The sequence below is a fragment of the Phyllobates terribilis genome, unplaced genomic scaffold (assembly GCF_046119375.1).
Source record: "Phyllobates terribilis strain yellow unplaced genomic scaffold, ASM4611937v1 Scaffold_3__8_contigs__length_932513732, whole genome shotgun sequence".
Classification (NCBI taxonomy): domain Eukaryota; kingdom Metazoa; phylum Chordata; class Amphibia; order Anura; family Dendrobatidae; genus Phyllobates; species Phyllobates terribilis.
This window is the reverse complement of record NW_027362763.1, coordinates 165,352,931-165,497,109: the sequence shown is the minus strand read 5'-3', so window position 1 is coordinate 165,497,109 and position 144,179 is coordinate 165,352,931. Positions and strand designations below refer to the sequence as shown.

Genomic DNA, 144,179 nt, shown 5'->3' with positions numbered 1-144,179 from the left:
GTGATACTAAGTCATAGGGAATTACATTATGTTATCTTTCGGTTACTAAATAAAATAGATTTGATATGTGGCTAATGATACCGGGAAAAACTATTAAAAAAGAGTGATAAATGCCCCGAATTCTCCTTATCACAATGGCTGACTAGGAACAATCCAGACATGAGATAATATGCTAGAATTGTATTAATAAATTATACATTAAATTATATTATTAAAGGCCAGCTTTATAGGAAATAACGTCCTAGGAAATAGGTGATTGCCATTTTATACATATGTTTTTCATCATGTCAATGAAAAATACTGCTAGACATTGGGAATGCATCACATGCACACAGCCGTATAGTTTACCTACAGGGAGAAAGTTAAATGGACTGTTATAGCATACAATGACTGTTCAAACCAAGTACAGGCGCTCGTTGCAACCTTGATGTGGCCAATCATTTATAAACACCTTCCCACCTGCTTGTTTTCCATCTATCTCCGCTTTATGAAACCAGAGCTGTCAATCAAACAAGAGGAGGGTGGTGGAGACTGATTGAAAACAAGAATGTGGGAAGGTGCACTGAAATATTTAGCCACGCTATGGTGCACTGAGCGCCTGTACTTGTTTGAACAGTCATTCTGTGCTGACACAGTCACTATAAGTTATATTCTCCCTGTAGCCGCTCTCTTTCAGTCATTAAAGTGGTGCAGTGAGCTAGTACAGTCACCACTCATTACAGAATGAGAATGATGAAATTACTCCCAAGCACATTGTGATAACTGTGGAGGGCATGATACTGTGTGTTGGGGATGTAGTGTGTAAGTGTCACCATCTGTGTATGGGGGCTGAAGGGTCATTATACTGTGTGGTGGGCAGGGGTGGATTAAGAGTAGCAAGGGCCCCGGGCAGTTTAGAAGGCACGGGCCCCCCCCCACACACACACCTGATGTATCACATGTCACATGATCCCCTGTGATAGATCATGTGATAGTTCACGCGAAATTAATTTGGCACAATATTAATTATAATAGTTTTTTTTAGGCTGTGTGCCCACTATGCGTTTTTTAAGCAATTCCACTGCAGAAACGCTTAAAAAATGCTTGGTAGAAGGTCTGCCATGTTCCCCAATGATAATCCGCATGTGCTGTGCACATGCTGCGGAAATTTCCGCTGCGAATTATCATTGTGGAAAAATCCACAGCATTACCAATTATTTTGCGGAAGCTCGGCGTTTTCGCCGTCATTGACTTGCATTGGAACGCATGTAATCCACATCACTACATCTGTACATGCAGAATCCATGTGTTTCAATGTGCGGATGGTACCTGGGTTTGGAGAAGAGGAGACTCTCCTCCAGACCCAGGTAACATAGTACCTGTAAAAAAAAAAAAGAATAAAATAAAAAATAAATATTATACTTACCTTCTGATGGCCCCCTGTGTCTTTATCCGATGCGTCCTGGCTGCCGGCAGCTCACGATGGTCTGAAAAGGACCTGCCGTGACGTAATTTAGTCATGTGACGGGTCACGCGACCGCTGACGTTGGCAGGTCATCAGAAGGTAATTATTTATTTTTTACCATTCTTTTACGGTCACACTATATAAATCCATGCCGGTTGCATGGATTTATATATACTGTGTTCCAAATTATTAAGCAAATAATATTTTCTCAGATTTTCCCAAATTACCTATATGAATTGCAGTCATTGTAATTTTCCAGTCAAATAACTATTAGAGTACAATTGAAAGGTTTTTGTACAAACTGCCTATGATAACAGTATATTTAAAAAAATAAAACACTCAAACTGCACTCAAAATGCATGTTCCAAATTATTATGCACAGCAGAGTTTTCAACCTTTTCATTTTAATGAAGAACAAAAAAATGGTCATTTTTGAAATTATAAGCATTAGCAGGTTATTACCAACTGAAATCAAACAGTTTTCAACTCAAAACTTTATTCTAGGTGATGTTACATTTGCACATAGGACCCCTTGTTCGAAAGGAGCTTCTGAACTCTCTCGTCCATTGAATTTGTCAGGTTTTGGATGGTTTCTGCTTCCAATTGTTTTGCATGAGGACAGAATACCCTCCCAGAGCTGTTGCTTAGATGTGAACTGCCTCCCGCCATCATAGACACTCCTTTTGATGATGCTCCAGAGGTTCTCAATGGGGTAGAGGTCAGGGGAGCATGGGTGCCACACCATAAGTTTGTCCCCTTTTATGCCCATAGCAGCCAGAGATGCAGATGTGTTATGTGCAGCAAGAGGCATCAGACTGTGTGTGGGGGGATGTAGTGTAAGTGGAATCATACTGTTGGTGGGGCTATGGGGGCATCATGCTGTTTTTGTGGAGGGTATGTAGTGTGTAAGTGGCACCATCCTGTGGGTAGGGGCTATAATCCTGTGTGGGGGGAGTAGTGTGTAAAGAGCACCATACTGAGGGGAGGCTGTGGAGACTCATAGTGTTTGTGAGGTGGAATGTATTGTGTAAGAGGCACGTTAATGTAAGTGGGAGGTTGTGAGTGCATCATACCGTGTGTGGGGGAATGTATTGTGGAGGCATCATACCGTGTGTGGGGGAATGTATTGTGGAGGCATCATACCGTGTATGGAGGAATGTATTGTTGAGGCATCATACCGTGTGTGGGGGAATGTATTGTGGAGGCATCATACCGTGTGTGGGGGAATGTATTGTGGAGGCATCATACCGTGTGTGGGGGAATGTGTATTGTGGAGGCATCATACCGTGTGTGGGGGAATGTGTATTGTGGAGGCATCATACCGTGTGTGGGGGAATGTATTGTGGAGGCATCATACCGTGTGTGGGGGAATGTATTGTGGAGGCATCATACCGTGTGTGGGGGAATGTATAGTGGAGGCATCATACCGTGTGTGGGGGAATGTATTGTGGAGGCATCATACCGTGTATGGAGGAATGTATTGTGGAGGCATCATACCGTGTGTGGAGGAATGTATAGTGGAGGCATCATACCGTGTGTGGGGGAATGTATTGTGGAGGCATCATACCGTGTATGGAGGAATGTATTGTGGAGGCATCATACCGTGTGTGGAGGAATGTATAGTGGAGGCATCATACCGTGTGTGGGGGAATGTATTGTGGAGGCATCATACCGTGTGTGGGGGAATGTATAGTGGAGGCATCATACCGTGTGTGGGGGAATGTATAGTGGAGGCATCATACCGTGTGTGGGGGAATGTATTGTTGAGGCATCATACCGTGTATGGAGGAATGTATTGTGGAGGCATCATACCGTGTATGGAGGAATGTATTGTGGAGGCATCATACCGTGTATGGAGGAATGTATTGTTGAGGCATCATACCGTGTGTGGAGGAATGTATTGTTGAGGCATCATACCGTGTATGGAGGAATGTATTGTTGAGGCATCATACCGTGTGTGGGGGAATGTATTGTTGAGGCATCATACCGTGTGTGGGGGAATGTATTGTTGAGGCATCATACCGTGTGTGGGGGAATGTATTGTTGAGGCATCATACCGTGTGTGGAGGAATGTATTGTTGAGGCATCATACCGTGTATGGAGGAATGTATTGTGGAGGCATCATACCGTGTGTGGAGGAATGTATTGTTGAGGCATCATACCGTGTATGGAGGAATGTATTGTGGAGGCATCATACCATGTGTGGGGGAATGTATTGTTGAGGCATCATACCGTGTGTGGAGGAATGTATTGTTGAGGCATCATACCGTGTATGGAGGAATGAATTGTTGAGGCATCATACCGTGTGTGGGGGAATGTATTGTTGAGGCATCATACCGTGTGTGGAGGAATGTATTGTTGAGGCATCATACCGTGTGTGGAGGAATGTATTGTTGAGGCATCATACCGTGTATGGAGGAATGTATTGTTGAGGCATCATAACGTGTGTGGAGGAATGTATTGTGGAGGCATCATACCGTGTGTGGGGGAATGTATTGTTGAGGCATCATACCGTGTGGAGGAATGTATTGTTGAGGCATCATACCGTGTGTGGGGGAATGTATTGTTGAGGCATCATACCGTGTATGGAGGAATGTATTGTGGAGGCATCATACCGTGTGTGGGGGAATGTATTGTTGAGGCATCATACCGTGTGGAGGAATGTATTGTTGAGGCATCATACCGTGTGTGGAGGAATGTATTGTTGAGGCATCATACCGTGTATGGAGGAATGTATTGTGGAGGCATCATACCGTGTGTGGAGGAATGTATTGTTGAGGCATCATACCGTGTATGGAGGAATGTATTGTGGAGGCATCATACCATGTGTGGGGGAATGTATTGTTGAGGCATCATACCGTGTGTGGAGGAATGTATTGTTGAGGCATCATACCGTGTATGGAGGAATGTATTGTTGAGGCATCATACCATGTGTGGAGGAATGTATTGTGGAGGCATCATACCGTATGTGGGGGAATGTATTGTTGAGGCATCATACCGTGTATGGAGGAATGTATTGTGGAGGCATCATACCGTGTATGGAGGAATGTATTGTGGAGGCATCATACCGTGTGTGGGGGAATGCATTGTTGAGGCATCATACCGTGTATGGAGGAATGTATTGTGGAGGCATCATACCGTGTGTGGAGGAATGTATAGTGGAGGCATCATACCGTGTGTGGAGGAATGTATAGTGGAGGCATCATACTGTGTGTGGGGGAATGTATTGTGGAGGCATCATACTGTGTGTGGGGGAATGTGTATTGTGGAGACATCATACTGTGTATGGAGGAATGTATTGTGGAGGCATCATACCGTGTGTGGAGGAATGTATTGTGGAGGCATCATACCGTGTGTGGAGGAATGTATAGTGGAGGCATCATACCGTGTGTGGGGGAATGTATTGTGGAGGCATCATACCGTGTGTGGGGGAATGTATTGTGGAGGCATCATACCGTGTGTGGGGGAATGTATTGTGGAGGCATCATACCGTGTGGAGGAATGTATTGTGGAGGCATCATACCGTGCGTGGGGGAATGTATTGTGGAGGCATCATACCGTGTGTGGGGGAATGTATTGTGGAGGCATCATACCGTGTGGAGGAATGTATAGTGGAGGCATCATACTGTGTGTGGGGGAATGTGTATTGTGGAGACATCATACTGTGTATGGAGGAATGTATTGTGGAGGCATCATACCGTGTGTGGGGGAATGTATTGTGGAGGCATCATACCGTGTGGAGGAATGTATTGTTGAGGCATCATACCGTGTGTGGAAGAATGTATAGTGGAGGCATCATACCGTGTGTGGGGGAATGTATTGTTGAGGCATCATACTGTGTGTGGGGGAATGTGTATTGTGGAGACATCATACTGTGTATGGAGGAATGTATTGTGGAGGCATCATACCGTGTGTGGGGGAATGTATTGTGGAGGCATCATACCGTGTGTGGGGGAATGTGTATTGTGGAGGCATCATACTGTGTGTGGGGGAATGTGTATTGTGGAGGCATCATACTGTGTGTGGGGGAATGTATTGTGGAGGCATCATACCGTGTATGGAGGAATGTATTGTGGAGGCATCATACCGTGTGTGGAGGAATGTATAGTGGAGGCATCATACCGTGTGTGGGGGAATGTATAGTGGAGGCATCATACCGTGTGTGGGGGAATGTATAGTGGAGGCATCATACTGTGTGTGGGGGAATGTATTGTTGAGGCATCATACCGTGTATGGAGGAATGTATTGTTGAGGCATCATACCGTGTATGGAGGAATGTATTGTGGAGGCATCATACCGTGTATGGAGGAATGTATTATTGAGGCATCATACCGTGTGTGGAGGAATGTATTGTTGAGGCATCATACCGTGTATGGAGGAATGTATTGTTGAGGCATCATACCGTGTGTGGGGGAATGTATTGTTGAGGCATCATACCGTGTGTGGGGGAATGTATTGTTGAGGCATCATACCGTGTGTGGGGGAATGTATTGTTGAGGCATCATACCGTGTCTGGAGGAATGTATTGTTGAGGCATCATACCGTGTATGGAGGAATGTATTGTGGAGGCATCATACCATGTGTGGGGGAATGTATTGTTGAGGCATCATACCGTGTGTGGAGGAATGTATTGTTGAGGCATCATACCGTGTATGGAGGAATGAATTGTTGAGGCATCATACCGTGTGTGGGGGAATGTATTGTTGAGGCATCATACCGTGTGTGGAGGAATGTATTGTTGAGGCATCAGACCGTGTATGGAGGAATGTATTGTTGAGGCATCATACCGTGTGTGGAGGAATGTATTGTGGAGGCATCATACCGTGTGTGGGGGAATGTATTGTTGAGGCATCATACCGTGTATGGAGGAATGTATTGTGGAGGCATCATACCGTGTGTGGGGGAATGTATTGTTGAGGCATCATACCGTGTGTGGAGGAATGTATTGTTGAGGCATCATACCGTGTGTGGAGGAATGTATTGTGGAGGCATCATACCGTATGTGGGGGAATGTATTGTTGAGGCATCATACCGTGTATGGAGGAATGTATTGTGGAGGCATCATACCGTGTATGGAGGAATGTATTGTGGAGGCATCATACCGTGTGTGGGGGAATGCATTGTTGAGGCATCATACCGTGTATGGAGGAATGTATTGTGGAGGCATCATACCGTGTGTGGAGGAATGTATAGTGGAGGCATCATACCGTGTGTGGAGGAATGTATAGTGGAGGCATCATACTGTGTGTGGGGGAATGTATAGTGGAGGCATCATACCGTGTGTGGGGGAATGTATTGTGGAGGCATCATACTGTGTGTGGGGGAATGTGTATTGTGGAGACATCATACTGTGTATGGAGGAATGTATTGTGGAGGCATCATACCGTGTGTGGAGGAATGTATTGTGGAGGCATCATACCGTGTGGAGGAATGTATAGTGGAGGCATCATACCGTGTGTGGGGGAATGTATTGTGGAGGCATCATACCGTGTGTGGGGGAATGTATTGTGGAGGCATCATACCGTGTGTGGGGGAATGTATTGTTGAGGCATAATACCGTGTATGGAGGAATGTATTGTGGAGGCATCATACCATGTGTGGGGGAATGTATTGTTGAGGCATCATACCGTGTGGAGGAATGTATTGTGGAGGCATCATACCGTATGTGGGGGAATGTATTGTGGAGGCATCATACCGTGTGTGGAAGAATGTATAGTGGAGGCATAATACCGTGTGTGGGGGAATGTATTGTTGAGGCATCATACTGTGTGTGGGGGAATGTATTGTTGAGGCATCATACCGTGTATGGAGGAATGTATTGTGGAGGCATCATACCGTGTGTGGGGGAATGTATTGTTGAGGCATCATACCGTGTATGGAGGAATGTATTGTGGAGGCATCATACCGTGTATGGAGGAATGTATTGTTGGGGCATCATACCGTGTGGAGGAATGTATTGTTGAGGCATCATACCGTGTGTGGAGGAATATATTGTTGAGGCATCATACCGTGTATGGAGGAATGTATTGTTGAGGCATCATACCGTGTATGGAGGAATGTATTGTTGAGGCATCATACCGTGTGTGGGGGAATGTATTGTTGAGGCATCATACCGTGTGTGGGGGAATGTATTGTTGAGGCATCATACCGTGTGTGGGGGAATGTATTGTTGAGGCATCATACCGTGTGTGGGGGAATGTATTGTTGAGGCATCATACCGTGTGTGGAGGAATGTATTGTTGAGGCATCATACCGTGTATGGAGGAATGTATTGTGGAGGCATCATACCATGTGTGGGGGAATGTATTGTTGAGGCATCATACCGTGTGTGGAGGAATGTATTGTTGAGGCATCATACCGTGTATGGAGGAATGTATTGTGGAGGCATCATACCGTGTGTGGGGGAATGTATTGTTGAGGCATCATACCGTGTATGGAGGAATGTATTGTGGAGGCATCATACCGTGTGTGGAGGAATGTATTGTGGAGGCATCATACCGTATGTGGGGGAATGTATTGTTGAGGCATCATACCGTGTATGGAGGAATGTATTGTGGAGGCATCATACCGTGTATGGAGGAATGTATTGTGGAGGCATCATACCGTGTGTGGGGGAATGCATTGTTGAGGCATCATACCGTGTATGGAGGAATGTATTGTTGAGGCATCATACCGTGTGTGGAGGAATGTATTGTGGAGGCATCATACCGTGTGTGGGGGAATGTATTGTGGAGGCATCATACCGTGTGTGGGGGAATGTATTGTGGAGGCATCATACCGTGTGTGGGGGAATGTGTATTGTGGAGGCATCATACTGTGTGTGGGGGAATGTGTATTGTGGAGGCATCATACTGTGTGTGGGGGAATGTATTGTGGAGGCATCATACCGTGTATGGAGGAATGTATTGTGGAGGCATCATACCGTGTGTGGGGGAATGTATAGTGGAGGCATCATACCGTGTGTGGGGGAATGTATTGTTGAGGCATCATACCGTGTATGGAGGAATGTATTGTTGAGGCATCATACCGTGTATGGAGGAATGTATTGTGTAGGCATCATACCGTGTATGGAGGAATGTATAGTGGAGGCATCATACTGTGTGTGGGGGAATGTGTATTGTGGAGACATCATACTGTGTATGGAGGAATGTATTGTGGAGGCATCATACCGTGTGTGGGGGAATGTATTGTGGAGGCATCATACCGTGTGGAGGAATGTATTGTTGAGGCATCATACCGTGTGTGGAAGAATGTATAGTGGAGGCATAATACCGTGTGTGGGGGAATGTATTGTGGAGGCATCATACCGTGTATGGAGGAATGTATTGTGGAGGCATCATACCATGTGTGGGGGAATGTATTGTTGAGGCATCATACCGTGTATGGAGGAATGTATTGTGGAGGCATCATACCGTGTATGGAGGAATGTATTGTGGAGGCATCATACCGTGTGGAGGAATGTATTGTTGAGGCATCATACCGTGTGTGGAGGAATGTATTGTTGAGGCATCATACCGTGTATGGAGGAATGTATTGTTGAGGCATCATACCGTGTATGGAGGAATGTATTGTTGAGGCATCATACCGTGTGTGGGGGAATGTATTGTTGAGGCATCATACCGTGTGTGGGGGAATGTATTGTTGAGGCATCATACCGTGTGTGGGGGAATGTATTGTTGAGGCATCATACCGTGTGTGGGGGAATGTATTGTTGAGGCATCATACCGTGTATGGAGGAATGTATTGTTGAGGCATCATACCGTGTGTGGAGGAATGTATTGTGGAGGCATCATACCGTATGTGGGGGAATGTATTGTTGAGGCATCATACCGTGTGTGGGGGAATGTATTGTTGAGGCATCATACCGTGTGTGGGGGAATGTATTGTTGAGGCATCATACCGTGTATGGAGGAATGTATTGTTGAGGCATCATACCGTGTGTGGAGGAATGTATTGTGGAGGCATCATACCGTATGTGGGGGAATGTATTGTTGAGGCATCATACCGTGTATGGAGGAATGTATTGTTGAGGCATCATACCGTGTGTGGAGGAATGTATTGTGGAGGCATCATACCGTATGTGGGGGAATGTATTGTTGAGGCATCATACCGTGTATGGAGGAATGTATTGTGGAGGCATCATACCGTGTATGGAGGAATGTATTGTGGAGGCATCATACCGTGTGTGGGGGAATGTATTGTGGAGGCATCATACCGTGTGTGGGGGAATGTATTGTGGAGGCATCATACCGTGTGTGGGGGAATGTGTATTGTGGAGGCATCATACTGTGTGTGGGGGAATGTGTATTGTGGAGGCATCATACTGTGTGTGGGGGAATGTGTATTGTGGAGGCATCATACCGTGTGTGGGGGAATGTATTGTGGAGGCATCATACCGTGTATGGAGGAATGTATTGTGGAGGCATCATACCGTGTGTGGGGGAATGTATAGTGGAGGCATCATACCGTGTGTGGGGGAATGTATAGTGGAGGCATCATACTGTGTGTGGGGGAATGTATTGTTGAGGCATCATACCGTGTATGGAGGAATGTATTGTTGAGGCATCATACCGTGTATGGAGGAATGTATTGTGGAGGCATCATACCGTGTATGGAGGAATGTATTGTTGAGGCATCATACCGTGTGTGGAGGAATGTATTGTTGAGGCATCATACCGTGTGTGGGGGAATGTATTGTTGAGGCATCATACCGTGTGTGGGGGAATGTATTGTTGAGGCATCATACCGTGTGTGGGGGAATGTATTGTTGAGGCATCATACCGTGTGTGGGGGAATGTATTGTTGAGGCATCATACCGTGTGTGGAGGAATGTATTGTTGAGGCATCATACCGTGTATGGAGGAATGTATTGTGGAGGCATCATACCGTGTATGGAGGAATGTATTGTTGAGGCATCATACCGTGTGTGGAGGAATGTATTGTTGAGGCATCATACCGTGTATGGAGGAATGTATTGTGGAGGCATCATACCGTGTGTGGGGGAATGCATTGTTGAGGCATCATACCGTGTATGGAGGAATGTATTGTTGAGGCATCATACCGTGTGTGGAGGAATGTATTGTGGAGGCATCATACCGTGTGTGGGGGAATGTATTGTGGAGGCATCATACCGTGTGTGGGGGAATGTATTGTGGAGGCATCATACCGTGTGTGGGGGAATGTGTATTGTGGAGGCATCATACTGTGTGTGGGGGAATGTGTATTGTGGAGGCATCATACTGTGTGTGGGGGAATTTATTGTGGAGGCATCATACCGTGTATGGAGGAATGTATTGTGGAGGCATCACACCGTGTGTGGGGGAATGTATAGTGGAGGCATCATACCGTGTGTGGGGGAATGTATTGTTGAGGCATCATACCGTGTATGGAGGAATGTATTGTTGAGGCATCATACCGTGTGTGGGGGAATGTGTATTGTGGAGACATCATACCGTGTATGGAGGAATGTATTGTGGAGGCATCATACCGTGTATGGAGGAATGTATAGTGGAGGCATCATACTGTGTGTGGGGGAATGTGTATTGTGGAGACATCATACTGTGTATGGAGGAATGTATTGTGGAGGCATCATACCGTGTGTGGGGGAATGTATTGTGGAGGCATCATACCGTGTGGAGGAATGTATTGTTGAGGCATCATACCGTGTGTGGAAGAATGTATAGTGGAGGCATAATACCGTGTGTGGGGGAATGTATTGTTGAGGCATCATACTGTGTGTGGGGGAATGTATTGTTCAGGCATCATACCGTGTATGGAGGAATGTATTGTGGAGGCATCATACCATGTGTGGGGGAATGTATTGTTGAGGCATCATACCGTGTATGGAGGAATGTATTGTGGAGGCATCATACCGTGTATGGAGGAATGTATTGTGGAGGCATCATACCGTGTGGAGGAATGTATTGTTGAGGCATCATACCGTGTGTGGAGGAATGTATTGTTGAGGCATCATACCGTGTATGGAGGAATGTATTGTTGAGGCATCATACCGTGTATGGAGGAATGTATTGTTGAGGCATCATACCGTGTGTGGGGGAATGTATTGTTGAGGCATCATACCGTGTGTGGGGGAATGTATTGTTGAGGCATCATACCGTGTGTGGGGGAATGTATTGTTGAGGCATCATACCGTGTGTGGGGGAATGTATTGTTGAGGCATCATACTGTGTGTGGAGGAATGTATTGTTGAGGCATCATACCGTGTATGGAGGAATGTATTGTGGAGGCATCATACCATGTGTGGGGGAATGTATTGTTGAGGCATCATACCGTGTGTGGAGGAATGTATTGTTGAGGCATCATACCGTGTATGGAGGAATGTATTGTGGAGGCATCATACCGTGTGTGGGGGAATGTATTGTTGAGGCATCATACCGTGTATGGAGGAATGTATTGTTGAGGCATCATACCGTGTGTGGAGGAATGTATTGTGGAGGCATCATACCGTATGTGGGGGAATGTATTGTTGAGGCATCATACCGTGTATGGAGGAATGTATTGTGGAGGCATCATACCGTGTATGGAGGAATGTATTGTGGAGGCATCATACCGTGTGTGGGGGAATGCATTGTTGAGGCATCATACCGTGTATGGAGGAATGTATTGTTGAGGCATCATACCGTGTGTGGAGGAATGTATTGTGGAGGCATCATACCGTGTGTGGGGGAATGTATTGTGGAGGCATCATACCGTGTGTGGGGGAATGTATTGTGGAGGCATCATACCGTGTGTGGGGGAATGTGTATTGTGGAGGCATCACACTGTGTGTGGGGGAATGTGTATTGTGGAGGCATCATACCGTGTGTGGGGGAATGTATTGTGGAGGCATCATACCGTGTGTGGGGGAATGTATAGTGGAGGCATCATACCGTGTGTGGGGGAATGTATAGTGGAGGCATCATACTGTGTGTGGGGGAATGTATTGTTGAGGCATCATACCGTGTATGGAGGAATGTATTGTTGAGGCATCATACCGTGTATGGAGGAATGTATTGTGGAGGCATCATACCGTGTGTGGAGGAATGTATTGTTGAGGCATCATACCGTGTGTGGAGGAATGTATTGTTGAGGCATCATACCGTGTATGGAGGAATGTATTGTTGAGGCATCATACCGTGTGTGGGGGAATGTATTGTTGAGGCATCATACCGTGTGTGGGGGAATGTATTGTTGAGGCATCATACCGTGTGTGGGGGAATGTATTGTTGAGGCATCATACCGTGTGTGGGGGAATGTATTGTTGAGGCATCATACCGTGTGTGGAGGAATGTATTGTTGAGGCATCATACCGTGTATGGAGGAATGTATTGTGGAGGCATCATACCGTGTGTGGAGGAATGTATTGTTGAGGCATCATACCTTGTATGGAGGAATGAATTGTTGAGGCATCATACCGTGTGTGGGGGAATGTATTGTTGAGACATCATACCGTGTGTGGAGGAATGTATTGTTGAGGCATCATACCGTGTATGGAGGAATGTATTGTTGAGGCATCATACCGTGTGTGGAGGAATGTATTGTGGAGGCATCATACCGTGTGTGGGGGAATGTATTGTTGAGGCATCATACCGTGTATGGAGGAATGTATTGTGGAGGCATCATACCGTGTGTGGGGGAATGTATTGTTGAGGCATCATACCGTGTATGGAGGAATGTATTGTGGAGGCATCATACCGTGTATGGAGGAATGTATTGTGGAGGCATCATACCGTGTGTGGGGGAATGCATTGTTGAGGCATCATACCGTGTATGGAGGAATGTATTGTTGAGGCATCATACCGTGTGTGGAGGAATGTATTGTGGAGGCATCATACCGTGTGTGGGGGAATGTATTGTGGAGGCATCATACCGTGTGTGGGGGAATGTATTGTGGAGGCATCATACCGTGTGTGGGGGAATGTGTATTGTGGAGGCATCACACTGTGTGTGGGGGAATGTGTATTGTGGAGGCATCATACCGTGTGTGGGGGAATGTATTGTGGAGGCATCATACCGTGTGTGGGGGAATGTATAGTGGAGGCATCATACCGTGTGTGGGGGAATGTATAGTGGAGGCATCATACTGTGTGTGGGGGAATGTATTGTTGAGGCATCATACCGTGTATGGAGGAATGTATTGTTGAGGCATCATACCGTGTATGGAGGAATGTATTGTGGAGGCATCATACCGTGTATGGAGGAATGTATTGTTGAGGCATCATACCGTGTGTGGAGGAATGTATTGTTGAGGCATCATACCGTGTATGGAGGAATGTATTGTTGAGGCATCATACCGTGTGTGGGGGAATGTATTGTTGAGGCATCATACCGTGTGTGGGGGAATGTATTGTTGAGGCATCATACCGTGTGTGGGGGAATGTATTGTTGAGGCATCATACCGTGTGTGGGGGAATGTATTGTTGAGGCATCATACCGTGTGTGGAGGAATGTATTGTTGAGGCATCATACCGTGTATGGAGGAATGTATTGTGGAGGCATCATACCGTGTGTGGAGGAATGTATTGTTGAGGCATCATACCTTGTATGGAGGAATGAATTGTTGAGGCATCATACCGTGTGTGGGGGAATGTATTGTTGAGACATCATACCGTGTGTGGAGGAATGTATTGTTGAGGCATCATACCGTGTATGGAGGAATGTATTGTTGAGGCATCATACCGTGTGTGGAGGAATGTATTGTGGAGGCATCATACCGTGTGTGGGGGAATGTATTGTTGAGGCATCATACCGTGTATGGAGGAATGTATTGTGGAGGCATCATACCGTGTGTGGGGGAATGTATTGTTGAGGCATCATACCGTGTATGGAGGAATGTATTGTTGAGGCATCATACCGTGTGTGGAGGAATGTATTGTGGAGGCATCATACCGTATGTGGGGGAATGTATTGTGGAGGCATCATACCGTGTGTGGGGGAATGTATTGTGGAGGCATCATGCCGTGTGTGGGGGAATGTATTGTGGAGGCATTATACCGTGTGTGGGGGAATGTATTGTGGAGGCATCATACCGTGTGTGGGGGAATGTATTGTGGAGGCATCATACCGTGTGGAGGAATGTATAGTGGAGGCATCATACTGTGTGTGGGGGAATGTGTATTGTGGAGACATCATACTGTGTATGGAGGAATGTATTGTGGAGGCATCATACCGTGTGTGGGGGAATGTATTGTGAAGGCATCATACCGTGTGTGGGGGAATGTATTGTGGAGGCATCATACCGTGTGGAGGAATGTATAGTGGAGGCATCATACTGTGTGTGGGGGAATGTGTATTGTGGAGACATCATACTGTGTATGGAGGAATGTATTGTGGAGGCATCATACCGTGTGTGGGGGAATGTATTGTGGAGGCATCATACCGTGTGGAGGAATGTATTGTTGAGGCATCATACCGTGTGTGGAGGAATGTATTGTTGAGGCATCATACCGTGTATGGAGGAATGTATTGTTGGGGCATCATACCGTGTGTGGGGGAATGTATTGTTGAGGCATCATAGTGTGTGTGGGGGAATGTATTGTTGAGGCATCATAGTGTGTGTGGGGGAATGTATTGTTGAGGCATCATACCGTGTATGGAGGAATGTATTGTTGAGGCATCATACCGTGTATGGAGGAATGTATTGTGGAGGCATCATACCATGTGTGGGGGAATGTATTGTTGAGGCATCATACCGTGTGTGGAGGAATGTATTGTTGAGGCATCATACCGTGTGTGGAGGAATGTATTGTGGAGGCATCATACCGTGTGTGGGGGAATGTATTGTTGAGGCATCATACCGTGTATGGAGGAATGTATTGTGGAGGCATCATACCGTGTGTGGATGAATGTATTGTTGAGGCATCATACCGTGTATGGAGGAATGTATTGTGGAGGCATCATACCGTGTGTGGAGGAATGTATTGTGGAGGCATCATACCGTGTGTGGGGGAATGTATTGTTGAGGCATCATACCGTGTATGGAGGAATGTATTGTGGAGGCATCATACCGTGTGTGGGGGAATGTATTGTTGAGGCATCATACCGTGTATGGAGGAATGTATTGTTGAGGCATCATACCGTGTGTGGAGGAATGTATTGTGGAGGCATCATACCGTGTGTGGGGGAATGTATTGTTGAGGCATCATACCGTGTATGGAGTAATGTATTGTGGAGGCATCATACCGTGTATGGAGGAATGTATTGTGGAGGCATCATACCGTGTGTGGGGGAATGCATTGTTGAGGCATCATACCGTGTGTGGAGGAATGTATTGTGGAGGCATCATACCGTGTGTGGAGGAATGTATTGTGGCGGCATCATAACGTGTGTGGAGGAATGTATAGTGGAGGCATCATACCGTGTGTGGGGGAATGTATTGTGGAGGCATCATACCGTGTGTGGGGGAATGTATTGTGGAGGCATCATACCGTGTGTGGGGGAATGTATTGTGGAGGCATCATACCGTGTGTGGGGGAATGTATTGTGGAGGCATCATACCGTGTGTGGGGGAATGTATTGTGGAGGCATCATACCATTTGTGGGGGAATGTATTGTGGAGGCATCATACCATGTGTGGAGGAATGTATTGTGGAGGCATCATACCGTGTGTGGGGGAATGTATTGTGGAGGTATCATACCGTGTGGAGGAATGTATAGTGGAGGCATCATACTGTGTGTGGAGGAATGTATAGTGGAGGCATCATACTGTGTGTGGGGGAATGTGTATTGTGGAGACATCATTCTGTGTATGGAGGAATGTATTGTGGAGGCATCATACCGTGTGTGGGGGAATGCATTGTTGAGGCATCATACCGTGTATGGAGGAATGTATAGTGGAGGCATCATACCGTGTATGGAGGAATGTATTGTTGAGGCATCATACCGTGTGTGGAGGAATGTATTGTGGAGGCATCATACCGTGTGTGGGGGAATGTATAGTGGAGGCATCATACCGTGTGTGGGGGAATGTATTGTGGAGGCATCATACCGTGTGTGGGGGAATGTATTGTGGAGGCATCATACCGTGTGTGGGGGAATGTATTGTGGAGGCATCATACCGTGTGTGGGGGAATGTATTGTGGAGGCATCATACCGTGTGTGGGGGAATGTATTGTGGAGGCATCATACCGTGTGGAGGAATGTATAGTGGAGGCATCATACTGTGTGTGGGGGAATGTGTATTGTGGAGACATCATACTGTGTGTGGGGGAATGTATAGTGGAGGCATCATACTGTGTGTGGGGGAATGTGTATTGTGGAGACATCATACTGTGTGTGGGGGAATGTATTGTGGAGGCATCATACCGTGTGTGGGGGAATGTATTGTGGAGGCATCATACCGTGTGGAGGAATGTATAGTGGAGGCATCATACCGTGTGTGGGGGAATGTATTGTGGAGGCATCATACCGTGTGTGGGGGAATGTATTGTGGAGGCATCATACCGTGTGTGGGGGAATGTATTGTGGAGGCATCATACCGTGTATGGAGGAATGTATTGTGGAGGCATCATACCGTGTGTGGAGGAATGTATTGTGGAGGCATCATACCGTGTGTGGGGGAATGTATTGTGGAGGCATCATACCGTGTGTGGGGGAATGTATTGTGGAGGCATCATACCGTGTGTGGGGGAATGTATTGTGGAGGCATCATACCGTGTGGAGGAATGTATTGTGGAGGCATCATACCGTGTGTGGGGGAATGTATTGTGGAGGCATCATACTGTGTGTGGGGGAATGTATTGTGGAGGCATCATACCGTGCGTGGGGGAATGTATTGTGGAGGCATCATACCGTGTGTGGGGGAATGTATTGTGGAGGCATCATACCGTGTGGAGGAATGTATAGTGGAGGCATCATACTGTGTGTGGGGGAATGTATTGTGGAGACATCATACTGTGTATGGAGGAATGTATTGTGGAGGCATCATACCGTGTGTGGGGGAATGTATTGTGGAGGCATCATACCGTGTGGAGGAATGTATAGTGGAGGCATCATACTGTGTGTGGGGGAATGTGTATTGTGGAGACATCATACTGTGTATGGAGGAATGTATTGTGGAGGCATCATACCGTGTGTGGGGGAATGTATTGTGGAGGCATCATACCGTGTGGAGGAATGTATAGTGGAGGCATCATACTGTGTGTGGGGGAATGTGTATTGTGGAGACATCATACCGTGTGTGGGGGAATGTATTGTGGAGGCATCATACCGTGTGGAGGAATGTATAGTGGAGGCATCATACTGTGTGTGGAGTGAATGTATAGTGGAGGCATCATACCGTGTGTGGGGGAATGTATTGTGGAGGTATCATACCGTGTGTGGGGGAATGTATTGTGGAGGCATCATACCGTGTGTGGGGGAATGTATTGTGGAGGCATCATACCGTGTGTGGGGGAATGTATTGTGGAGGCATCATATTGTGTATGGAGGAATGTATTGTGGAGGCATCATACCGTGTGGAGGAATGTATAGTGGAGGCATCATACCGTGTGTGGGGGAATGTATTGTGGAGGTATCATACCGTGTGTGGGGGAATGTATTGTGGAGGCATCATACCGTGTGTGGGGGAATGTATTGTGGAGGCATCATACCGTGTGTGGGGGAATGTATTGTGGAGGCATCATACTGTGTATGGAGGAATGTTTTGTGGAGGCATCATACCGTGTGTGGAGGAATGTATTGTGGAGGCATCATACCGTGTGTGGGGGAATGTATTGTGGAGGCATCATACCGTGTGTGGGGGAATGTATTGTGGAGGCATCATACCGTGTGTGGGGGAATGTATTGTGGAGGCATCATACCGTGCGTGGGGGAATGTATTGTGGAGGCATCATACCGTGTGTGGAGGAATGTATTGTGGAGGCATCATACCGTGTGGAGGAATGTATAGTGGAGGCATCATACTGTGTGTGGGGGAATGTGTATTGTGGAGACATCATACTGTGTATGGAGGAATGTATTGTGGAGGCATCATACCGTGTGTGGGGGAATGTATTGTGGAGGCATCATACCGTGTGGAGGAATGTATAGTGGAGGCATCATACTGTGTGTGGGGGAATGTGTATTGTGGAGACATCATACTGTGTATGGAGGAATGTATTGTGGAGGCATCATACCGTGTGTGGGGGAATGTATTGTGGAGGCATCATACCGTGTGGAGGAATGTATAGTGGAGGCATCATACTGTGTGTGGGGGAATGTGTATTGTGGAGACATCATACTGTGTATGGAGGAATGTATTGTGGAGGCATCATACCGTGTGTGGGGGAATGTATAGTGAAGGCATCATACCGTGTATGGAGGAATGTATTGTGGAGGCATCATACTGTGTGTGGGGGAATGTGTTTTGTGGAGACATCATACTGTGTATGGAGGAATGTATTGTGGAGGCATCATACCGTGTGTGGGGGAATGTATTGTGGAGGCATCATACCGTGTGTGGGGGAATGTATTGTGGAGGCATCATACCGTGTGGAGGAATGTATAGTGGAGGCATCATACTGTGTGTGGGGGAATGTGTATTGTGGAGACATCATACTGTGTATGGAGGAATGTATTGTGGAGGCATCATACCGTGTGTGGGGGAATGTATTGTGGAGGCATCATACCGTGTGGAGGAATGTATAGTGGAGGCATCATACTGTGTGTGGGGGAATGTGTATTGTGGAGACATCATACTGTGTATGGAGGAATGTATTGTGGAGGCATCATACCGTGTGTGGGGGAATGTATAGTGAAGACATCATACTGTGTATGGAGGAATGTATTGTGGAGGCATCATACCGTGTGTGGGGGAATGTATTGTGGAGGCATCATACCGTGTGGAGGAATGTATAGTGGAGGCATCATACTGTGTGTGGGGGAATGTGTATTGTGGAGACATCATACTGTGTATGGAGGAATGTATTGTGGAGGCATCATACCGTGTGTGGGGGAATGTATAGTGAAGGCATCATACCGTGTGAAGGAATGTATAGTGGAGGCATCATACTGTGTGTGGGGGGCACTGTGAGGGCTATGAGAGTAGTACCTTTTGGGAACACTAATGGGCATCATTAAGGGCAATATTTCTGTGTGGGCACATAAAAAGGACTGGGTTTTGTTAAGGTAATGGCTTAGCGTAAAATAAATTGCCGCAGATCGCCATGTTTGCCACCTGTTTTGTGCTAAAAGACTCTCTTTAACACAAAGGCAATTTGAGGATTTTTATTTTCAGGATATTTTATTCATTTTTTTCGGTAAATGACTCTCTGAATACCTTATTGACGTTAATTAGATATGCAGTGTTATGTACTATGTAAGGACACATAGCGCCCCCATCTGTTCATATACTACAATGCATTACACTTTGGGATCATTCTTGTTTGTCCCCGTTTGGAGTAATATTGAAGTGAACTTCTGTGTCATCTATCAAATACCATATAAAAGTAACAAGACTCGGCCACACATATCATTATCCAAGCGTCTCGTCAGCAATTACATTAGGACGGCAACGAATGTGGTGCGGGATCTTGTTACAATTATCCCAGAACAATAATGAAACTAAATGGTCCTGCACCCGCCTCTACAGAACAAGACATTACAGGAAATGGGCACATTGATTTTCTGATAGATCGGCCCCGAAATGAATTAATATTCGCCATGTACATTATTATATTGTGTATTGATGAAATTTTCATTTAATGCACTTCTCAAAGAAGCGAGGCCAATCTAAGGGCAAATATAAATGAGATCTTTTTTTTTTTAATTAGAAGGAAAAGCAATATTTTAATACAATGGATGCAATGTAATGTTATTATGGTGGTACATTTCATTCATTTAGTACAGAAAGCCTTTCAGAGAAGGATAAAAGAAGCTTAGAATATGGTGTCACAATAAAGACTGATGGCGGCGATCATGTCGTCCTTGTTTTAATCTTAAAGGAGAAATATCAAAAGAAGTAAAAAAAAAGTTCAATTTTAAAAGTGTTCCTGTAATTTGTAATATTTGTCTATTCTATACTACCATAGATGTGGCAGTGCTTGGCACAGTTGCTTACACAATAGACTGACGAGTGATGGACGAGACCGAGGCTGCTTCCACAACTAGGCCTTTTATTTGGAATGCATAGTAGTGAGCGTATGGTATATACACATCCAGGGTCAGACTGGGGTGTCTGGGGCCCACAGGGAGAACTGACTCTAGGGGCCACCTACAGCCATATGCAAATATCTGTTATCCGCTATCCCTGTTATAGTGGAGCATTGACTGGCGGCTCCTGCACATCTACTGTGCGACACTAACTGGGATGTACAATTACGGTAGGTTGCATTTAAGGGGTTCTTTGGTTAAAACAAGTTATCACCGATCCATGGGCTCTACAGGATAGGTGATAACTTATTGATCGTTTGTCCCTGACAGGACACTTATCCCCATTTTAAAATGCAGCGGCAGGTGGGACGTCTGACCGCAGCTCCATTCATTCTCTTGAGGGCTTCCAAAAAAGAGCAGCGCTCACAGCCACTGAGGGAATGAATGGATCAGTGGTCGCATCTCACATGCCGCTCCAGTCTAATGGGGAGAAAAGCTCCACATTCTGCCAATTGTGTCTCAGCAGTCAGACCCCCACCAATCAATATTATCACTGATCCTGTGGAGAGGTGATTACTTGTTTTCACCGGAGAACCCCTGTAAGTGCATCTCTGCTGCTCTGGTCCAAGTATTTAATCTCTAAAGCCGCTGCCCCACTATCAGTATTTGGTCAGTATCCGGTCAGTATTTTTTTTCAGGAGTGGGAGCCAAAACCAGGTGAGGAACAATCAGAGAAAAGGTAGAATAGAAACAAGTCACCAATTCTGCATTTATCATCCACTCCTGGTTTTGGCAGCGACTCCTGAGAAAAAATACTGACCGAATACTAATGGTGGGGCTGGGGCCTAATGGAAAAAAATCTTTTCCTAGTTAATATCAGCAAGAACAAAATGACTGCCATACACAACACAGTTCACTATATCAACACCAATAATACCACATACAAAAGGGACAAATATCGCCACACCATGACTAGATCACATATTACCACCACATAGTCACCGAATAATACCACATACAAGGAACAAATACGGCCACGCCATGACCAGACCACATATTACCACCCGAAAGTGACCAAATACTACAATACTGATCATGAATACAAACCACAATACTAACAACACTGTTATTACCACCAGCGACATTATACACAGGAGCTCTGTATATAGTGTCAGTGTACAGGTAACACAGTGATCACCAGTGACATTATAAACAGCAGCTCTGTATATAGTGTACAGGTAATACAGTGGTCACCAGTGACATTATACTCAGAAGCTCTGTATATAGTGTATACGTAATACAGTGATCACCAGTGACATACACAGGAGCTCTGTATATACTATATACACACGTGGTCAGAATTGTTGGTACCCCTCGTTTAATGAAAGAAAAACCCACAATGGTCACAGAAATAACTTGAATCTGACAAAAGTAATAATAAATTAAAAATCTATGAAAATGAAGAAATGAAAGTCAGACATTGCTTTTCTGCTTCCACAGAATTAAAAAAAAATTAAACTGATGAAATAGGCCTGGAAAGAAATTATGGTACCCCTGAAAATAATGTGACAAAAGGGACATGTTGAATCAAGTTGTGTCCACTAATTAGCATCACAGGTGTCTACAATCTTGTAATCAGTCAGTGGGCCTGTATATAGGGCTACAGATACTCACTGTGAGGTTTGGTGACATGGCGTGTACCACACGCAACATGGACCAGAGGACGCAAAGGAAAGAGTTGTCTCAGGAGATTAGAAAGAAAATTATAGAAAAGCATGTTAAAGGTAAAGGTTATAAGACCATCTCCAAGCAGCTTTATGTTCCTTTGACTACAGTGTCACATATTATTCAGAAACTTAAGATCCATGGGACTGTAGCCAACCTCCCTGGACGTGGCTGCAAGAGGAAAATTGATGACAAATCAAATAGACGGATAATATGAATGGTAACAGAAGAGTCCAGGAAAACTTCTAAAGAGATTAAAGGTGAACTTCAAGCTCAAGGAACATCAGTGTCAGATCGTACTATCCATCATTGTTTGATCCAAAGTGGACTTCATGGGAGACGACCAAGGAGAACACCATTGTTGAAAAAAAAAATAATAAAAAAGCCAGACTGGAATTTGCCAAACTACATGTTGACAAGCCACAAAGCTTCTGGGAGAATGTACTATGGACAGATGAGACAAAAATGGAAGTTTTTGGCAAGGCACATCAGCTCTATGTTCACAGATGGAAAAATGAAGCATATCAAGAAAAGAACACTGTCCCTACTGTGAAACATGGGGGAGGCTGTTATGTTCTGGGGCTGCTCTGCTGCATCTGGCACAAGGTGTCTTGAATCTGTGCAGGGTACAATGAAATCTCAAGACTATCAAGGGATTCTAGTGAGAAATGTGCTGCCCAGAGTCAGAAAGCTTGGTCTCAGTCGCAGGTCATGGGTCTTGCAACAGGATAATGACCCAAGAATGGCTAAGAGGAAAACACTGGACTATTCTGAAGTGGCCTTCTATGAGCCCTGACCTAAATCCTATTGAGCATCTTTGGAAAGAGCTGAAACATGACGTCTGGAAAAGGCAACCTTCAAACACGAGACAACTGGAGCAGTTTGCTCATGAGGAGTGGGCCAAAATAACTGTAGAGAGGTGCAGAAGTCTCATTGACCGTTACAGGAATCGTTTGATTGCAGTGATTGCCTCAAAAGGTTGTTCAACAAAATATTAAGTTAAGAAGAACCATCATTTCTGTCCAGGCCTATTTCATGAGGTTAATTTTTTTAAAAATTCTGTGGAAGCAGAAAAGCAATGTCTGACTTTCATTTGTTCATTTTCAAAGATTTTTAATTTATTATTACTTTTGTCAGATTCAAGTTATTTCTGTGACCATTGTGGGTTTTTCTTTCATTAAACGAGGGGTACCAACAATTTTGACCACGTGTGTAGTGTAAGTGTACATGTAATACACTGACTCACCAGTGACGTCTCTAGGTGAAGTCCTTCATCTTCGCTTTTCTTCTTCATCAGGTACAGACGGCCATCACTTCTTCCAGCCAGGAATCGTCTCTGCAGAAAATAACACACAGTTACCAATAACTGATCTCTTCTAGAGAATATTCCCACTCCCCCCCCCCCCCCCCCCGACTTCTACACTACACCAGTTGAAGAAAAAATGCAACATAGTGCCATCCTGCACAGTAACAAGACTTCTCTTTTGTCCCATCCCATGGAAAACAGTTTCCTAAAAAGTAAATTATATTACAGAAGTAATAATGTAATAATAATTGGAATCTAAAGTAATAATGTTCCCCACTGGCCACCATAAACTAATAAAGTATGTTCCTCAATCTGGCCCCCAAACAGTAATTAAGTCCCTTGTCCAGCCAGGCACCCCCATATGTCCCTTCTGGCCCCCATATGTCCAGGGTGGCCTCTCCACATATTTATCCTAGCCCACATGTATCGAGCCTGCCCTCCCCCCCATATATCCATCCTAGCCCCCCATGTGGCCAGCCTGCCCCCCCCACATATCCATCCTTGCCTCCATGTTTCCAGCCTGCAGCCCCCATATATCCATCCTGGACTCCATGTATCCATCCTGACACCCCCCTGTATATATCCCTTCTGGCCACCATTTGTCCAGTGTGACCCCTCCATATATTTATCCTAGCACACGTGTATTGAGCCTGCCCCCTCCCATATACCTATCCTAGCCCCCCCCCCACATATCCATCCTTCCCTCCATGTTTCCAGCCTGCCCCCCCCATATATCCATCCTGGACTCCATGTGTCCAGCCTCCCCCCCATATATTCATCCTGACACCCCCCCATATATCCATCCTGGACTCCATGTGTCCAGCCTGCCCCCCATAGACCCATCCTGTCCACCCCCCTTTGCCTGGGTCCAGCCAGGGTCCCCCCTTGTGTGTCCAGGCAGAGCTCCCCCTTGTGTGTCCAGGCAGGGCTCCCCCTTGTGTGTCCAGCTGGGCCCCCCCTTGTGTGTCCAGCCAGGGTTCCCCCTTGCGTGTCCAGCCAGGGCCCCCCTTGTGTATCCAGCCAGGGCTCCCCCCTCGTGTGTCCAGCTTGGCCCTCCCTCGTGTGTCCAGCCAGGGTTCCACCTCGTATGTCCAGCCGGGGTTCCCCCTCGTATGTCCAGCTGGGCCCCCCCTTGTGTGTCCGGCTGGGCCCCCCCTGTGTGTCCAGTCGGCTAACCCCTTGTGTGTCCAGCCAGGGGCCCAGACCATTACACACACACACCTCTTACCTTCCTGTGCTCCCGTGCGGTGTCCTCCTTCTCCTGAGTTGCACGCCTCCTTCACAGCAGGCGCATGACGATGACTTCATACGCCGGCCGGCGAAGGGAGACGCGCAGCTTCAGCTGCTTCACTGGGACGTGCGCCGCGGTGGTTTAGGTAATGAACGCCGCGTGCGCGCGTCCCTGCATGCGTCCCTGCATGCGTCCCTGCATACACTGTGCCTGCACTTTTAAAAGGCCCGTGCCCCTTAAAACCGCAGGATTTTTTTTTGTGCTCTCTTCTCCCCCCTCTCCTCTGCAGCAGGGGGCGGGGCCCACCGGGAAAATTCCCGGTATCCCGCCAGCCCAGATCGACCCTGTACACATACAATTCCAATGCATGGAATATAATATATATATATATATATATATACATACATACACACACACACACACACCCCTATTCGATCACTGCCAACTCCACAATAAAAAATGAACTACTAGCTGCCACCACCAAGAATTTATACTGGCCAATTGGTCACCAGGTAAAGGTAGCGTATGGCTTCAGGGGTGCGGTTTACAAAGCAAGTGGAACAGAGCTACCTTGTTTCCCCGAATATAAGCCCTACTCCAAAAATAAGCTCTAGCAGGAATTTTCTGACTTTTTGGAGTCGGCTTGAAATATAAGCCCTACTCCAAAAATAAGCCCTAGTTGCAGTTCAATGAGAAAGTGTCCAGGCAGCTAAAAAAGTTAAAGAATACAGCAGGACCCTTAATTGAAGGAAGCAGACACCCCCAAAAGAAAGCAAGACACCAACCCCAAAAATTGTACTCACTAGATCCTAAACAATTACAGCTGGCAAGTGTCGACGGTGGATGGGCTCTCGCACAGAGATCTTCGTCGCTGTCAGGTCCCTCGCCTTTCCAGCTGCTTTGCACTGTAGCTCGTACACACAGATAGGGTCCCAGTGTCACTTGAGATTCTGGTTCTAACTTTTATCCTAAGTCATGTGACAAGGGTCGTTAGAGAGTCTATATTGACTTTTAGGATTGCTACTTCCTATAGGTGGCACTAGAGTTCTAGTCCTCTTCCTCTCTGAAGAGACAATTTGCATATTTCCCAGAGGAGCATTGCGGTTTAAAAGTCTCCTCACCTTAACATGCTCAACATGTCACTCTCCGCAAGGAGAAACATTATCCCTTGGATCCCGGTCAGATGCCTCTCATCCAGCCAAACCAGATCTCATACTTTGCACTGACTAGAGGCAGTACCCTGAAACACAGTGTCTGCAAATTGAGATTGAGATTCTGGTTCTGGCTTTTATTTTATTGACTTTTAGGATTGCTACTTCCACTAGGTGACACTAGAGTTCTAGTCCCCTTCCTCTCTGAACAGACAATCTGCTCTCACACACACATCGAGTCGCAGTACCACTCTGCTCACACTAACTCCGTGCGATTGATAAAGCTTCTGGCCAGCAGGGGGAGCCAACCACTGTGGAATGCAGGGAGACCTGACAGCGACGCAGATTTGGATGTGAGAGCCCATTCACTTGCCAACTCTATTGTTTAGAGAGTTTTTTTTCTGCATCTAATGCAAGTCTTTCATAGATGTAATTGTAAAATCTATAAAGCTATCTCATAGGTCTCATAGGGAACATTGAAGCATAGCTTCATCATGAATTAAATGGAACAAAATCTAGCACTCTAACCCCCACATGAGCCAACAGGTATTTAAAGTTGGTCATCTGTTGGATCGCAGACACAAATTCCAGGCAATTCCAGAAGCATTTGGAAGGCGACAGATATATGGCCTGTGGATATGACCTATGATCCTTGGACTCCCTGTGTCCAAAAGGCAGCAAGCAGACTGCTTGAGTTCAGAATCCAGTTATCAATATTGGGGTTTTTATGAATGGCATAGATATGAAAGATATGACAGACATATTTTCAGTGTTGCAACTGTTACGCTCACGCCCGGACTGACTGGTGTGAGCGTGGTTAGTGGTCTCACTGGGCCACGAACCAGGGAGTGCCTGGAAGGGCATGACTAGGGGCTTCACCAGATCTGACCACGAACACACGGTGGCTTAATCGACTTCGTGGTCCAAGGGGGGACGTGGGAGGTGGCCCAGGTGCTACTCCAGGTCAGACCCCGGTCACAGCTGATGACCCACACTGGGGAATGCAGGAATGTGCAGGTTTGGCTGGTATGCAGACAGTCGGGTACAGGCAGGCACGGCTGGTATGCAGACAGGCGGGTACATGCAGGTACGGCTGGTATGCAGACAGGCAGTACTGGCAGGTAGGAAAACAGGCTGGATAGGGACCAGTACAGACTGGAATACAGGAGCAGAGCCGCAGGTGCGGAGGACAAGGGGAGCAGAGCAGAGCCGCAGGTGCAGAAGACAAGTGGAGCAGAGCAGAGTCACAGGTGCGGAGGACAAGCAGAGCAGAGCAGACCCGCACGTGCGGAGGACAAGCGGAGCAGAGCAGAGCCACAGGTGCGAAGGACAAGCGGAGCAGAGCCGCAGCTGCAGAGGACAAGCGGAGCAGAGCAGAGCCGCAGCTGTGGAGGAAAAGCAGAGCAGAGCCACAGGTGCGGAGGACAAGCAGAGCAGAGCCGCAGGTGCGGAGGACAAGCGGAGCAGAGCAGAGCTACAGGTGTGGAGGACAAGTGGAGCAGAGCCGCAGGAGCGATGGACAAGCGGAGCAGAGCAGAGCCACTGGAGCGGAGCAGACAGGACAGGGCTCTGTTCACATGGAACAGACTGGGAAACACCGGAAGATATCTAAAACACAAAAGGTAGATACGGAGGCAGAGAAACGGGACAAGCAGAACCAGATACACACAAGGTACTTGCTATGAAGTAGCGAGTGGACACAAAACTCACAAACAGAAGGGCAGAGACAATGAGTAGGAGTTAGGTACTGGTTCATACACTGCAGGAAAAGGGATGGATCGGACATAGAGACAAACAGGTAACGGGCTAGAACACAGTTCAGACAGGAACTGACACAGGAACGAGATACAGGAACGAGCCTGGGCATTCAGCCCCCAGGGTGGCGGGAATAGACTAGAAGTCACAGATACAGGTAACGGCCTGGGTACTCAGCCCCCAGGGTGGCGGAAACAAACAAGTTTCAGGACAGGACCTGGCAACTCCCAGTTGCACAGAACACACTGAAAGAAAGTGTTGCTCAGGCACCTCCCACTGGGTGGGGGAGGTTTAAGTATCAAGTGACACACACCAATAGGCTGGGGACGCATTAGGACTGCGCACATTGTAACTTTAAGAATCAGGAAGTACCAGCACCGCCGTCCTAAGCCAGCAGACAACAGACATGCACACAGCAATCAGAGGAGTACAGAGCACAGCCTGGACTGGTAGGTAAGTTGGCGGTCTTGCATGGTGGGAGATGGTAAGCCATGCCAGCATGCCGCCTGGGATGTTACAGCAACAAAGTGGCAAATATCACTTACATCACTAGGCGCTCGCTGCATCACTCTCAAATTACAATCTGACAGATGGATGGCAATATATATGCCATGTTTCCTATTTATGGAAAGCTAAAATCATTATAGTAAATATGACATTAATATCTCCCTCTTGGTACCTCCAGGGGCAAAGATATCCTGAAAGTTGGAGAACCCTTACGTTTTGGGACCTTAGACACATCCCATGACAAGCCCCCATATGAGCTCACCAAAGAGAGGTATGTGGGCATGGTTTTTATCCAATAAAAGCAGATTTTTGGGGGGTTTTGCCATCACTAGTCTTGGAAGACACAGTTTGCTGTGGTTTTGTACTTCTCCTTAAAAAAGGAGTTCTTACCTCCACTACGGTCTGTGCCATTTCCGTGACACAGGTTTAGTACATTTCTTTTGTTTATCCTTTTTATTTTATGAGATTGTATATTCTATATTGTTTTATCCATTTTGTAACATCTTTGTAAATTTTTATCAACACTGCCTTCTTTTCGGATTAAATATATAAAATTTAATAGCTTCTTTCCCTTATACATTGCACCCCTGAAGCCATACGCTATCTGTAACGGGTGTACAATCAGCCTATATAAACAATTGGTGGTGGCAGCTAGTTTTTAGTTTGTTATTTCTGGCAGTGACCGTACCGGGGTGCATATGTATATATATTCCATGAGTTGGAATCAGATGTGTATATACTATACGTTGATTTTGAGTTCCACAATAACTGGCCTAGTAGCAAAAACAGCCATCACTCGTCAGTCAATTGCGGAATTGTCCTGACGATTGGAGGCAGCGAAGTGTTGGTCCTGACAAATTGGTACCAGCTGGGAGATTTGCGTGATCTCCCTGTAGTATTCCTTGACATATTGGTGGTAGCGTTGGGATCTGCATGATCTCCCGGCTGTTCCCCTGACAAAGTCTACGAGGAAAATCTACACAGAAAACACATCGTAATCGCAAGAAATATTGATATGTTGCGGATTTGAAACATGCACCGCAGGTCAGTTTACACTGAGTAGAAAATAAAAGCACAGTGAACAGGAGAATTCTATAAATCCCATCCACTTTGCCGAAACTGTAAGACGCTGCGATTTTAATGCAGAGAAAATGTGACGCGTCAAAAACTTACCAAAAGCTCATTGTGGGAACGTAGTCTCTGACTGTGTTGAAGAAATTGTGCCTATGCAGCTATATATACATAAATATTTGGAGCCAATCAGAAGCCTCTCTGTTGGTATTGCAGGATGCATAAGTATCTGCCTGTATTTCTCAGCATTCAGGACATCATTAATTGTGACCAAATCCCCAACTCCATTTGCTGAAATGCAGCCCCAAACTTCCAGGAATCCTCCACCATGCTTCTCTGTTCCTGCAGACACTCATTATTATTGCTATCCAGTCATTTGGCAAACAAACTGCTTTCTGTTACAACAAAATTCTTCATATTTTAACTCTTTCGTCCAGAGCACCTACTGTTTTTTTCCCTGTGTTTTGGTTTTTTAGACACAATTCTTCCATGAAGACCACTTCTATCCAGACTTCTTTTTTTGCTTACAGCTTCCAGCTCTTCACAATTTTCTCCTTATACATATATGAAGATATTAAGTGACAATAATATCGTTACATTACCAGTTACTAATAATAAAAATACATATCTGATCCATTCAGGATATTGCTCTACAATAAAACCTCGCTCCTTCTAGGAGCGCACTTCATCTAAGCCAAAGATGCATATACGATGTACATTTCTATATCTAACGGAACATTACACTTTACAGAAGATCCCTTTATTGCCACATTACATGTTAAATGATCAGGAAAGCACCCAGGAGAAGTTATCAATTACCAGGACAGACACAGATGGATCTTTGCGACTATTAAATATCAGTTTGATTTGCACTATTAAGTAACGTCCCCGGGGAAATCTTAACCCGCAGCACGATTTCCATTTAATATAAACTTTAAATTACAGATGACACCTCCCAGCTGCAGGCTGCCCTCTCCTTACAGTCCTCCGCCAAGGTGGAATTCGTGAAAGCAGAAGCAAATGAGCCGTAATTAACGAAAATCCAAGACAAGGAAATAACAGAATGGTAACAGCCGTAAGATGAGGTGCAAGTCTGAGCCTCAGGAAAAAGAAAGTATCAGAAAGTGTATGCATGTTACAATCAATACTAAAAGACTTCCAATCATCTGCCTTACATAGGTCAATGCCCTTGGTGGTATCTTCCATTTCTATGACACGGAGCGCCAAAAAAAAAGCGCCATACATTATGTTTCCCATATATCAGAGGTGTACATTAATCAGATAACACTTTTTTTTACTGTTGGGTGACTGACCATGCTGTATAATCTCGATTGTACACTATACACTTCAATAATAATATACTACCGTTCCTAGAAGCGTGCTACAGAATGTAAACCCCACCATCCCGTGCTCAAATAATACCATCTGACTGTGACCAAATGACAATTCCATACATATTACAATGGGGAAATAAAGTATTTAGTCAGCCACCAATTGTGAAAGTTCTCCCACTTAAAAAGATGAGAGAGGCCTGTAATTGACATCATAGGTAGAACTCACCTATGAGAGACAAAATTAGAAAACAAATCCTGAATTGTCTGATTTGGAAAGAAATTTTTTTCAAATTTTGGTGGAAAATAAGTATTTGGTCACCTACAAAACAAGCAAGATTTCTGGCTCTCACAGACCTGTAACTTCTTCTTTAAGAGTCTCCTCTGTCCTCCACTCATTACCTGTAGTACTGGCACCTGTTTGAACTTGTTATCAGTATAAAAGACACCTGTCCGTAACCTCAAACAGTCACACTCCAAACTCCACTATAGTGAAGACCAAAGAGCTGTCGAAGGACACCAGAAACAAAATTGTAGCCCTGCACCAGACTGGAAAGACTGAATCTGCAATAGGCAAGCAGCTTGGTGTGAAGAAATCAACTGTGGGAGCAATAAATAGAAAATGGAAGACAGACAAGACCACTGACAATCTCCCTCGATCAGGGGCTCCACACAAGATCTCACCCCATGGGGTCAAAATGATCTCAAGAACGGTGAGCAAAAATCCCAGAACCACACGGGGGTACCTAATGACATGCAGAGAGCTGGGACCAACTTTACACAGGCTACCATCAGTAACACACTACGCCGCCAGGGACTCCAGTCCTGCAGTGCCAGATGTGTCCCCCTGCTTAAGCCATTACATGTCCGGGCCCATCTGAAGTTTGCTAGATAGCATTTGGATGATCCAGAAGAGTATTGGGGAATGTCATATGGTCAGATGAAACCAAAGTAGAACTGTTTGGTAGAAACACAACCCGTCATGTTTGGAGGAGAAAAAATGCTGAGTTGCATGAACACCATACCTACTGTGAAGCATGAGGGTGGCAACATCATGCTTTGGGGCTGTTTCTCTGCCAAGGGACCAGGACGACTGATCCGTGTACATGAAAGAATGAATGGGGCTATGTATCGTGAGATTTTGAGTGCAAACCTCCTTCCATCAGCAAGGGCATTGAAGATGAAACGTGGCTGGGTCTTTCAGCATGACAATGATCCCAAGCACACCGCCAGGACAACGAATGAGTGGCTTCGTAAGAAGCATTTCAAGGTCCTGGAGTGGCCTAGCCAGTCTCCAGATCTAAACCCTATAGAAAACCTTTAGAGGGAGTTGAAAGTCAGTGTTGCCCAGCGACAGCCCCAAAATATCACTGCTCTAGAGGAGATCTGCATGGAGGAATGGGCCAACATACCAGCAACAGTGTGTGCCAACCTTGTGAAGACTTAAAGAAAACGTTTGACCTCTGTCATTGCCAACAAAGGATATATAACAAAGTATTGAGATGAACTTTTGTAATTGACCAAATACTTATTTTCCACCAAAATTTGAAAAAAAATTATTTCCAAATTAGACAATGTGATTTCCAGGATTTGTTTTCTCATTTTGTATCTCATAGTTGAGGTCTACCTATGATGTCAATTACTTTTTTTCCCCACTGTATAATACCACAAATTTGGTTGTCACAAATCTGGGCCATATGTGGTGGTCCCTTCATAAGGAGGTTATGATGTGCCCCATGTGGCTTGAACAGGTTGTAAAAGCCAAAGGGCATCCATGATCTCTGCAATCAGGGCCATTTAGAAGGTAGTCACCTCAAATCCCATCAATCTACAATATAATTTATGGAATTCCAAATTTCCATAAGACGGTTAAAAATTATAATGAGTAAGGGAAGGTGTCCCAAGTGCTGGGTATCAATAGAATACCAGAAAACAATGGCCAAAAATGTAGATACAGAGCTACTGCGTGTGAAGGAAATCATAGCTACGACTCTGCTTAAGGCTTCTCACATCCATGTTTAACAGTCTGAATACAAACCGGGTTGCGTGAACTAGCCATGGGTCTTCTGACCTGGACTCAAAAGCATCATAGGCATATATGTGTTGAGTCGGGATGAGGTCTGCGACCAGGCTGTAAACCGCAGCTTACACCGCCGTTGGTGGTGGTAGGGAGACAAACTGGCATTTGTAATCAGAAACTCGACTGATAATATCGGTCCTGCATTATCAGTGCAATTTCTGATGTGAAAAGTGCAGCATGGCCTTTGGTGACATCGGGGTCATGAGATCTAAGGTCCTGTACCCTGTAGGAGTCTAGAAAAACTTAACAGGAGGAGAGAAACTGGTTAGTCCTCTATAGCAGGGTTCCCCAACTCCGGTCCTCAAGGCCCACCAACAGGTCATGTTTTCAGGATTTCCTTAGTATTGCACAGGTGATAATTACAGGTGCAATACTAAGGAAATCCTGAAAACATGACCTGTTGGTGGGCCTTGAGGACCGGAGTTGGGGAACACTGCTCTATAGTGCATATACAGTTATGTGCAAAATAATAGTCTAACATCACTAATGTGTTTAATTACCGTTTTTGGCAAAAAAAGATCATACAGCATGGAAAAAAAATCATAACTAGGTGTAAGCGAGTATTTGCAACCAACAGACTCAACAGGCATAACAAGTATGCTGCTAATTGGGTGTAATCGAGTAATTTAATGAAAGGGAGGCGTTCTAATTAATAGCAGTGCAGAGTTCAATTAGTGAGGCCATTCATTCTGTGAAGAAATAGCTGTGACCTATGGCCTTTATTTAAAGAATGAGGGCAGTAAATGTTGTACCTGCTGGTTTTAGCCCTTGCTCAGTGAGTAAAATGGGTCGTTCTAGACATTGTACGAAAGGAGAAAGGACTTTGATCAAGAGGTTGATTGGAGAGGGGAAAACATACAAAGAAGAAGTGCAGAAAATAATTGGCTGCTCAACTAAAACGATTACCAATGCTTTAAAATAGCAAACAAAACCCAAAACACATGGTAGGGAATACTACCATGCGCATAGATAGAATGGCAAAGAAGCATCCAATGATTAGCTCCATGGAGATCAAAGAAGATTTTCAGTTACCTGTGAGTACTGCAATCATCAGAAGACAAACTATTTGCAAGACACCCTCAAAGTACATGGCTGAAAAAAAGACATGTTGAAAAGGTTAGAGCTTGCCAAAGAACACATTGACTGACCTAAAGAGAAATGATGCAACAGTCTATGGACACATGAGAGCAAAACTGTTCTTATTGGGTCTAAAGGCAACCCATAAAGACTGAATTCAAGCCACAGTACACTGTAAAGAGTGTAAAACATGGAGGTGCAAGCATAATGGTTTGGGGATGTTTCTTATACTATGGGGTTGTCCTTATTTATCGCACACAAGGCACCATGGACCAGTTTGAATATATCAAAATACTGGAAGAGGTCATGTTACCTTATGCTGAAGAAGAAATGCCATTGAAATGGGTCTTTCAGCAGGACAATGACCCCAAAAACAGGCAAGCTGGCAACATCCTGGTTCCAGACCAACAAGATTGATGTTATGAATTGGCCAGCCCAATCCCCAGACCTCAATCTGATTGAGAATTTGTGGAGTGACATACAAAAAAATTCTGATTTTGATACAAAATCTAATAGTCCAAAATAAGTGTGGAATGCAGTGCAGTCAGCTTGGGCTGGAATATCTGTTTGCAGGTTTTTTTTACAGGTTTCTACAGGTCACTGGTGGACACAGTGGGGGACACTGTGATCGGCTAATTGTCATCTAACAAGTGGTGGAGGGGGCGTAACAAAAATAAAACTGGGCCCTCTTTAAAATGGCTCTACGGTCCAGGTGAATGTTCTGCTGTTTACCCCTTTCCTATGACCCTTTGGCCATTTCTTCGCCCCCAATGTTTACTACCAAAAATCAGTCTTTGAAGAAGTGGAGAAAGGTTGGCAAGTATCTAAAAATTCTTATACGGTCTGTAAAAATAAGATACTTCTTTTTTGCAGTATCCATAAAACACTGCTGGTAATTTACTTTGATTTGTCTGTTGTGATTTTTTTCATAATTTGTCCAGAAAAAAAGATCAGCTGTACAACCCTGGTGGGGAGTCCTGCACCCTAATGGAAAAAGGGAAGGGACCATGACTTGGGTCCCTCTTTCTAAAACAGCCTTATATAGCAACTGCTTGGTCTAATAGTATCTAGCGTATGCACAATTTTTGCATCTTTTCCTGAGCATGGTTCAAATTATTGACCGCCGATGGTTTTTTAAAATTTTTTTTAGCATTTTTTGGGTAGTTTTTCTTCTATTGGCGTTTTCTGGACTCAAGTTCTGAGGCAAAAACAGGGAGGACGTGTCTTTTGAGCGTTCCAATTGACTTGTATTGTAAAGCATGGTCCTTCTTCAGAGTGCAATAGTCCCTAAGAATGGACCGGTCACTTCTTTTAGGTACTTGACGTCTTTGGAAACCTGAAGCCGTTAAAAGACGCTCAAAAGCCTCAACCTATGAACAGCAAGTAGTTTTTAACATAGAAATGTATATGTTCATTCTTTTGAGCCTTTTCAGGGCATTTTTTCAGGTGCATTTTTGAAACGGTCCCACCTGAAAAAGATGTCTTGGAGATTTTTTCATTTCCTGATGTTTTGGTTTTTTCCTGGACCATTTTTTGCAGTCTTCTGACTGGACATTGCCTAGTTTGGAGCAGATGTTGTTAGGAACCGCTTCAAGGAAGTGTCATACACTTTTTTTCCCACCAGGCGACCATCAATACTTAAAGAGGAAAAAACACTCAAAAGACCGAACATATGAACCGCAAAGTGGTCTTACAATGGAAATGAATGGGGAAGGTCCTTCAAACAATTTTGAAGTGATTTTTCAGGTGTTTTTTTTTTTTTTAAACAGACCTGCTCCAAAAACCTGTGCGCACACAACCCAACAATCCACATCTTGACTATAAATATCCTGCTTTGAGGGTGGTATACCTTCATTTATCGATGTGCACCTCTCAGGATTCATTGTTTCTCCCATCCAGCAGCCATCAGATGTTTCTAGTCTATAATTTACTCCTCATCTCTTGAAATACTGTTATTTTACACTTCAGCTTGTGAAAGAAAATGTGAGCATTAAATGTACTTCCATTATATTCATTAGATGAATGTCACAATTCGAGCTTCCGCGCACTAGGTATTTGCGGTGTGTTATTGTGTGAGCTCGGCTGCGCAGGTAGGCAGTAATTGTCCCGCCATGTCACTGTCACCTGATTGCGTGGCACGGGATACCTGGAAAAGAAAGTGTTTGTGATGCTAATGCCGCCTTAATCCCAAACAGGGACAAGTATTGCAGCCGGCAGGAGTCTGAGGCTTTGTGATTTCTCATTAGAAAAGCAGTTGCAGTGTTCTATAAACCGCTACTATTCCGCTGACCGCAGTCTGTTTTATGTCACTGCAGCTGAATAATAATCCTCCTCTTACTTAATAAGAAAACAATGGAGATCCAGAATTGGCTACGTAGTGTTAAAAATGTAATAAAATATGTAATCGACATACAATTGAGGTTCGCATCACACAGCATGGACTGAAATAACCACGAGAAATTCAGAAGGAATGTTAAATAAACAGTTGATAGGATCGCAATGTTTTCTTTCATGGCTTCTATCTGGGGACTTCTGAACGGAGCCATTAATTACAGATGTAGTGATAATCTGCAGGTAAATAGTTTGTAATTCATATCTGCCTGTCTGGAGCAGCGGCTACAGGGAAAAAAATACATTCTTTTCTCTCTGCAGCCGCTGGCTTCCAGTCATCGTGGCACTGGAGGTGCTGTTAGTCATTGTGCTGTAATCATTCCCTGGCACACTGACAACCCTCTCTGTGTGTACACAGCAGGCTATCAATCAATGTAGTGGGGAGTGATTACAGTGCACTCGTTGTATAGTGAGTGATGACAAACTGCTTCTTGCACCACCACGATGACTGAAAGCGAGCGGCTTCAGGGAAAATATAACTTCATTTTCTCCCTGTAGCCGCTGCCCGTCAATATGGGCGAGTTTGGCTGACATTCGTCTTATGTGTATGGGCAGGCGCACTGATTATATCTGTTGCTTGCTTAGTTATATGATTGGTTGTCTGGGATGATAATCGATGTGATGCAACTTTCCAATTATTATTTGTAGATTTAAAGATTTAACTAGTACGTTCATCTCCCCAGTGAAACTAGAGTGGATAACAATGCTGGTAATGTCGGTCGTCTAGGCTGTCCCATTATTTTTTTATCCTTCAGTTATTATTTCTGTTCCTACAGTATAGTTTGTTGCTTTGGAAGTGAACGTACAATATTAACCGGCTCGGTGAGCAAAATCCTTGTGTAGACAGTGAACAGATCAGTGATGGAGCACAGACAGAAATAGCAAAAACAAAATGTTTTAATCAAATGGAATCAGAGCAAAGTACAAAATTCACACACAATTATTATAAATCTCCTATACAGAAAACAGAGGGAGGCATCAGCCATGATCCAGTCCGTCCGCACCGTCCAGGTAAGGTCTCCCAAGTGACATCTGAAGATGGACGGAGACAACCGCAACCTTACATCTACACAAAATACAGACATAAATGTGTGAAAACCTTTACTCCAGGATCGTCACCTTACATGGTGATCTCCAGAAAGCCATGAAGAGACCCAGATTGGACATTTCCTGGGGATTCCTAATGGTTTTGGTTAATCTGGTTAAATGCGATTTCTAGACAAACCTGACAAAGCAGTTTTGGCTTGGAATCTGATAGACATTACTGGCCAATGACATGCAAGTCTCCGCGCAGAGAGGAACACTACCCACCTACAGTATAAGGACCCATCAGTAAGGCCTCATGCACATGGCGGAGCCTGCACGGCAGCGTATGGAGGTGTACGCCCGACCTGGTTGGTGCAACTCATCCCTGAAAGCAATTGGGAACCAATATCTTGGATTATTGCATCAGATGGAGCTGCAGTAGGAGATCCGAGGCTCTTATATTTAAAGTATGGCTTTGCAATACAAGGTTTGTAAAAAAATAAAATAACCCTGACTCCCTCCTTACGGTACTCCCTTACCAGAGCACCGCTGCGTGCAAACACTGCCCTGGCGCTCAAGCTTACACCATTACAGTAAAGCCCCTCGTTTAACAAAAATACTGCAATTTCCTTTATTTTCCAGATTAAGCAGGCTAAATGAAAAAAGATATACCCTGGACAATCCCTTTAAATGTTATCTTCTTATAACATTGAATCCTTCTCCCTGACCAGATCCCTAATCCTAGCCATAGATATTAAAGGTGCACAATTAAAGTGGTACAAGCGCCCCATCACGCCCAATCAAGGTGTCCTTGATTAATCCATTACTCCTTATAAAAACTAGTCATTTGTTCCATACTATGACACCACGTGACAGGGGTCAGCCATTTACTAACTGTGCAGAGTGCACAGTCTTCGGAAAAGCATATAAAGGACATTTCACATGGACAAACAACAAATAAGCGTTCAGTAAGAACAATCGCTTTACCCGTATAAACATGCCGCTGGTCAACAAAAGGCTCATTCACCAGCGTCTTGGGCACGGAGCACAGCACTTACAAGCTTTATAGCAATGAGCTTGCAAGTGCAGCTCTGAAATGAAGCTGGCTGGATGGTTGGATCCTGCGGAGTCACGGACCCTGAGCTGCCTTTGCTTGCCACATCGGAGAGCGCACAGTTTGGGCCAGCAGCTTAGCCATTCCGCAGACATGAACTGGCAGTCATCAGGAGAGCACAGCTCCCCCATCCTCAGCAAGCTGGAAGTCGGAGGCAGGGGAGCAGTGCGCTCCTGAAGATACAGGTTGAAAATTATATTTTAATACAATTATCAGAAGCATATTAGACAGTATCACTATTATCTTTTCTGGTGTATACAGCTTCAGCAATACAGATCATTACCTTATAAAATACTGAACACTAACACAAAGAATCTTAGTGCAATGTGCTGGAGAGCGGATACTGTCCCCTGTTATTTAGCCCAAACTTAATCCAAATTAAGTTGCTCCAAGCCCCCTTCTCCTCCTTGAGTAGAGTTTTGCATAAAGCAGTGTTCAAGCACGTGTCCTGCCACTTCACGCCAACAGGGCTGAGAGAAACAGCCAGGCACTGCACTTTCCGTCAGCCCTGTAGACACTGAATGGAGGGAGAGGACCTGTGCTCCACCACGGAGGCCATGCAGTGAGGAGGGACAGGGAAGCTCGGGTAGACCACCATCATTTAGACATAATAAGATTATTACTTCTGTAATGGATCATCAGTTCAAAAACTCATTAAAAACCCTTTAAGTACGGAGTTGGACCTGACCTTAGATACAAGGGCAAGTGAGTCGCACGGCTGTATCGACCGCTGGGAGCGTGGGAGGTGTGACAAGCTTACGACTCGGAAATGTGACTTGCCGAAATTAGTGACAATGACGGATGGTAGGTCCCTAAGGAATGGGCTAATGCTGATGACTAATGTTCCAGGGACTGGGCAGTGCAAACGTCAAGTATATGGTGTGAACCGTGGGTTATAATGTGATTGTGTATATCACGTGTTCAATACCATGGGCTTGAACAAGAGGGGGAGGGGGCTTGCTGCATGTCCAAAATGTCTCAGGGGGTGTGTTCTGGCTGACCACGTACCTCCCCTTCAGGTGACTGATCACATGACTGTGACATCATCACAGCTCCTGTGCGCACAGAAGGATATATAAATCCTGGTGGTTTTTAAACGGGGGAAGGGCAAGAGACGTGATCCCTCTGTCTGGGACACCATTAGCCCTGGAAGGCACGTGGCTTGGAGACCACATCTGGGGAGCCTTAAACCACAGTTTTGGCATAACAGAGTTGACAGAAGCAGCTAAGACCCAGCAAAGGTAAAAACGGTGCTTTATATGGATTGATGTTGTTATCTTGCTGAAGTCTGTATCTGAAGGCAAGCGGGCATGGCTGCCACTGAAAAGGCTCTAGGATATTACATGTGTAACATTCCTGCAAGCCACAGAGATGGACTATGTTATGTTATGTGTAATAAACTGCTGGACTTCATATTACCGGAAAACGTTGCATGTGTGCTTTAATTGACCCGGTGAAGTGAGTGCCCCTCAACATGATCATTAGCGCTACCTCACACCTTTAAAAGCAAAACGTTGCAAAATTTTAATATAATCCAATTGCAAAGATGATTTTTTCAAAAACATGCCTTCAAGTAGAGAAAAAAGAAAGGATTATCCACCTTTTGGTTACTACTTTTTATGTTAGCGTATATCCTGGGTGTTATGAGAGGTTTACCTTGCTGGAAATGCAATAGTGAAGGTAGTCTGAGGTCCAGAAAGGGTCCCCTACTGATCATTCCTATTCCAAGTGAATGGGAAAAGCTGTAATACCAGACAAATCCCAAGGGCAAGAGGGGGAGATGTGACGGTAAAACAACAAACCATTTCTCCTAATTGAGATATGGCTACTCTCTGAAGATCTACGTACACATATATTTTGCCTTTGGTGACATTATGACCTGGAGGTACATACTTGGTTATACACCCCCCTTCAAGTCCTTTGAGGAAACCCAATATTATTTCTTATATAAATGAGGTTGCTTTTTTAATACGGAGAAATCAGAAAATTACATGACAATCCCATATGTAATAGTCTGAAGCGGGAGCTTCACACATCATCCCTCAGTGACACAAATGATCAGGGGATCGCCAACAAAATCCTTCTGACTGGTCAACCTTATATCCTGAGGTCATAAAAGTGGAGAACAAGCAAGTACAAGTCCCCAGGACGGTACATTATGGCTTCTTTGGTGAAAACAGGGGATCAGGACTCCGCAGGTGGAGTTATTCTGGTGTCCCAGTCACTGCAATGTGAAATGTCTACATCTACAACTGTTTACAAATCTATATGTCTCCATGGTTACAGACTACAAACAACCTTTGTGTAGTCTGATCATGCAGTCATTTTCTTTTTTTTTTTTTTTTTTTTTTTATTCATTTCCCAATTACATAGAAGGATGTATGGGACATATGGTCGGAGATATGACTGCAGTAACACACTAACATGTTGTCTGTTACCACGGTTGCGCATAGTTCTGCGCAAGAGCTGTAAACACAACGTTTTTGTTTAAATTAAGACTATTTGAATAAGTTTTATTTTTGGGGTTTTTTCATGCATTGGAGCAAGAAAGAAATTGATTACGGAGGAGGTCGCTATCCATATTTAATCCCCTCTGCAATAAGCTGCCATAACTTCGGACCACATGTGAACCTATGTGATCCTTTTATTTCCCCGCCATATAGATAAAGGAGGTCATGGAAACACATGTTAACGGGTTTAGTGGTTTAATCACATAGCGGGTTTGGGGGAGCAGATGAAGCTCTCCATTTTTCAGCTCTTTGTGGTTGTTTTTTTTCTTTCCATTTTTGGAGCATCCTTCAGTTAAAGGTACACAAAAAAAAAAGAAAAAAGCATTCAGTCATCGCCCAGAATATAAATACCCCGAATACCACAAACCATTCAGCAGTTTTTCAGACATTCTGTAAAATCAAAAGTAAAATTCCCCGTAATCTCTCAATTTGTGTTTAAAAAAAAAAAATAGAAAAAATATCTTTGAGTCCTAATTTTCTGAAGACGCCTGTGAATCATAAATCCTCATGAGGCTTGTGATCTGCAGAAGAGGAAAAAGTACATGAATATAGATTATTTCTTTATGGTACTCCAGACAAAAGTTATTAAAGGTTACACTCATTATAAATGGTTCAAATTGCAAAGTTTTTGTAATTGGTTCTGATTAAAATACTCTCCGTTCTCAAGAAATTGAGGGATTTTTTATTTTGTTTCCTACCCATTACCTAGGTTACCGGCCACTTCTGCAGTCTATGAGCAGTGGACAGTCTCCTAGGCAAGAAGCACAGCGCTTACAAGCCCTTTCCAATACAGCTGGTAAGCGCTGACCTGACCGCTGCATGCAGACAGCTTTAGTGCCCCTGTGCGCCTCAGCTACTGCAAAGGTAAAGTTCGGGCCAGCGGTGCGATGATACTGTCGGTCCAAACGATCAGTCTATCACTAGGGCACCAAACCTCGGCAAGAAGGGAAGCAAAGAGGTATGCTCCTGCAGAAAAAGTTGATAAATTAATATAAACCCTGTAAGAGGGTTTTATCAGTTATCCCCTATGGGCAGATTAGTGCAATAAGTGGAGGAAATTGTTGAACTCGCCATGTTTGATATTACAGACTACGTATGATTATTTCGTGGGTTCAGTTTTAACTGCTGACTTGAAGTAAAATATGAAACGCGTGGATGGACCATTTTCCCCTCACGCCTTTCATATGCACAGATTAGGTGATACCGTACTGATCGCTGGGGGTCCGAACACTTTGAGAACTCTGTAAGGGGTTGTTGTAATGCAGTATATTAATATTAATTATGCAAATTGTCTCTTCAGAGAGGTGGAGGACTTGATCTCTAGCGCCACCTACTGGAAGCAGCAATTCTAAAAGTCAATATCGATCATTTAACGAGCCTTGCCATATGACTTAGGATTAGTGATGAGCGAGTATGTTCTGTTAACCCTTTCAGCGAGCATGCTCGGGTGTTTTCCTAGTATCTTCAGCGTGCTCGGGTGTTATGTTTTCATCACTCCGTGCTCATGATTTGCGACTGTTTGACAGCTTTAATACATGTGAGGAATGCCTAAAAAAAACAGGCATTCCTCACATGTATTAAAGTTGTGAAACAGTCGCAAATCATGAGCACAGAGTGACGAAAACATAACACCCGAGCACGCTGAAGATACTCGGAAAACACCCAAGCATGCTCGTAAATCTCGAGTAACGAGCATGCTCGCTCATCACTACTTAGGATAAAGGCCAAATTGGAATCTCAAATTGCAGGCACGGTGTTTCGGGGTGTTGCCCCTCGTCAGTGCAAAGTATGAGATCTGATTTGCTTAGGTGAGAGGCTAAGACTGGGATCTAAAGATTAAGGTTACTCCTTGTGGAGAGTGGCAAGCCAAGCCTGGCATGTCAGAGTGTGGAGACTAATACGCTATGCATGCTCCTCTGGTAGGAGAGGAGCATGCATGAAGCATAAGTCTCCTCACTCTGACATTCCAGGCTTGGCTTGCCACTCTCCACAAGGAGAAACGTTCCACTTAGATTAACATTATTATAAAGCTAAGAGGTCTTTTTCACCCATCCATGTCCTTTATTCATGGTAAAAAAGGCCATTTTCAATTGTCTGAGGATTCAACTTTTTGTCCATTTTTGTTTTTTACCACCAGCTTGTCATCAGGTGTTTTTTTGTTATGTCAGCCATCAATCAATGTAATCTTACGATTTCTGCCATTTACCTTGTGTAGGTTGAGGTCTGATGACATCGGGCTGATCCACCAGAGGTTCAGAAGTCTCCTCCAGAAAGTGTCTGTACAACTTCTTGATTTCTTGGTCATAGTCTTGCCACTCCGGGACAATCCGGACCGCGGCTTGTAGCTTTGGCTCCTTTGTCATTGGATTATTGCACTATACAATAGAAAGCACAATGAAGACGCTGATGATGTGAATAATTATCTTTGGGGCAGGGATGGCAGACATCAGATGCTATGCTGCCTAAGACACCATGTATGCCAACATCAAATATTAATTATCTCCCCCTTTACCTGCATCAAAACCCACTCACCAAATCTATAGTTTTGGCTTTTTTCTTGGATGTTTCATCGCACCACGTCTCGCACCACAGCCACTCCTGCGGCAGGGATTTGATAGGCACTTGGTGAATCATATTATTTGGCAAATCCTGAAAGAAAAAGAAAAAGAGAAGAAAAAAACAAATTATAAAAAAAAATACAAAAATGTAACTATGGTAAAACTGATCAGTGTTAAGCAGATCAAGACTGGGCCGTTTTTCCCAATGACCAGACGATTTTTCTTTCCCAACACGTGTGATTTTAAAAGTTGTAATTTTTTTTATCCTCTTGATTATTGAAAAATGTTTTGCCTTACTTCATGTGGCATATAATATTTATGTCAGTTTAATTTTTTTCTTTCTTACTTTTAGGTAATATCGGGTGAAAAAGGAAATAATAGAAAGGAAATATAAAAAAAAGAGTAGTCGTTGTTTACATTTTTTCTTTTATCCATAAATTAATCGTACACGTAAAGATAAGAAACTAATATATTTTACTAGATACAGTGAATACAAATTAGGAGGTGACAGTTGGTGCTCAAAAAGTTCTATGGAGAGCATTACATTGTTGCAATTTAGGACATGCAACTGTTCTATTGTACGTGTCTTCCCCTGTTTTTCTTTTCTATTGAGAAATGTCATTGTTGGTTCAGGCGAACTTGCAGCACAATTTCTGTGTCTGCCTCTAGCTCCTCCTTCCTTCTCTCTCCCATCTCCATAGAATCTTAAAAGCACCAATTGTCAATGAATGAATTGTCAATGAATGCAGATGTTACTCACAAATTGAGAGTAAAAGATCAATCTAGGAGCAGAAAGAAGCAGATATCTCAGATAAGATATCTTACAAAATTGATTATTTTCATGTATGCTATTTAGAAAATTAAAAGGACGGTTACTAAAAACAAAGAAAAACAACATTTTTATTTTCTATACCTCTTTACTGCTAACTATGAGACAAGCTCTTCATTCTTGCTTTCAATTCACTAGCTGGTATATGAAGGGACAATTAATTGGAAGCATCCCTATCCCACCACCAAGTTAAGATCTATGAATGACATTTTTCCATTACTTCTATTTAGTGAATGCACACAAGTGTGCTAGAGAGAATCTGACACAGTTCTGTTAGGAAAGGGATAGCTGTTAGATAACGTAAAATATGCTCATTAATAAATAAGCTGTTTTTTCCCCAACAAAGGATCAGCTCATGTCTCTGTGTGCTGTGTACAAACCTTTGACTTAATAAAAATATATAAAAAAAAAACAAAAAAAAAAACAATTGTCCTGGGAAAACCCTGACCCGTTAAGCCTTTCCCTTGCAGTAGCCGTCCATGTAACATATGGGCAGATCAAAACCTGCCAGAGCAAGAACTGCTTGTTAGTAACTCCCTGCTCCGACCCATAAAGGGGGCTCCCAAACTGGACGAAACAACCCTTTTTAACCCCTTCAACCACCAAGGGCGATTTTCAGTTTTTCATTTTCGTTTTTCCCTCCCCTTCTTCCAAGAGCCATAACTTTTTTTCGTTTCCAGCAACATAGACATATGAGTGCTTGCTTTTTGCAGGGCGAGTTGTACTTGTAAATGGCACCATTCATTCTACCATATAGTGCACTGGAAAACGGGAAAATAATTCCAAGTGCGGTGAAATTGCAAATAAAAGAGCAATTCTACAATGGTTTTTTTTTTTATTTACCATGTTCACTATATGGTAAAACAGACCGAGAAATATGATTTCCCAGGTACGAGTACGCAGATACCAAACATGTGTCATTTTTTTTTTTAAGTGGTGAAAAAAAATTCTGAAATTTGTCAAAATATTTTTTTCTGCTTTGGTTGCCATTTTCCGAGACCCATAACGTTCTAATTTTTGGGGATCTGGGGCTGGGTAATGGCTTTTTTTTGCGCCCTGAGCTGACTTTTTACTAATAACATTTTGGGGTAGATATGATGTTTTGATCGCCTCTTATTGCATTTTATTGTGATGACCAAAAAAAATGTTATTCAGGGATTTCGATTTTTTTTTTCCGATACCAAATTTGTGCATTTTTTATTTTATGGCTTTATGCGGCAAAAGAGAGTGGGGGGATTTGAACTTTTGTGGTTTTTTTTAAACTTTATTTATTTTTTTACTTTTTACTGTATTTAATAGTCTTCTTAGGAGACTTGGAGCAGGGATCATCTGATCGCCTATGTTATACATAGCAGGGCTTCAGCACTACTAAGTATAAAAGACGGATTTTGGTAAGACCTTACCTGTAAAATCCTTTTCAGCGAGGGAAGGAAGGGAGACACAGTCATTACTAGTGGGTAGGCGGAGCCCACATAGGATAGAACACCTCAGATTAAAAAAGAGTGTTGTCCGGCCCCTCCAGCTTGGGCTCCTCCTACTCCAGCTCTCCAGTCCGTACACAAGCTAAGGAAGAGCAAATATCACCAGCGGAGCAACATAACCCCTTCTGAAGAACTTCAGAGAAAAAACAAGAGACAGGTTATGCATATAACAGAAAAACCACACAGTCCCAGGTACTACTCACTGGACCTGACCACTGCGATGAGCTGGCAATGCTGGAACAGAGCCTTAAGGGGCCGACCTCAGCCCAGATAATCGCTATCAGAGAAGGGTCACGCTGCATCTGAAAACACAACAACACACTTCTGCCATGGGAGGGAGCTGTGTTTCCCTTCCTTCCCTCGCTGAAAAGGATTTTACAGGTAAGGTCTTACCAAAATCCGTCTTTCAGCAGCAGATGGAAGGAAGGGAGACACAGTCATTACTAGTGGGACGTCCCAAAGCAGTCCAAAAATTAAGGGCGGGAAAAAACCAACAGAGGCAGAATCCCAACAACCTAGAAAAATGCGCAACTAGCGCTAAATACAAGTTAACGATAACTTAAACTACAGCCGCCTGCAGGACCCTACGTCCTAAGGCTGCATCAGCGGAAGCACTGACGTCCACCTTATAAAACTTTGTAAAAGTGTGGACGGAGCGCCAGGTAGCCGCCCGGCAGAGTTGAGCTGCCGAGGCCCCTTGATGAAAAGCCCACGATGAACCCACAGCTCTCGTGGAGTGAGCTCGAATCTTAATTGGACAAGATTCGCCCTTGAGTCGGTAAGCCTCTAAAATGGCCGACCGAATCCATCGAGCTATAGTGTCCTTGGAAGCTCGTTGACCACGCCGACGACCTGCTGGAATCACAAACAGAGTCCGATTTCCGAAAACCTTGAGTAATAGACAAATAGAACTTCAAAGCCCGCACTAAATCCAATGAGTGCAAGGCCCGTTCCTTCGCATTCCTCGGTTCCGGACAGAGCGAGGGCAACACAATATCCTGGTTAACATGAAATTGTGACAGCACCTTAGGTAGAAAGTCGCCCCGTGTGCGAAGCACCACGCGATCCGGGAGAAACTCCAGAAAAGGAGGCGAGCAAGAAAGAGCCGCCAGTTCAGAAACCCTTCTCAAAGAGGTGACTGCCACTAAAAAGGCAACCTTCCAAGAAAGCAAAGAAAGGCTAACGGAGTCCATAGGCTCAAAAGGCCCATGTTGAAGAGCCTCCAAGACCAGATTGAGCCGCCAAGGGGACACAAGCGCCTTCCGCGGTGGAAACTGACGGGTTACCCCGCGAAAAAAGGAACGAATGTCCCTACGCGAGGCGATAGCCTTCCGAAACAGCAAGGACAAAGCAGAAACCTGACCCCTCAGAGTGCTAACTGCCAAACCCTTGTCCAGGCCATACTGCAAAAAGGCCAACAAATTGGGAATGGAAAAAATCCTCGGGTTCCTTGAAGAACCCGAACACCATGAAAAGAAGGCCTCCCAAGTCTTGTGATAGATCCTAGTAGTGGCAGGACCCCTGGCAGCTCGCAGAGTGGCAATGACTTCGGCTGAAAAACCTTGACGAGTCAAGATTTCGGTCTCAAGAGCCACGCCGTCAAACGCAGAGACTTCAGGTCCGGATGACGAACGGGCCCTTGGGTTAACAGGTCCGGGCGAAGAGGGAGAGGAAGTGGAGGTGCAGCCAGAAGCGACACCAGCGTCGAGAACCACGTCCTCCTTGGCCAGTCTGGGGCTACTAACATAGCCGGGACTCTTTCCAGTCTGATCCGACGCAACACCAGAGGAAGTAAGGATATCGGCGGGAACACATAGATTAGCTCGAATTGGTCCCACGGAGCCACCAGAGCATCCACCGCCACAGCCTTCGGGTCCTTGTACCTGGTCGGTAACTTGGTGTTGAACCTTGATGCCATCAAATCCACTTGAGGAGTTCCCCAACGGGAGCACAGCTGTGCAAAAATTTCTGGGTGAAGACTCCATTCTCCGGGATCCACCTTCTCGCGACTGAGGAAGTCCGCCGTGATATTCTGAACTCCCGGAATGTGAATCGCAGAGATGGCTGGCACCTTGGCCTCGGCCCATACCAGGATCCGAGACACTTCCATCATGAGCCTGGAGCTCCTCGTTCCACCTTGATGGTTGATATACGCGACCGCCGTCGCGTTGTCTGTCTGCACTCGGACTGGCAGACCGTTTAAAGGGACCGTCCAGTGTTGGAGGCAAAGGAAAATCGCCCTCAATTCCAGGATGTTGATCGGCAGGACAGACTCTTCCGACGACCATACTCCCTGAATCCAGAGATCGTTCCAGACACCCCCCCAGCCTGACAGGCTGGCATCGGTGGTTATGACCGACCACCTCGGAAGGACTTCCCCAGGGATAACGCTTCCGGACGTAACCACCATTCTAGAGACTCTCGCACCCTGTGGGAGATGATGACACTGCGATCCAGCGAAGCCTGTGATCGATCCCAACGGTTCAGAATGAGCATTTGGAGAGTCCTGGAATGAAATTGGGCAAACGGAAGTGCCTCCATTGACGCCACCATCAAACCCAAAAGGCGCATACACCTTCGAAGGGACATTGCTGTCGAAGACTTCATAACCTGTACATGTCGAAGAAGACTTGCTTGCTTGTCTGGAGGCAGGGACACCACTGCTCGTACCGTGTCGAAATGCATCCCCAAAAACAGGATTGACTGCGACGGTTCCAGAGACGACTTCTTCCAATTGACCAGCCACCCGAAGTCCTCCAGGAGCTGAAGGGATAGATTGCGAGCCGTCACCGCCTCCTCCTTTGAGGACGCCACAATCAAAAGGTCGTCCAGGTAGGGAAGAACCGTAACCCCCTGTCTTCGAAGGATCGCCATGAGGGGTGCCAGAATTTTTGTAAAGACTCTGGGCGCCGAGGCCAACCCGAATGGTAGGGCCACAAACTGGAAATGGTCCTGACCTATGGCAAAACGAAGGAAGCGTTGGTGGGCCCTTCCGACGGGAACATGCAAATAAGCGTCGCGAATGTCGATTGACACCAAAAAGTCGTTCTGCGACAGGGCCGCCACAACCGAGCGAAGCGACTCCATGCGGAATTTCCGGGTGCGGACATGCCGATTCAATCTTTTGAGATCCAGAATGGGGCGAAATTTGTCCTCCTTTTTGGGGACCACAAAGAGGTTTGAATAAAACCCTCTTCCCCGGTCCTCCGGCGGAACCGGTACCACCACACCCTTCTGCAGAAGGGAATCGACCTCCTGCCGTAGAGCGGCAACTAGCTCGGGCTCTGACGGAATGCGAGATCGGCAAAATCTGTCCGGGGGTCGAGAAAGAAACTCTATGAAGTAGCCTGCTGACACAACCCGCGTCACCCAGGCGTCCGAAACGCGGGACGCCCAAGTCGATTCGAATTGGAGCAGGCGACCCCCCACTCGAGAGCCCTCGAGAGAAAACCTGGCGTCAGTCCGCCTTAGCGGGCTTTTTGTCAGCTTCCCGCTTGTCTTGACGGAAGCTCTGTTTCCAGGGAGTGCGGGATTTCTGAGAAGCCTTTTTTCCTGAAAAAGAGAGACGACCCGATCCCCAAGAGGGCTGACCGGACCGTCCCCTGGACCGAAAGGGCCGCCGACTACTACCGGCACTAGGCCTGCCCGACGCAGAAGCCACAGTTCTTCGCTGTGGTAAGGCCGCTTCTTTTGCCTTTGCCTTGACAATCAGCTCCGTGAGGTCAGATCCAAATAACTGACCACCCTTGTAAGCTAAAGATAGCAAACCTTGCTTGGAAACCGCGTCCCCGGTCCACTGTCTGAGCCACAGTGCTCTTCTGACTGTGACCGCCGAGGATTGCGCCCTGGACAGCAGTGACGCGGTATCCAAACCTGCATCACTGCCATATCGGGCCGCATCCTCCAACAACTTGAAAAGCCCATCTATGCCACGCCGTCCGTAGACGGTCCAACCAGCTTAGGGAAGCTTTACAAGCACACATGGATCCTAGCACCGCTCTGAATCCATGACCCGCGGCCTCGTAGATGGATTTCGCCGCCATCTCCGTTTTTCTGTCCAGCGGAACCTGCAGACTCGCCTTCCCTTTAACAGGCAGTAATGAGGATTTGCTCAGCTGGGATAAAGGGACATCCACTTCAGGAGAAGGAATCCAATTATCAATCAACTCCGTGGAACACGGATACAGTGCCTCAAAAAACTGTGTCCCCTGAAAACGTTTATCTGGACACAGGCGTTCCTTCTCCACTGCCCCATTAAGCTCATCCAGAGATGGTAATGCCAAGCGCGACCTATGCGACTCCTGAAACATCCGGGCCGACTTACCAGGACGTCTAGTTACCTCCTCCGGAAACTGTAACGCCTCCCTCATGGCTCCAATAAAAGCCTCTGCACGGCCCAAAAAAGAGGCAGAGTGCCCCTGCCGATCCTCCTTATCCGAATCGGACATCTCCCCATCTGAGCTTGAAGGGGAACCCTCCATAACAGAGATCTCCGAGTCGCTGCGCGGGGAGGGCAGTACCGGCCTGTGGCGCTTCCTGCCATGAGAGGATCTAGCTGACACCCAATAACCTAGAAGGTCAGACAGGCCATCACTAGAACGAGTAAGGGCCTCCATTTTGTCCACTGCCCCATCACCGAAACCCCCGACCGCTGCGCTTGACGCCGTCGAGGACTCCTGCGTGTCAGACACGCGAGACTGATCCTGTAGCGGACCTGGGAGACGGTCCGCACCTCCTGGACCCTGATCTGACATGCCCTCACACAGTATATGGCAGGTTAAACCAGTCAGTAAGTAGGACAGTGTGGTTTCTTAAAAGAAAGCTGAAGGGTTAAAGCTCTTAAAGAGAGAGCTACCCCAGCTGACCCCCAATTAAGGGATAACCGCCTAATAAGGGGTTAATGTCGCAGACTCCCCACAACCTCTGTGAAATGAAAAGGATGTGCGAGCCCCAGACAAAAAAAGGAACCTCTATATGAGGTAATAGCTGCAGGACAGCACAGTCTGCCACCTTATTGTGCCTCAGAAAGGTGCCCTGCGCTGAGGGGGTGAGGGGTTAAGCTTCTGCCCTGACAGGCAGAAGCGACTCACCCAGCTGGCCGCGGTGCAGTGTTCCTTCGGTCTGTCGGGAGGAGAGGAGAGTGAGGAGCCCGATGGAAGCCGTTCAGTAATGGCCGCCGCGCTGTGAGGAGAGAGAAGCCGGAAGAGGAGGGGCAGGAGAAAGCGCGCTCAGAGCACTTCCTGCCCGCGAAAGCGCGAAGCCACGCCCCCCGCCGGCTTCAAAAAAAGCGCGCGCGACTCCTCCGCTCCTGCCCCGCTTCCATGTCCTGCAGGCATCCACCTGCGGACAAAAAAACACAAGTCACCACCTGAATACATGTAGCAGCGGCTGCCGCAGCAGCCGCTGAAGCACTCAAAACACATTAACATGCTGAGTACTCACCCAGCTGAGCGCCACAGGGACCCCCAGGGATTTGTGGCGCTGTGCCCAAGCTTCCCCCCAGGGCGGAGAACGCAGTGACCCCAGATGCGCGGTTTGCGTCCCCGCCAGGGAAGCATCCCTCATCCCCCGGGGCCGGCAGGGTTCTGCAGGGACCTCTCTCAAAGGGTAATGCAGATCCGCCAAGGGAGAGGTGGGGGTCCAGCAGCGCTGAGACCCCTGAGACCTCAAGACCACGGGGGTCCAAGTCTCTGTCCGATAAAAATAAAAAAATTTTCTGAGGAGCTGCTTCCAGCAGCGACCATCCTCTGTGACCTCAAATTTTAGACTGGAGAGCTGGAGTAGGAGGAGCCCAAGCTGGAGGGGCCGGACAACACTCTTTTTTAATCTGAGGTGTTCTATCCTATGTGGGCTCCGCCTACCCACTAGTAATGACTGTGTCTCCCTTCCTTCCATCTGCTGCTGAAAAAAATTACTATCTAATATACATGCCGACCACAGTCCGTTGTTCACAGGAGAATCGTGATGACCGGTACGGGGTCTTCAGCAGACCCCCGACTGTCAGGACAACCCATCGGCGCACCACAATCACGTGGTGGGCGCGCCTATAGGCGGGATCAATGACGCACTTCCTTCCACCCATGGCTGTTAGAGGCACTTGATCGCTCATTAAATCAGCTATCAAGTGTGGTAAAAGATGCGGGCTCAGTGTGTGGGCCCGTATTGGACACATACATCTATTTCATTGGTCGTGAAGGGGTGAAGATCCATGTTTTCGTTCATGTACAGGAACACTGCTATTTACATCCAGAGACTTAGATCTTGTGTACACCAGGCTTGCTACAATCATATTCGGCCAAGAAAAAACTCGAGAGCTAAACTCATCAGCGGCAAAAGTCTATGGTCTGTATTGATTGTTTACACCGATACATTGCAGCAAACTAACATATTAAGATTTGAGAGTCCTCAGTGGTTGATACCTATTAATGGCTAACTGAAAAGATGGTAACAAATTGCCAGCTTTCGAGACTACGCAGGTCTTTTCATCAGGCATTGATGCCTGATGAAGAGACCCGAGTAGTCTTGAAAGCCTGATGAAAATGCCTGATGAAAAGACCTGCGTAGTCTCGAAAGCTTGCAATTTGTTACTATCTTTTCAGTTAGCCATTAAAAAGGTATCAACCACTTAGAATCTCAAATCTTAATATTTTTTTATCTACTGGCTAACATGGTACAAAGATATATCTTTTTCCTGTAAACAAACATTCACTTATGGCACGCAGAGATATTGAACATGGCAAAAAATTGCATTTACATGATTTACTTTTGTCCTAACCATGTTACATACCGTTACAACTCCCATATCTACTCCTAAATGGGTGAGCGGTCTCGCTGTGAAGTGAGCATGGGTGTAATGGGTATTACGTGTATTCCCGAATCATTTAGTAAGTGAACATGCACCTAGAAGCTTCTCTGGAACATTATAATGAAGGTGTAATTTACAACAGGCTGCCCTAATATCCTACTAGAGAAAAACGAGGGTAGTTTCCGGCACAACCAACTAGATAAAAAAATGTAAGGGGGTCCTAGTAAGCCAGAAATGTGTCAGGTGTTGAGGTTTTTAACTTTTAACTTGATTCTATGAACTTACATTTTTTATCCAGTCGGTTGTAACGGAAACTACCCTCGTTTTTCTCTCTGTCAGCTGTAATCACCAGCAGGTTCGGCACCCACTGGTTTCTAATCACAGCAATGGATTCATCTATGTTACCAGCGTGAACAGCTCTAACCCTCCCCCTCTCCCCGACCTCCTTCTAATATCCTACTACTGCACGAACCTGGTCCAGATTGGACAGACTGTTGGGGTCTTGGCTCAGCCCCTGATACTGCCCCCTTAGACGATCTCCTGCCGCAATTTTCCTGAATTTTTTCAAATCCACAACATACAAAGCACTAAAGAGAAAAAAAGAATCAGATGACTGTCCCATTTGCAAGTTCAATATGAGTCATACAAATAAGTAATAAAGACGGCTACCTAATGTGGTACTTCCGTCCAGCCAAGTGACTGGCCCAGTAGCCAGACCTCCAGAAACGATACCCATCCATCTCTTTCCGGCTATCACAGAATGGAGTGTAGCCATAAGGCGCTCCGTCCAGATTGAAGTCTCTGAGTTCTTTCAGATCGGTGCGTACAATCTACAAAGAGGAGAAAACAGCACCATGTATATAATGTAAAGAGTACCTATCATTTCAGGTGACTGTCCTGTGTGCACATGAGGAATAGCACCATGTCTGCCCATTATATGACTTGTATCCTGCCTTTCTCACCAATTTCCCCCTCTGCAGGCTCTGTCTCTAGTGATCAGTCGTCTCTGTGCTAGTGGGTGGAGAGCAGCTGCTATGCTGGTTGATATACACAGCACATACAGACATGATTCCTGCTCTCCTGTATAAGCAGCAGTGGCAATGTGTGGATATTTTACAGCAATATTAAGCTGTGCAGCTGTGAATCTAGCTGGGTGAGATGAAACATTTACTAGAAAACAGCAGCACTATCTTAGCAAGTATCTCTACCCCTCTCTCACGCCACAATCTTTAATTGGCAGATGTAACCTGATACTTCAGTGAGCAGCAGTCTGTCCTATTTTGACAAGGATGGATTTGAACAGGAATTTTTTTTCTATCTTGGAGTTGATGATAGCAGGGGAGAAAAGATGTGGCTCATAAGTGGAGAAAGCACCACATTTCTCTCTGAATATATTACATTGTTTTTTATATGTGCCTGGGCTATCAAATCCATGCAAAGTTGAAATAACCGTGACCATGTGCTTGTAAATTAAGACCTTTGCTTGGTTATATGATACAAGGGGCCTCCTGCCCTCAACTAATAGAGAGAAAGAGCCCCCAGTCATGTTCCCTTGACATTTAATTGGGAAATTTGTCACTTTTTCACTAGTAATGTGTGGCGTCTCGGCCCGCTTATCTATGTTAGAAGGTGACAGAGTAATTTACAGTGTATGTGTCTTACCTGGTCAGCATCTACAAAGAGGATTTTATCCACAGCCAGTGGGAAAAGGACATCTAGAAAGAGGATTTTGTAGCCCCATATTATCCTCTGCTTCTCCGTCTGCTGATGCAGCCACCGGGGCCACTTGTACTGCACCAATTCATACTGGAAGTTGTACTGCTCCGCCATGTAAGGGATGAAATTCTGGAGGGGTTAAAACACACGGTGGATGAGTGGAAAATTGTTCCCAGAGATCCCATCATTACAGTACAATCGCTGCACGGGGGAGACGGTGTACGTGACGGGGGGAGGGGGGAGGAGGTAGTTCTGTACACACGACGGGGGTGGATGGGGACCGTATACGCGACGAGGGGGAGGGCCGGGTGCGCGACAGAGGGGGACCGCGTACGCGACGAGGTGAACCGCGTACGCGACGAGGTGAACCGCGTACGCGACGAGGTGAACCGCGTACGCGACGAGGTGAACCGCGTACGCGACGAGGGGGGGGGGGACACAGCGTAAGCGACGAGGGGGGGACGACCGTGTACGCGACGAGGGGGGACGACCGTGTACGCGACGAGGGGGGACGACCGTGTACGCGACGAGGGGGGACGACCGTGTACGCGACGAGGGGGGACGACCGTGTACGCGACGAGGGGGGACGACCGTGTACGCGACGAGGGGGGACGACCGTGTACGCGACGAGGGGGGACGACCGTGTACGCGACGAGGGGGGACGACCGTGTACGCGACGAGGGGGGACGACCGTGTACGCGACGAGGGGGGACGACCGTGTACGCGACGAGGGGGGACGACCGTGTACGCGACGAGGGGGGACGACCGTGTACGCGACGAGGGGGGGCGACCGTGTACGCGACGAGGGGGGGCGACCGTGTACGCGACGAGGGGGGGCGACCGTGTACGCGACGAGGGGGGGCGACCGTGTACGCGACGAGGGGGGGCGACCGTGTACGCGACGAGGGGGGGCGACCGTGTACGCGACGAGGGGGGGCGACCGTGTACGCGACGAGGGGGGGCGACCGTGTACGCGACGAGGGGGGGCGACCGTGTACGCGACGAGGGGGGGCGACCGTGTACGCGACGAGGGGGGGCGACCGTGTACGCGACGAGGGGGGGCGACCGTGTACGCGACGAGGGGGGGCGACCGTGTACGCGACGAGGGGGGGCGACCGTGTACGCGACGAGGGGGGGCGACCGTGTACGCGACGAGGGGGGGCGACCGTGTACGCGACGAGGGGGGGCGACCGTGTACGCGACGAGGGGGGGCGACCGTGTACGCGACGAGGGGGGGCGACCGTGTACGCGACGAGGGGGGGCGACCGTGTACGCGACGAGGGGGGGCGACCGTGTACGCGACGAGGGGGGGGCGACAGTGTACACGATGAGGGGGGGGGGGCGACCGTGTACGCGACGAGGGGGGGGCTGTGTACGCGACGAGGGGGGGGGGGCCGTGTACGCGACGAGAGGGGGACGACCGAGTACGCGACGAGGGGGGGACCAAGTACGCAACGAGGGGGGGTGGCGTGTACGCGACGGGGGGGGGCGTGTACGTGACGAGGGGGGGGACCGTGTAATAACATAGAAAAATTAGAAATAATAAAAAATGTTCTGCTTACTGGTAAAGACGTATTCACACCAGAATAATGCAGGAAAATGTGCACTAGAATTGCAGTACAGATCTAGCAGGCAAAGTGTTTTGTTTTTCTGTCTTAAAAGGGCTTTCCATACTTTTAACTAAGACCTTACATGGTGACAAGTCACTGGTCTTATTCACATGGCTCCAGTAATGATTGATACTAAATGTGACTGCTGCAGCCAATCACTGGCTGCAATTTTGTCTTGTAACAGCTACAGCCAGTGATTAGTTCCTGCACACATCGGCAATACTGATCATCCCTGGCAAACAAAAACTGCAGGAGGAAGAGGAAGCAGCCAGGGGGTTGGGAAAGGGAGTATTACTTCTGTTATTCTATACCATTCTCAGCTGTTGGCAATACATTTTAATGTAGTTGGAAAAAACTTTAAAGTACACACAGGTCCCCCGCCTCCCGAGGAGGGTGAGCTTCTGAAGGATTGACAGTGTGACCCCGGTGACAGTCACACCGCTGACCCGAGCTGTGCGATCTCACATGCAGCAAGCAGGGGCAGCATTGCCTCCGCAGCATCGGAGGAGCACAGGCCGGTACAGGGGAAACAGCGGATTAGGATAGGAGGCGTAAACACAATGAAGAGAGCAGACAAGCCGGGCGGCTCAGCACCACACTAGGATGTACGGAGTACAGGCTGAAATACTAACACAGCACAGGGGAAGGTGTAGGGGGCTTCCCTCCAAGATGCTCGGATTCAGAAGTTAAGTGTTTTTGCAGCAGATCCAGCGTGCATTAACCAGCTGCTGCATAACATAAAACTACAGCGGCTGCAGAACTTCTTTATAAAAAAGGATGGGGGCACTTAATATTATTCATTTAACAAATGATAATTGAGAAGCTCCCATATCTCCTTTCTAAAAGAAGTTCTGCAGCAGCGGAGGAGTGTTTGATAAGGAATAATGAGTGCCTTAGAATAAATATTTCTTAGATTTAGTCTGGAGTTTGGTGATCTATATAAATAATCAGTATTCCACCTGCAGTCTCCTAGTTCTGTGATTGCTGAAGGTTATTCCACATTGGAAGAGGAGCAGCGTAGGTGACATCAGGTCTACAGGACCAGCAAAGACATCACTGCTGCTGATCACCTCAAAAGGGATAGGTCATCAATGTCTGATCAGTTGGGATCCAACACCCGGCACCTCTGCCGATCAGCTGTTATCAATGACGGAGGCTGAAACTGCTTTATTGCGGAGCTGCTCTGTCTCCTGATAGTGGCCGCGGCAGGGTACTGCGCATCCCCCTCCTATTCAGATCAATAGGGCAACCGCTGGCACCGACACTGGGAACAGCTGACCGGAGGGAGTGTCGTGTCGGAGCCCAAACAGACATTGATGACCTATCCTAAAGATAGGTCATCAATGATAAAGTAGTGGACAACCTCTTTAAAGGGGTTGTCCGGCCTAAGGCTACAAGTCTGCAATCATTCTATGTGACTGCAGACTTGTGAATCCTCATAGTGTGCGCACACTGTGCACTGTGAGGATTCTCCGATGCCGGGAGCAGTAGCGTGTGATCGCAAGTTTATGAGTTGCATACATGCGGTCACGTGCCGACCAGTTGTGTGCGGCCTCACTCAATGCAAGTGTAATGAACGAGGCAGGACACGCTAGTCGGCATGTGGCCAGAAGTATGCAAATCACTTACTTGTGGTCATGTGGCCACCGCTACCGGCCTCAGTACCGCAGAATCCTCACAGCGCGTTTGAGGATTAACAAGTCTGGAGTCCCATAAAGTCACTGTAGACTTGTAACCTAAGTCCGGACAACCCCTTTAATGTGGTAGAGAAGTGAGAGGCTCTGGAATAACCTTTAATATACTCGTATATAAGATTATAAGATATTATTGTGCAGTGTACGGACAGTACTAATGTAGGAAAAGAATCTAGTAGGTCATTTATTTTTTAAAGATTTCCACCTTAAAATTACCCATGAAACACAAACCTTAAAAGTAGGGGACAGATAGTTCTTCAAAAACCAAAACTTCACCGGTGTCTTTGTGTTCTTCAGTACAGATAACATCATGATCCTGTGGGCAGAAGACAGATCTCAGAGTTATCATGCGATCTGAGTATAGACAAGCTGTAGATGGAATACCCCCGTTGCCCGCACGCTGTCCTGTTCACCCTGTCTACAGTATATCCCCAATGTATGTCACTGTAAGTGACACACCGTCCATAGCCTGCCCATGTTATATACTTCTGTGCACCCGGCTGATGGAGGACACACGGACGAGCACCCCGGGGTCTTTCCTAGCGCATATGGCAAAAAGTCAATGCAAAATATATATTCAGCCTTAAACTCACCTGAGGAAGCGCTCATACAAGTGTCCGGAGGCCAGGGAGAAAATATTAAGGACGTCTTCTCTATCTGGTTTCCCCTCCTCCTGCTTCTGTCCTCCGGTCAGCCCCCTAATGAGAGACAGCACACTCAGCGTGAGATGACGTGAGACAGTCACCAGGCCTGTGACTGCTTACACCTGGGCTGGTTTACTAATCCTCATTTATAGACAGTGGAAACTTAACGGGGCAGTATAGGTATTTAGTACTGAAGACTTCCTATCCACGGGATAGGAAATTAGTATGAGATCAGTGGGGTACAGGACCCAGAGCCCCGCTGATCAGCTGCTACTAGCTTCATGTATGGCTGCTGAGCATTTCACGTCCGCTCCTCTTCCGGAGAAGCCCACTACGGTGCGATTACAGCTTAGATAACGGGTCGCCTGGATGGTCATGTGCTCTCTATGGGGAGAGCAGAGTAAGCTCCTCTGGCAGTGGGCTACCTGCCTACAGGATGAAAGGACGGGGCAAATAACCTGACCTCATCTCTGGCCATGCAGGCTGCCTCTTCAGAGGACTAGGACAGGATATCTGCTTCCATTAGGTTAGTGCAACCTAATAGAAGCAGATATCCTAAAAGTCAATATCCACCCATTAAAGGGCCTTGTCACATGACTGAGGATAAAAGGCACACCAGACGTGTGTTTTGGGGAGTTTGACAGCTTACAATATACAACCTCATATGCAGAGCAGTTAATTTCAGTGCGGGCGGAGGACATAACGTTTAAGGGGCTTCTCCTGTGGTTCGCGGGAACATTTAAGGAGCTACATCGAATACTATAATACTACCCTGGTAGACCCGAGGTGCTGGTGCACAGACTGGATCCATCAGGTCCACACTGCTGAACATACCATGTAATGGAGTCCCAGAAGCCGGACTCATTCTCATTCGTCCCATCACTGAGAAGATCTTCATTCATCTTTTCTGGCTTTTTCTGCACCTATTTACACATAGGATAGAGGTTAGCCGTCCTTCACAGTCACACAGGTTATTAGACCCATTACTCCGGCTGTGATGAGTTTACTGTCAAGTCCTCCGAAATTAATGGATCCTATTGGCTTTATTAGGATCCCCCCATCCCTCTGCAGTAGGACTCCTCTACTTACATCACCATACGTAATGGAAATCTGATGGGACTGGAGTCAGCAGAAATCCCACTGGACTGAATGTTGAGGTTACAGGCAGCATTGGGCTCCCCGGGAGCTGCCATATTGAGGAAGAGAGAGGTTTTCCCACTAAAGACATTTATTACCTATGCACAGAAAAGGTGATAAATGCCTGACTGCTAAGGGTCCCACCAAAAGGGACAATGATCACTACAACCGATGCCCCTCACTACAGCTCGGAATGAATGGAGCAGCATGGCTGAGGATGACTGCTGCTCAATGCAGGGTCTCTAGGTTACTTTGTTTTTCTCCGTCAGCCCATGGACATTATTGGAACAGCAGCAATCATGTGTGACCATGAAGCTCCACTCAATACCTAGTGATCGTGGGGGTCTTGGAAGTGAGGCCTACAGTGATCAGACATTTATTACCCATCCTGCAGACAGGTGATAAGTGTCTTTCATGGGAAACCCACTTTATTGAACAAAAAAAGTGCAAGTATACAAAAGCAGTGTTCACACATTGCATCTTTGCAGCTTTTTTATGCAAATTAAAGCTGCTTTTCACAAAACCAGTAAAAATGAGATTTCAGAAATCTCCTGCATACACTTGTTTTTTTCACTGACTGAATTGGAAAACTGCAGCCTGTCACTTCTTTCATTGTTTTTGCAGCGTTTTTTTCACTCATAGAAAGCAATGAAAAAATGTAAAAGCGTCGCAAATACGCTATCAGTTTTTGATGAAAACAATACAGATACAGCAGGATGTGAAACCCTTTTATTTTTGTGATTTTCCCAAGTATAAACCATAATATCTTGATATTGTCACATGAACATGGATCTTAGTATTTTTTTATTGTAATGTAATTTGCACATTATTTTTTTTAAAGCAATCATTTTGTTTCTCTCCACTCCCAAGCACAGTTTAATTAAATTAGTGATAATTAAATTAGTAATGTGTTAACGTAAACAATGCCCAACCAGTTCAATGCCCTACCAAAGAGTAAAAATAAACAAAGCCCAACCAATTCAATGCCCTACCAATGCGTGAAAATAAACAATGCCCAACCAATTCAAAGCCCTACCAAAGCGTAAAAGTAAACAATGCCCAACCAATTCAATGCCCTACCTTAGCGTAAAAGTAAACAATGCCCAACCAATTCAATGCCCTACCAAAAGTGTGACAGTAAACAATGCCCAACCAATTCAATGCCCTACCAAAAAGTGTGACAGTAAACAATGCCCAACCAATTCAATGCCCTACCAAAAAGTGTGACAGTAAACAATGCCCAACCCTGCTGTTTTTACTTTGCAATTGTGTATTTTTTCATGAATTCAAATAACCTTAGTTCACGGCTGCGCTTCATACATGAATCCAAACATTTTGCTTTAAAATATTTTTTTATCCTTTTGCTTGTCTTTACTCCAAGCATAATTTAATTAAATTAATGACGTGTGTTAAAAGTGAACAATACCTTACCCCTAGTAAACATAAAAAAATCTTTTCCACTAAATAAGTTGATCAAATTGCCTTTTTTTCAAAAAATTGTTTTATGGTTTCACATACGCCTTGCATTGGTGACCTAACACCTTGTATTGTTCATGCCTGCAAGATGGAAGCAAAGCTGAACGTCGGGATCCTGAGAATCGCAGCAAAAAAAGCACCAAGAAGAGCAGCAAGACCTGCATTTTGGCTGCAGCTTATTTACTCTCAAGAGATCAGGTTTTGGTTGCAGAAAAAAGCACAGCAAGAAAGCAATTTGTGAACATAGGCTAACAATCTCCAGGAAAAGAAGAACAGACCCTCCCCCACACAGGAACAGAGGAGCCGTATACACAGCCTTATTTGTGTGTATATTGCTGCTAAACGCCATCAAGTCCCCTGCCCTCTAATAATGAAATGACCATGCTCATACTGTCCCATTCTATACAGTGACGCAGACAAGTGAGATGCAGGAAACAGGAGGTATTGCCTTACTGTGCCTGCCATAGTGGGGGGATGAAAGCGCTTTAATGGCGTCCTGGCAGAACCCATACTCAATAAATGACAGATGCGCTTTGAGTCCATTGTGAGGCAAATGCAATAGAAATGTTTATTGCAATAATAGAGAACTGCGGCACGTGACTTACTTTGACTTTAATGGTTTTGCTCCTGAAATCATTAAGAACAACGACTACTTCTTCGTCCTCGGCGGTAGAATCTGTTCCATCATGGCTGCAAGAGAAAAGTATCCGAGTCATTGCCTGATGTGGATACCGCCATACAGAACATAGACTAGCAAACACTAGTAGCCAGAATTCGGCATCGTACCTGTATATATTATAGATATCCTCGGAGCGGCCTTTCCGGAGGCGCAGAACCCACGCCCCAGGATTGGCTTTTAACTGGAAATAACCCTAAAAGTAAAAAAAAAAGGAAGAGGAAAGGTCAAATTCTGCTCTGACGGCTTCACACATGGTGCGACAACCCCGTAACTTTCATACATAGTGCAGCCTCTTGTGACACACAGTATACAGACATAAGTATGTGCCCCCTTCACATCGCTCCCACAGAAGCCTATATGATGTCCCATCAGAAATCCATAGGTAATAATATCGCTCTGCAGATATTACAGATTCCGCTCATCTGGGAAGGTTTTCTTCAAGATTTTGGAGGTGTCTGGGGAAATCTTTGCTCTTTTATCTGGAAGAACATTTTTGAGGTCAGACACTGATGGAGGATAGGGCCGGTGTCACAATCTCCACTCTAGTTCATCCCAAAGGTGTAGGATGGGGCTGAGGTCCGGGCTGTGCACGGCCGGTCATGTTCTTCCACACCAAACTCTCCCCAACCATGTCTTTATGGATTGTACATTGAGGAACAGAAAAAAACTTCTTAAACTGTTCCCACAAAGTTAGGAGCTACAACTGTTAAAAAGGTCTTATGCTGGACCATGAAGATTTCCCTTCACTGGAACTAAGAGGCCGAACCCTGAGAAACATCCCCGTAGCATTCTCCTCCTCCACTAAACTGTACAGCGGGCACAATGCAGATCTCCTGATATTCGCAAAACCTGGACCCGTTGTCCATCAGATGCCAAATGCAGCAGTAGGATCTGTCACTGTACAGAACATGTTTCCTCCAGAGTTCAGTGGCGGCTGCTTTACTTCACTCCATCTGACACTCGGCGTTGTGCTTGGTGATGTAAGGCTTGTATGCAGCATACAAAGTACTGGAAACCCATGGTCATCCAGCTCCCAGAGGGAGTACAGTTTTTTTTGCTGATGTTAATTCCAGAGGGGCTTTGGACTCTGCAGTCAACAGAGCATTGGTGACTCGTATGCGCTCGGTGATCCCACTCTGTAACGTTACGTGGTCTCCACTTTGTGGCTTAGATTCCGTAGTTCATAAATGCTTTCACGTTTCACTAATATCACTCAAAGATGATGGTGGATTATTTAGGAGGGAAAAACATGCACCAACTGACTTGTTAGGCTATGTGCCCACGATGCGTTTTTGGTGCGTATTTTGGTGCGTAAACGCTCCAGAAACACATTGCATACCTTATCCCATGACTTCCTATGACATTCTGCAAGTGCTGTGTACATGGTCCGTATCTTTTCTGCACAGATTTTACTCACAGAAAAAATACGGACATGACCAATTCTTGTGCGTTTCTGCATGCGTATTTGCCTATACAATGCATTGGAAAAACGCATGGAAAATAAGCATGCAAATAAGCGTCAAAAACGCATGTAAAAACCGCATGCGTTTTTCTGCCAAGGAGATGCAGAAATGCTCAGGAAAATTTCTGCTTCATTTCTGCATCGTGGGCACTAAGCCTTACCCCGGTGGCTCCCATTATAGGACCACGCAGATATCAGTGAGCTCTCTAGAACAAGCCAATCTATCACAAATGTTGATAAAGGCAGACGGCATGATCTACACTTGTGATAGTGGGACTGAATAAACAATCTGAATTCAGTGATTAAAACTTGTGTCCCAATAATTTTGTCCATACAGAGTATGTACACTACGTACTGTGCAAGACGAGCAATCAAACTGCCTTAGGGCTCACTCAGACGTCCGTGCACACTGGCCCTAGATCATACGGCAATGAAACGACTGGCTGCAGCTCTCCAGACCCGAGCGGGACAGCCTCATAGAAATACATGAGGTCAGGGAACTGCGGCCAGTCCGTGCATTGGTGCCTAATCTCAGACGTCTGAATGAGCCTTTATATTTCACTATGCGATGCTGCCACCTGCTGGCCAAATTAGTACTCTATTCTAAACAAACTGAGAGACCATTAATAAAGAGGGGGTTATAGTTCTCTTATCCCAACAACCATCTAACTAAAGGCACTTGTCCACCAGGCACAGCGCGTGAAGGTAACCGAGCGGTAATACCATGGTGGCACAGCCACTGCCCACTTACAAGGCACCGCTACTTACAAGATTGGCCATGACAATGGTGTCCACAATCACAGGATTGGTGGCTGTCCCCAGAGTAAACTGGAGACCACGAGGTGGCTGTCCGGTGGAAACGTCGAAACAATGGCCTTCTAATAAGAGATGCTCCAGCTCAAACTCTGCTGCTACAATGCTGTCCACCTGCAACCAAAGAGGACATGGGTGATGATACACATCCACAGAGGGATCATACACAGGAGCGTGCACAGTGCCACAGAGGGATCATACATAGGAGCGTGCACATCCACAGAGGGATCATACACAGGAGCGTGCACAGCACCACAGAGGGATCATACATAGGAGCATGCACAGCAACAGAGAGGGATCATACATAGGAGCATGCACAGCAACAGAGAGGGATCATACATAGAAGCATGCACATCCACAGAGGGATCATACACAGGAGCGTGCACAGCAACAGAGAGGGATCATACATAGGAGCATGCACAGCAACAGAGAGGGATCATACATAGGAGCATGCACATCCACAGAGGGATCATACACAGGAGCGTGCACAGCAACAGAGAGGGATCATACATAGGAGCATGCACATCCACAGAGGGATCATACACAGGAGCGTGCACAGCAACAGAGAGGGATCATACATAGGAGCATGCACATCCACAGAGGGATAATACACAGGAGCGTGCACAGCAACAGAGAGGGATCATACATAGGAGCATGCACAGCAACAGAGAGGGATCATACATAGGAGCGTGCACATCCACAGAGGGATCATACACAGGAGCGTGCACATCCACAGAGGGATCATACACAGGAGCGTGCACAGCAACAGAGGGATCATACACAGGAGCGTGCACAGCAACAGAGGGATCATACACAGGAGCGTGCACAGCAACAGAGGGATCATACACAGGAGCGTGCACAGCAACAGAGGGATCATACACAGGAGCGTGCACAGCAACAGAGGGATCATACACAGGAGCGTGCACATCCACAGAGGGATCATACACAGGAGCGTGCACAGCCACAGAGGGATCATACATAGGAGCATGCACAGCAGCAGAGGGATCATACACAGGAGCGTGCACAGTGCCACAGAGGGATCATACATAGGAGCGTGCACATCCACAGAGGGATCATACACAGGAGCGTGCACAGCACCACAGAGGGATCATACATAGGAGCATGCACATCCACAGAGGGATCATACATAGGAGCATGCACAGCCCCAGAGGGATCATACACAGGAGCGTGCACAGTGCCACAGAGGGATCATACATAGGAGCGTGCACATCCACAGAGGGATCATACACAGGAGCGTGCACAGCCCCAGAGGGATCATACACAGGAGCGTGCACAGCGCCACAGAGGGATCATACATAGGAGCATGCACATCCACAGAGGGATCATACACAGGAGCATGCACAGCCCCAGAGGGATCATACACAGGAGCGTGCACAGCGCCACAGAGGGATCATACATAGGAGCGTGCACATCCACAGAGGGATCATACACAGGAGCATGCACAGCCCCAGAGGGATCATACACAGGAGCGTGCACAGCGCCACAGAGGGATCATACATAGGAGCGTGCACATCCACAGAGGGATCATACACAGGAGCATGCACAGCCCCAGAGGGATCATACACAGGAGCGTGCACAGTGCCACAGAGGGATCATACATAGGAGCGTGCACATCCACAGAGGGATCATACACAGGAGCGTGCACAGCCACAGAGAAGGATCATACACAGGAGCGTGCACAGCTACAGAGAGGGATCATACATAAAGGAGCGTGTACAGCCACAGAGAAGGATCATACATAGGAGCATGCACAGCCACAGAGAAGGATCATACATAAAGGAGCACGCACAGCCACAGAGGGATCATACATAGGAGCATGCACAGCCACAGAGGGATCATACACAGGAGTATGCACAGGAGCATGCACAGCAACAGAGGGATCATACACAGGAGCGTGCACAGCGCCACAGAGGGATCATACATAGGAGCGTGCACATCCACAGAGGGATCATACACAGGAGCATGCACAGCCCGGGAGGGATCATACACAGGAGCGTGCACAGAGCCACAGAGGGATCATACATAGGAGCGTGCACATCCACAGAGGGATCATACACAGGAGCGTGCACAGCCACAGAGAAGGATCATACATAGGAGCGTGCACAGCCACAGAGAAGGATCATACATAGGAGCATGCACAGCCACAGAGAAGGATCATACATAGGAGCGTGCACAGCCACAGAGAAGGATCATACATAGGAGCATGCACAGCCACAGAGAAGGATCATACATAAAGGAGCATGCACAGTCACAGAGGGATCATACATAAAGGAGCATGCAGTCACAGAGGGATCATACATAAAGGAGCATGCACAGTCACAGAGAGGGATCATACATAGGAGCGTGCACAGCCACAGAGAAGGATCATACATAAAGGAGCATGCACAGTCACAGAGGGATCATACATAAAGGAGCATGCACAGTCACAGAGGGATCATACATAAAGGAGCATGCAGTCACAGAGGGATCATACATAAAGGAGCATGCACAGTCACAGAGAGGGATCATACATAGGAGCGTGCACAGCCACAGAGAAGGATCATACATAAAGGAGCATGCACAGTCACAGAGGGATCATACATAAAGGAGCATGCACAGTCACAGGGGGGGGATCATACATAGGAGCGTGCACAGCAAGAGAGGGATCATACATAGGAGCGTGCACAGCCACAGAGAGGGATCATACGTAGGAGTGTGCACAGCTACAGAGAGGGATCATACATAGGAGCGTGCACAGCCACAGAGAAGAATCATACATAAACGAGCATGCACAGTCACAGAGAGGGATCATACATAGGAGTGTGCACAGCTACAGAGAGGGATCATACATAGGAGCGTGCACAGTCAGAGAGGGATCATACATAAAGGAGCATGCAAAGCCACAGAGAGGGATCATACACAGGAGCGTGCACAGCAACAGAGAGGGATCATACATAGGAGCGTGCACAGCAACAGAGAGGGATCATACACAGGAGCGTGCACAGCAACAGAGAGGGATCATACATAGGAGTGTGCACAGCTACAGAGAGGGATCATACATAGGAGCGTGCACAGCCACAGAGAGGGATCATACATAGGAGCATGCACAGCAACAGAGAGGGATCATACATAGGAGCGTGCACAGCAACAGAGAGGGATCAAACATAGGAGCGTGCACAGCCACAGAGAGGGATCATACATAGGAGCGTGCACAGCAACAGAGAGGGATCATACACAGGAGCATGCACAGCCATAGAGGGATCATACATAAAGGAGAATGAACAGTCACAGAGAGGGATCATACATAGAAGCGTGCACAGGCACAGAGAGGGATCATACACAGGAGCGTGCACAGTCACAAAGGGATCATACATAGGAGCATGCACAGTCACAGAGAGGGATCATACAGTTGTGCTCAAAAGTTTACATACCCCGGCAGAATTTTTCCTTTCTTGGCCTTGTTTCAGAGAATACGAATGATAATAAAAAAAACTTTTTCTCCAATCATGGTTATTGGTTGGGTGAAGCCATTTATTGTCAAACTATTGTTTTTAAATCTTAATGACAACCAAAAACATCCAAATGACCCTGATCAAAAGTTCACATACTCTTGTGATTTTGGTCTGAGAACATGCACAGAATTTGACACAAATGGGTTTGAATGGCTACTAAAGGTAACATCCTCACCTGTGACCTGTTTGCTTGTAATCAGTGTGTGTGCATAAAAGCTGAGTTTCTGGGATCCAGACAGACTCTTGTATTTTTCATCCAGCCACTGACATTTCTGGATTGTGAGTCTTGGAGAAAGCAAAAGAATTGTCAATGGATCTACGAGAAAAGGTAGTTGAACTGTATAACCCAGGAAAGGGATACAAAAAAATATCCAAGGAATTGATAATGCCAGTCAGCAGAGTTCAAACTGTGATTAACAAATGGAAAATCAGGGGCTCAGTAAAAACCAAACCACGGTCAGGTAGACCAACAAAAATTTCGGCCACAACTGCCAGGAAAATTGTTCGGGATGCAAAGAAAAACCCACAAATAACATCAGCTGAAATTCAGGACTCTCTGAAAACTAGCGGTGTGGCTGTTTCAAGATGCACAATAAGGAGGCACTTGAAGAAAAATGGGCTGCATGGTCGAGTCGCCAGAAGAAAGTCATTACTGTGCAAATGCCACAAAGTATCTTGCCTACAATACGCCAAACAGCACAGAGACAAGCCTCAAAACTTCTGAAACAAGGTAATTTGGAGTGATGAAACCAAAATTGAACTTTCTGGCCACAACCATAAACGTTACATTTGGAGAGAGGTCAACAAGGCCTATGATGAAAGGAACACCATTCCTACAGTAAAGCACGGAGGTGGATCGCTGATGTTTTGGGGATGTGTGAGCTACAAAGGCACAGGAAACTTGCTAAAATTTGAAGGAAAGATGAATGCAGCACGTTATCAGCAAATACTGGAGGCAAATTTGCACTCATCATCGGAAGCTGCGCATGGGACGTACTTGGACGTTCCAACATGACTGATACAAAACACAAGGCCAAGTTGACCTGTCATTGGCTACAGCAGAGCAAAGTGAAGGTTCTGGAGTGGCCATCCCAGTCTCCTGACCTCAATATCATTGAGCCACTCTGGGGGATCTCAAGCGTGCAGTTCATGCTAGACAGCCCAGGAATTTACAGGAACTGGAGGCTTTTTGCCAAGAAGAATGGGGAGCTTTACCATCTGAGAAAATAAAGAACCTCATCCACAACTACCACAAAAGACTTCAAGCTGTCATTGATGTTAAAGGGGGCAATACATGGTATTAAGAACTGGGGTATGTGAACTTTTGATCAGGGTCATTTGGATGTTTTTGGTTGTCATTAAGATTTAAAAAAAGAGAAAACACAGTAGCTTGATAATAAATGGCTTCACCCAACCAATAACCATGAGTGGATAAAGTTTTTTGTTATCATTCATATTCTCTGAAACAAGACCAAGAAAGCAAAAATTCTGCCGGGGTATGTAAACTTTTGAGCACAACTGTATATTCTACATTTAAGACAATGTTTATGGCGGTCAAAATGTCTATTTCCTCCAAAATAGGAATTTATAAAGGAAAACTAAACAGTAAAGAGCGCAGTAATGCGACGTGCCGCATTCCCGGTGTTTGGATGCGGTGCACCATTATTCACGTTAATCAGCTTAGTGTAAGCAGTGGCCGAATTGGTGCATTGTATCATTACCTCCTCCAAATAGATATTATCCAGGTCATACGGCGTCCGCACCGACTCCACCATCCAGCTGTCCGGGGTATTCAGGCTCAGAGTGAAGAGCGGGGACTGGGGCATGTCCAAAAACTTGGCAATAGGACCTGGTGCTACTTTATGGTCGGAGGTGAAGACAACCTCTGGCTCCAACACGTACCGGTAAAAGCTGAAAAACAGAGAGACGCCGTTACTGTTACACGTAATACTAAGCGGTTGGTAGAAATTATTTAGGCCGGAGTGACGTGATGTTCCGCCGCTCCAGTCTATACTTTGCTCCTGAGTAGCAGGAGTTGGGCTCAGTTACATGATCTATAGAAGCATGAGAAAAGATCCATCCCATGTATCCGCCAAGGACAGCGATACTGTACTGAGAAGTCCCCGTGCTGATAGGGATTACTGTCCTCATGTGCACAGTACATTGATTTCATTCACCATTTTATCAGCGTGTATAATCAGTCTGTCTCCCGGGCTCAGCTTGCTTCCTTTGGGTCCGCTGCCCTCTGTTGTGCTCCACGTCGGGTTTTGCAAGTTACCCACGTGGCTCAACGACATCATCTCCCTAGGCCTATTTAAGGCCCACTAAGGCACACACCTGTTTCTTACCATTAAGGGTCTGGTGTCCTGTGTTTGGTGTGCTCCACCAGCTCAGCAGGTTATCCTTCACTCAGCCATCTCACATTAACCCACCTGTTGCAGCAAACAAACTATTGCTGGACTCCGTTTTGCATTCATCCTTTCTTTGTTCCACTTCACCTCTACTATTATTCCTGAGTTTCCTGCGTGTGCCAAGTCCTTGATCCTCACGTGCCTTCCTGCCTGCTGCACCAGCTCCTGGGGGTCCGTGTGCCCACCTGGATCTGAGGCTTTGTGGATCCACCTCATCACTGCTGCTCTATGGAAAATGCACTAGTGGCAACAGGTGCAAGATGCCAAAGCTACACAAAGTAACACCATGTAGGCCATGAGGGTGCCGCCCTCCGTAGAGCAGAAACAGGGCTCGTAGATCCCAACTGCAAAACGTCACTTCTACCTTTAGTTCCACACGCGACCTGCTAGAGAGCGTCTGTAAGGACCATCACAGAAATATGTCTGTGCCGGCCTGGACGCATTAATATATCTAAAGCTCTGATCACATCACAAGTTGTACGTTGGACATCTCCAAACTTATAACAGAGAAAACTCTACTACGCTGTTCCAAATCATACAGCAGTATACCGACATATACCCGCATGACAGAGGCCAAAAAGGGCACACTCCTCCATCACATGGATGGAGGCTTTTGGATAAGTTTGCCACATACAGTAAACATAGACTCCAAGGTGAACGGAGTCTGATAGATGACCTAAACGAGAGGGGTTTGACCCCAGGAAAGCTCCTTTTTAAAGGGTTTGCATGATTTGGACATTATGGATCTGCCCCAGATAAGGGGTTATGCTAAGAGGAACATCACTGAACAGAATTTCGCTTACAGGGAAATACAACGTAAATGTTCATTTTCTTGGTATGGCAGAAAAAAGCAAAGTCTGGCAGGTACTCACGGACATCAGTGGTGTTCTTGGAGGTCACTGCTTTGAATAGGTGCCCATAGGATTGTGTAATATTAAACCTCTGGCACTAGCTAATATCGGATGATTGTTGGCAATTCCCGAACTTTTGTTAAACATCGAAAAAGAGCATAAACCTTGGGAATATCCAACACACAAAACGCCTTTAGGTGGTATCTCCATCTCCGACATTTATGGCACATAATTGTCAGGTAAGACCTGGCACCTGCATCTCTCTGGAGATCGCTCTAGATGGAACGGAGGACACACATGAGTGCCCTTCTCCACGAACTACTATGGGAGGTCTGAAAATAGCTGAACGCACTTTCTTGGCAATTTTCAGGACTCCCTTTAATGGCCCTATAAATGCTGATCAGCTCGCTGCCAACTCGCTTTAGTTCTATTGGAAAAATGTGATCTGCGAAAAAGTCATTGTTACCTCTTCAGGGGCATTTCCGATAACTTGGACTGGCAGTTCATGAACACCCGTAAGTTCATATTTACGATTTGATTCAAAACCTGCAATGACAGAAAGCAAAAATTTACACCCGGTTGGAGGTCCCCTTTACGGCTTTTTGAGCTTTAAACATGAAGAACGTACCAAAAGTAACGGTGCCATCCTCTGTGCCGCTTTCGTCACAGGGTCCACAATAGCCATCACCTCAAAGTACATCATGCCTTCTTTAGGTCTTATCTTAACGGCACTGAAAATGCAGAAATTCATTATAACTACTAAAACATAAAAAAAAAAATCTGGATTCTCTGAAGTTGTCTCATGCATTGCCAGAAAGGAGATCCACCCTCAACCTCGCCACGATGCCCAGAGTGAGGAGGGGTCTTATGGCACCAAACATGGCATGGTTATTACCTGGGGGTACTGGCACATTTCACTATACAGAGGGGTATAAATGCTGTATTCGGGGATGACACTGTACCTGTGCTGGTCTTCAGTAAGCACGTAGTCAACTCTTCCCTCACCCTTTGGTTGAGAGGACAGAAGGTCATCCACTCTCATTACCAGATCGCTGGCACTGCAGAAAGGAAAGGACAACGTTACATGGGGCATCAGCATCTCACTGACATCCTGGGATCACAGAACTACCACAACGAGACTACAGGCAAGGTGTGATCGGACAGAATACATGGAGGACATACTGATCCTCCTCCACGCCAAGCTTCTGGATCTGAGACTTGATCTTCTGTGCAGATGTCTTTAGAATTAGGTTCTCCAAAAGGTGGAAGTCATCTTGATTAAATATTTCACCATCTCTCAGCGGTCCAATAATCTACATAGAAAACATAGAATAAAAAGTCCACAAAAAAAATCAGAAAAGAAGAAAGTCTGGTCACCAAAGGTGTATTTACAAGTGTAATCCATAACTTCACAGCATGGTTTCATGACACATGAGAAAAGTGTCAAAGATTATCCAAGATATCAAATACATTGATAAAAGCGTCACTCACCAGTGGTATGGGGGAAAAAAAGCGGCACTCACCAGTGGTATGGGGGGAAAAAAGCGGCACTCACCAGTGGTATGGGGGGAAAAAAGCGGCACTCACCAGTGGTATGGGGGGAAAAAAGCGGCACTCACCAGTGGTATGGGGGGAAAAAAGCGGCACTCACCAGTGGTATGGGGGGAAAAAAGCGTCACTCACCAGTGGTATGGGGGGAAAAAAGCGGCACTCACCAGTGGTATGGGGGGAAAAAAGCAGCACTCACCAGTGGTATGGGGGGAAAAAAGCGGAACTCACCAGTGGTATAGGGAAAAAAAGTGGCACTCACCACCGGTATGGGAAAAAAAAAGTGGCACTCACCACCGGTATGGGAAAAAAAAAGCGGCACTCACCACCGGTATGGGAAAAAAAAAAGCGGCACACCACCGGTACGGGAAAAAGCGGCAACTTTATTAAGTCATCACATGAGGAGAGGCAACAAGGGATGACGTTTCCAGAAGAGGAGTAATTTACACAAAACAGCTGTCGCTCATTCATCCCTTCTTTTCACTTCTCATGTAACAACCTATTAAAGTTGCCCGTTTTTCACATACCAGTGGTGAGTGCCGCTTTTTTCCATCCTCCAGTTTTGTATTTTGCACCACTTTCCACAAGCCATGCACTGTTGATCTGGTTGCCGATACATTTTCTGCCATAATCTGCTTCCGGACTGATGCTACAGCAGTGTTGCAGCACTGCCAATGTTCTTGCCTCTTTTTTTATATTAAATACATGACTGACTAATGCCTTGGCCACCCTGAAATTAGATATACAGCATGTGAAAAGGGGTTATCCAATCATGACTACCTCCCTTACAAATGCAGACGGGTGACTGCAACCTTCACAGATTAGCTGACACCATCCTCATTCATTTGTATGGGATCTCCGACCACTCCTCTGTTATGCGGGGCCCCTATTTTAGATGCGGGTCCCATTGGTGAAACCCATGTCTAATATACATCTGTGGCAAACCATGTGGATATGCTGTTAATGTACTATATGGGAATAGACCTTTGTTTTGAAAAAGTAGAGCAAAAGCCTCAACAATACAAGTATTTGATACTATCAGAAGAAAAAACATATTGATCCATCACCTTCTATCACACAAATACTTACTCTTCCATTGCCGATAACGGCTCGCTCTCCTTTCTTCAGCTTTAGGACATCGCGGCAGTAAACAGCATGGGAGAGTATAAAATCCACCTTGGGAGACTCAAAGGCTTCACGGAAGAGACTGACATCCATACCCTGAGGAGGAAGATGAAGAGCACAGAGCCATGAAGTCACGTCATAAGGGCCATACACTGATGGTGAAGAGCACAGAGCCATGAAGTCACGTCATAAGGGCCATACACTGATGGTGAACAGCACAGAGCCATGAAGTCACGTCATAAGGGCCATACACTGATGGTGAACAGCACAGAGCCATGAAGTCACGTCATAAGGGCCATACACTGATGGTGAACAGCACAGAGCCATGAAGTCACATCATAAGGGCCATACACTGATGGTGAACAGCACAGAGCCATGAAGTCACATCATAAGGGCCATACACTGATGGTGAACAGCACAGAGCCATGAAGTCACATCATAAGGGCCATACACTGATGGTGAACAGCACAGAGCCATGAAGTCACATCATAAGGGCCATACACTGATGGTGAACAGCACAGAGCCATGAAGTCACATCATAAGGGCCATACACTGATGGTGAACAGCACAGAGACATGAAGTCACGTCATAAGGGCCATACACTGATGGTGAACAGCACAGAGCCATGAAGTCACGTCATAAGGGCCATACACTGATGGTGAACAGCACAGAGACATGAAGTCACGTCATAAGGGCCATACACTGATGGTGAACAGCACAGAGCCATGAAGTCACGTCATAAGGGCCATACACTGATGGTGAACAGCACAGAGCCATGAAGTCACGTCATAAGGGCCATACACTGATGGTGAACAGCACAGAGCCATGAAGTCACGTCATAAGGGCCATACACTGATGGTGAACAGCACAGAGCCATGAAGTCACGTCATAAGGGCCATACACTGATGGTGAACAGCACAGAGCCATGAAGTCACATCATAAGGGCCATACACTGATGGTGAACAGCACAGAGCCATGAAGTCACATCATAAGGGCCATACACTGATGGTGAACAGCACAGAGCCATGAAGTCACATCATAAGGGCCATACACTGATGGTGAACAGCACAGAGCCATGAAGTCACATCATAAGGGCAATACCGGCCCGGCCATACACGGATGGTGAAGAGAGTAGAGCCATGAAGTCACGTCATAAGGGCAATACCGGCCCGGCCATACACTGATGGTGAACAGCACAGATCCATGAAGTCACGTCATAAGGGCAATACCGGCCCGGCCATACACTGATGGTGAAGAGCACAGAGCCATGAACTCACATCATAAGGGCCATACACTGATGGTGAACAGCACAGAGACATGAAGTCACGTCATAAGGGCCATACACTGATGGTGAACAGCACAGAGCCATGAAGTCACATCATAAGGGCCATACACTGATAGTGAACAGCACAGAGACATGAAGTCACGTCATAAGGGCAATACCGGCCCGGCCATACACGGATGGTGTAAATGTGCTTCATGTACATTACATGTGTCCAAAGAACGTACCCCAACAGCAAACTCTGCAATGTCCTGCCCTGCTAACAGCGCCCCCGCGTTCTCTTCTTTGATGATTTTGGTAATGAAGTTTTTGGCATTGTTGGCGGTCTGGGTTTGGAGAGCGGCCCAGATAGCCCTGCCGATGCGCGTGGTCTCAGAAGATGGATCCTGGCTGGGATTATTGATCATGCCAATTCTTACATTGTTGCTGGATTTCTAGAAAAGAAAATTAAAAAACAGGATGCTAACTATGTGGATTGTTACCAACCAGTACACTGCCTGCAATTATATCCTATCACCATTAGATGTACACCTGAATGAATTCTATTCTTTCCTGTTATCAGCAGTTGAAGGTTGGGAAGGGGCTGCAGATCACTGAGATTTCTGACAGAAGTCCAGAACAAGTCCTGGCACATCACTACTAAAAGAGGTCTCCTAAGAGAGCACCGCTGAAAAGTCTCCGGATCCCCATTACCTGTATTCGTTTAAAGGGAATTCTCAAGTTTGGAAGTTATCCCCTAACCAGGAGATACGGAATAATCTCTTATTCACTGGGATCCCCACAGATCCTGAGTCCCATGTAAATAGATCAGTGGTCGATCAAGCACACTGCCACTCCAGAAATAGCCGATCGCAGCACTCGAATGGTCTGGCACTGCATGAATGGAGTGGCAGCACACATGAGCCACCACTGTTCCATTCACATACGTTTTTTTAAAGTCCTGGTTCTCAGGATAGATGGGGATCCCAGTGATAGAACCACCAGCGATCAGGAAGTTATGGGATAGCGGATAAGTTTGAAACTTGAAAATACCCCTTTAGGCTGTGTTCACACGATGCGTATTTCATGCGTTTCCGCGGCGTTTTTGCAGTTGCGTAAACGCCGCGGAAACGCATGAAAAACGCATGGTAGAAGGGCAGCAATGTTCCCCAATGGAAATCCGCATGTGCTGTGCCCATGATGCGGATTTTTCCGCAGCGTTAACGCTGCGGTCAAAAATCCGCAGCATGTCAATTAATTTTGCGGAAACGCGGCGATTTCGCCGCCATTGACTTGCATTAGAACGCGCCAATTCCGCAAGACAGCATTTGTACTTGCGTAATTGGTGCGTTCTAATGTGCGGATGGTACCCGGGTGTGGAGGAGAGGAGAGTCTCATCCACACCCAGGTACCATTAAAAAAGCTGTAAAAAGAAGAATAAAATAAAAAATAAATGTATTCTTACCTTCTGTCGGCCCGCGCAGCGCTCCCGCTTGGTTCCCGGCACTTGCAGTGAGTTGTAGGACCTGCGGTGACGTCAGAGTCATGTGACGGGTCACGTGACGCTGACGTCGGCAGGTCTTTCAATTCAAAGTTGCCGGCAGCCGGGAGAACGGAGTGAGCAGGACAGCGCGGGCCATCGGAGGTAAGTATATACACTCTCTCGGTTCACACTGTATAAATCCATGCTGTTTGCATGGATTTATATAGTGTGACCTAGTTATCAAGCACTTTCCAAGTGATGCTAACATCGCCTGGAAAGCGCTTGTCAATCTGCATGCGGAAACGCATGTATTCTGCAGGAAAAACGCATGCACAATCTGCATGCGTTTTTTCTGCCAGGGAGATGCAGAAATGATGCAGAAATTTTCTGCTTCATTTCTGCATCGTGTGCACATACCCTTAAAGGGCACCTGTCAGCAGGATTGTGCTCAGTAAACCACATACACTGTTAGGTGGGCGCCGTTACACTGAGTAAAATGTTACCTTTGATGATGAAATCCGTCCAATGGTTCTTTTATAATCTTTATTTTCATTTCTGCCATAATGATATGCTCGTGCTCCACGGCGGCCTTTGGGGAGGGGCTGTAACTGGTGCTCTCATTATGTATTCCTGTCTCTGGCCTCTGACAGGTCACTGTGCTTTCAGTGACCTGCCTACTATTTTAAATATTGCCTGTGTAATTTCTGTTCAAAAGTGAAAATTTACATCCCCCAATATGGCCGCCGCGCATGAGCAGTAGCATCTTTTGGTTGCTGAGATGCTACTGCGCATGAGCGAGCGTCATTTTGCTTCAGGAAAAAGAAATTTGCCTGCAGCAATATGGCGGCGCCAGCGCAGTAGCATTTCTCGAGTGCCGAGATGCTACTGTGCATGCGCAGCGCCATATTGCTGCACCCAAATTATTTTTCCTTAAGCAAAATGGCGCCCGCGCATGTGCAGTAGCATCTCAGCAACCAAAAGATGCTACTGCGCATGCGCGGCGGCCATATTGGGGGATGTAAATTTTCACTTTTGAACAGAAATTACACAGGCAATATTTAAAATAGTAGGCAGGTCACTGAAAACACAGTGACCTGTCAGAAGGCAGAGATAGGAATATATAATGAGAGCACCAGTTACAGCCCCTCCCCAAAGGCCGCCGCGGAGCACGAGCATATCATTATGGCAGAAATGAAAATAAAGATTATAAAAAAAACACAAGACGGATTTCATCATCAAGGTATCATTTTACTCAGTGTAACGGCGCCCACCTAACAGTGTATGTGGTTTAATGTGCACAATCCTGCTGACAGGTGCGCTTTAAGTCTTTGGAAATGTTCAGAACATACAGTAGATTACAGTAGGCCGTCTCACACAAGAGCTGGTCTTCACACGGCACTGGATGGCGGACATGTAAAGCCGGTCATGCTCATAAGCTGTGAGCCAAACAGATGAGAGCGATCACTCCCCGACGGCCTATATATATGCACACGCGGATCAGCTGAGACAAGAAGATGAGAGCGACCACTGCCCGCCGGCCAATAGACATGCACACCTGGATCAGCTGAGCCAAACAGATGAGAGCGATCACTCCCCGCCGGCCTATAGATGTCACGGGTGTGTCAGGTGTTCTAGACAGTTGCTCTAGATCTGGCTGTAGAAGGTCACTGCGCTTGGCATTGCAGACGCCTTAATTTTTCTCCCTTCAAGACCCAGCGGCGAACTCCCTCCTGCTGCTTATTGACACACCCTTGCATAGGAGTTAAAAACTCTCAGTTTGCTGCAGGTAGTCGCCGGTGATACTTCTATGTACCTTTGTGCAGGCTTGGAGCACTAGCAGTCGGCGAGCTTCTTCTCTGGTGCCCTTGGAGGCCAGTTGGCGTTACTCCTCTGGTGTCTGCTCAAGCGAAATTTATCCTGTTTGTCTACCTTGTTGTCTTTAGTTTGTAGTGGGGCCTGACCAGTACTCACCCCATCCTCCTACCTCTCTACGGCCAAGCTCTAGGGACATACAGGGTTTAGGTTCCTGCTTGGCGATAGGTGTGGAACCTAAATAGGGACGGTAGGGTAGGCAGGGTGTTATTAGATCTCCACTCCACCTTTCCCTTGTGTCTGGGCTTCTTCCCCCTCTTCCCTCCATGTTGCACTTAGTCTTTCCCACACCTTGCGTGACAATAGACATGCACACCCAGATCAGCTGAGCCAAACAGATGAGATCAATCACTCCCAGTCGGCCTATAGACATGCACACCTGGATCAGCTGGGCATACACGTCTATTACAATGGGGAAGCAATGTTGATATCCAACATGTTTGATCCTTCTTTCCTTAAAAAGGAGCTTTTTTTGCCAAACTTTACACAGCATTAAGTAGATCTCTTAGACCTGACAAGGCTGGTGTACTTGCTGTGAAAAATCTAGATCAGAATGTCTGTACAGTCCTCAAGTTAAACAGAGCATTTTATTCACCTTTTAATATTAAGCCAAAAAAAACTTTCACAAAAGATTATACAGCCGCTCTGATGTATGTTTTCAAAGCAAATCCAACAGGCCCATCAGGTCAGAGACATTTATTTAATAAGGAGTTTAGTTTCTATTGTGAATCTTTAATAACGCGCACAGTAATTCTATGACACCCTTCCAGGCACGTTTCCTTATGTCAGCAGCAGTTCGCCTCTACGTCCCACTTATGCCGTACACACGTATTGCTGCAATCCGTCTGCAGGTCAGACCTTACCTGGTGTTTAATGGCGTCATACAGCAGCTGACGTCCGGAGGGCTGGTCAAAGTCTCCCACAATCCAAAATGTGACCGGTCTAACAAAAGAGTCATCTGCACCAAACAGAGCAAGAGTTAGGAGGGGAAGATGGAGTGCAGGGAGTAAAGGAGGCATGACAGCCGGCCACACGGGCGGACACGGCACCAGGTAGACGGGCAGCACTGGCCGATACTTGTACACAGCCATGATAGGAGCAGATTAATGTCCCCCCCGTTATGGAATTAAGCAGGTGACACTTATGAAGTAGGTGTGGAAAGTTGAAACCGTGTGAGATCTGTATCTGGGAAAGGTGGATATAAGCCAATATGGCGGCCAGCACAGATCTCACATGGGTTGTTAGTTTGCGTTCACTTCTGGATTGGAGGCTCCGTTGCAGATTCTGTCACATTTATGAGAAAATATGGATTGTTGGACTTACAGCAGGATCCCCTTCTCGTAGTACACGGGGGACGCATCAATGTGGTCACACACCCTGCTATTAAAGGGAATGTCAGCAGGTGCTTGCGACTTCATCTGAGAGCAGCATAATGTAGGAAAAGAGATCCTGACTCCAGTGATGTGTCACATAGTTTACTGGGTGAAGCTGTTCTCACACAATTAGAGATGTAGCAGAGCTGAGAAAGCTGCCCCCGCCCACACCAGGCTCTCTGTGTACATGGTCTATAGACACGGAGCTGCCTATCACAGGAGGGGTCGTGGTCGGACCTCTAAGCACAAGGCGGCTAGTCCGGGCAGTGATAATCTCCTGGTGATAAAACCGTCATTGTATGGAAACAACAGCACACAGCCTAATAAGTGACCCATCGCTGATTCCAGGGTTTTAACCTCTAACTTATGCTGACAGATTTCCTTTAAGAGGCTGACACTAGGTAGTGAAAAGCATTGCCTCTTCCTGGTGGGTTATACTGCAAACCTGATAACATGGAGTGTCTGCCTCCTTCGGACATCAAAAGGTTATATTCCCATCTTCATAAATGGACACTGTCGGATAATAGTGCTTGTAAATAAAAGCAATTTTGCAATTTACTGCTTATTAACCCCTTAATAACATCTGACGTACTAATACGCGTCTGTGCCCTGGGACTTAAGAGCCAGACCCGTATTAGTACGTCATGGCGATCGCGCGCGCACACAGGCTGTGCGGGCGCGATCGCCGCCGGGTGTCAGCTGATTGTCACAGCTGACACCCGGTACTATGTGCAGGGAGCGGTCACGCACCGCTCCCAGCACATTAACCCCCGCGATGCTGCGATCGAAGTCGATCGAAGTCGATCGCGGCATTGCGGGGGCAAGGGGAGGTGATCGCAGATACTCACCTCCTCTTCCGGCTTCCAGCGCAGTCTGCAAAGGCTTCCCGGGTGTTGCCATGACGACCCGATGTCGTCATGACAACATCCGGGTCACCAGAGAGCAGGAAGATTGCTTGGACATGCGCAGTGCATCTCCAAGCAATCTTCACACTGTGCACTTCTGACAGCCTTCATGGCATAGGGATGGTGCTCCATTCCTGTGCCATGCAGGCGATCAGAAAAAAAAAAGTGAAAGTCCCAGAGTGGGACAAAGTAATAAAGTGTATAAACTGTGTGAAAGTGGAAAAAAAAAAAAAAAAAAAAAAAAATGTGCAAAAATATTATAAAAAAATAAAAAAAATAATACACCAAAAATAAAAATATAATGTACCCATCAATAAATATTATTATAAAAAAAATAAAAAAAAAACAATAAAAGTACACATATTTGGTATCGCCGCGTCCGTAACAACCTGACCTATAAAACTGTCCCACTAGTTAACCCCTTCAGTGAACACGGTAAAAAAAAAAAAAAAAAAACCAAGCAAAAAACAATGCTTTATCACCATACCGCCAAACAAAAAGTGGAATAACACGCGATCAAAAAGACGCATATAAATAAAAATGATACCGCTGAAAACGTCATCTCGTCCCGCAAAAAACAAGCCGCCATATAGCTCCATCAGCCGGAAAAATAAAAAAGTTATAGCTCTCAGAATAAAGCGATACTAAAAAATATTTTTTTCTATAAAATAGCTTTTATTGTGTATAAGCGCCAAAACATAGAAAAATTATACAAATGTGGTACCGCTGTAAACGTACTGACCCGAAGAGTAAAGCTGCCTCATCAATTTTACCACACGCGGAACAGAATAAAAAAAAAAAAAAAAAAACAATTCCTGAATTGTTGGTTTTTGTTTATTCTGCCTCCCAAAAATCGGAATAGAAAGCGATCAAAAAATGTCACGTGCCTGAAAATGGCACCAATAACAACGTCAAGTCATCCCGCAAAAAACGAGCCGTCACATGACTGTCTGCCAAAATTTGGAAAAATTATAGCTCTCAAAATATGGCGATGCAAAAACTAGATTTTACAAAAAATGCGTCTTTTAGTGTGTGACAGCTGTCAGTCATAAAAACCCCATATGATTCTGGCATTGCTGTAATCACACCGACCCGAAGAATAAAGTCGTCTAATCACTTATACCGCACAAGGAACGGCGTCAAAAATAAACTCTTGAGTTAGGATTGGGCTAGGGTTAGGGCTGGGTTTGGGGCTAGGGTTGTGCTGGGGCTAGGGTTGTGCTGGGGCTAGGGTTGTGCTGGGGCTAGGGTTGTGCTAGGGTTAGGGCTGGGGTTGGGATTTTTTTCAAAAGTAAGAAAAAAAGATGACGATATGGCGACTAGTGTTGAGAGCAAGTGCTCGCTACTTGAGTTTGCATCGGGTGCTCTGGTATGCATTTAGTATCGTGGGTATTTGAGTGACATGCTCGAGTCTCTGCCCCATATGCTTCGCGGCCAAAAAACTTTACGGGGATTGCCTGCCATGCACGAGCGATCCCCGCATGTTTTTTTTTGGGTGTCTAATAACCGTGAAACATGCGGAGCAGGGACTCGAGCATGTCACTCGAGCACACGCTGTACATGGTGCATACCTGAGTACCCGATGCAAACTCAAGTAGCGAGCACTTGCGCTCAAGAATAATGAAAACTTATTCAATATGATGACCTAATGTAAACAAATAATGTGCCGTACCTCTGGGTTCAAAATGTTCACTATACACCTTAATAAAATCTTTGAGGGGTATAGTTTCCAAAATGGGGACACTTGTGGGGGAGCTCCACTGTTTAGGCACATCACGGGCTCTCCAAACGCGACATGGTGTCCGCTAACAAATTGAATGGAAAATCGGCTCAAATTGTTAGCGGACGCCATGTTGCGTTTGGAGAGCCCCTGTGTGTCCAAACATTGGAGCTCCCCCACAAGTGACCCCATTTTGGAAACTAGACCCCCCAAGGCACCTATCTAGATGCATAGTGAGCACTTAGAACCCCCAGGTGCTTCACAAATTGATTCGTAAAAATGAAAAAGTGAAAATAAAACACTTTTTCATTTTTATGAATCAATTTGTGAAGCACCTGGGGTTCCAAGTGCTCACTATGAATCTAGATAGGTGCCTTGGGGGGTCTAGTTTCCAAAATGGGGTCACTTGTGGGGGAGCTCCAATGTTTGGGCACACAGGGACTCTCTAAATGCAACATGGTATCCGCTAACAAATTGAATGGAAAATCGGCTCAAATTGTTAGCGGACACCACATTGCGTTTGGAGAGCCCCTCTGTGCCCAAACTTTGGAGCTCCCCCACAAGTGACCCCATTTTGGAAACTAGACCCCCCAAGGCACCTTTCTAGATGCATAGTGAGCACTTGGATCCCCCAGGTGCTTCACAAATTGATTCGTAAAAATGAAAAAGTGAAAAAAAAAACACTTTTTCATTTTTATGAATCAATTTGTGAAGCACCTGGGGTTCCAAGTGCTCACTATGAATCTAGATAGGTGCCTTGGGGGGTCTAGTTTCCAAAATGGGGTCACTTGTGGGGGAGCTCCAATGTTTGGGCACACAGGGACTCTCTAAATGCAACATGGTATCCGCTAACAAATTAAATGGAAAATCGGCTCAAATTGTTAGCGGACACCACATTGCGTTTGGAGAGCCCCTCTGTGCCCAAACTTTGGAGCTCCCCCACAAGTGACCCCATTTTGGAAACTAGACCCCCCAAGGCACCTTTCTAGATGCATAGTGAGCACTTGGAACCCCCAGGTGCTTCACAAATTGATTCGTAAAAATGAAAAAGTGAAAAAAAAAACACTTTTTCATTTTTATGAATCAATTTGTGAAGCACCTGGGGTTCCAAGTGCTCACTATGAATCTAGATAGGTGCCTTGGGGGGTCTAGTTTCCAAAATGGGGTCACTTGTGGGGGAGCTCCAATGTTTGGGCACACAGGGACTCTCCAAATGCAACATGATATCCGCTAACAAATTGTCGGCTCAAATTGTTAGCGGATATCATGTTGCATTTGGAGAGTCCCTGTGTGCCCAAACATTGGAGCTCCTCCACAAGTGACCCCATTTTGGAAACTAGACCCCCCAAGGCACCTATCTAGATGCATAGTGAGCACTTGGAACCCCTAGGTGCTTCACAAATTAATTCGTAAAAATGAAAAAGTGTTTTTTTTTTCACTTTTTCATTATTACGAATCAATTTGTGAAGCACCTGGGGGTTCCAAGTGCTCACTATGCATCTAGAAAGGTGCCTTGGGGGGTCTAGTTTCCAAAATGGGGTCACTTGTGGGGGAGCTCCAAAGTTTGGGCACAGAGGGGCTCTCCAAACGCAATGTGGCGTCCGCTAACAATTTGAGCCGATTTTCCATTCAATTTGTTAGCGGATACCATGTTGCATTTAGAGAGTCCCTGTGTGCCCAAACATTGGAGCTCCCCCACAAGTGACCCCATTTTGGAAACTAGACCCCCCAAGGCACCTATCTAGATGCATAGTGAGCACTTGGAACCCCTAGGTGCTTCACAAATTAATTCGTAAAAATGAAAAAGTGTTTTTTTTTTCACTTTTTCATTATTACGAATCAATTTGTGAAGCACCTGGGGGTTCCAAGTGCTCACTATGCATCTAGAAAGGTGCCTTGGGGGGTCTAGTTTCCAAAATGGGGTCACTTGTGGGGGAGCTCCAAAGTTTGGGCACAGAGGGGCTCTCCAAACGCAATGTGGCGTCCGCTAACAATTTGAGCCGATTTTCCATTCAATTTGTTAGCGGATACCATGTTGCATTTAGAGAGTCCCTGTGTGCTCAAACATTGGAGCTCTCCCACAAGTGACCCCATTTTGGAAACTAGACCCCCCAAGGCACCTATCTAGATGCATAGTGAGCAGTTGGAACCCCCAGGTGCTTCACAAATTGATTCATAAAAATGAAAAAGTGTTTTTTTTTTCACTTTTTCATTGTTACGAATCAATTTGTGAAGCACCTGGGGGTTCCAAGTGCTCACTATGCATCTAGATAGGTGCCTTGGGGGGTCTAGTTTCCAAAATGGGGTCACTTGTGGGGGAGCTCCAATGTTTGGGCACACAGCAGCTCTCCAAACGCAACATGGTGTCGCTAACAATTTGAGCCAATTTTGCGTTAAATTTGTTAGCGGACACCATGTTGCATTTAGAGAGCCGCTGTGTGCCCAAATATTGGAGCTCCCCCACAAGTGACCCCATTTTGGAAACTAGACCACCCAAGGCACCTATCTAGATGCATAGTGAGCACTTGGAACCCTCAGGTGCTTCACAAATTGATTCATACAAATGAAAAAGTGTTTTTTTTTTCACTTTTTCATTGTTACGAATCAATTTGTGAAGCACCTGGGGGTTCCAAGTGCTCACTATGCATCTAGAAAGGTGCCTTGGGGGGTCTAGTTTCCAAAATGGGGTCACTTGTGGGGGAGCTCCAAAGTTTGGGCACACATGGGCTCTCCAAACACAACATGGCGTCCGCTAATTATTCAAGCAAATTTTACAATCAAAAAGTCAAATAGCGCTCCTTCCCTTCCGAGCCCTGCCGTGCGCCCAAACAGTATTTTTTCCCCAAATATTGGGTATCTGCGTGCCCAGGGGAAATTGCACAACAAATTTTGGGGTCCATTTTTTCTTGTTACCCCTGTGAAAATAAAAAAAATTGGGTCTAAATTAACATTTTTGTGAAAAAAGTTAAATGTTCATTTTTTTCTTCCACATTCAAAAAATTCCTGTGAAGCACCTGAAGGGTTAATAAAGTTCTTGAATGTGGTTTTGAGCACCTTGAGGGGTGCAGTTTTTAGAATGGTGTCACTTTTGGGTATTTTCTGTCATAAAGACCTCTCAAAGTGACTTCAAATGTGATGTGGTCCCTAAAAAAATGGTTTTGTAAATTTTGTTGGAAAAATGAGAAATCGCTGGTCAACTTTTAACCCTTATAGCTCCCTAACAAAAAAAAATTTTGGTTCCAAAATTGTGCTGATGTAAAGTAGACATGTGGGAAATGTTATTTATTAACTCTTTTGTGTGACATATCGCTCTGATTTCAGGGCTTAAAAATTCAAATTTTGAAAATTGCAAAATTTTCAAAATTTTCGCCAAATTTCCGTTTTTTTCACAAATAAACGCAAGTGATATCGAAGAAATTTTTCCACAATCATGAAGTACAATATGTCACGAAAAAACAATCTCAGAATCAGGGGGATCCGTTGAAGCGTTCGAGAGTAATTACCTCATAAAGTGACAGTGGTCAGAATTGTAAAAATTGGCCCGGTCATTAACGTGCAAACCACCCGCGGGGCTTAAGGGGTTAAAATGTTTAGCTGTTCTTGAGATATTAACACTTTTCCTTTGTTTACAGCTTGTTGCCTTGGAGACCGACCACCACGCTGTCTATTGAGCTTGTAAGCCCTTTTTTAAAACTGGCCAGGATCGCTGGAGCGCAGGGCTACCTCCTAAACCTGCAGTGTTTGCAAGCTAGATAACAGCGGTGGACGGTCTCCTGGGCAACGAGCTGTAAACAAAAGAAAAGTGTTACGATTTCAAGAAAGGCTGCAAATTGTAAGAAGCAGTAAGTTGCAAAAGTGCTGGTTTATACAAGGACTATCTGATACAAGCCATCTATGAAGATGGTAACAATCCCTTTAAGCTTAAAGCGAGCTGCCTGATGTCTAAGGAAAATGGATAGCCCATCTTTACTACTTAGTGTCAGCCTCCTAGCGGCAGGGCGTATACCCACGGTCATGCATCCTCCAATATTATTAACGAGAAAATCACAGCAGCACTATTCTTCCTATCAAGACAATAGACATCTCGGCAGAACTCGACAGACCCAACTGTAAGGTGACGGGACGTGTCGGGCGCCGGTTGTGTCCGCCGTGTTTAGCAAACAACTTATGTCTGTAATAGTAAGATGCCAGAATCTGCACCTTCCCAACGGCGTAAGAGAAAGTGCCCGGGTTAGGCGTCATGCAGAGAAAGGAGAGTTCAGAGGTACCACATGCAGGTAGTAAATGTAGAGCGGCATGCACATTACAGCGGATCTGTCAGCAGATTTCACAAAACAAAACTGCATACATTATTACAGAGATCTTTTAGACCTGACAAGGCTGGTGTAATTACTTTTACAAGCCAGACAGTATGGCTGAATAAACCTGATATTAAGATGAACATTTTAGGAGTCCTTCTAAAGAGTTGAAGAGCTCAAGAGTACTCAGTCTCCGCCCACCCACTGACAGCTGCAGCTTGTACTGAGCAGTGTGAAACCTCAGCAGGGAGGAAGGACACTGAGGAGCTGTCAATCAGGCTAGGAAAATAGAGATTGATTTACATATATAAGCATTCTGACACTGATTGTCAAAGTAAATACACCAGCCTCATTAGGTCTAAGAGAGCCATTTTATACTATAAGCAGTTCTTATTGTGAAATCAGCTGACGGATTCGCTTTAAAGAAAATCTGAAAGATATAAAATAAAGGCCATAAATAATGTACATTTATTTTCCTCGATCACCTTGTTATATGGTGTGTTGTCACACCCCCTGACCTGCATGGCTGCTGCAGAATGGGTCGTCCCTCAGCATGGCGGGATAATGGAGGAAAAGGCGGTAAATAATGGGTCGTCCCTCAGCATGGCGGGATAATGGAGGAAAAGGCGGTAAATAATGGGTCGTCCCTCAGCGTGGCGGGATAATGGAGGAAAAGGCGGTAAATAATGGGTCGTGCCTCAGTGTGGCAGGATAATGGAGGAAAAGGCGGTAAATAATGGGTCGTGCCTCAGCATGGCGGGATAATGGAGGAAAAGGCGGTAAATAATGGGTCGTGCCTCAGCATGGCGGGATAATGGAGGAAAAGGCGGTAAATAATGGGTTGTGCCTCAGTGTGGCGGGATAATGGAGGAAAAGGCGGTAAATAATGGGTCGTGCCTCAGTGTGGCAGGATAATGGAGGAAAAGGCGGTAAATAATGGGTCGTCCCTCAGCATGGCGGGATAATGGAGGAAAAGGCGGTAAATAATGGGTCGTGCCTCAGTGTGGCAGGATAATGGAGGAAAAGGCGGTAAATAATGGGTCGTCCCTCAGCATGGCGGGATAATGGAGGAAAAGGCGGTAAATAATGGGTCGTGCCTCAGTGTGGCAGGATAATGGAGGAAAAGGCGGTAAATAATGGGTCGTCCCTCAGCATGGCGGGATAATGGAGGAAAAGGCGGTAAATAATGGGTCGTGCCTCAGTGTGGCAGGATAATGGAGGAAAAGGCGGTAAATAATGGGTCGTCCCTCAGCATGGCGGGATAATGGAGGAAAAGGCGGTAAATAATGGGTCGTGCCTCAGTGTGGCAGGATAATGGAGGAAAAGGCGGTAAATAATGGGTCGTCCCTCAGCATGGCGGGATAATGGAGGAAAAGGCGGTAAATAATGGGTCGTGCCTCAGTGTGGCAGGATAATGGAGGAAAAGGCGGTAAATAATGGGTCGTGCCTCAGCATGGCGGGATAATGGAGGAAAAGGCGGTAAATAATGGGTCGTGCCTCAGTGTGGCAGGATAATGGAGGAAAAGGCGGTAAATAATGGGTCGTGCCTCAGTGTGGCAGGATAATGGAGGAAAAGGCGGTAAATAATGGGTCGTGCCTCAGCATGGCGGGATAATGGAGGAAAAGGCGGTAAATAATGGGTCGTGCCTCAGTGTGGCAGGATAATGGAGGAAAAGGCGGTAAATAATGGGTCGTGCCTCAGTGTGGCAGGATAATGGAGGAAAAGGCGGTAAATAATGGGTCGTGCCTCAGTGTGGCAGGATAATGGAGGAAAAGGCGGTAAATAATGGGTCGTCCCTCAGCATGGCGGGATAATGGAGGAAAAGGCGGTAAATAATGGGTCGTGCCTCAGTGTGGCGGGATAATGGAGGAAAAGGCGGTAAATAATGGGTCGTCCCTCAGTGTGGCAGGATAATGGAGGAAAAGGCGGTAAATAATGGGTCGTGCCTCAGTGTGGCAGGATAATGGAGGAAAAGGCGGTAAATAATGGGTCGTGCCTCAGTGTGGCAGGATAATGGAGGAAAAGGCGGTAAATAATGGGTCGTGCCTCAGCATGGCGGGATAATGGAGGAAAAGGCGGTAAATAATGGGTCGTGCCTCAGTGTGGCGGGATAATGGAGGAAAAGGCGGTAAATAATGGGTCGTGCCTCAGTGTGGCAGGATAATGGAGGAAAAGGCGGTAAATAATGGGTCGTGCCTCAGTGTGGCAGGATAATGGAGGAAAAGGCGGTAAATAATGGGTCGTCCCTCAGTGTGGCAGGATAATGGAGGAAAAGAAACTAAATAAACTATTACACTATTTTAGGTCCATATAATACATTTATTTTATATCCTGTAAAATTAGCACATAACGGTACCAGGTGAAGTAAACCATGCACAGAACTAGGAAACACGAAAAAGAGAGCTGGGATTACCATAAATCTCCCGGGAGGACATTCCTGGACCAGACAAAGAGATAAAGAAGTAGAGGAGACATGAGAGAGAAATCAAAGAATGGCCCCGACCCACAGATACAAACGTTCATGGTGGAACCACAGGTGACAAAAGCCGTCAGTGAGAACATACAGACAGTGAACTTCTACTTATACGGATTAAAGCTATTTTCTGGTTGTGTCACATTGTGATATTACCTATAAAATGACTTGTTACACTGTGCTCAGGCTCGATGCCCTGGAGGTGCTCGGTATTATATGGGCACTAAAGACCCCGGTTCTTTCTGTAAGTACTCCTGATCCCAGGGGTCCCCCATCACTGTGGTCCTATCCGCAGTTCTCTGTCCACTTTACTAATAGAAGACCCCACCTTTGTGCTCACTGACAATGGCTCCATGGCTACAGACGCCTCTTCTCTTACCTTTCTTAGTCAGGTAGTTCATGCTGTTGGCTATGGCTGCGCTCTTCGCATCCGAGTCCAATACGCTAAATCTGGCATAATCATCCACAAAGAAGTTATCTGCGAAGCACAGAAGTCATCATGAGGAACGGGCAGGATCATAATGAATACGGGAGAGATAATATATTACTAGATGCTGGGATTTATTAAAAAAAATGTATCACAAGCACTAAATACAAGATAAATCTTCAGAATCTGGTTACAATTCAATGACTGCAAGTGAGGAATCGATCAATACATGCTACAAATATTACTAAAGGTGAGCGCTTTCAGAACAAAGAATTTGGCTGTGTGTAGGCCAGGCAAATATCTATGTCCGCTATGAGCACTTGTACATTTGTGTTATAAATTCTGGCATAAATTATAATAAATCAGAAATTGCCGCTCCACTAAATCCAGGTCCTTTTACCCAGACACTTAACTCAATGCATTATAGAAATGTATGTAGTGACTTACTGATGGCCGTGAGGTCCAGGTATTGCCGGTCCATGTCCAGGATCCGCAGGTTAATCCGGGGAACTACGTTTTGCTGAGCCATAATGTGATCCACAACATCGTGATCGTTGGTCAGTTCTCCCTAAAAAAAAAAGTGTATAAAGTGTGTTCAGCTCCATGCAGATTCCAAGCATAATGAGAAGATGTCAGTAATGTACAATGAAACGCTAAATAAACCCCTCAAACCGTGCACAGCTCTCTGATTGCCAACATAATTCATTAGAGTCCTAAGAACCCACCAATATTCCTCAGTGTAGGAGGTCGGAGAGAGGGGGAGGGTTAGAGCTGTTCACGCTGGTAACATAGATGAATCCATTGCTGTGATTAGAAACCAGTGGGTGCCAAACCTGCTGGTGATTACAGCTGACAGAGAGAAAAACGAGGGTAGTTTCCGTTACAACCGACTGGATAAAAAATGTCAGTTTATTGAAACAAGATAAAAGTCCATTAGGTTTTTTAACTTTTAATGGACTGTTAACTTGTTTCATTTTAACTTAGTGTCACTCAGGAGGCAGACATGGGTCTGATGTATTCATTACTTTCTTTATTCTTAGTGTCACTCAGGAGGCAGACACAGGTCTGATGTATCCATTACTTTCCTTATTCTTATTGTCACTCAGGAGGCAGACATGGGTCTGATGTATTCATTACTTTCTTTATTCTTAGTGTCACTCAGGAGGCAGACACGGGTCTGATGTATCCATTACTTTCCTTATTCTTATTGTCACTCAGGAGGCAGACATGGGTCTGATGTATTCATTACTTTCTTTATTCTTAGTGTCACTCAGGAGGCAGACACAGGTCTGATGTATCCATTACTTTCCTTATTCTTATTGTCACTCAGGAGGCAGACACGGGTCTGATGTATTCATTACTTTCCTTATTCTTATTGTCACTCAGGAGGCAGACATGGGTCTGATGTATTCATTACTTTCTTTATTCTTAGTGTCTCTGAGGAGGCAGACATGGGTCTGATGTATTCATTACTTTCTTTATTCTTAGTGTCTCTGAGGAGGCAGACATGGGTCTGATGTATTCATTACTTTCTTTATTCTTAGTGTCTCTGAGGAGGCAGACACGGGTCTGATGTATTCATTACTTTCTTTATTCTTAGTGTCACTGAGGAGGCAGACACGGGTCTGATGTATTCATTACTTTCTTTATTCTTAGTGTCACTGAGGAGGCAGACACGGGTCTGATGTATTCATTACTTTCTTTATTCTTAGTGTCACTGAGGAGGCAGACACGGGTCTGATGTATTCATTACTTTCTTTATTCTTATTGTCACTCAGGAGGCAGACACAGGTCTGATGTATCCATTACTTTCCTTATTCTTATTGTCACTCAGGAGGCAGACACGGGTCTGATGTATTCATTACTTTCTTTATTCTTAGTGTCTCTGAGGAGGCAGACACGGGTCTGATGTATTCATTACTTTCTTTATTCTTAGTGTCTCTGAGGAGGCAGACACGGGTCTGATGTATTCATTACTTTCTTTATTCTTAGTGTCCCTGAGGAGGCAGACACGGGTCTGATGTATTCTTTACTTTCTGTATTCTTCTGACGCCTAGGTTATAGAAATTATGTCCTCAAGATACAAGATAGAATTCTCTACTCCCCCACGAGATGTTTTATTTCAATCTCGCCCTCCACGGACACCCTGCAAGACATTTCTTCTCTTCTCCATCAGGCGTCATTGTTCCGGCTCCTACTCAGGAACGGTGCATAGGTTTTTATTCATACCTTTTTATCAGCCACAAAGAAGGATGGTTCAGTCCGTCTCATTCTGGACCTACAATTGCTGAACAAGTTCTGAGGATTCAGGATGGAGTCACTTTACTTAGTTGCTGCCTCCTTGAAGCCGGAGAATTTCTCTCCTCAGGGGACATACAGGATGCCCATCTCCACATCCCAATTTTCCAGGGTGCCAGAAGTTTCTCTGCTTCGCAGTCACGCAGTCCCATTTTCAGCTTGTGGCCCTCCCTTTCAGGCTGACTACAGCTCCCTGCGTGTTCACAAAGGACATTACTGCCGCTATGGCACGTTCTGTGTTTCAGGGGGATAGAGGTCATCTCTTACATGGATGACATCCTTAAACATCAGAGAAAAGTGTCTGTGGTATACCACCGACATGCATCCTCCTGGCCTTACTGAGCAAGAGGCACGGCCGTGTCTCCTATTTGCACACAAGTGTTATGGCCACGAATGGACAGTGTAATTCCCCCAATCAGTCCGGGAGGCGTCATATTAGCCAGCAGTGTGCAATAACACCGCAGGAATCACTCTCCAGATGCTTTTTTTATGAAACAATGATGGAATTCCAGAAGACAATAAGTGAAGGTCCGGACTCGGTCATCGCACCCTGAAGCGAGGGTGGCACAAGTGTCTACGGTCACATGAAAGATCACGAGACTCACCAGATACACAGCTTTCTGGAAAACTGTAGTTGTCTCGAGGATTTTGTGCATTGTGGCGGTCTCCAGTTCATCAGGATCTAGCTGGTCTTTTGGAAACGGTATTCCATTGAAGAGGACCACAGGAAGCGGGGACAGTCCGGTCTGCAGGAAGTACTGCTTCCCCTCCTGTGGAAAATGGGAGCCGGACAGTTACCATCATGTTACAGATAGATCCAAACTAAAAGCCTCACTATCCGAGACAGAGTTCTGTATGAATAAATGATAGAGATGAGGGAATAATTTCACACGGCACTGGTTCATCAGCCAGGTCAGTAGTCCGTGGTTGCTGGACGGGAGCCCTGTGAACTTCCTACAACCTGTCGGCTGCCCTTTTAAGTAGTTGGACTGGCGCGACATCATGTGTTCATCATGCTGCAACAGTGACGTCGTCCAGAGCCGGCTAACAGCGAGACAAGTGAGGGATGGCGGCAGGTAGGAAGCGGTTCTCAGGGCTCCCGTCCAGGGGTCATGGACTATAGTCCTGGCTGCTGGACCTGGGTCCTGAGAATGGATTCACTCATCTCTAATAAATGATCAGTACACAATCACCTGCCCTATTTCCTAAAATCAACCTTAAATGCATTGCCCATATTCCCCAAATTCAGGATCATAAGAATGGTGGTGATAACAGACAACCATTGTCTACTTTCAGTCATGTGGTTTCTTCTGTCCTAGTGCTCAGCGGGGTTTCCCACGATTCATCCTACGCTGAGAGCTTGTGAGGGTTCACCTCTTTAGATCGGGTCCCGTCCAGTCTGAAAGTTCTCACTTTCTGCATTTCGCACAGTTCAGCAGCACTATTAGTCGCTGTTACCTTTCTATTCTGGTCATAAGCGGAGTCCGGGCCCAGAATGCTGCTGGGCTCCACGTATCGGTACTTCTCCTCCAGCACGCTGGTGACATGCTTCACCGTCAGCCTCTCACCAGTCCGCACCTTGCTGTAGATCTACATGAGAGAAAATTAAACAGTTCCCAATCAGAGAAAAAGACAATTTGACGTGGTTTTAAAGTTAGCCGTAAACATTCGAAGAGCTGACGAACAAAAGCCAATTCCACCCGAATCCCTCAACCAACACAGACCGGCGAGCAGGAGTTCTCAATGGGTAATAACTAAAAGGTAACCACTCGTACACGTAAAAATCATTTATTCCAAGTCAAAGGAGTCCATAGTCTTTAAGGAAGCCTCATTCAGATGGGTTTCTATGCAAAAATGTCCCCATTCATCATTCTCATCCTGGACCTTACGCGACAAAATCAATATATTATAAGAAAAACCCACAATACTTTGTAATAATCCGCTGCCAGACACCTCTGGCGTTGGCTTCTCTCCCTTGAGAACAAAGGATCAGGTATAGTAAAATGTAACATGCCCAATGCATCTTTTCCCCAAACATTTGCAGCCAGGAAAGAATTAGGACCCCCATACATATTAGCTGATCCACCAGTCGCACCCGAAATGCGTGGGTTCTGAGGACATTAATATGTGCATGGTGTGACTGATGAACATCCATGCCCGGCGTAGTAATCGGCTGCAGGAGGCTAACCAGGGTGCCAATGCGGAGAATCCCCAAAGAAAGCAGCGATTAATGCTTCTGCCTTCTTGGTCATCATTTATACTACAAAGACAACAAAATGCCCATGTATATGTTAAAGCCGCCATAACTACGCACTAGACTTATCAAGGAGAGTGTTACAATTCCAAACACGGTGCAGACAGTATTTCTTTGCAATTCCTATATAAAAAAAAAATATACAAAAAAAGGAAAACCTACTGATACAATCATCTGGAAAGCGTCATAATTATCCTCTTCATCAGCCACGTAGTTGAAAGTCCTCAGGAGAGCGACACCGGCGTCCTGGAAGCCGTCCACCTCCTCCTCATCATTCACAACAAACACCAAACCAATCCTGCAAGAAACACAACATGAGGCGCCCTCTGGTGGTGAAAGAATGCACGACCTTCAGAGTTGATTATTATTTTATTTTTAGATATTTATTTTTTTTTGTAACAAGCCTGTTACCTTTAGAGGGGATGGTCTGGTTTAGAAAAAGTAGTTTATTAAATGGCACTCAAGGGAGTCCTGAGCTAATTAAATAGGGTGGTCTATTCAGACCCTTAGCAGCGAGCGGGTACAAAGAGCATCTCTAGCCAAGAAGGACCTGGCACATCCCTACAAAAACTGATGAGAACCACAGTAACACATTCCCTAAACAAGTCAGACCACAGATTAGTCACGAAAACAATATTAAAGGGAATTTGTCAGCATGTTTTTGCTATGTAATTGGAGAACAGCATGAAGTAGGGGCAGAGACCCTGATTCCGGCGATGTATTACTTGCTGTTCTGCATTTTGTCATTTTCATGCAATCCCAGATTTCTCTGCTGCAGATTTACCAGTTCTCTGAATGCTGAGTTGTGTATAGCACCGCCCACACCACTGATTGGCTGTACACTGTATATTGGCAGAAAGCTGCCAATCAGTAGTGGGGGCGGGATTACACAGAGCAGGAGGACTACATGACACGAGACACCTAGTCCTGTACTGATAATCTCCTGCTGATAAAACACTGATTGTACTGAAACTGTAACACGCAGCCTAGTGAGTGACACATTGCTGGAATCAGGTTATCTGTCCCTACATTATGTTGCTCTCGGATTACATAACAAAAATTGGCTGACAGTTTCCCTTTAACAGAAGTCTTGAATAGGTTGTATTCACTTGTACAAAAAGAGGAATCAAACCAAGTTAATGGTACTAATGAAGTAGCCATCAATAGAGATTGTGAACACAAATGCCCATGTAAATGAAGCTGACAACTATCGGGCAAAGCTCCGGCTTCTCCATCTCCTATCTGCCATACAGTTTAGTGCGGCCATTCATTTCCCCTCCACTCAGGCTGAGTATCAGAAAGCCCTCTATAACATCTATCCGCTCTACTAAAGGGGGTTTTCTGGACAGGACAATCCCTCTAAGTAATAATCACAAAGCAAAATAATACGCACTAATGTGGACAGATCTAGTAAAGAACTGACCTGAGAGGTATGTGATTATTGAGGAACATCTCGGCTACATTTATCAGCTCAGACGTAGACTCCTGCTCCGGGTCAATGAAAAGAACCTGGGGAGAAACACAAAAATAATGCAGGGACCAAGCTGTAAAAGCCCTGTCATTTATTACGGCAGCTTCCACAAAGCTTCGCTCTGACCTTGTGACCGTGGTGCAGCTTTATGCTGGTTGTTGTCTTTGCTGCAATTTCCAGAATTCTGATAAAACAGCTTTTTTTTTTTTATGGAATTTTAGTGAAATCTCTGCAAAAATAGTTTTAGTTTGGGCACAAGTCAAGTGAAATCACTTCAAAAATTATATGTGCTTTTTTTTCGGTATTTTGGAAAAATGCGACTTCGGAGAGCCACAGTGATAACAACGTTCCCTTGTTGCAAGATGTGAACGCAGCCTAACTCTCATCCTCTATAATGGAGTGCAAACAGGTATTATTCACTTTAACACCACCGGAACGGTATATTCGGCATCTCAAGCATTTCCACCCATACGGAGAAGACATTTATTACTTAATCTGATCAATATGCCATATGTATCTATAGATGGAAAATAAAACAATAAATTCTGCAATTTTGCCCAATCTGAGAATCCAATATTGCAGAAGCTTTCATAAAACTGTAATAAGCTAAAGGCCAAATGGGTACAACGCCCATCTATTCCAGGGGTCAGGGCTCACCTTTAGACGTCTTTCTGATAGTATTATTCCTCGTATGTGATTATAATTCCCTTTTCATAGTATTGATTTTCTTTAATAAGCCGAATAAAAGTCAAAATCACTTACAAAGTTGTGGAAGTTCTTGCGGATTTGCCGGATGACTCCGGGGAAGGTCGGCCGGAGCAGCTCCTGAACGCTGTAAGGCCAGGAGTTGTACCTCCCGTCCAGCTCAAGGTTATTCACCCACTGCAAAGGAAGCAGGAAAGCAGAGCGTGAGGCTGAGTGTTCACTCCAGAAGATGAGTAAAGAAGGAGTCTGAAATGTGTCTGCGGTTATCTATGAGATGGATGGGATTTCAATGGACATGAAATACTAAGAATTTTAAGGATCTTCCTTGCTGGATTAGCTTCTTTATCTACAAGGACACTTACCAGACTACGCTTCCAAGCAATTAGGATATCCTACTTGGGTGAGCTGCAGTTTTCCTTGTTTGTGCAGAGAACCTGCCGATGTTACATGTGCTTTAATCTGGACCAACAATATTGTTGAAGCTAAGCTACTGTAGAGTCAAAATGTCTACACTTCACCCATTTATACCAACTTAATTACACAGCTCATTGGAATGTCTTGCTTTAATTATTGTACAATTAAAGCCATCAGTATCAGAGGTCACAGTAACCCCTAAATCTACACGAGACTGATTGTTGAGTAGAAGATGAGTGTGGCGCCTCGGAGCAGTACATGAACATCAACATCCACCTGATAGGAAATGTGATAACTTGTTAATTGTTGGGGGTCCGACTGCTGGGGCATATACTGATCGGCAGAAGGGGTCACTTTTATCCCCGTTAGAATGGAGCTGCGATGCACCCGCTCCATTCATTGCCCATGGGGCTGCCATTCACTGTGCTCGGCTCCTCCAGGCAGCACCAGAGAATGAATGGAGCGGGGGTCAGGCATCCGAATAGCTGCGCCATCTTGTAACAGGGATAAGTTAGTTGTAGCATTACAATAACATCATCACTGGCCCCAACTGCGTCAGTGCTGGCACCCGATTTATGGGACTATATCGGAAGCTGTACCGATGGTTTTAATTGTACAAGAATAAAAGCATGACATTTTAATGGGCCGTATGGGTGCTGGCACTTTTCTTCTCTATTCATACAAAGTGCACCCAGCGGGAAGTGAATTCAACGCTTGTGATTGACATTATTCAGAAACCTTTGTGTCCTATGTTATCCAAATTAAAATATCACCAAAAAAACAGAAAATATCCATTGCGATCACAAGTTTAAAGAAAAAGAAAGAATCTGTTCCTCTTTTTAGATTGGATGCAGCCTCCACGTCCCATCAGATCCCACATGAAGAGACAGAACCTGATCTAAAAGGAAGAAATGGGACCCCCCTGCCCAAACCGAACACCGGCTCATCGAGTCTGCGGCCAGAGACAGGGGCAGAAACGAGGCTTATTAGTGATAAGGCTTGGGGCATACAGAACTGTCGCTCCTCCATAGGACAGCACGGCCATGAATCCAGACATGCCGATGTAAGCTGGAAATCTGTGGGGTCAGGTTATGGAGAGGTGGAGAATGGAAGCCGCTCCACAACACATGTAGTAATGGAGTGATATAAGTATATATCTGTTCTGTGCCTTACTATTATAGGGTGAAGACTCCTATATAATATGAGAGGAGTTACCGATATAGCAGGACTGCGGATATCCACAGCATAGTCAGAGTTAGTCGGCTGGATGTTGAGCTTGAGAACATCATGGAGGGCTGAGCCCTCGATACCCAAGCGGTGGAGACCTTCCATCACCCGAGCTTCATTACGCAAGACATCAAACAGGCTGCAATAAAAAAAAGAAACTGAATCATGAGGTGAACACTGCACTGATCAGATGGTGAGCTGCACTATGTCGTCACACTCCGCATATATACAGTATAAAGCTTTCTCCAGGTTTATGCAACTGAATGTGAGCTGGGACGTTCCTATAAAGTCAATTTTTTTTAGAAGAACATCTTAGGGTACGTGCACATGGCATCTTTTTCAGACGAGTTCACTCAGGAACCTGCCTGAAAAAGGGCTTCAAATTTTTTTCTAGAAAGAATGAACATATGCGCTGCATTGTAAAAAAACACTTGCTGTGCACATGTTTCGCCTATTAGAGCTTCTTCTAGTAGTCCCTCCTTCTGATGACTTCAGTTTATATATACACGAAGAAAAATTATAACCCCAAGCAAAATAATAGGAGCCAAAAGCACAGTCATGAGACAAAAACCAATATAGCAAAAAATGTGCAAGGACCAAAGTATTTATTTTTTTTTAAAGTAAAACTAAAAACCTTTTACTAGATAGAAAGTATACATATGTAGAAGTATGTTGATGCTCAGTGGAACAAGCACAAGAAAATTTGATGGGTGACCCAAAAAAACGCCTAAATATTAAATTAATAGATATGCTCAAAAAAGATATATGTATAATTGACAAATAGGTGCAATTAATGAGCATATTGAAGTACCAAGAAAATATATTCTCTGCAAAGTAGGTCACATAAACTGCAAAAAAATAAAAATAAAAGGCTCAGCCACCAAACACCTGATGCGCGTTTCACAAATGCTTCATCAGGGGACATCAAAATATCTTTATTTTAAAGGTCTTGGCACTGAAGTTGCCGCAAAAAATTCCAAAAAGACACTTAAAAAAATAGCCTTGAAGGGGTTGTCTGGCTGAAATTAAAAGTCTGCAGGTACGCTATGTGACTGCACACTGACAAATAGTTACAGAGTGTGATGTGTCATGATTCCACTGTATTTCCCGTGCGGGTGGGTGGTCACGTGCCACAGTCTCACCCGGATTCTCTCAATGCTAAAGAATTGAAAGGAGAGCAGGAGTCTAGTTGGCAAGTGATTGTAAGTATGCAAATCACAGACATACTGTCATGTGACTGTTCACCAGCACGATGAGTAAAGAGGAATCACGAGAATGCGCACATCACACACTGACGATTCGGCAGTCTGAAGCCACATACAGTGACTGCAAACTTTTCATTTCAGCCCAGACATCCCCTTTACAGGTGCCACCTTTTATAGCAGTGATCCAAAAACTCATCAGGCTGGAGGCTTTTCCCTCAAACTCCACCACCTCCGGTTTATTCTTATCTCTTATTAGAAGAATGGATCAAGTAAAATAAAATCCAATATGCTCAATAGCAAAAAAGTTCCAGCATCAAAATCTTCATACAAACTTTTTAGTGTAGAAAAATATTTTAAAAAAAGTCCCAAGTCCGTACCCAACTGGATTACAAGCAAACAACGCATCTCAGACTGCTGTCCATAGTCACTGCCGCAATGGCTAAGGACAGCAGTCTGATACGCGTTTGCTTGTAATCCAGTTGATTACGGACTAGTGAATTTTTTAATATTTTTCTATAATGTAGAGAGTTTTTATGAAGATTTAGATGATAGAACTTTTTTCCTATTTCTAATCTTTGCGGCAGCTTCCTCTGCATCGATCTTCGATATATGGGTGAGCTAACGTCTCTTTCTATTTTAACATGCTCAATACTGCCATCCATTTGCCATCGGGGAGTGTCAGGACACCCCCATATACATTAGATATGTGGTGGGTTTAGCTGACATATCTCACCTGATCAATGAAGTACCTGTCTAATACAAACACTGCTTAAATTATGGATTCATTGCTCTTGGAGTTGTAAATAACCCAAAATATATTTGCCTTCTCCTTGACGCATAATGAAAAAAAAATTAGCAAGGTCTTATGTCTTTCTGCGCTTCCATTACCTGAAGATATCCTGACTGTCCAGATCAACGTGCAGTCCATTAATAAACAGAGCCGAGTCTCCAGGCTGCAGCCCCAAGGTGCCCTTAAAGTACTGAGTGACAGAAAAGAGCCATAAAATTAGTCATTGAAATTGAGCCCCTGATAAAGCGCAGAGGGTGAAACAGAATGTGGTTAACCGGGCCTAATGCATGATTTTTCTGTGGATTTGGCTGCAGAAACACTGCCGAAAAATCCTTAGCAAATCTTAATGGGGCGATCTTTGTACAGATATTGATGCCATATTACTCGGATATGCAATCAACGTTAGATTAGCGGGTCTGAGCACTAACAAGGCATTAGAAAAATGTAGTGCCATATTGCCACTCAGCTGGTCTCAAGGTCACATACCAGATCATGAAGTTTAGCTTGACTATATTTTTCAATAACACAGCCCTCACAAATATATTTATTTTTTGTAATTTTTGACACATTAGTATATGGAACCTAATTTTGCAATCAGACAAACAGCTAATTAAAACTTACCTTTTGGTTCTCCTCTACCTCCATCCTCATGGCAGAGTCCACTACAGTCCTGGTTAATGTCCTATTGATAAAATACAGAGTATAAGCACATCCATCTTGTAGATATTAACCACATGGAACATAATCTTATTTATTACTACAAGTGAGAAAAATAACCATGAGAATTGTCCTACAACAGATGGATGAGGTTACGGTACCTGGCCTTTGTGGGGAAATTCTGGCTGAGATCCTTCATCACCAGGAGAGCCTCTGAAGAAGGAGCGGCCAGGATACGAGCCGCCGTCTGGAAACTGAGATCTTACAAGAAAGAAAACATTAATTAGGAAGAAATATATTAAGGCTATACAATCAGATCCCCTGAATATGCGGCCTTTATATTACAGTCTCGGGTTCAATACCAATGGAGTGAAGGATTGGGCAACTTAACCCCTTCACAACCACATGAGCCTGCACGGTACCAGGCAGATTGTGTTATGCTGCTTATGTAACTGCAGCGACCAGAGTGTGCCCAGTTTGCAGCAGTTTAACAATTTAAATGCCGCTGTCAGTAATTGAGAGCGGCATTTAAATGACACAATTGCCACCGGCTCCCAATGATCACCCAATACGCGAACGCGGGGGAATTCATGTGTTACCACTGGAGCCGGGAGTCTGCTGGTGGCCTCTATTGCTGTCATCCGCCCATAAAGCCCAGCCTATGGCTCTACTTTGTTGGAGGACATTATTTTACAGTTTTACTGCAGATTTTAATTTTTTTGTTGCCACATCTACGCAAAAAAACTTCACTAAAAAGAAATCAAAATGTTTTATCTGCCCAAAAAAAAGTATCAATAAAAACGTCAGATCCACGCACAAAAAAAACAAGCCCTCGCAATACTCCGAACTGAAATATCAGTAAGTTATGGGTTTCAGAATATTGCGGCAGAATTTATTTTGCTTTTTTTTTTTTTTTTTTTTTTTTTTTTTTTTTTTTTTTTACAAGATTACAAAGATTTTTTCACCACTTAAGCAAAAGTAAAAACGAATTACATTTGGGATCACGTTAATTGTGCTGACATGGAGAATGATCTTATGTCACTGAACGGTAAAAATAAAAACTCGTCTAGCAAAAAAAAAAAGTAATGGCTCTTGGAAGAAGGGTAAAGGAAACAAAGCGCAAAAAATCCCCTGGTCAAAGAGGTTAATTAAAGCACCTGATCCTTTTCTTCTCAGGGCAGATAAACCGCTGCCAGAAGTGTGGGGCAGCGGCTCTTTCTCTTGCCCACACTTCTGGCAGCCAAATCAAGCGTTCGTGTGTAATGGAAGTCTCAGCCAACAGCGACCTCTTGTGTGTCGACATCCCAGGGCCACTGAGACCCCTTCAGACAGCTGATCGGTGGGACCGGCGAGAGTGGAAATCCCCGACCAACCTGATATAAGGGGTGTGATGAGCTGCCCATTTACTAAAGACTTTTCCAGAACGGAGCACCGATTTTCGTCGATCTTATTGTTGTGTTTTATTAGAGATTTCTTGCTGTGTTCTATTATTCTGCTTTTTGTCAGTATGTGAACTAATTTCACTTGTAAAGTGTTCAACATTCCAGTAATCTCATCAGTATCTCAGGAGCCTCTAACCATTGTTCAAATAGCGACTAGGTCCATTGTGTGAGTGTTGAAAGTAGATCCGGCAGAGCAGTCACCACAGGGAATCTCACATGCAGGCCCAGGTGATGGGTTCAGCCTGAGAAAAATACCTCCGCTAATGCACACATAGGTTTAGGGGAGGGGGTGAGAACAGTTCTGCCCATTCAGGGGGCTGATCCCAGTGAAGGAGGAAAGATGCCACATGTTTAGTGGGGAGTTGGTGGAACGATGTCGAAGGGATAGGATCTAGTCTGAGGACCTGGACCATGGATAGATCGATGGCTTAAGGAGTAAAGCTAGGCTGCCGACTGGGCTGGATAAACGTGCTACAGTTGTGGGATCTGTCGTCTGGATTTGATAAACTTTCTTAAAAGGACTGTTGCAGCTGGATACCTTTGCTTCTATTTTATCTGTCATATGGAAGATCGTGGACTGTGGCTACAGACTATAATGGCTGGAAATATGAAATCTGTGGGCCAACCAAAAGTTGGGGGACAGTGAGTATCGCCTGGCACAAAAGCAGTGGAACTACCGCCCCAGGGAGGGGATCTTGAGGACTGAGAGAACTGTATTTTGGCCATTTACCTGGAATTGCTGCATTACCATGGATGTGAAGAAAAAAATATTGTTGCATTGTTAACCTGCCTAGGTGATTATTAAAACCACAATCTCTGATCTTCACAAGGGGGATAGCAATTCATTGGAATTTCTGACATCCTTCTGAAAAAAGGGAAGCTGTGATAGCAGTGTGAACAGAGCTCTACAGACAGAATGTCGTTTACAGTACCTTGCAGCTCCCACACCTTCAGAGGGGACATCTCGTTGGTGCTTTCTACCAAATGTTTCCGCAGTTCCTTCAGCTGCTCTTGTAGCTCCGGATACAGCTGCCTGCAAAGAAAACCCTTGTTCTATAGGTAATAATTTCAACATTTAAAGTGAAAGTCAAACTGCAACTGCAGAATACATGAGGAAACTAAGAATAATTAGGGACATTTTTGACTGCAGCAGTCAAATCAGTTGCCAAATTATATAAGACAAGGACACTTAGAGAGAATGTCCCCATTTGGGGCCTTTAATTTTTTTTTTTTTTTTAAATCTTAAATGCATGTATTTGGAGCTAAAAATCATTTTTGCAATTGGGTTTCATAAACAATGTTGCACCGTTTGGCTTTTTTGTTTGCTGGCATCAATCAGCTGAGAGGGCCAGATAAAAGATCTACATATTCTCCCATAAGATTGTGAAACGAGCTCACTGATGGATACTCGGTAAACTCATTCTGCTGCCAGCAATAGAAAATACAACACAGAGACTGTGAAAGGTAAATGAGGCAACATTTTAAATGAAACCCAATGACAAAAAAAAGATATTTAGACTTAACTGCATTTAATAAAGCAAATAAAATATACCCAAAAGTGGACAATCCCCATAACAAACATGTATGAAGTCTGCATCAGGACAATGGGACCTGTGGACATGTTCCCAAGCTGTAAGGATATTACTAACTGCTAATAAATCAGATGTGGCTTTGCACTGGTGACAGTAAAGTAAAAGACTGAGAACATGGCGTGCAGGCAAGGAAATGAGCGCAAGATTGGGAAAAGGAGCAAGAATCAGGCCAGCATATACATGGTTAATTACATACATACTAATATACAGTATATCCCACTTAAAGGGACTGTCAGCACAGAATGATTGTTCAAATTCCAGGCGCTCGGTGCACCATGGCGCGGCCAATCATTTATATACACCTTCCACTTGCTTTTTTTCCCTTTATCTCCTCCCTTCTCTGGCTTTATGAAGCTTGAGCTGTCAATCAAATAAGGGGGGGTAGATAGAGGGGAAACAAGTAGGTGGGAAGTGGTATACAAAGGATTGGCGGCTCATCTCATACATGTAGGAAGCCCCTTCCCTCCAACCTGCTCCATTTATCGAAGAAAATGAAGACGACGTGTACCTGAGCTTCCCAAAGAGAAAACCTTGAACCTCGTCCAGCGGATCATTGTCTCCAACCACCGTGGCATTTACACTGTTACCTAGAATAGAGAGGAAATGGCGGAATGAGTGAGCCATGGTCATAATTAGCCACGTTGTAGCTTATTTCTCCCAGGGAATTATTACAATCACACATGTTTTGTTGTACACTTGTTTATTCGCTTTGCGTGTATTGGAACATCACAAAAAAACGGCAAATTGGACATAATTTCACACAAAACCCCAAAAATGTGCCGGACAAAATTGTTGGCACCCTCAACTAAAAAAATTTGGTTGCACACCCTTTGGAATAAATAACTGAAATCAATCTTATAACCATCAACGAGCTTCAATACATTTTTGAATAGCCACCATATCTGACTGCAGGTACTGTGTTCTTTTCTTTGCAGGTCTCATTTTGTTTTCGGTTAAACAGTAGAATGATGTGCTTTACCAAAAAGCTCTATCTTGGTCTCATCTGTCCATAAGAAGCTTTCTCAGAAGGATTTTGTCTTGCTCACGTACATTTTGGCAAACTTCAGTCTAGCCTTTTTATGTCTGCGTCAGCAGTGGTGTCTTCCTGTTCCTGGGTCTCCTGCCATAGTGTTTTATTTCATTCAAATGTCGATGGATACTTTGCTCTGACACTGATGCACCCTGAGCCTGCAGGACAGCTTGAATTTCTTTGGAACTTAATTGGGGCTGCTTATCCACCATCCAGACTATCCTGCATTGAAACCTTTCATTAATTTTTCTCTGCCATCCACGGAGATTGGCTACAGTGCCATGGGTTGTAAACTTCTTCATTATGTTGTGCACCGTGGACAAAGGAACATCAAGATCTCCGGAGATTAGATTGTAACCTTGAGATTGTGGATATTCAACAATTTTGGTTCTCAAGTCCTCAGACAGTTCTCTTCTCCTCTTTCTGTTCTCCATGCTTAGTGTGGCACACACACACAATGCAAAGATTGAGTCAACTCCTCCCCTTTTTATCTGGTTTCAGGTGTGATTTTCATGTTGCCCACACGTGTTACTTGCCACTAGTGAGTTTGAACGAGCATCACATGATTGAAACAAAGTTATTTACCCACAATTTTGGTTAGGTCCTGTAATGTATAATGTTTAGATCTGTCTCTTTAAGAAAAGGAAGTCTTGTGACTGAGGAGTTAAGAGACAGGAAGTGAGTTGGGGAGTTTTAGTTTAGCTTCGGTTTCTAGTCCGCTGAGAAACATGTTATGCTGTGTGCTGGAGGAGAAGAATAAAATACAGATAAAATCTACTCTCCTGAATTCCTTGTACCGTGAGGACACTACAACTGGCGACGAGGATGGGATTGAATCACCTGCTGCTGTGAGTACTGACCCCTACTTTACCGCTTCACACGTCCGCGTCACTGAGAGACTCCATCATGGCTGACTACTTGCACACATTCCCACAGTTTGATATGACTGATGTCATTAATCTCTCTCATAACTGGAGAAAATGGCTAAACCAGTTTGAGAACTTTCTGGAAGCTATGGACATAAAAGAGGAGAAAAGAAAGAGAGCCGTGCTCCTGCATTGCGCGGGCACAGGGGTCTATGACATATACAGCATGTTACCTGCAGCAGTGACAGACACATACAGCAACTGCGCCAAAGCTCTCACTGACTACTTCAACCCCAAACAAAACATCAGATATGAAAGATACAAGTTCAGGGTTGCTAAGCAGCTTCCAGAAGAATCCATAGACACCTATGTCACATGGCTAAAAGAGATAGCACATGGATGTGCATTTACGGACGTAGATGATGAAATTCTAGCTCAAGTAATTGTCACCTGCTCGTCTAATAATATAAGACGTAAAGCTTTGCAGCAGGATCTCTCTCTGCATAATTTGCTCACAATGGCCCATGCTATAGAGATAGCAGATCATCAGGCCACCGCCAAGGAGAATGGGGATAATTTACATGTGTATAATCTCAAACATAAAAGTACGCAAGACAAGCAAGCCCCGAAACAGAAGAAATGCTATAGATGTGGACAAGATATCCCTCACCCCCTGAACAGATGTCCAGCTATGGAACAAACATGCAGTAAATGCGGAAAAGGGAACCATTTTGCAGCTGTCTGCAAGTCAGCGCACAACAAGTCTCCTCTACCTATGACAAAGCCCGCAAATGTAAAGATGGTGAATCAGGATATAGAAGAAATGTCTGTGGCTGAGAATTATGTGTTCAGTACCTCTGTCACTGGCTCTGTACAGTCTCCCTGTATCACGCTCGCCCTCTGCAACACTGATATCACCTTTACAATAGATACAGGAGCTTCAGTGGATATCATAGACAGCAATGCATATGAACAATTGAAAACAAAGCCAGTCCTACAGCAAGTGCATACTAAGATCTTTCCATACGGATCTAAAACACCTATAGTTACAAAGGGACAATTTGACACTGAACTTAGCCATAAAGAAAACAGGCAGAAAACCACTTTTCATACATTGCACGGATGGGGAGGCTGTCTTCCCAGCTATCACACTGCCTTAAAACTAGGACTCATCCAGATTATTCATACCATAACCGACCCTGCGGATCTGGATGTACAAGCCATGGTGAACAGCTTTCCCTCCCTATTTAGTGGATTGGGAAAACTAAAGGACTCAAGTGCATCTTCATGTGGATGACAGTGTCCGTCCAGTAGCCCAGGCTCACAGGCGTATTCCATTTCACCTGAGAAAGAAGGTAGAAAAGGAACTCCAATTGCTCATGGATGAGGATGTTATTGAAACTGTTACTGGTCCCACTCCATGGGGCTCTCCACTTGTGGTAGTTCCAAAACCAAAGACTCCAGAGCAGGTGAGACTGTGTGTTGATATGCGCCTGCCCAACACCGCTATTCAGAGAGAAAGACATATCTCACCCACGATTGATGACATCATCCACTTATTAAATGGAGAAACAGTCTTTTCAAAGCTCGACCTCAATAAGGGCTATCATCAATTGGAACTGAGTCCAGAATCCAGATACTTGACAACATTTTCCACCCATGTGGGTCTCAGAAGATACAAGAGATTGACTTTTGGGGTCGGCTCAGCAGCGGAAATTTTTCAAGATACAATAAGAAGCGTCATCCAACACATTCCAAATGCTTTTAATTACAGTGATGACATATTAGTTTTTGGGAAAACTCAAGCTGAACACAATCGTGCTCTATATGCCATTTTCGAATGCGTGCTCTCTGCTGGACTCACTTTAACCACTTCAAGACCGCCCACTGTACATAAACGTCGGCACTGCCTGGGCTCTGTGCAGCGCTGACGTTTATGAATGGTCGGTGGACCCGCAGCTCTCAGGACCCCCAGGGTCCTGCAAGCGCTGCGGGTGCAGTGCAGGGCAGTAGCTCTGACAGGGGACATCATCGGGACCTGATTGGATCAGGTCCCAATGATGTTAACCCTTTGCTATCTTCTATATGCCGCGATCTATAGTGATCGCGGCATATAGAAGATAGTGAGAGGAGAGGGGGTCGTGCACTTACCTCTCCGACGGCCCCCTGATGTCTTCCAGGACCTACCGTTGTCATGGCAGCCGGAGGTCACATGACCGCCTCCGGATTGGCCATATATGGTCTCCTGCTAGGCTCAGCCTGCAGCTGAAGTCTAGGAGGAGACAGTGTGAAACTGTCAGCAGAGCTCTCATGCAATGCAATACATGTCTATTGCATTGCATGAGAACAGTGATTAGAAAAATAAAAATTAATGTCCCATACAGGGACTAAGTAAAAATGTAAAAACAAGTCTAAAAAATGTTTTCAAACTGTTAAAAAAAAAATCACAAAATAAATAAATAAATAAAATATTAAACCAATAAATAAATAAATATATATATATATATATATATATATATATATATATATATATATATATATATATATATATATATATATATATATATATTGTATATTTATGCAAAAACAAAAAAAGTACACATATTTGGTATCGCCGCTTCCGAAACAACCCGATCTATAAAACTGTCACACTAATTAACTCCTTCTGTGCACACCGTAATAAAAATAAATAAAAAACGGAGCAAAAAAGTATGCTTTTTCATCATATCGCCAAACAAAAAGTGGAAAAAAATGCAATCAAAAAGCAAAATGGAAATAAAAATGGTACTGCTGAAAACTTCATCTTGTTCCGCAAAAAAAAAGCTGCCATACAGCTCCATCAGCCGAAAAATAAAAAAGTTATAGCTCTCAGAATAAAGCAATGCAAGAAAAATAATGGTTTTATTGTGTAAAAGCGCCAAAACATAAAAAAATATACAGTAAGTGTTGTACCGCTGTAAACGTACTGACCCGAAGAATAATGCTGCCTGATCACTTTTACCACACGCAGAACGGCATAAAAAAAAACCTCAAAAAACAATTCCTGAATTGTTGTTTTTTGTTAATTTTACCTCCCAAAAATAATAGAATAGAAAGTGATCAAAAAATGTCACGTACCCAAAAATGGTACCAATAAAAATGTCAACTCGTCCCGCAAAAAACAAGCCATCACATGACTGTCAGCCGAAATATGGAAAAATTATAGCTCTCAAAATATTGCGATGCAAAAACTAGATTTTGCAAAAAAAGTGCCAGTCATAAAAACCCAATATAAATCTGGTATCTCTGTAATCGCACCGACCCGAAAAATAAAGTAATCTCATCACTTGTACCGCACGAGGTACGGCGTAAAGAATAAATAAAACCAATTCTTCACCTGCTACTGATTTATTAGGTCTCCCAAAGATTGTAGTAAGGCTCTGCTCACATTTATCCTGCGCTCTGCGCTGAGCACTTACACCAGAGTTTCCGTGTAAATCTCTGAAATACGTGATTCAGACGGAACCCATGACGGAAGATTCCCTGTAATGAGGCAGATATAGGCCATTGTGGATGCCGTCTGGCCTGTGATCCCACGGTGTCATTTGTTTTAGGCGTGCATAAAAGTGCGTTTGGCCACAGTTCTGTGCACTTCTGAAAAAAAAGGACACCACTAAACAGAGGCCAGACGGAGTCCAGAGTAACTCTGCTGCCTCATTACAGTGAATGGATCCCGCAGGGGTTTCATCTGAATTACATCACTTGGAAATTTAGATGGAAACCCCGATGTAAGTGCTCAGCCTCGAGCGCCGGATAAATGTTACGTAAAATGTTCCCAATAAAAGCTTCAACTTAGTCTTCAAAAAAAGCTAGTCCCCACTCAGGTCCGTCATCTGTTAAAAATATAAGGGACTTCCAAGTTACTGGTAGCAGAAAGGCTCTGGAAAAGCAAAATGGCCCTTGCCCCCCAAAAGAAATTCAGAAAATTTTGTGCTCCCAAATCCAAATGCCTATTCTACAATAATTTGTTCTCCAATTGTCAAATAGCGCTCCGTCCCCCCCAGATCTCGCCATATGGCTGAGCGGTACGATACAGCCACATATGGGGTATTGCCACTTTTAGAAGAAATTGTGTGACACATTTCGGCACCATTTTTACCCATTGCCCTGTGTGAAAATGTAAAATCTGAGGGTAAAACATTTTTTTGTGGTAAAAATATAATTATGTTTTCTTCACTGCCCAATGGTATAAATTTAAAAATTAAAAAATACTCACTACTTCCCTAGATGAATTTCTTGAGAGGTGTAGTTTACAAAATGGGGTCACTTGTGGGGGTTTCTGCTGTTTCGGCATGTCAGCGACTCTTCAAATGTGACATGGGGTCTGCAACCTATCCCAGCCAACATAGCGCTCCTTTCCCTTCCGAACCCTGCCGTACACCAAAGCAGTGGTTTTCCTCCACATATGGGGTATCGGCGTACTCAGGAGAAATTGCACAACAAATTTCATGGTGCAATTTCTCCTGTTACCCTTATGATAATGCAAAATTAAGGGATGAAAAACATTTTTTGTGGGAAAAATGCGAAAATTTTATTTTTACGGCTCAATATTATAAACTTCTGTGAAGCACCTGGGGGTTCAAGGTGCTCACCACACATCTAGATAAGTTCCCTAAGGGGTCTAGTTTCCAAAATGGTGTCACTTGTGGGGGGTTTCCACTGTTTAGGCACATCAGGAGCTCCTCAAATGCAACATGGCGTCTGCTAATTATTCAAACAAGTTTTACATTCAAAAAGTCTAATGGCGCTCCTTCCCTTCCGAACCCTGCAGAGCGCCCAAACAGTGGCTTTCCCTCACATATGGGGTATCAGCGCGCTCATTAGAAATTGCACTACAAATTGTGTAGTCCATTTTTTCCTGTTACCCTTGTGAAAATAAAAAAATTGTGTCTAGAGTAACATTTTTGTGAAAAAAAGTTAAATGTTCATCGTTTTCTTCCACATTCCAAAAATTCCTGTGAAGCACCTGAAGGGTTAATAAACTTCTTGAAAGTGGTTTTGAGCACCTGGAGGGGTGCAGTTTTTAGAATGGTGTCACTTTTGGGTATTTTCTGTCATAAAGGCCCCTCAAAGTCACTTCAAATAAGATGTGGTCCCTAAAATAATGTTTCTGTAAATTTTGTTGGAAAAATGAGAAATCGCTGGTCAACTTTTAACCCTTATAGCTCCCTAACAAAAAAAAATTTTGGTTCCAAAATTGTGCTGATGTAAAGTAGACATGTGGGAAATGTTATTTATTAACTATTTTGTGTGACATATATCTCTCTGACTTAAGGGCATGAAAATTCAAAGTTTGAAAATTGCAAAATTTTAAAAATTTTCGCCAAATTTCCGATTTTTTCACAAATAAACGCAAGTGATATCGAAGAAATTTTACCACTATCATGAAGTACAATATGTCATGAAAAAAAAATTTCAGAAACAGGGGAATCCGTTGAAGCGTTCCAGAGTAATTACCTCATAAAGTGACAGTGGTCAGAATTGAAAAAATTGGCCCGGTCACGAAGGCAAAAACAGGCTCTGGTGGGAAGTGGTTAAACAAAGAGAAATGCGAATTTGATAAAAGTTCATTGGAGTTCTATGGTCACATTTTCTCGGCGGAACGAGTATAACCTGATCCCAAGAAAGTGGAATCTATCAGAGCAGCCGCAATTCCACAGAATGCCAGCGAGGTGCGCTCTTTTCTTGGAATGGCAAGCTACTGTGCTAGATACATTCCAAATTTTTCAACAATCAGCACTCCATTAAGGGAACTTACAAAACAAAGCTGTGTTTTTCAATGGTCCCAAGACTGTCAGGCCTCTTTTGACACAATTAAGAACGAACTCTGCTCAACAACAACCATGGCCAGCTCTTCGAACCGAACCGATTGTGGACGCCAGTCCCGTGGGACTAGGTGCCATTTTAGCGCAATACAAGGATGACAATCAAAATCCCCACATCATTTCTTCTGCAAGTAAAAGCTTAACAAACGCTGAAAGAAAATATTCACAACCTGAAAAAGAAATCTTGGCAGTTGTCTGGGGATGTGAACACTTTCACTTATTTCTCTATGGAGCTCCCTTCACCATTGTCACAGATCATCAAGCCCTCCTCACAATTTTTGGAAATCCCAGAGCTAAAATGCCTGCATGGATCGAACGATGGGATCTACGTCTACAGGACTACAATTATAAAATTGTTCACAAACCTGGAAAATACAGTAATCCGGCTGATTATCTCTCAAGACATCCTACGAATGATGATCTACCTCTACTTTCCTCCATTGAAGAATACATACATTTTGTTGCGGCTCACGCAGTGCCAAAAGCACTTTCTGTTGATCAGTTTGTGAATACAACAACAAGTGACAAGACACTCTGTGCCTTAATACAAATCATTCAAAATCGAAGGTATCATGAAATTCAAAAGGCAAAATTTCCCACTTCTGGGATTGATCTGAAAGAATTAAAATTATTCTCAAATGTAAGTGAGGAATTGTCAGTCACTGAAGAACACCTCATCCTTCGAGGTACCAAAGTGGTTGTACCTAAGGCCTTGCGCAACTTAGTCATACAAATAGCACACAAAGGTCATCTAGGAATTGTTGGCACAAAAAAGTTACTCAGAGAAAAGGTGTGATTCCCAAATATGGATAAATTGGTGGAAGAGAAGATTAGACACTGCTCCACTTGTCAACTAATTACTCCATCATCAAACTTAGAACCATTACAAATGTCTCCGTTACCCACTGCTGTCTGGGAGGAAGTGGCAGTCGACATATATGGACCATTACCAAATGGCCAATACATTCTAGTAACAATTGATGAATATTCTAGATACCCTGTCATTTCATTCATCTCTACAACGTCTGCTAATAGTGTCATACCAGAACTGGACAACATTTTCTCTGCATATGCCATTCCAAGAGTGGTCAAAAAAGACAATGGACCTCCATTCAATGGACAGGTGTTCACACAATTTTCTGAATACTTGGGGTTCTGCCACAGGAAAAATCACACCTTGTTGGCCGCAAGCCAATGGAATGGTAGAGCGTTTCATGCGCACTATGGGGAAGTGAATCAAGGCAGCTAGTCTGGAGCACACTCCACTGAAACAGTCATTATACAAATTCATGCGCAATTACCGCAATACTCCACATTCCACCACTAATGCTGCTCCATCTCATCTAATGTTCAGCAGAACGCCTCGTATACGGATCCCTGATGTGACCAGCCATCCCTTACCAAGTGACTCTTCAGTGCGATCAACGGATTTCTTTAACAAGCAAGCCATGAAACATTATGCAGACAGACGGCGAAGGGTACAGCCAAGTGCCATCAAAAGAGGTGATATCGTTGTTGTGCATCAAAGATCAACCAACAAAACTACAGCTGTATATAGTCCTGCAAAATATAATGTTACTGAGCGAAAAGGCAACATGGTCACGGTTGAGCGGGAGGGACACTCCATAACCAGAAATTCCTCACATTTTAAAATCATACCGCAGAATAATGGTAATGGGCTCCCACTGATGGAAGATTTGTTACCTGACGGTGGAGAGGGCCAACAGGAGGTAGCAGATCCGTTGGCGATGGACACCCCCAATGAACACAGACATTACCCTACACGAGAAAGAAGGGCTCCATCGAGACTCATTGAAGAGATATAATTATTTTTTTTCTTTCTTGGACATGCTTTTGCACTGTTGCATTATAAATGTTCTTCTTAGGTTGTTAGTATAAAAGAAAAAAAAAAAAAAAAGAGGGATAATGTAATGTATAATGTTTAGATCTGTCTCTTTAAGAAAAGGAAGTCTTGTGACTGGGGAGTTAGAGACAGGAAGTGAGTTGGGGAGTTTTAGTTTAGTTTTGGTTTCTAGTCTGCTGAGAAACATGTTATGCTGTGTGCTGGAGGAGAAGAATAAAATACAGATAAAATCTACTCTCCTGAATTCCTTGTACGTACTGTTAACCCTTTCGCCGAGTATGCTCGGGCCGAGCTCCGAGTATTTACAGCTGCTCTGTGATATGGTTGAATCGCTCCCGTGTGCATGATTTGCAATTGTTTGACAGTTTTATTACATGTGAGGATTGTCTATTTCTTACACATTCCTCACATGTAATAAAACTGTCAAACAGTAGCAAATCATGCACACGGGAGCGATTCAACCATATCACCGAGCAGCTATAAATACTCGGAGCTCGGCCCGAGCATACTCGGACAGAACATACTCACTCAACACTAGTGAGGACAGTACAGGTGCCAACAATTTTGTCTGGCCCATTTTGGGGGTTTTGTGCGAAATGATGTCCAATTTGCCTTTTTTTTCTGTTTCTTTGTGTTGTTCCAAAACACACAAAGGAAATAAACATGTGTATAACAAAATGTGTAATTGTAATAATTTTTTGGGAGAAATACTTAATTTGCTGGAATAATTTCAAGGGTGCCAACACTTTCGGCCATGACTGTGAAAGAGACAATATGTGTAAGCACGCACTCACGCACACACACGGTTGTTGCTAATCAATTTATTAGGCACGCCCATTGGCCAAATAAGATCTGTGGCGGGATCTGTGTCTCTTCTCCAGATTGGCCAGCTTGGTGCAACGTCTACATTGCAGCACAATGCACATGTGACATCACGCTAGAACGGCTAATCAAAAGAAGACATGGATGCCGTCAGGAAAGAGGCAATTCTCAAGGCTCCCGTCTAACAGCCACAGATGACTGACGTGGCCGATGTACCTGGTCCTGCGAATATCGATTCACACCAACTACAAACAGATGGATAGACAAACAGGCAGACAGGCCAGATCAGTGCATATTGCAATTTCTTACACACAGACCTAAGGTCCCTGTGAAAAATCATACATGTGCGCTATAACATAGACTATCATTTGTATGCGTGTAGTCCACTGCGCTCAAGATCACACACCGAAACCACGCCAGTCTGAGCGAGGCTTTACTATGGGATGGCTGCAGTCAATCAGTGGCAGCACAGGTTACGTGCCATATGCACCCTCATCATGGCTGTGCACTGAGCTGTGCCGCCAGAGGTATGTCACATAACCACTGATCGCCTCATTAGCCATGCGCTGGCAACAAGTTAAGAGCGCCAGAGCCCCAACACTAAACGGAGCTGAGGAAGTGGGTAGTGCTCTGCTTTCACCCCCCATGAAACTCAGAATTTGGAACTTTGTTTTCTAAAATAACATGGGAAGGTTACCCGTCACTTGGGTGTCATCCTTTGCTTTATATTCTGTACTTTTGATGGCCAATTCCACACCATAGCCGGAGAGGAAGACCTTTTCTGCTTGTGGACTCTAAGGGAACAAAAGGGAGAATGACGTTACACAACATTGCAGTGCCCCGTCTGCTAGGCCATCAAAAGCATGTCACGTCCAATGCAATATTCTCATTTCTGAGTAAAGTCAAGTCTGAAGACGGATTCATTGTATTTTACTATACTCCAGTCAATCAGTGTTTAAAAGTCCATTTATACGGACGGACCAGCGGCACTAACAGACCAGGAAGCATTTACAGATCGGCTGTCGTTTAATAGCAGGCTTCCATAGGCAGACAGCGGCTACTGATGCCCACTGGACGATATGTAATAGATCTATACCAGATCGCTCATTGCACACAGGCAGCCATAGCTTTTGGCCGTGTCAGTCCTGTTTACACAAGACGATGCGCCGCCGAGAATGATGATCTTTTGCGCTGCATTAAGGATCATTTCACCCAGATGATGAACAAGCTTTTTACTTGTTCGTGGTTGATCATAAGAATGCTCGTTCACGATAGTCTTTCAGAGTCAATGCAGCTTAAGGTTACGGCCACCACAATGGCCGACTGCTGCTTTACTTTGCTTCACTGCATGGTTGCCGCACTGTCTGACCGTCCTGTGATTCAATCACAAATGATAATTGGCTCAGTTGTCGTTAATCGTATCTGATTAAGTGACACATTTTGCAGATATGTATAAGAGAGGAGGAAAGCGATCAAACAAATGATCATTAAAACTAAACCCTTATGATAATAATTGCATTCCATAATGGTTACTAAACTACTGATGACGGAGTTCTCGATTTATCTGAAAATGTAAAAAGACCCTAGAGGCCCCCATACACATTAGATAACCGCTGGCTGAACGATCGTTTGACTGACAGCAGCCATCTCTCCCGACTTCACCAAACACAGGAGCACTTGGCAGGCGCCTTGGTGGTCTCCATACGTGGCGGATTATCTCCAGGGACAAAAAAAGAATCATCAGACTGTTGTCCGATCCCGACGTTACCATATGGTTCAGACTTACACAGTCATTACCCCCGATTTCTCCATTAGCGTGCACATTGAGCACACGGCCGGTATTGGGATATATGATGTCCTTAGTTCAGGTCACAATATACCTAGGATGGCAGCCGTGTTACTGACAACTAAATACATCCGTGATACAGTGGTGAGACCCTTCCCTGAGCACACAACGCACCATACTTGAGATACATAATGTCTACAGAAGCGTTGAAACTGGTTAGGAATAAACAGCAATAAACTGCATTAAAATATGATAAAATGGAAAAAAAAAATTGTAAAAAAAAATAAATTTGTGACAAGGATGAAAAATTACTTACAGAAAAACAAATAGAGGGCAGTTAGATCTACTTACTGCGACATAGTGCCGGAGGATATACACCAGCTGCCCAGCTCGGGACTTTTCCGATAGATGTTGGTGGAAACTTGAAAATTCTCTGGTGCCGATCTCCCCGTATAGTATGACGACGGGACTGTCGGGTGACGATCCAGGGTAACGGTGGTCCCCCTTAAACAGGAAAGGCTTTGGCCTGTACAAGTGACAGCACACAGCATGTAAGTCACAGGTCATTTCAACTTTTTTATTGCCCAGTGTCACTTATGGTTTGCTGTGTCCCCCAATGAAGCAACAGAAACACCAGAATATGAATAAAAACCACAAGATTCCATTCTGCAGGCTCAAAACACTACACAAAGCAGTATGGTCGCACACACAAGAGAGCTGCCAGCCAAAACGCTGCCTTCTTGTCATTCCTCCTTTTTACCTTATATTTAGTTTAAATACTAGTTAGTTTTAATTTTTCACATTTATAGATATAAAAAAATCTTGCACTTTTCAAACTGATCACTAGGCCTAATTTAAAAATAACTAAACCTTTCTAATGCTTTCACATATTCCATTGCCCTAGTAATTACAAAAAAATCAGTGGGAGTCCAATTCGAAAGGCCCCCAACGATTGCTCAGAACTACCCCATTCCCCCCCGAAAGGTGTGCAGCTCAGGAGACAGGGGCTCACACAATCACTAAGTGTGGATGCAAGAACAATCACAGACTATGCTTTCTATAAAGTCCGTCCCTCACTCTGTGCGCTCCTCCAGGACCCCTGCATGCCTGTCTCCCGCTCAGAAATTTTGCTTTTAGAGTTCGATAATAAAAGTAAAAACTTTTTTAAAACTAAGTATTATGAATTACAAAGGGGAAATCAATTAAAAAAAAATCAGGGACCAGAGACCTCCATCCGCTGTGCGGTACATGAGTATATTGCCACCAAAGCCGGCAGGTCGCCACACATAGTAAGATCCTATGTAATATATAGAAGTCTAACTCCATATATGATAAAAGATGCATAGACCTACCCCCAGTAACAGTATAAGGCCGAGAAGCCAGACTGGAAGTTACAACATACGTGTGTGTGTGTGTGTGTGTGTGTGTGTGTGTGTGTGTGTGTGTGTGTGTGTGTGTGTGTGTGTGTGTGTATAGATAAGTTTATATACACACATACAGTACAGACCAAAAGTTTGGACACACCTTCTCATTTAAAGAAATTTCTGTATTTTCATAACTATGAAAATTGTACATTCACACTGAAGGCATCAAAACTATGAATTAACACATGTGGAATTATATACTTAACAAAAAAGTGTGAAACAACTGAAAATATGTCTTATATTCTAGGTTCTTCAAAGTAGCCACCTTTTGCTTTGATGACTGCTTTGCACACTCTTGGCATTCTCTTGATGAGCTTCAAGAGGTAGTCACCGGAAATGGTTTTCACTTCACAGGTGTGCCCTGTCAGGTTTAATAAGTGGGATTTCTTGACTTATAAATGGGGTTGGGACCATCAGTTGTGTTGTGCAGAAGTCAGGTGGATACACAGCTGATATTCCTACTGAATAGACTGTTAGAATTTGTATTATGGCAAGAAAAAAGCAGCTAAGTAAAGAAAAACGAGTGGCCATCATTACTTTACAAAATGAAGGTCAGTCAGTCCGAAAAATTGGGGAAACTTTGAATGTGTCCCCAAGTGCAGTTGCAAAAACCATCAAGCGCTACAAAGAAACTGGCTCACATGAGGACCGCCCCAGGAAAGGAAGACCAAGAGTCACCTCTGCTTCTGAGGATAAGTTTATCCGAGTCACCAGCCTCAGAAATCGCAGGTTAAAAGCAGCTCAGATTACAGACCAGGTCAATGCCACACAGAGTTCTAGCAGCAGACACATCTCTTCAACCACTGTTAAGAGGAGACTTTGTGCAGCAGGCCTTCATGGTAAAATAGCTGCTAGGAAACCACTGCTAAGGAAAGGCAACAAGCAAAAGAGACTTGTTTGGGCTAAAGAACACAAGGAATGGACATTAGACCAGTGGAAATCTGTGCTTTGGTCTGATGAGTCCAAATTTGAGATCTTTGGTTCCAACCACCATGTCTTTGTGCGACGCAGAAAAGGTGAACGGATGGACTCTACATGCCTGGTTCCCACCGTGAAGCATGGAGGAGGAGGTGTGATGGTGTGGGGGTGCTTTGCTGGGGACACTGTTGAGGATTTATTCAAAATTGAAGGCATACTGAACCAGCATGGCTACCACAGCATCTTGCAGCGGCATGCTATTCCATCCGGTTTGCGTTTAGTTGGACCATCATTTATTTTTCAACAGGATAATGACCCCAAACACACCTCCAGGCTGTGTACGGGCTATTTGACCAAGACGGAGAGTGATGGGGTGCTACGCCAGATGACCTGGCCTCCACAGTCACCAGACCTGAACCCAATCGAGATGGTTTGGGGTGAGCTGGACCGCAGAGTGAAGGCAAAAGGGCCAACAAGTGCTAAGCATCTCTGGGAACTCCTTCAAGATTGTTGGAAGACCATTTCCGGTGACTACCTCTTGAAGCTCATCAAGAGAACGCCAAGAGTGTGCAAAGCAGTCATCAAAGCAAAAGGTGGCTACTTTGAAAAACCTAGAATATAAGACATATTTTCTGTTGTTTCACACTTTTTTGTTAAGTATATAATTCCACATGTGTTAATTCATAGTTTTGATGCCTTCAGTGTGAATGTACAATTTTCATAGTCATGAAAATACAGAAAAATCTTTAAATGAGAAGGTGTGTCCAAACTTTTGGTCTGTACTGTATAGATATATATATACATACATACACACACATATACATACAGTAGGTACAGAAAGTATTCAGACCCCTTTAAATTTTTCACTCTTTGTTTCATTGCAACCATTTGGTAAATTCAAGTATTCAGACCCTTTGCTCAGACACTCATATTTAAGTCACATGCTGTCCATTTCCTTGTGATCCTCCTTTAGATGGTTCTACTCCTTCATTGGAGTCCAGCTGTGTTTAATTAAACTGATGGGTGTTTGCCTTTCCAAATCAAGTTCTGTCTATATAAGACCTCACAGCTCACAGTGCATGTCAGACCCAATGAGAATCATGAGCTCAAAGGAACTGCCCAAGTAGCTCAGAGATAGAATTGTGGCAAGGCACAGAACTGGCCAAGGTTACAAAAGAATTTCTGCATTACTCAAGGTTCCTAGGAGCACAGTGGCCTCCATAATCCTTAAATGGAAGAAGTTTGGGGCCACCAGAAGTCTTCCTAGACCTGGCCGTCCAGCCAAACTGAGCAATCGTGGGAGAAGAGCCTGGGTGAGAGCGCTAAAGAAGAACCCCAAGATCATTGTGGCTGAGCTCCAGAGATGCAGTAGGGTAGTGGTTCTCAACTCCAGTCCTCAAGACCCACCAACAGATCAGGTTATCAGGATTATCTTAGTTTTGCACAGGTGATGGAATTATTGCCTGTGCAATACTAAGGAAATCCTGAAAACATGATATGTTGGTGGGTCTTGAGGACTGGAGTTGAGAACCACTGCAGTAGGGAGATGGGAGAAAGTTCCACAAAGTCAACTATCACTGCAGCCTTCCACCAGTCGGGCCTTTATCGCAGAGTGGCCCAACGGAAGACTCTCCTCAGTGCAAGACATATGAAAGCCCGCATAGAGTTTTCTCAAAAACACATGAAGGACTCCCAGACTATGAGAAATAAGATTTTCTGGCCTGATGAGACGAAGATACCGCTTAGAATTATCACCAAAAAGTTGTATGTGTGGAGAAAACCAGGCACTGCTCATCACCTGCCCAATACAATCCCAACAGGGAAACATGGTGGTCGCAGCATCATGCTATGGGGGTGTTTTTCAGCTGCAGGGACAGGACGACTGGTTGCAATTGAAGGACACATGAATGAGGCCAAGTACAGAGATATCCTGGATGAAAACCTCTTCCAGAGTGCTATGGACCCCAGACTTGGCCGAAGGTTCATCTTCCAACAAGACAATGACCCTAAGCACACAGCTAAAATAACAAAAGAGTGGCTTCAGAACAACTCTGACCATTCTTGACTGGCCCAGCCCTGACCTAAACCCAATTGAGCATCTCTGGAGAGACCTGAAAATGGCTGTCCACCAACGTTCACCATCCAACCTGACGGAACTGGAGAGGATCCGCAAGGAAGAATGGCAGAGGATCCCCAAATCCAGGTGTGAAAAACTTGTTGCATCATTCCCAAGAAGACTCATGGCTGTACTAGCTCAAAAGGGGGCTTCTACTCAATACTGAGCAAAGGGTCTGAATACTTATGACCATGTGATATTTCAGTTTTCTTTTTCAATAAATTTGCAAAAATGTCTACATTTCTGTTTTTTTCAGTCAAGATGGGGTGCACAGTGTACTTTAATGAGAAAAAAAAAGAACTTTTTAGAATTTACCAAATGGCTGCAATAAAACAAAGAGTGAAAAATTTAAAGGGGTCGGAATACTTTCCGTATCGTGTGTGTGTGTGTGTGTGTGTGTGTGTGTGTGTGTGTGTGTGTGTGTGTGTGTGTGTGTGTGTGTGTGTGTGTGTGTGTATAGATAAGTTTATATACACACATACAGTACAGACCAAAAGTTTGGACACACCTTTTGTCTTATGTCTTATATTCTAGGTTCTTCAAAGTAGCCACCTTTTGCTTTGATGACTGCTTTGCACAATCTTGGCATTCTCTGGATGAGCTACAAGAGGTAGTCACCGAAAATGGTCTTCCAACAATCTTGAAGGAGTTCCCAGAGATGCTTAGCACTTGTTGGCCCTTTTGCCTTCACTCTGCGGTCCAGCTCACCCCAAACCATCTCGATTGGGTTCAGGTCTGGTGACTGTGGAGGCCAGGTCATCTGGCGTAGCACCCCATCACTCTCCTTCTTGGTCAAATAGCCCTTACACAGCCTGGAGGTGTGTTTGGGGTCATTATCCTGTTGAAAAATAAATGATGGTCCAACTAAACGCAAACCGAATGGAATAGCTGCAAGATGCTGTGGTAGCCATGCTGGTTCAGTATGCCTTCAATTTTGAATAAATCCCCAACAGTGTCACCAGCAAAGCACCCCCACACCATCACACCTCCTCCTCCTCCATGCTTCACGGTGGGAACCAGGCATGTAGAGTCCATCCGTTCACCTTTTCTGCGTCGCACAAAGACACGGTGGTTGGAACCAAAGATCTCAAATTTGGACTCATCAGACCAAAGCACAGATTTCCACTGGTCTAATGTCCATTCCTTGTGTTCTTTAGCCCAAACAAGTCTCTTTTGCTTGTTGCCTGTCCTTAGCAGTGGTTTCCTAGCAGCTATTTTACCATGAAGGCCTGCTGCACAAAGTCTCCTCTTAACAGTGGTTGAAGAGATGTGTCTGCTGCTAGAACTCTGTGCGGCATTGACCTGGTCTCTAATCTGAGCTGCTGTTAACCTGCAATTTCTGAGGCTGGTGACTCGGATAAACTTATCCTCAGAAGCAGAGGTGACTCTTGGTCTTCCTTTCCTGGGGCGGTCCTCATGTGAGCCAGTTTCTTTGAAGCGCTTGATGGTTTGTGCAACTGCACTTGGGGACACTTTCAAAGTTTGCCCAATTTTTCAGACTGACTGACCTTCATTTCTTAAAGTAATGATGGCCACTCGTTTTTCTTTACGTAGCTGCTTTTTTCTTGCCATAATACAAATTCTAACAGTCTATTCAGTAGGAATATCAGCTGTGTATCCACCTGACTTCTGCACAACACAACTGATGGTCCCAACCCCATTTATAAGGCAAGAAATCCCACTTATTAAACCTGACAGGGCACACCTGTGAAGTGAAAACCATTTCCGGTGACTACCTCTTGAAGCTCATCAAGAGAATGCCAAGAGTGTGCAAAGCAGTCATCAAAGCAAAAGGTGGCTACTTTGAAGAACCTAGAATATAAGACATATTTTCAGTTGTTTCACACTTTTTTGTTAAGTATATAATTCCACATGTGTTAATTCATAGTTTTGATGCCTTCAGTGTGAATGTACAATTTTCATAGTCATGAAAATACAGAAAAATCTTTAAATGAGGTGTGTCCAAACTTTTGGTCTGTACTGTATATATATATATATATTTTTTTTTTTTTTTATTTATTTTATTTATTTTTTTTAATACAGATAGTGGTAAAGAAAATTGAATAAAGTATTACATTTTTTAAAACATATATTTACTTGATTTAAACAAAAAGTTGTGGAAGAAACCCCACAAATTACCACCTTAAAAATGTGTATTTGTCTAGCTAAACTGTAGATAATATCAATAAAGTCATATTTGTAGTTGAAATCTTAGACAAGTAACTTAAAGTGTAACCTTCATCTTAATTTTTATCTCATAAATCAATAATACACATGAAAATAGGCAACTTTGTAATATATGTTATCAGAGAAATTTGCTTCTTTCTGCTCCAGAATTGATCAGTGATTATCAAAATTCTCAACTCTGAGGTAAAGGCCACGTTCACACGTTCAGTATTTTACATCAATATTGGTAAAATCTGCATTGTGCACTATATGGTAAAACCAATGGTGTCGTTCAAAAGTACATCTCGTCCTGAAAAAAACAAGCCCTCATACGGCCACATTGATGGAAATATAAATAAGTCATAACTCTGGGAACAAGGAGATTAAAAAACTAAAAAAACGCAAAAATGAAAAATCAGCGTGTAAAATAAATGCAAAAAAACACCACAAAACTCTAAAAATAAATAAATGTGACACTGCCAAACTTCATTTCTGTTTCTAGCCCCACCCCAATTAAAAAAAATAAGTCCAACATATAAAAAATAAATTTCAACAGAAAGGGGATCACAACTTAAAAAAAAAAAAATTAGCAGTCCTTTGTGGTTGAAAAGTAAAATAAAATTAGGCCACGGCTCCACTATCAGTATTTGGTCAGTATTTTTTCTCAGGAGTGGGAGCCAAAACCAGGAGTGGGTGATAAATGCAGAATTGGTGACTTGTTTCTATTATACCTTTTCTCTGATTGTTCCTCACCTGGTTTTGGCTCCCACTCCTGAGAAAAAATACTGACCGAATACTGACCAAATACTGATAGTGGGGCCGTGGCCTTAAAGTGAAAAACAGACACATCCTTCCTATTTTTTCTAGCTATTTCCCTCAGATATAAAAAAAAAAAAGGAATATAAAAAAGGACCTAAAATTATGCCCCAAAGAGGGCAAAGATTATTTGAATATTGGAGCAAGAACATTTTTTAAAGAGCCATTAAAAAGCATGTACGATAAAAACCCAAAACCCAATGAGAAACGGAGGAAAGTGGCCCAGCCCTTAACTGGTTAACATTTTATACGTCCCCAGTGATCGCTCAAAAGACTGCAGAAGCATGGAGCTCAGCTCCCGCCCAGGCGTTGGGCACAGAGGGGCTCAGCTCCCGCCCAGGCCTGTGGCACAGAGCAGTATAGGAGCTCAGCTCCCGCCCAGGCGTGGGGCACAGAGCAGTATAGGAGCTCAGCTCCCGCCCAGGCGTGGGGCACAGAGGGGCTCAGCTCCCGCCCAGGCGTGGGGCACAGAGGGGCTCAGCTCCCGCCCAGGCGTGGGGCACAGAGCAGTATAGGAGCTCAGCTCCCGCCCAGGCGTGGGGCACAGAGCAGTATAGGAGCTCAGCTCCCGCCCAGGCGTGGGGCACAGAGCAGTATAGGAGCTCAGCTCCCGCCCAGGCGTGGGGCACAGAGCAGTATAGGAGCTCAGCTCCCGCCCAGGCGTGGGGCACAGAGCAGTATAGGAGCTCAGCTCCCGCCCAGGCGTGGGGCACAGAGCAGTATAGGAGCTCAGCTCCCGCCCAGGCGTGGGGCACAGAGCAGTATAGGAGCTCAGCTCCCGCCCAGGCGTGGGGCACAGAGCAGTATAGGAGCTCAGCTCCCGCCCAGGCGTGGGGCACAGAGCAGTATAGGAGCTCAGCTCCCGCCCAGGCGTGGGGCACAGAGCAGTATAGGGGCTCAGCTCCCGCCCAGGCGTGGGGCACAGAGCAGTATAGGGGCTCAGCTCCCGCCCAGGCGTGGGGCACAGAGCAGTATAGGGGCACAGCTCCCGCCCAGGCGTGGGGCGCAGAGCAGTATAGGGGCTCAGCTCCCGCCCAAGCGTGGGGCGCAGAGCAGTATAGGGGCTCAGCTCCCGCCCAGGCGTGGGGCACAGAGCAGTATAGGAGCTCAGCTCCCGCCCAGGCATGGGGCACAGAGCAGTATAGGGGCTCAGCTCCCGCCCAGGCGTGGGGCACAGAGCAGTATAGGGGCTCAGCTCCTGCCCAGGCGTGGGGCACAGAGCAGTATAGGGGCTCAGCTCCCGCCCAGGCATGGGGCGCAGAGCAGTATAGGGGCTCAGCTCCCGCCCAGGCGTGGGGCACAGAGCAGTATAGGGGCTCAGTGCAGGATCCTAATAGTCTTCTGAGCACTCAGTGGGGGTCTCAAGTCCCAGCCCCTCACCTGACTTAAAGTGGAAAAACTAAGGACCATAAAATTGGACATGGGCCATTGTACACACTCTATGACTCACTATTTAAAAGGGCAAAGCATATGTATTAACATATGGACAACGTATAGGAAGGGTCCTACAGCTGAGTAGAAATCTCCATGTCCGTGTGCTGCACTGGACTCCATTGCCGGATCCCGATTCTAGCGTTTACCCGTTATACTACTCTTCCCTCGAAGTAACATCATCTACATATAGCCCCTCTAAAAATCACCTGAACTGGCTGCTGTGAACCCCAGCGCAGAAATACAGACCCCAGAAGCCCATGTGATGGTCAGAGGGGCTTCATTTACAAAGCAGGTAGTGATCAGCACAACTCCTGTGTAGTCCCCAATATGGATGCATCCTGTACCTCTCCGCAGCTCTGCTGAGAAGTGATGGTAACTGGTCTAGATCGCAGGTCTTCTCCCCATGAACCACGACAAAAGCTTTACAGCCAGCAGGGGGCGCCTCATCCAAAGCAATCTGAAATCAAAGTGATTTTATTTCAATCACAAAGCCGAGAAGTCTGCACTGATCACACAGCGCCAGGCTCCAACTTGTACTAAAAAAGTTTAGGGAAAGTTGGGTGGCAACCACAGTATTTTTTACTGAGCTTTCCCAGACTCCTGAACAGCATTACTGCCCAGTTCTGCAAAGATTCACCGGCTCCAAGTCCTGTACACCTACCGTAACTAGATACTAACCTGCTGGAAGGTCTGGACGGTGGAGGAGTAAGAGCGCAGAGACAGAGCGAATCTAAGGAGACTCTGCTGGACGGCGGACAGGAGGCGACTGGCACTTTTCAACAATAGATCGTAGTTGGCCGAGTCGGAACCTAAAAGTGTAAATTAGGAAGAGATCAGAACTGCTCGTCAGTGACGTTACTGGAGCGGATTTATTACGATACGCCATTACTGATCGCTGAGCATCAAACCTATGGGGCCTACAACTCTGCAGAACAGCCTGGACACAGTGTACGGAGCGGTGCCACCGCAGACACCCGGGGTGACAGGTGGCAGATCACAACCAGTCACATATTGGCGACCCATCCTACAGATAGATCTGTCACCGTATCCCTGCGACGCTTCATGTCAGGAGCAGTAACTGTGCACACATAGATTTTATGCTGGTAGAAAAAAAAAAAACACACATCTGGCACTCGGTGCTCCTACCCCGATCATCCACTTGTTGGTTCTCATCCACAAATGTCCAAAATGTGTCCGATCCATCGTCAGCCAGAAATTCACTAAGAAATAAAAGACAGATCATGGTCAGGATACGAACCAGCGCCAAGGATTACAATGGAAGCGCGGCTGCACAACGTAATGTTCCTCTATGTCACCCTCCGATAATCCAGACAATCTGATCACTTCTGTGGATAATGTCAATTTTTGCTTTGGATTTCACCTCTTGCAAGAGATAAAATCTTCGGCATTTCTATAATGAAATTCCCATCTAAAGTATCACGACTGGGTGAAGATTTCACTGTTGTTTAAAATCGGTAACAAATCAGTGCCCGTGATTACATATTAACTTTATGGTAGAATTTGGCACAATGTCCCATAATCTGCCTCCTAGTCTGTTTCTACCTTTTAGTCTGAGGACCCTGACATTATATCATTGGGTAATATCCCAATGTTTGTGGAGAGGGGCAGAAAGTCTCATATTGGGCTGCTCCCCTTTATGTTCATGCAGCCGATGAATTCACGAAGAACTGGTGGAATCACTGACATCCGAGTGGGAAATAACTAAATGATACAGCTCGTTTCTACTCAAAGGGGTTGTCCATTACTTTACCATTGATGGCTTATCCTTAGGATAGATCTCCAATGCCAGATCTGTAGGGGTCTGACACCCGGAACCCCCGCTGATCAGCTGTTCCGGCGGTAGCCGTAAGTGCTAAGCTGCGGAGCTGCTCCGTCTACTGATAGTACCAAGGCCACAAAGAACAGCTGATCGGCGGGGGAGCCGGGTGTCGGACCCCCACATATCAGGCATTGGTGACCTATCCTAAGGATAAGCCATCAATGATAAAGTAATGGACAAGCTCTTTAAGGATCCATCACAGGCAAACATTAGGCAAAACACATAACAAGCTGGGCACGGATACAGTTTTGTAAGTGAAATATTTGGTGGATTTTCCCCATCTGGTGTATGAAATAGCAAATGAGACATATGTACGGTGTGGAGGAGGGGAGGAGCAGTGGGGGCGATATGTACAGGACTGGGGAGATACTACAGGACCTGGCTCCCAATGCAGAAGTATCAGAGCGGGAAACAGGAGTATCCCAATACAGGAAGCTGCGGAGCAGCCAGATCTGCAGCAGGGCGACACCCCCTGGGTACACAGCCTGCAGCACTGCGAAGGTTTGTTCTGCACGGTGAGCACTCACGCCGCGGGGACAAGATGACAACTGGCTTCCTTCTTCTTAGTTTTCACTTCTATAACGGAAGGAGCCCCGGGTCTTACCTGGCTTCCAGCAGCAGCGACGTAGAAGGCCACTTTGTGGTGAGGGACGTGGTCACGGCCTTGGAATCTGCATTCACCAAGGAGAAACACAGGCAAGAGGCCAAGATGAAGCACAATGCCGCCATACTGCTGCGAGAGAGGACAGAGGATGATTGCTAGCAGAGCCAAGGAATATGAAGTGTATACTTAAGACACGCCCCCGAGGATCTGTCAGCCCCACCCCTTTGTAAAGACTGTAAAAAATAGCACTTAGTGCCAACATGTCAGGAGCAGTGTGGCCGGACCCTGCAGCGAGGGGGCTGTACATTAATAGGAGGTTTTACCATCAGGATAACCCCCACTAATGCATCTTCTCTGATTACTGTGGGGTAAGGGGGTCCCAAAATGATCTGTTATCACTGCAAAAGCTGCCGAACATGCGGAGCAGAGGTAGTCTCTCCCGGATAACAAACCATTTTGTTTTTCAAATAGTCAAAAACTCCCTGACGAGCTCACTGACTATTCTCCCAAAACTCAATCTCCAGGTAGCATCAGAAAGAGCTAAATAAAGAATTTACAAATAAAAAAGCAACATAGAGGCCCGAAAAGGTGCAACATTTGTAATATATTCAAGGTAAAAGATTTTTAGCCAATCTGTAAGAACTTGAGTTAAAAAAAAAGAAAAAGATGTACATATCCTTTATAGGGTAACTGTACAGGTAACTTCTCAGAATAAGCTGCAATCCACTCTGAGCTGGTGAGAGGAGAGCAGCTGCTATGGCGTCTCCCCTACAGAACACAGCACACAGGGAGGCGTCCTGCTCCTCACTCAACATACAGCAAACAGGGAGAAGCAGCAGCATGGAGGGCAATACACAGCAGTACTGAGCAGTGTAGATGTGTATCTAGCTCTGAGGGGAGGAAAAACACTTGATACCCCCCTAGCACTATGTTACATGGCATAACCTAACTTTTAATACCCCCTGTAGTATATTAAATGGTATTATCTAGGTTGTAATACCCCCTGCAGTATATAACATGGTATACCCTAGGATCTAATATCCCCTGTAGTATATGGAATGGTATAACCTAGGATCTAATATCCCTTGTAGTATATGACATGGTATATCCTAGGATCTAATATCCCTTGTAGTATATGACATGGTATATCCTAGGATCTAATACCTCCCTGTAGTATATGACATGGTATACCATAGGATCTAATATCCCTTGTAGTATATGACATGGTATACCATAGGATCTAATATCCCTTGTAGTATATGACATGGTATATCCTAGGATCTAATACCTCCCTGTAGTATATGACATGGTATATCCTAGGATCTAATATCCCTTGTAGTATATGACATGGTATATCCTAGGATCTAATATCCCTTGTAGTATATGACATGGTATATCCTAGGATCTAATATCCCTTGTAGTATATGACATGGTATAACCTAAACCTAATACCCCCAGTAGTATATGACATGGTATACCGTCCAGTCTGCCAGTCTGTCTATGGGCTCTGCCCGTCTGCTTACCTGGAAGCACCTGCCTGTTATCTGTTTTGCCCACCAGCTTGCCTACCCGGAGCATCTGTATGGCTATCAGCCTGCCTGACTACCAGGACCACTAGTCTGCCTGCCTGCCGTGCTCTTCCGCTGTACCGGTCAGTTCCTGCCTTCTGACCCGTGGCAGTCACCTGCTCTCATACAAGGTCGGTCCCAGAGTGGCACCTGATCCCTCTGCTTGGTCCCTCCCGGGGTTCACGGAGTCGACTGAGCCGCCGTGCGACCTTGGTCAGTCCGAGTAGGCACTTAGTTACGCCCCTCTGGTCCCTCCTTGCACCGCAGGACAGAGGTTCCACCACCTGGATCTGTAACGTATGGTATACCTTAGGTTCTAATATCCCCTGTAGTATATGACATGGTATAACCTAGGTTCTAATACTGCCTCTAGTATATGACATGGTATATCCTAGGATCTAATACTCCCTGTAGTATAGGACATGGTATAGCCTAGGATCTAATACCCCCTTGTAGCATATGACAAGGTATACCCTAGGTTGTAATACCCCTGTAGTATATGACATGGTATATCCTAGGTTCTAATACCGCCTGTAGTATATGACATGGTATATCCTAGGTTCTAATACCGCCTGTAGTATATGACATGGTATAGCCTAGGATCTAATACTCCCTGTAGTATATGACATGGTATATCCTAGGTTCTACTACCCACTATAGTATATGACATGGTATACCTTAGGTTCTAATACCCCCTCTAGTATTTGACATGGTATACCCTAGGATCTAATACCCCCTGTAGTATATGACACTGTATATCCTACACCTAATACCCCCTGTAGTATATTAAATGGTATGACCTAGGTTCTAATACTCCCTGTAGTATATGACATGGTATAGCCTAGGATCTAATATCCCCCTGTAGTATATGACATGGTATACTCTAGGGTCATAGAGGAAAATTAAAAATCCATAAGACTTCTCCAGAGAGGGAACATATCAGCCTCACATTGAACATATGGGATTAATTGTGGCTGAGGGAAAGAGAAACTAATAACAGGGGAAGTGAGAGAGCAGACACTTCCATCTCCATTGAAGTAGTGGCCTCTTGCAGGGACCATGTAATTACAGAGAGAAATTTTCACAGGAAACAGACACCAAGTCTGAGATTTGTCTACGCAGAGACGGGGATGTACTTTTCCCAACCAAAGAGCTTCCTCTGATCAAAGAATCTTTTTGAGACACTTTGGAGCCAGTGGTCAGTGATGAATATTGGGATCCACATCGATCTGATATTCATGGGAAATATATTTCCGGCGTTGTAGCAAAGGGGCGAACTTAACGCATTCACTCACATCACCGTCAGGCCATTCTAACCCCTCCAACTTAATAATGTCCTGATGGATGATGCTATCCAGGCCAGGTTTCATCTCGATATAAAAGTAAAATTGCGATAGGAAATATGACAGGACCTCCAGGGGCGAAGATATCCTGTAAGTTGGGGATCTCATAAAATTCTGAAAGACCTAGCACATCCCACAACCAGCCCCCACAAGAGCTCGCCAAGGGGAGGTATGTGGGCGTAAGCTTGATCTAATAAAAAGAAGAAATTGGGTTTGGTCATTTGTCAGTCCTGGAAGGTACAGCTGCTGTGGTTCTGTCCGGTTTCCTATGGAGTATCTCCCTCCGCTAAGCTCTGAGCCATTTCCGTGACATAGGTTTATTAGTTTTCTTTTGCTATTCCTTTTTATTACATGTAAATGTACACACCGCATTGTTTGGTTCCCATTTTATATAATCATTGTATATCTTTATAATCACTGCCTAGCTTTCTGGATTGAATATAGAAAATTGAATAGCTGTGTAGCTCTTGTTCTATAAACCGCACCCCTGAAGCCATACGCTACCTGTAAAGGGTGTCCAATCAGCCTGTATAAACGATTGGTGGTGGCAGCTAGTAGTTCATTTTGCTATTAAGGAGTTGGAAGTGACCGTAGTGTGTGTGTGTGTGTGTGTGTGTGTGTGTGTGTGTGTGTGTGTGTGTGTGTGTGTGTGTGTGTGTGTGTGTGTGTGTGTGTGTGTGTGTGTGTGTGTGGTACAGACCAAAAGTTTGGACACACCTTCTCATTTAAGGGTATGTGCCCACTATGCGTTTTCCAAGCGTTTATGTACACATGGATATTATGCGTTTCTATGTGCGGATGGTACCCAAGTCTGGAGGAGAGGAGACTCTCATCCAGACCTGGGTACCATAGAAACTGTAAAAAAAAAAAAAGAATTTAAAATAAAAAATAAAGTTTATACTCACCTTCCGATGTCCTCCCGGTGTTTTGTCCGCTCCGTCCGGTCTCTTGCACTGCTCGCGCTGTTGTGAAGGACCTGCCATGACATCACTGAGTCATGTGACCCATCACATGACTCAATGACGTCACCGCAGGTCCTTCACAACACCGCGAGCAGTGCAACACGCCGGGCGCAGCGGAGATAACACCGGGAGGACAACGGAAGGGGAGTATAAACTTTATTTTTTTACCATTCTTATTCTTTTTTTTAACTAACTTGGTCACACTACTATAAATCCATGCCGGTTGCATGGATTTATATAGTGTGAACAAGTTGTCAAGCACTTTTCCAAGTGATGCTAAAATCGCTTGGAAAAGCGCTTGATAACCCGCATGCAAAAACGCTTGACAAATGCTTCTATCTGGCGGGAAAAACGCATGTAAAAAAAGCATGCGTTTTTCCTGCCTGGGAGAAGCGTAAAAAATATGCAGCATTTCTGCATCGTGGGCACATAGCCTAAAGATTTTTCTGTATTTTCATAACTTTGAAAATTGTACATTCACACTGAAGGCATCAAAACTATGAATTAACACATGTGGAATTATATACTTAACAAAAAAGTGTGAAACAACTGAAAATATGTCTTATATTCTAGGTTCTTCAAAGTAGCCACCTTTTGCTTTGATGACTGCTTTGCACACTCTTGGCATTCTCTTGATGAGCTTCAAGAGGTAGTCACCGGAAATGGTCTTCCAACAATCTTGAAGGAGTTCCCAGAGATGCTTAGCACTTGTTGGCCCTTTTGCCTTCACTCTGCGGTCCAGCTCACCCCAAACCATCTCGATTGGGTTCAGGTCTGGTGACTGTGGAGGCCAGGTCATCTGGCGTAGCACCCCATCACTCTCCTTCTTGGTTAAATAGCCCTTACACAGCCTGGAGGTGTGTTTGGGGTCATTGTCCTGTTGAAAAATAAATGATGGTCCAACTAAACGCAAACCAGATGGAATAGCATGCCGCTGCAAGATGCTGTGGTAGCCATGCTGGTTCAGTATGCCTTCAATTTTGAATAAATCCCCAACAGTGTCACCAGCAAAGCACCCCCACACCATCACACCTCCTCCTCCATGCTTCACGGTGGGAACCAGGCATGTAGAGTCCATCCGTTCACCTTTTCTGCGTCACACAAAGACACGGTGGTTGGAACCAAAGATCTCAAATTTGGACTCATCAGACCAAAGCACAGATTTCCACTGGTCTAATGTCCATTCCTTGTGTTCTTTAGCCCAAACAAGTTTCTTCTGCTTGTTGCCTGTCTTTAGCAGTGGTTTCCTAGCAGCTATTTTACCATGAAGGCCTGCTGCACAAAGTCTCCTCTTAACAGTTGTTGAAGAGATGTGTCCGCTGCTAGAACTCTGTGTGGCATTGACCTGGTCTCTAATCTGAGCTGCTGTTAACCTGCGATTTCTGAGGCTGGTGACTCGGATAAACTTATTCTCAGTAGCAGAGGTGACTCTTGGCCTTCCTTTCCTGGGGCGGTCCTCATGTGAGCCAGTTTCTTTGTAGCGCTTGATGGTTTTTGCAACTGCACTTGGGGACACTTTCAAAGTTTGCCCAATTTTTCGCACTGACTGACCTTCATTTCTTAAAGTAATGATGGCCACTCGTTTTTCTTTACTTAGCTGCTTTTTTCTTGCCATAATACAAATTCTAACAGTCTATTCAGTAGGACTATCAGCTGTGTATCCATCTGACTTCTGCACAACACAACTGATGGTCCCAACCCCATTTATAAGGCAAGAAATCCCACTTATTAAACCTGACAGGGCACACCTGTGAAGTGAAAACTATTTCCAGTGACTACCACTTGAAGCTCATCAAGAGAATGCCAGGAGTGTGCAAAGCAGTCATCAAAGCAAAAGGTGGCTACTTTGAAGAACCTAGAATATAAGACATATTTTCAGTTGTTTCACACTTTTTTGTTAAGTATATAATTCCACATGTGTTAATTCATAGTTTTGATGCCTTCAGTGTGAATGTACAATTTTCAGTCAAGAAAATACAGAAAAATCTTTAAATGAGAAGATGTGTCCAAACTTTTGGTCTGTACTGTATATACATATATTCCATGCGCTGGAATCTGAGGTGTACAGTTAGGTCCATATATATTTGGACAGAGACAACATTTTTCTAATTTTGGTTCTAGACATTACCGCAATGAATTTTAAACAAAACAATTCAGATGCAGTTGAAGTTCAGACTTTCAGCTTTCATTTGAGGGTATCCACATTAAAATTGGATGAAGGGTTTAGGAGTTTCAGCTCCTTAACATGTGCCACCCTGTTTTTAAAGGGACCAAAAGTAATTGGACAATTGACTCCAAGGCTATTTCATGGACAGGTGTGGGCAATCCCTTCGTTATGTCATTCTCAATTAAGCAGATAAAAGGCCTGGAGTTGATTTGAGGTATGGTGCTTGCATTTGGAAGGTTTTGCTGTGAATAGAGCTCTCCATGCAGGTGAAACAAGCCATCCTTAACCTGCAAAAACAGAAAAAACCCATCCGAAAAATTGCTACAATATTAGGAGTGGCAAAATCTACAGTTTGGTACATCCTGAGAAAGAAAGAAAGCACTGGTGAACTCATCAATGCAAAAAGACCTGGGTGCCCACGGAAGACAACAGTGGTGGATGATCGCAGAAAAATCTCCATGGTGAAGAGAAACCCCTTCACAACAGCCAACCAAGTGAACAACACTCTCCAGGAGGTAGGCGTATCAATATCCAAATCTACCATAAAGAGAAGACTGCATGAAAGTAAATACAGAGGGTTCATTGCACGGTGCAAGCCACTCATAAGCATCAAGAATAAAAAGGCTAAACTGGACTTTGCTAAAAAATATCTAAAAAAGCCAGCACAGTTCTGGAAGAACATTCTTTGGACAAATGAAACCAAGATCAACCTCTACCAGAATGATGGAAAGAGAAAAGTATGGCGAAGGCGTGGTACAGCTCATGATCCAAAGCATACCACATCATCTGTAAAACACGGTGGAGGCAGTGTGATGGCGTGGGCATGCATGGCTGCCAGTGGCACTGGGTCACTAGTGCTTATTGATGATGTGATACAGGACAGAAGCAGCCGAATGAATTCTGATGTCTTCAGAGCCATACTGTGTGCTCAGATCCAGTCAAATGCAGCCAAATTGATTGGTCGTCGTTTCATACTACAGATGGACAATGACCCAAAACATAAAGCCAAAGCAACCCAGGAGTTTATTAAAGCTAAGAAGTGGAATATTCTTGAATGGCCAAGTCAGTCACCTGATCTCAACCCAATTGAGCATGCATTTCACTTGTTAAAGACTAAACTGCAGACAGAAAGGCCCACAAACAAACAGCAACTGAAAACCACCGCAGTGAAGGCCTGGCAGAGCATCAAAAAGGAGGAAACACGGCATCTGGTGATGTCCATGAGTTCAAGACTTCAGGCAGTCATTGCCAACAAAGGGTTTTCAACCAAGTACTAGAAATGAACATTTTATTTACAATTATTTAATCTGTCCAATTACTTTTGGTCCCTTTAAAAACAGGGTGGCACATGTTAAGGAGCTGAAACTCCTAAACCCTTCATCCAATTTTAATGTGGATACCCTCAAATGAAAGCTGAAAGTCTGAACTTCAACTGCATCTGAATTGTTTTGTTTAAAATTCATTGTGGTAATGTCTACAACCAAAATTGGAAAAATGTTGTCTCTGTCCAAATATATATGGACCTAACTGTATATACCATAAGCTCACTGTGAGTTCCCCAACAACCGACCTAGTAGGGGAAACAGCCGCGGCCTCCTCTGTTAATCGGTCAATTGCGTAATTATCCTGACTATTGGGGGAAGTGGAGTTGTGTTCGCCTGACATACTGGTGACAGTGGTGGGACCTGTGTGATCTCTCCGGTGTCATCTGTGGCAATGTGGTAACAGTGGTGGGTTCTGTGTGACCCCACAGCTATTATCCCTGATAACTGGTGGCAGTGGTGGGATCTGGGCGACCCACCTGGCTGTTATCTGACACTCTAGGTTCTAATGCTCCCCTGTAGTATAAGACATGGTATAACCTAGGATCTAATACCCCATCTGCAGTATATGACATGGTTTAGCCTGGGATCTAATAATACCCTGTAGTATATGATCTGACATAACCTAGATAACCCCTGTAGTATACGAGATGGTGTAACCTAGATACCCCCCTGTAGTATATGAAATGGTATAGCCTAGATGCCCCCCTGCATTGTGCGACATGGTATAGGCTAGATGACCCCCTGCGGTATGCGACATGGTATAGCCTAGATGCCCCCCTGCGGTATGCGACATGGTATAGCCTAGATGCCCCCCTGCAGTATGCGACATGGTATAGCCTAATGCCCCCCTGCAGTATGCGACATGGTGTACCCTAGATGCCCCCCTGTAGTATATGACATGGTATACACTAGATGCCCTCCTGTAGTATATGGCATGGTATACCCTAGATACCCCCCTGTAGTATATGGCATGGTATACCCTAGATCCCCCCCCCTGTAGTGTATGGCATGGTATACCGTAGATACCCCCCTGTAGTGTATGGCATGGTATACCCTAGATCCCCCCCCCCCTGTACAGTCATGGCCAAAAGTATTGAGAATGAGACAAATAGTAATTTTTCCAAAGTTTACTGCTTCATTTTTTGTAATGGCAATTTGCATATACTCCTGAATGTCAACGAGCGATCAGCTTAACAGCAATTACTGTACTTGCAAGGTCAATATTTGCCCAGAAAATGAACTTTAACCCCCAAAACACATTTCAACATCATTGCAGTCCTGCCTTGAAAGGAGCAGCTAACATCGTTTTAGTGATTGATCCATTAACACAGGTGTGGGTGTTGATGAGGACAGGGCTGGCGATCAGTCAGTCATGATTAAGTAAGAATGACATCACTGGACACTTTAAAAGGAGGCTGGTTCTTGGTATCATTGTTTCTCTTCAGTTAACCATGGTTATCTCTAAAGAAACACGTGCAGCCATCATTGCACTGCACAAAAATGGCCTAACAGGGAAGAGTATCGCAGCTACAAAGATTGCACCTCAGTCAACAATCTATCGCATCATCAAGAACTTCAAGGAGAGAGCTTCCATTGTTGTCAAAAAGGCTCCAGGGCGCCCAAGAAAGACCAGCAAGCGCCAGGACCGTATCTTAAAACTGTTTCAGCTGCGGGATCGGACTACCAGCAGTGCCGAGCTTGCTCAGGAATGGCAGCAGGCTGGTGTGAGTGCTTCTGCACGCACTGTGAGGCGCAGACTCTTTGAGCAAGGGCTGGTTTCAAGGAGGGCAGCAAAGAAGCCACTTCTCTCCAGAAAAAACATCAGGGACCGACTGATATTCTGCAAAAGGTACAGGGAGTGGACTGCTGAGGACTGGGGCAAAGTCATTTTCTCTGATGAATCCCCTTTTCGATTGTTTGGGACATCTGGAAAACAGCTTATTCGGAGAAGAAGAGGTGAGCGCTACCACCAGTCTTGTCTCATGCCAACTGTAAAGCATCCTGAAACCATTCATGTGTGGGGTTGCTTCTCAGCCAAGGGAATCGGCTCACTCACAGTCTTGCCTAAAAACACAGCCATGAATAAAGAATGGTACCAGAATGTCCTCCAAGAGCAACTTCTCCCAACCGTCCAAGAGCAGTTTGGCGCCCAACAATGCCTTTTCCAGCATGATGGAGCACCTTGCCATAAAGCAAAGGTGATAACTAAATGGCTCATGGAACAAAACATAGAGATTTTGAGTCCATGGCCTGGAAACTCCCCAGATCTTAATCCCATTGAGAACTTGTGGTCAATCATCAAGAGACGGGTGGACAAACAAAAACCAACAAATTCTGGCAAAATGCAAGCATTGATTATGCAAGAATGGACTGCTATCAGTCAGGATTTGGTCCAAAAGTTGATTGAGAGCATGCCAGGGAGAATTACAGAGGTCTTGAAGAAGAAGGGGCAACACTGCAAATATTGACTTGCTGCATTAACTCATTCTAACTGTCAATATAACCTATTGGTACTCATAATATGATTGCAATTATATTTCTGTATGTGATATAAACATCAGACAAACACTAATAAAAACCAGAGGCCAGCAGATCATGTGAAAATATAATTTTGGTGTCATTCTCAAAACTTTTGGCCATGACTGTAGTGTATGGCATGGTAGACCCTAGATACCCCCCTGTAGTATATGGCATGGTATACCCTAGATCCCCTCCCCTGTAGTATATGGCATGTTATACCCTAGATCCCCCCCTTGTAGTGTATGGCATGGTATACCCTAGATCCCCCCCCCTGTAGTGTATGGCATGGTATACCCTAGATCCCCCCCCCTGTAGTGTATGGCATGGTATACCCTAGATACCCCCCTGTAGTATATGGCATGGTATACCCTAGATTCCCCCCTTGTAGTGTATGGCATGGTATACCCTAGATCCCCTCCCCTGTAGTATATGGCATGGTATACCCTAGATCCCCCCCCCCCCCCTGTAGTGTATGGCATGGTATACCCTAGATCCCCTCCCCTGTAGTATATGGCATGGTATACCCTAGATCCCCCCCCCTGTAGTGTATGGCATGGTATACCCTAGATCCCCCCCCTCCCTGTAGTGTATGGCATGGTATACCCTAGATACCCCCCTGTAGTATATGGCATGGTATACCCTAGATCCCCCCCCCTGTAGTATATGGCATGGTATACCCTAGATCCCCCCCCCCCTGTAGTGTATGGCATGGTATACCCTAGATCCCCTCCCCTGTAGTATATGGCATGGTATACCCTAGATCCCCCCCCCTGTAGTGTATGGCATGGTATACCCTAGATCCCCCCCCCCCTGTAGTGTATGGCATGGTATACCCTAGATACCCCCCTGTAGTATATGGCATGGTATACCCTAGATCCCCCCCCCCTGTAGTGTATGGCATGGTATACCCTAGATCCCCTCCCCTGTAGTATATGGCATGGTATACCCTAGATCCCCCCCCCTGTAGTGTATGGCATGGTATACCCTAGATCCCCTCCCTGTAGTGTATGGCATGGTATACCCTAGATACCCCCCCTGTAGTATATGGCATGGTATACCCTAGATCCCCCCCCCCCTGTAGTGTATGGCATGGTATACCCTAGATCCCCCCCCTCCCTGTAGTGTATGGCATGGTATACCCTAGATCCCCCCCCCTGTAGTATATGGCATGGTATACTCTAGATCCCCCCCCCCTGTAGTATATGGCATGGTATACCCTAGATACCCCCCCCCCTGTAGTATATGGCATGGTATACCCTAGATACCCCCCCTGTAGTATATGGCATGGTATACCCTAGATACCCCACCTGTAGTATATGGCATGGTATACCCTAGATCCCCCCCCTGTAGTATATGGCATGGTATACTCTAGATCCCCCCCCCCCCTGTAGTATATGGCATGGTATACCCTAGATACCCCCCCCCCCCGTAGTATATGGCATGGTATACCCTAGATACCCCACCTGTAGTATATGGCATGGTATACCCTAGATACCCCACCTGTAGTATATGGCATGGTATACCCTAGATACCCCACCTGTAGTATATGGCATGGTATACCCTAGATACCCCACCTGTAGTATATGGCATGGTATACCCTAGATCCCCCCCCCTGTAGTATATGGCATGGTATACCCTAGATCCCCCCCCCTGTAGTATATGGCATGGTATACCCTAGATCCCCCCCCTGTAGTGTATGGCATGGTATACCCTAGATCCCCCCCCTCCCTGTAGTGTATGGCATGGTATACCCTAGATCCCCCCCCCCTGTAGTATATGGCATGGTATACTCTAGATCCCCCCCCCCCCCTGTAGTATATGGCATGGTATACCCTAGATCCCCCCCCCCTGTAGTATATGGCATGGTATACCCTAGATACCCCCCCTGTAGTATATGGCATGGTATACCCTAGATACCCCACCTGTAGTATATGGCATGGTATACCCTAGATACCCCCCCTGTAGTATATGGCATGGTATACCCAAGATCCCCCCCCCCCCCTGTAGTATATGGCATGGTATACAATAGATCCCCCCCCCCCCCTATAGTGTATGAGATGGTACACCCTGGGCTCCCGGCAGGGCCCTTCCTTGTATTACTGGATGCACTATGACCAGACATGAACACTAGATATGAACCTGTCCCCGGGGACGGCCGTGAGCTGTGACCTATCCCCGCCAGTGCCGTTCTCTCCCTTCCCTCAGTTACCGCACACCTGCACATAATGAGGACCCCACTCACACTCACACTCACGGTTACCGGCTCCGCTTCCCTCTAGCAGCGCCCCGCCCCCTGCAGAGCATGACTTCCGCCTCCCTGTGCACAGATGACGTCTTCGGTGTAAGCCGGCGGCCATCTTATCTGTGGGCAGAATGGATATGCGGCTTCACTGAGGCACCTGCACCCTCTCCCTCCCTCCATACGTAACACAGGCGGCTTCTCTGATGTCAGTAGCGCTATTCTGGAGATTCCCGCTTGTGTAATATTTATCCCGTGAGGTAAATGATGCCCGTTTGTAAGATGGCGCTGCCCAGAGTTGTAGTGACGAGACTTAGCGCCGCTTCATTACCAGAGGGAAGATGGTATGTCACCGCTGTGTCCTCACTGCTGTAGCTTGTGGACTGGACAGTGGGAGTGGAGGTTTGGTCTCCCAATAAAATATCCTCCTCACTGAGACAGAAACAGGTGAGCGGCGCCTGTGGGAGGAGATTGTGGCGCCGGTAAGAACTATGGCATTATTCAAATAGAAAAACGGTTCAGGAAACGCTCCTTCTGTGTGGAATTTTTGGTGGAGTTTTTAATCCCCTGAGTTTCTAGAAGCGTTTTTAGAAAGTGCGATTTTTTTCAGGCTTCTGATTGGCCAGTGCTTAGTTTAGAGCAGATCCCATCAGGAGATGCTTCAGAGAAGCGATCTGCACTCACCAGGTGTTTTTTTTTCCCCAAAAGCTGAAGCAAAAGTGACCAGGAAAGTCATCATTGCATAGACATGACTGGAGAGGCTCTTTCAAACGTTTTTGAGCGATTTTTCAGGATTTTACTTTTAGAAGATCTTTAAAACTAAAACCTCCTTATGCCCATACCCTTAGGCCATGTTCACACAAGGTTGTGTTTTTAGGTATTTTCTGAGGAGATCTGCTCTGTAAAACACGTGAATCTTCCTATTCACTGCTATGTAAAGGCGACTTTGTTGGTGGCGTATTCAGTCCGTTAATGGCGTCAGGTTTCCAGAAACACCTCGCGGTTATCAGTAGTGGGCGCTCCATTCTTCAGGCGTTTTCCGCTATGAAGCCGCTCCATACAAATCAATAGAAGTCAATGAGAAAGCTGAAATAAATCAACAAGTCGCCTGTGCCGTGTTCTTCTGTTTTCTCAGCATTTTCAGCTTGAAAAAAAACAACAAGTTTTTTATTCATTGTTTAATGAATGTCAAAAAAATGTGAGAAAATCACCCCCTTAAAAAGAAAAAAACAGTGTACAGAAAACACCCAAGAAAAATAACAAAAAAGGCATAAACATTTTAAAAAAAAAAAAGTCGCCATTTCCTGAAGCTTTTTCCACTTGAAAAACTTGTTTTTGACCACCAGAAAAAAAAGCAGTGTGAACACAGCCGACTGTCACAAAATTCACCACTGACCCTGATATTAAGACGATTGGTCACGTGGGTGCGGTGGCAGGTGTGAGGGGAGCGGATGAATGAGGCCACGTTCAGTATTTGGTTAGGTTTTTGCCTCAGTATTGTACTGAAGCAAAAACCTAACCAAATACTCAACGTGTGAACGTGGCCTTAGGCAGCTACAGCTAGGGCTTAGTCAGTTGATGAGTTGAGAGCTGGAGAGATGAAGTGAAAGAATCTGGGTGACTGATGAAGCCGAGATGGCGAAACGCCTGGCTCCGGTCATCTCCGTACCGGCAGCTCGTGTGTCAGTCCCAGTATAGAGCGGTCAGTACCTACCAAGAAAGGACCACCGGTTTACGGGCCATGAGGGCGAGCGCTCCCAGGGCTGATCCATGTGCACGGTGAGCGATCCTGTCTGATCACATCCCACAGAAAAGCTGCTGCAGCACAGATTGCAGATTTCTCAACTTCACCCATTGGGGACATTTTTGTGTATAGTTTTATACTTTTTTTTTTCTTACCTTTTTTCTATTATCCATAACTTTTTATTTTTCCATCCCCATAGTTTGTTTTTTTTTCAGAACAAGTTGTAGTTTTCAATGGCACCATTCACTTTATACCATACGACGTGCTGAAAAAATAGGGAAAAAAAAAATGGGGTGGAATCGAAATAAAACCAATCTATCTTGTCCTTGTTATTGTTTTGTTGTTCGGCTTTCACAACATTTATTTTGTGGTAAAAATGACCTGCTAAGTTTAGTTCTGTGGTTCGATGTGATCATGATAATAAATGTATTCATTTTTTTTTTTTTTTTTTGTCTTTTTAAAAAAAAAAAAAAAAGACTTTGGGGTGGGGGTGGTATTGCGCTTTAGTTGCCATACACTATAACCTTTTGGCCTTTCACGTTGTAGGAGGCTTGTTTTTTTGTGGGGTGAGCTGTTCTTGTTGATATTATTTCCTGGGTCCATACATCCTTTTGATTTTTTTGATTCCTCTTTTTATGGGGAGCGATGTGTTGAATAAACATCATTTCTATCATCTGCAAAGATTAATTCTGCCAATTACACACCCGGTGAGGTCAAATGTTATTTTTTTTACTTTTTAGAATTTGCTGTTTTACATTTTGGGAAACTGGGGGTTGAATGAATCATTTATTTTTTTTCTTTTCCTTCAGTAGTCCCCCGCTGCAATGACAATGCCATTGGTGCAATCTGAACCCCTTAAATGCCACTTTCACAATAGACTCCGGCATTTAAGAAATTGACCTACTAGGTCACGGCCCCACTATCAGTATTTGGTCAGCATTCGGTCAGTATTTTTTCTCAGGAGTGGGAGCCAAAACCAGGAGTGGGTGATAAATGCAGAATTGGTGACATTTCTATTATACCTTTTCTCTGATTGTTCCTCACCTGGTTTTTGCTCCCACTCCTGAGAAAAGATACTGACCGAATACTGACCAAATACTGATAGTGGGGCCAAGGCCTAACGATCAGATCTCGCTTCAGTCACAGGCGACTACTGTATAACATACGGTACGTGCGCACATTCAGCAAATGTTGACAAAGGGTTAATATACTGCCATTGGCTACTAGGAACCAGTGGTATAACGTACAGCTTATACCAATGCAAATTCTATCAACAGGGCACTAGCACAGCTCTGTAACAGTATTGGTCTTTTCATATAGGCCTTTGGGGCCCTCCTAGGCTCAATAGCCCAAGAGCATGCACCCATTATAGTTGCCCCCTGCTGGGAAAAAGAATGTACTGGATCATGTATTGGTTATAAATCTTATGATACGAGAAGTACTCCCCCCTCCCCAATCTGCAGTGACTGCTGTATATAGGACTGCTCAGTCATTGGCTTGTGAGATCAACCATGTTGACCGCCAAAGACGCCTACAATGGGTAGGTGAGCCGGGCAGTGAAGCAATGGGAGAAGGAAGCCTGGCCTCACTGACCCGGTGTAAACATGATACAGTCTAGGGACAAAGCAATTGTATTAACTACTTCTGGACCACCCATACACTTTAAACATCAGGGTGGTCTTGCTCCTACTCTGCAATCATTTTCTAAAATGTCACTGCCTAGGAGAGCAGCTACTAGCCATTGTGTAGTTGCAAAAGTGTGGATATGGCTGCCATAGAAAGCCAAAGTTTATTACTGTCTGTGCCTTCTCCATCACTAAAGAAGTGCTGTGTATAAAGTAATAGGATTCGATGATGGCGCTTCATCCTCCATACACAGGAGTCACGTGATCGCTGCGTATAGGGAGGGAGTAGGAGCTGCTGGCTCATAGGTGACACACACAGAATGTTGCATTTCCCCTGTAACTGGGACTAATATACCTGCCCCAGCTACAAGGGAAATAGGATGAAACGAAAAACATTTCAGTATTTAAATATCCTCCCCCCAAGGGTCTTTTATTACCTTATGAGGGGTGCAATGTATAAAATAAATATAATGGGGAAAAAAATAAAAATGCCCAGTAAGAAAAAAAAAAAGTTCAATATATAAAAATATTTGTTACAGAATGGGGAACCAATTGTAAATGTATATTATTGGTCCTGTGTGGTCATAAAATAATCGGGAAAAACAGACACTTATTTCTATTATGTTTCCACCAATATCGTTAACAAAAAAACAGAGCATGTGACCGGGACATGTTCTGTTCGGTGTTTTTCCATTGCTGGATTGGAACTTGCGCTGTAATGTGTTAGCGACATGACTGGGGACTGCTGACATCTTGTGGCAGTTTGTGATCATTACACTCTCTATGCTCCCCATTGTATTTATTTATTTTACTTATATAGTAACATCATCATCACTGTTCCCATTGGTGCTCACGATCTACATTCCCTATCAGTATGTCTGTGGAGTGTGGGAGGAAACCGGAGAACCCGGAGGAAAGTCTTGCAAACACGGGGAGAACATCTATATATATAATTGTCTGTCTGTCCAGGAAATCCCACGTCGCTGATTGGTCCGGCCGCAGCCAATCAGCAACGCGGAATTTCAGAAAAAGATGGCGGCTGTTAGCGGCTCATCTGCCGGACGGAGGTCAGCGGCAATGCAGCAGGGAGATGACCGGCGCTAGCCGCTCATCTCCCCGCTGCTGGCAGCACAAGTACCCCGACAGGCGGCGCCGCTCACCTCCATGCGGCTAACGTCGGGAGATCAGCGGCTTGGCCCGCTGATCTCCGGAGGGCAAGTGTGAACGGAGGAGCAGGGAGCGGCGCCGCCGGTCAGGATGCTTCTGCTGCGAGCAGCCGCTCATCTCCCAGCTTCTCGCAGCGGAAGTAGCCGCACAAGCAGCGCCTCTCCCCGGTCCGCACTAATACGACGCTGATTGGTCGCGGGCGTCGACCGCGACCAATCAGTGATATGGGCGGAAAATTTAAACAACGCTCTGCTGATTGGTCGCGGTGGCCGGCCGCGACCAATCAGCATTATTGCCGCCAAATTTAAACACCGCTTTGCTGATTGGTCGCGACTAATCAGCGATTTTGGCGCCAAATTTAAACACGCTCTCCAGTCCTCACTAGCACGGTTCGCTGATTGGTCGCGGGCGGCGGCCAATCACCGATATTGCCGAAAAATTTAAACACCGCTTTGCTGATTGGTCGCGGTTGCCGGCCGCGACCAATCAGCGATTTTGGCGCCAAATTTAAACACCGCTCTGCTAATTGCGCCCGGTCGGCCGCATACATATTCTAGAATACCCGATGCGTTCGAATCGGGCCACCATCTAGTTGTTCTAATAATGGTTCATATATTTGCTTTATATTATTCTTTTTTAGATGTTATAGGCTGGGTGCACACTTTGTGCTCTTCGCTTACAGTATATGTCCGGAGCTTTTCCTGACATATTGTAATGTTGCCATAGGTGAACATTCGCCAGACGTAGGCTAAAAGTGTGTCCTTGCTGCCTCCGTCTGGCAGGATAACCTTTAATTGTATTGTATTGTGGTTTCCTATACAGAGGGCCATGCGGTTTATGTTTCTTTACAACGGGTCCCTATGGTGGACTGATGCTTTGGCATCCATCCTGACTGCACATTGTTGGGCACACACCTCCCAAGCATATGTTCCCAACAGAAAAGCCATCATTTAGCCTGTAAGA

At 45.2% G+C, this 144,179-nt stretch overlaps 1 protein-coding gene across 7 annotated transcripts; it reads right to left on the bottom strand.

Moving 5' to 3' along the window:
- Positions 1–37,016: 37,016 nt before the first annotated feature.
- Positions 37,017–138,805, bottom strand: UGGT1 (UDP-glucose glycoprotein glucosyltransferase 1). Of its 7 annotated transcripts, none has more exons than XM_073674254.1 (41): positions 138,690–138,805; positions 126,557–126,685; positions 125,259–125,332; positions 124,791–124,921; positions 124,457–124,569; positions 115,590–115,764; positions 114,150–114,246; positions 103,515–103,593; positions 102,347–102,447; positions 100,134–100,233; positions 99,937–99,997; positions 99,414–99,505; positions 97,309–97,459; positions 95,737–95,856; positions 94,927–95,012; positions 93,666–93,801; positions 92,708–92,839; positions 91,855–92,019; positions 89,399–89,519; positions 88,904–89,002; positions 88,465–88,488; positions 78,618–78,712; positions 74,648–74,854; positions 73,103–73,234; positions 71,648–71,778; positions 71,428–71,523; positions 71,094–71,196; positions 70,932–71,011; positions 68,925–69,114; positions 63,647–63,805; positions 61,524–61,609; positions 61,343–61,427; positions 58,959–59,047; positions 58,074–58,178; positions 57,712–57,796; positions 54,123–54,305; positions 53,130–53,290; positions 52,933–53,047; positions 43,320–43,436; positions 42,994–43,162; positions 37,017–41,308 (listed from the first exon to the last, which is right to left on the bottom strand). In XM_073674254.1, exons 2-41 carry the CDS (start codon positions 126,679–126,681, stop codon positions 41,283–41,285), a joined length of 4,596 nt encoding a protein of 1,531 aa, XP_073530355.1. In that variant the 5' UTR covers positions 126,682–126,685; positions 138,690–138,805; the 3' UTR covers positions 37,017–41,282. The 7 variants fall into 7 exon arrangements, with proteins under 7 accessions (XP_073530355.1, XP_073530353.1, XP_073530354.1 ...); XM_073674252.1 differs by having other exon boundaries at positions 126,557–126,682; XM_073674253.1 differs by having other exon boundaries at positions 126,557–126,682; positions 138,684–138,764.
- Positions 138,806–144,179: the final 5,374 nt, after the last annotated feature.

Coding starts and splice junctions, on each gene's coding strand:
- UGGT1 (XM_073674249.1), bottom strand. CDS start 138,745: ATGCTCTGCAGGGGGCGGGGCGCTGCTAGAGGGAAGCGGAGCCG. Junction 88,489..88,903: donor GAACTACCTGACTAAGAAAG/GTAAGAGAAGAG, acceptor TGTCTGGTCCAG/GAATGTCCTCCCGGGAGATT. Junction 73,235..74,647: donor TTGCAGAGTTTGCTGTTGGG/GTACGTTCTTTG, acceptor CTTCCTCCTCAG/GGTATGGATGTCAGTCTCTT.